This window comes from Anopheles cruzii, chromosome 3 (genome assembly GCF_943734635.1).
Source record: "Anopheles cruzii chromosome 3, idAnoCruzAS_RS32_06, whole genome shotgun sequence".
NCBI lineage: Eukaryota > Metazoa > Arthropoda > Insecta > Diptera > Culicidae > Anopheles > Anopheles cruzii.
The window spans coordinates 71,633,622-71,755,517 of record NC_069145.1 but is presented as its reverse complement, the minus strand read 5'-3'; the positions used below and the strand labels follow the sequence as shown (position 1 = coordinate 71,755,517).

At 51.6% G+C, this 121,896-nt stretch overlaps 12 protein-coding genes across 15 annotated transcripts in view; 7 read left to right on the top strand and 5 right to left on the bottom strand.

Annotated features, from left to right (window-relative positions):
* Positions 1 to 366: 366 nt before the first annotated feature.
* On the top strand, positions 367 to 16,009 carry LOC128272679 (aquaporin AQPAn.G). Of its 2 annotated transcripts, none has more exons than XM_053010543.1 (7): positions 367 to 475; positions 1,071 to 1,264; positions 9,677 to 9,820; positions 14,038 to 14,247; positions 14,323 to 14,403; positions 14,481 to 14,546; positions 15,184 to 16,009. In XM_053010543.1, exons 1-7 carry the CDS (start codon positions 439 to 441, stop codon positions 15,232 to 15,234), a joined length of 783 nt encoding a protein of 260 aa, XP_052866503.1. In that variant the 5' UTR covers positions 367 to 438; the 3' UTR covers positions 15,235 to 16,009. The 2 variants fall into 2 exon arrangements, with proteins under 2 accessions (XP_052866503.1, XP_052866504.1); XM_053010544.1 differs by having other exon boundaries at positions 14,481 to 14,556.
* Positions 16,010 to 18,316: 2,307 nt separating this feature from the next.
* Positions 18,317 to 26,914, bottom strand: LOC128274718 (proteasome subunit beta type-2). 2 transcript variants are annotated; one of them, XM_053013004.1, is made up of 3 exons: positions 26,767 to 26,914; positions 26,148 to 26,655; positions 18,317 to 18,344 (listed from the first exon to the last, which is right to left on the bottom strand). In XM_053013004.1, the coding sequence occupies exons 1-3, from the start codon at positions 26,855 to 26,857 to the stop codon at positions 18,317 to 18,319; spliced, it is 627 nt and encodes a 208-aa protein (XP_052868964.1). In that variant the 5' UTR covers positions 26,858 to 26,914. The 2 variants fall into 2 exon arrangements, with proteins under 2 accessions (XP_052868964.1, XP_052868963.1); XM_053013003.1 differs by lacking the exon at positions 18,317 to 18,344 and having other exon boundaries at positions 26,052 to 26,655.
* LOC128274716 (SET and MYND domain-containing protein 4-like) lies at positions 18,356 to 20,704 on the top strand. Its single transcript, XM_053013001.1, has 6 exons — positions 18,356 to 18,740; positions 18,807 to 19,563; positions 19,628 to 19,780; positions 19,842 to 20,015; positions 20,085 to 20,421; positions 20,489 to 20,704. Exons 1-6 carry the CDS (start codon positions 18,434 to 18,436, stop codon positions 20,702 to 20,704), a joined length of 1,944 nt encoding a protein of 647 aa, XP_052868961.1. The 5' UTR covers positions 18,356 to 18,433.
* Positions 21,181 to 23,501, top strand: LOC128274715 (SET and MYND domain-containing protein 4). The gene is made up of 4 exons (XM_053013000.1): positions 21,181 to 21,512; positions 21,668 to 21,863; positions 21,926 to 22,519; positions 22,591 to 23,501. Exons 1-4 carry the CDS (start codon positions 21,212 to 21,214, stop codon positions 23,462 to 23,464), a joined length of 1,965 nt encoding a protein of 654 aa, XP_052868960.1. The 5' UTR covers positions 21,181 to 21,211; the 3' UTR covers positions 23,465 to 23,501.
* On the top strand, positions 23,775 to 25,989 carry LOC128274717 (minor histocompatibility antigen H13). Its single transcript, XM_053013002.1, has 2 exons — positions 23,775 to 25,030; positions 25,101 to 25,989. The coding sequence occupies exons 1-2, from the start codon at positions 23,940 to 23,942 to the stop codon at positions 25,216 to 25,218; spliced, it is 1,209 nt and encodes a 402-aa protein (XP_052868962.1). The 5' UTR covers positions 23,775 to 23,939; the 3' UTR covers positions 25,219 to 25,989.
* Positions 26,915 to 27,310: 396 nt separating the features above from the next.
* LOC128270912 (crossover junction endonuclease MUS81) lies at positions 27,311 to 28,739 on the top strand. The gene is made up of 2 exons (XM_053008338.1): positions 27,311 to 28,288; positions 28,356 to 28,739. Exons 1-2 carry the CDS (start codon positions 27,311 to 27,313, stop codon positions 28,737 to 28,739), a joined length of 1,362 nt encoding a protein of 453 aa, XP_052864298.1.
* An 18-nt stretch (positions 28,740 to 28,757) lies between these two features.
* LOC128271978 (venom protease-like) lies at positions 28,758 to 30,490 on the bottom strand. The gene is made up of 4 exons (XM_053009679.1): positions 30,404 to 30,490; positions 30,093 to 30,314; positions 29,751 to 30,018; positions 28,758 to 29,348 (listed from the first exon to the last, which is right to left on the bottom strand). The coding sequence occupies exons 1-4, from the start codon at positions 30,477 to 30,479 to the stop codon at positions 28,760 to 28,762; spliced, it is 1,155 nt and encodes a 384-aa protein (XP_052865639.1). The 5' UTR covers positions 30,480 to 30,490; the 3' UTR covers positions 28,758 to 28,759.
* Positions 30,491 to 31,643: 1,153 nt separating this feature from the next.
* On the bottom strand, positions 31,644 to 32,591 carry LOC128271981 (hypertrehalosaemic prohormone). Its single transcript, XM_053009683.1, has 3 exons — positions 32,383 to 32,591; positions 32,135 to 32,269; positions 31,644 to 32,059 (listed from the first exon to the last, which is right to left on the bottom strand). The coding sequence occupies exons 1-3, from the start codon at positions 32,449 to 32,451 to the stop codon at positions 32,021 to 32,023; spliced, it is 243 nt and encodes an 80-aa protein (XP_052865643.1). The 5' UTR covers positions 32,452 to 32,591; the 3' UTR covers positions 31,644 to 32,020.
* Positions 32,592 to 43,848: 11,257 nt separating this feature from the next.
* On the bottom strand, positions 43,849 to 57,888 carry LOC128272253 (rho GTPase-activating protein conundrum). The gene is made up of 9 exons (XM_053010028.1): positions 57,629 to 57,888; positions 47,637 to 47,704; positions 46,128 to 46,593; positions 45,963 to 46,050; positions 45,300 to 45,894; positions 45,066 to 45,243; positions 44,803 to 44,986; positions 44,577 to 44,736; positions 43,849 to 44,509 (listed from the first exon to the last, which is right to left on the bottom strand). Exons 1-9 carry the CDS (start codon positions 57,840 to 57,842, stop codon positions 44,384 to 44,386), a joined length of 2,079 nt encoding a protein of 692 aa, XP_052865988.1. The 5' UTR covers positions 57,843 to 57,888; the 3' UTR covers positions 43,849 to 44,383.
* Positions 57,889 to 104,306: 46,418 nt separating this feature from the next.
* On the bottom strand, positions 104,307 to 107,234 carry LOC128273661 (cyclic AMP-dependent transcription factor ATF-6 alpha). The gene is made up of 4 exons (XM_053011682.1): positions 107,123 to 107,234; positions 106,055 to 107,040; positions 105,824 to 105,990; positions 104,307 to 105,760 (listed from the first exon to the last, which is right to left on the bottom strand). Exons 1-4 carry the CDS (start codon positions 107,139 to 107,141, stop codon positions 104,689 to 104,691), a joined length of 2,244 nt encoding a protein of 747 aa, XP_052867642.1. The 5' UTR covers positions 107,142 to 107,234; the 3' UTR covers positions 104,307 to 104,688.
* A 747-nt stretch (positions 107,235 to 107,981) lies between these two features.
* Positions 107,982 to 109,773, top strand: LOC128269709 (stress-activated map kinase-interacting protein 1). Its single transcript, XM_053007101.1, has 2 exons — positions 107,982 to 108,060; positions 108,135 to 109,773. The coding sequence occupies exon 2, from the start codon at positions 108,136 to 108,138 to the stop codon at positions 109,771 to 109,773; it is 1,638 nt and encodes a 545-aa protein (XP_052863061.1). The 5' UTR covers positions 107,982 to 108,060; position 108,135.
* Positions 109,774 to 112,416: 2,643 nt separating this feature from the next.
* LOC128269708 (non-lysosomal glucosylceramidase) overlaps positions 112,417 to 121,896 on the top strand; it is a 10,411-nt gene continuing 931 nt past the window's right edge. The window contains exons 1-7 of one of the 2 annotated variants that reach the window (XM_053007100.1): positions 112,417 to 112,689; positions 115,914 to 116,183; positions 120,316 to 120,830; positions 120,901 to 121,156; positions 121,221 to 121,449; positions 121,517 to 121,646; positions 121,710 to 121,896. The exon at positions 121,710 to 121,896 is cut by the window's right edge and continues 931 nt beyond it. In XM_053007100.1, coding sequence (XP_052863060.1) covers positions 112,520 to 112,689; positions 115,914 to 116,183; positions 120,316 to 120,830; positions 120,901 to 121,156; positions 121,221 to 121,449; positions 121,517 to 121,646; positions 121,710 to 121,896 — 1,757 coding nt within the window. In that variant the 5' untranslated portion in view covers positions 112,417 to 112,519. Of the gene's footprint in view, positions 112,690 to 115,913; positions 116,184 to 120,258; positions 120,831 to 120,900; positions 121,157 to 121,220; positions 121,450 to 121,516; positions 121,647 to 121,709 lie in introns of both variants that reach the window. The other variant, XM_053007099.1, reaches the window with a different exon arrangement.

The window sequence follows — 121,896 nt, the reverse complement described above, 5'->3', positions numbered from 1 at the left end:
GACCAGATAACGGTTCCGAGGACTATACTATACCGTTCCCTGCGTGATCGCGCCCCGAGTGATTTACTATCAAAAGTCGGACGCCCCAGAACTACTGCTCCGGAGCTACTGTTGGGGAAGTTTGATCGATAACGGACCCGCGGCGCGGTGCTCCGGATGGTACCGTTGTTTTAGAGGACGCGTGAGGTGAAGCGAAGGGTTTGTTTTGTGTTGCTCTAAATTCCGCACCATTTAGCCAGCGGCCACCATTAGTGACGGTCGACGGTTCGTAGGAGGTGATAACACTTCCAGGCGACTGTGTGCTCCCTTCGAGATCTTCGTAGAGTGCGTGCTGTTCCAGATTCAAAGTGTCGTGTGTTCGTCTGTGATCGCTGGACATCTTCCCGACCCCCCACAAAAAGAAGGGTGGATAAGCCAAGTGTATCCCCGGAACGCACGATGATTCCGATTCTGGGCAACTTTGAGCTGAAAGAAGGTAGCGTAACCACCTGGCGTGGGCCGCGGGCCTCCTCGGTACCCTAAATGTTGGCGGTGGGTTTTCATGTGCGTGTTATGCAGGCGGACGAGCAGGAAAAAGGTATTTCACCCGGGGACGCCGGGTGCTTTCGGCCCTCCCCACCCCGTAGTAGCATCCACTTCCAATTTCTCCACCGACCTCGATCGGCCGAGGCTATGTGGCACGGAACGCCCTCTGTGACAGGTTGCGGCCTCCACACCGAGAATGCACCGTTTGGTTTTAGTTTTTTACGATTCAGTTCGCATTCGCTGCCCGTTAAATAAATGCATTAAAAAGACTCGCGGCGGCGGCAGCGTTTGCGTTGGGATCGTTCCAAAAATAGGTCCCGTTTGTTGTAGTCCAATTCTTCGACATCTGTCAACCACAAGTCGACTGAAACCAGGCCTAAAAAAGGGGGGTTCATGAATTAGTGTTGCATGTCCTGATGTAGGTACAGAAACGACTGGGGATTCGTAATGAGTAGAGCCGTTCGTAGATCGTTGTTAGCCTTAATGGACGTGTCACGCAAGCACTAACTCCTATCTCTCTCTCTCTCCTTCCCGCTACCCACCAGGAGTGAAACAGATCGTCGGCGTGTCGGACATCACCGAAAATCGCAACATATGGCGCATGCTGATTGCGGAGTTCCTCGGCACCTTCTTTCTGGTGGCGATCGGCATCGGTAGCACGATGGGCTGGGCCGACTACAGCCCGCCGTTGACGCAGATTGCGTTCACCTTCGGCCTGGTGGTGGCCACCCTGGCCCAGGTAGGTACCAAGCACCGCTCCGTACGCACGAACTCTTTCCCGCGCTCTGTCTGTGTGTGTGTGTGTTGATTGATTTACGGACCAGTTTGTCCAGTTTGTGTCCGTGGACCGGTCCGGTGGCGGCTCACGGCAAAGCTCGCGGACGTGCTCGTGACCTCGACAGCCGGAGATAACGGATAACACCAGACCACCAGGAGCTGATTTGTGAATGAATCCACGGCACGGGGTTCGGGTTCGGAGTTCGGTGTGATTCATCGAAAATTGCTAGATCACCCCGCGGTTCCTTAGGCCTTAAGATAGTCCTCTCCTGATTTCGGTTTCTTTGCTCGGCTCGGCACGGCAGTTGGGCTTGCCAATTGGTGAGAGGTAAAATGGAAGGAAGGACACACCGGGCTAGAGCCCGCCCCGTGTCGACGGAGGTCGACATCTTGCGGTCGGTTCGGTTTGGGTACCGGTCCAGAGACGCCCTAGGGCACGGTCATTACTGATGTCCGTTCTGCCGCGCCGCACTAGAGGCACTTCAATCAAATCGTGCGCGGCCTCATGTCGAATCGCACGCGACTCGATCGCACGGCGTCACCTTTCTCGCCGGAGCCGTCACCGTCACTGGAAACACGCTTTTGGGTGCTGGTGGCTGAATGATCGCCTGTGGGGCTCGTCGACCCGCGGCTCTTCAGCCTTAACACTACTTATGCTTCGATTGAATCCATTGTATTTGCCAGCCAGCAACACGTTGGAGTGGTATCGAGAGCACCCGTTTCCTTTCGGCCCGGTTCTCGGAGAACCCTGGGCCTGCCGAAGGAGCTATCGAGCATACGGCGCCTTGACGCCTCAAATCTCCTTTGAGCGGCACTTTGGACCAATGGTGGTGGTTGTTGGTCCAATTACATTATCCGTATCCGTCCTAACGATGTCGGCTTCCGACGCGACGCGCTCGGCTTGACATTCGCATCAGCGGTTCAGCGGCCCCACGGAACGCACTCGGCTTGTCGTGCGTTCGGCTGCTGCGGGCTTGGCGGAATGCGAATCGGCAGATTGTGGCCCCAACGGAACTCTTGCGCGTTGCAGCAAACTGGAACTGAAAGGCTAGGCCGACGCTCTTCTGGAGGGGGCCTTATGTTTATGCTTCAATCCATGAGCCTGTGTGGCCAACACACGATCATAATCATTACAGAAACAATAACTGGCCATTAAAAACGATTCGATCAGGTTTGGTGCCCTCTGACCGGGGAGGATCATCATTCTGGCGTCATGAGGCCCAGGCCTCACCCTATAGAGAGGCGCAGTCGCCAACACTCAGGATCGCGTGGCGCGCGCGCGTTTAGCTCTATCGCAGCCCCGAAGGTGAAGGTCCTCAGCGAGTGCCGAGCGGCCGCCGAGGAATGCGAAAAGTCAGAGCATTCCCAGCGATAAAGCGTCGTCCGGAGAGCGGAATTTTCGCGCAATGACGTCAAGCAACGCTCAGCGCACTTGAAGGAAGATTTTGATTGCACCATAAAATGTGCCGCCAGACCTCGCCAGAAGTGGCGGGCTTTAGATAACTCGCCGGCGCAGGATCCGACGTCAGCCTGTGGTCTGTGGGTCATCAACGCCAGGGTCTGCCTACGTTCCGTCCGGGGCCGAGTGACAGTGACAATTTAATTAAAATCGTGCTTCGACTAGGCTAAATCGAAGTTCAAGCCCCCGCTCAAATGCCGCGTGATGATCACTGATCACACACGGAGCAATTAGTAGGGTCTCCTCGGGGTGGGGGGCTTCTGGGCACGAGGGCGCGTAAGATCAACACAAAACGCTTCACCCCGGCAGCCCTGGCCCGGGTGCAATTAGATAATGAGCCTCCCATAAAGCCGCGGAACCGTGGTGGAGATAGTGACCGACCCGACCCATTACAAGTGCTCCTGGGACCACACACACAGCAAGCGTCTTCTAATTCGGTGCGTCTCGACATCTGTTTGCCTCTTACCACCGATAGTGTCCACTGGCGACACTGACGACGACAATTTACGATCAAGCACCAACCGCTACTGAACGGACCTGCGGCACAACGCAAGGACGGTACTGTTGACACTGCACACTGACTTTTCGGAGGCTGTGTTTGGGTAGTGCGCTTGCGATAATTACCGAGATAACCACGGGCGGCGGCCGCGTTGGGTCAATATTTAGCCCCGGTGTTGTGCTGGGGCCGCCCGAAGAACAATCGGGCAACAATGTGGACGGCTGACCAACACGGCTGACCTATAGCGCGCTCTCTTCGGAAAGGACGCAACACACACTCTCTGGTGGTCTGGTTGCGTCAATTTCTCCACCAAGTCTCGCCCAGTAAGGCCCTCGGAGTCACGCACCGGATCGGCACAGATCTGTGGGCGATATTAGGTCCGATCATCTGCCCGCCGCTGCTGAGTGAGGTGACTCATCCGGAGAATGTTGCGTGGCGTAGAAAAGTGAATGGACTGTGACTGTGACCCTGAAGAACCCTGTCAAGGACGGGCTCCAGAAGAAAGTGTCTCCAGAAGAAGTGCGCTCTTGGCGATCTAATTCAGCGCCTGGCCACCAGCGTTCCATCAGTATGCTGTCGACTATGTTGCCGACGCTTATCCGCTCCACTGATGACCGTTTCTTTTTTTGGTCTGTCGAAAAAGATTCGTTACATAAAACGTGTGTTGCGCAAAAGCGGACGGGATTCGCGTACGACCCACTCGGGTCGTCGTCGAAAATGATTTAAGCGCAAACCAAGGGCCAGGCCGCCGGAGGCCAATTCTCGTCGGGTCGCTCGTCAGCCTAAAGTTTGCCAAATTATCGACCGATTCCTGCGGCCACCGCGGCGGAATCGACTTAATTGCGCGCGCGCGCGCAGCGGCTCAACTTTAGCGGCACACCGCACGGGGTCGCGTTCGCGCTTCAGGGTCAGCGACTCAGGTGGGTTAAGGCGCGGTGCGCGTGTGTTTCGGAGGGTTCGTTCACTTCGCTGCCGTGCGAAAGTCGAGCAGCGCTTTCGATGGCAATTTAATTCGCGAACCGCGAGAGGCCCCGCCGTTGGCGACATCGTCCATCAAGCACCCGTCCGAGGGTGGCAACTCGCTGGGGCTGACTCACGTACAGACCCCCCCCCCCCCCCCCTTCCCCCGGACGGAGTGCTAAGAAGTGGCGAAGAGCGCGCGTGCAATTGATTCAAACGCGCCGTTAACCTGTCAACGCGTTGGCTTCAGGTGCCATTCAACGCGGGCGTCGCTAGGTTGCGCCGCCGTTGACTTGACTTAGACTCCTTTCGGAGAGCTCCACGGGGTCCAGCCAGAGCGAGGGGTGTTGGCAGGGGGTGGGTCGTGCCCCTGTAGGTTTCTGTACGTTTCTTAGGGCGCTCAGGAGACTTGCGGTTGTTCTGTCACGCAATTGAACAATGCTCAGAAGTAATATCTGAAGTACCCCTATACGAGAACTTGAGCCAAATTCAACTAAAGTCAGAAGATCAGGTCTCTGCTATAAGTCTGGACGCATCCAAGTTCACGTCCAGGACGAATCCGATCGCCAAAGATCGATTCCCTTTTTCGGATGGATTGCGGGTGGCCGTCACAAGAGTACACGCACCCCCCTTTGTGTATGCGGTCCCTGGGTGACGGTTTTATTTATATTGCCCACCACTGCACCTTCGCGGATCGCGGCAGGTTGGTCCGCACGGTGGTCGGATCGTGCGGAGAACCTCCTCACGGGGCGCGCGCTCTCAGTAACTTGTTTGGCGAATATAGCCATTGCATAATACCGTTCAATATAACATTGTGCCCTTGACATCTCGCACTCGCCGAGCCGGGCCCGGTCGGATCGGGTCGGCGTTCTCTTTCGGCCCGAAGAGCTGCCATACACCTCGCCGTACCTCGCCGCCGCAATCGAGAGGAAACGCCGCCAGAAAAACAAACAACCAAACCGTGAACGGCGTGAGCAAAAGTGTTTGCGCTGGTCCACCCGCCTTTGGGCCACCTTATCTGGGAAGGAGTTTGGAAGTCCGGTCCACCGGCCGTCCGTCCGAGATTAAGAGTCGCTGTGAGTCACGTGATCGGGCAGAGATCACCCGACACGGTAGCCCCGACAGCGAGGTACATGACTTCCATCCGCGCTGCTGCTGCCGCGAGATCGGGAGCGAAAGTGAATGGCGGTGGCCGTGCCGTTGAACGATGCCGACGGGACCACCACCCGAGCCGGCGGCGGCTGGGGGCCAGACAAACTGGAACCAGCGGGAGTTTGGGTTTCGGACTTTTGTGTTTTTTCCCAGCCAGGGTTTGGCTGAGTTCAGGAGCGTTTTACTCGATTTTTTGTTTTGTTTGGGACTCGAAAAGAAAATGGAGATGAACCTTTGGAACCTGGCGTCGTGGCGGATCACTCTGTTTTGACTCCCAGTGAAGTCACCGAGCCGCTTCCATTCGCCCGGATCGCCAGTGTTCAAACCGGAACCGGATACCACGTGATCCACGATCGCGCGATGATTGACGTTTGGTGAGCCCGCAAATGTCAACCGCTAAATCGTTGTCTTTTTCAAATAGACCTTCTGATCGACATCCGCGATTTGCGATCGCCGCGATTCTGAAGACGCTATCGGCTCGTTAGCCGGCGCAAAGGTCGGTTGCTCGCGGTCTTCGTGCTCGTCTCATTACTGGCACTCAGTTCCGATCGATTGGCCAAAATTCTGCTTCTGCAAAATCGAGCGCGCGCAACTCACGCCTCCCGAGGTCAGGATGGGACAGTGATCGGTTTACAAAGAGAACAAAAACACATCCCGGCATCGCAAAGTTCGGTTCGCGCCCTTCGCCCAATCAATCAGCTTATTGTCGGGACCGCTGCGTGCGCCTGTCGTGTGACTGCAGCGCGAAGGCAAGCGACGAACCCCGCGATCTACATGTGAACCGAAATACCTCGGACAGGGTCCGAACCGAGGCCATGGGCTCCACTTGATTGCAGATTTTTTTTTGCGCAACAACCTTTCCGGCCGCGGGAAGCTCCGGCCACGGGGTTCGTGATGCCCAAACGGTATCGGCCGGTCGCGCCTGTCACCGGCTGATTGCAAGCCGTCAATAATCCCTTCGGGCTCTGTCTTTCTTTCGGTCGGTGGTGGTGCTGGTGGTGGTACTGTCCGGCGTGGCGTGCGTGACGGAACCGTTTAGGAACCCCATCTAAATTACCCAGTTCGGCGACGGTGACATTGACCTGTCCGACCAGCTCCGGTGCCGTTGGGTGGCCCGAATATAAAGCATCCCGAAACGGATTGCCAAATGAATGCCGAAATGCGCTTTTGGCGAATTTTATGACAAATAATCAATAAAAGCAGACACCAGCTTCCATATGAGTCGGTGTATAATCTAGTAAAAAATGAAAATTATGAACCTTTGCTAGTTGGGTAATCAAAACATTAATTAGAAGCGGAACGTACTGCCTCGGATGATGGAGAAAAACGAGGCATCAAAGATGTTGCCAAAACTGTCAGCCAAAGCTGACAATAAAATATTTCCTGGTGATAAATTTAACACAACATAGTGGCATAATTGGTGAATATTTTAAGACCAAAAAGCTGTCAAAGTTCGTTAAAACTATAAATAATTTGGACGGTAAGCCAAATTAGTTTAACGCCTAACCTAGCCCCTAAAGTAGAGTGAATAAAACAGTAAATAATTCAACATCAGTTCATAACTTCGAACTCGTAGAATCATCATTTCTAGGTTGCAAAGTGTCCATAAAAATCGATTTCTGTATTTTATTTTATTTATTTTAAAGCTAACTCGTTATGTGTTGCCATGGTCTGATTTAGCCATTAGCCATTATTGACTACAAACGACCCCAAAGACTCCAAAGACAGCAGCTCACAGCTTACGTTCAGTTATTGGATCATGTTGAAGCAAATCCTTAGCCAAACGATAGAAAAGACAAGTTATCCGCGTGGATCCAAAGCTTCCACACACGTCAGGCCAAAATGACCCCTTTTATGAATTACTCGTGGGTTGAGCATAATTTGGCTTATCATTTTCTTAAACGAATGTACTTTGCACGCCCCAGCGCAAGGTGGTGGAATGCGTTTTTCTTGCGCTGCTCACCAGCTCGAGCACTAACAGCCCATTTCCTGCCTCGCACATTACGCCATTTGTCTATTTATCAACGAATCAACGACATAATTGTAATGCTCGCACTGCACTGCGAAGGGAGCTAATTACAGGCCACACCATAAAGAGGGGCCAGATGACTAGACGACAGGCCCCGTTCGCAAGAACTTCTCGACTCGATCGATCGACAACCTCCTCGGGCCCGCGCGCTCTCCTTCACGAGGGCTCCGATGCGCGCCTTCACATGTGCGTGGCTAGACAACGACCAGCCGGCTCTGGTCGGGTTATGGCAGGCCCCACAAACCGGTTCACGTCGTCGAGGCTGCTGCCCTGAACCTCGCACCTTCCGATCGATGAATGATCAAACCCGTTCCAGCGAGGCGTCAACTGGGGTTCCTTCGCGCGGATAGAACGACTCAGAATCGATCGGCCGGTCGATTGTTGCACACCACGCTGACCATTTGCAATTCCGATTTGCGCGTGTAAATTATGCGCACACCAGCATCGGTCATCGATCCGCCGTGCGATCAATCACGGGCGGCAAAAATGGAGCAAAATGTTGCAAAATGGCCCCACCGCCGGCGGCGGCCTCAGTGACGCAAGTCCGCGCGACACACGCATGTTTCGCGCCCTCCGACGCCAGGTGCCGTTTTCCGACCTTCTGGTTGCCGAATCTATTGTGCTAAACTTTCTACAATTCGCCTCACGACCCGTTGTACGGTTGTTCCCAATTCTTGGCTGACAATAATGATTCAACAATTTGTTTGCTCACCCCTCGGAGGTTGCCGCGCAAGGCTTCACAAACTACGGCCATTAGTCGCGAGATCTTGTCGATGCTTCTCCCTTGCCGAGTGTTCTTTCGCATGATCGATACCCATCCGCCAACGTAATGCTCCTAATTGACACATAAATTAACCCACTCAGAGTCCCAGTTACCGGTGCGGATACGTCACGACGGCTGGCCGTGTGCTCCTCCTTCTCGATCTCGGTGGCATATCGACTCGACTGGTGCGCTCTTGCCAACGTCTAGCCTCTTGGTTGGTTTATTTACTTTGTGAAGCAGGGCAATTAATTCTCCAGTATCCAATCTGCTGAGAAAATGGCTACGAGCTTCAGCTCGGAGTAGCATATTTAATTACGCCTTATGAGACAGCACGACTTTGTCGTTTGCTTAATGTGTGTGCACTTCAAATTAACCGTTTGGCTGACAAATTAGCTCAGTTCCGAAGGGGCGAGAAGGGATCGCTACTATCAACCATTTGTTTGAGACAACAATCAGATGGCAATAGGCATTTGATTGAACCGATTCATGTTGACCCTTGCTTAACTATAGCCAAGTGTTGGCCCTTTGAGGATGTCTTATTTTTAATTGTTGAACGTATTGAAGTACATTGGGGAGGTTGTTCTGAATGTTCTCTTTACTTTGTTTCGTTTCCATTTCTTTTTACGGTATTTCATGGCACTTTTTGAATGAAAAATAAAAGCTCCTAATTTCGAATTTGGGATTTAAAGGCTGCACATCGTTAAATATGTTGAATTTTGTGGGTTATGGGACCAGTTAGCTTAAAAAAATCCTTCACAAATTAATGTAAAAGCATCCAGGCAATCCAGTGAATCAAATCCCGAACGATCATGCCAAAAGCTGGTGCCCCATAAATTCGCGGCACCAATAATTACCCACGCCACGCTGATCAAAACATTTATTATCATCATCATTTTCACGCCCGGCCGACCGGTGCGCGTCGGGGTGAGCGAGTGAAAAATGACCATCGGCCCGTGAATCGTGCCCAACGTGACGGAACGGGGCGGTGTTGCTGCTGTGGCCTAAAGTTCACACATTTTTCAGATCACCACGCGGCACGCGCACTGCAGGGATCTCTCGGGGAGGGTGGGCTTTCAAACTGCGTGTGCTACGTTTTTATGCCACCGATCGGGTCCGGCTGATGTCCGTGAGAAAATAGGACCGGACCGTTGTGGCACGTGTGATCGCGAATCGCCCGAGACACCTTCGCTAACCAGCGAACGAACAACAATAAATCGAGCCCGTCTTAACGCCCGCCGCGAGATCGCGCGTGCTTCCCCCCCCCCGGTCCTGGCTCGTGTGCGTCGAATTGCGTGGAACGAATTTGTGCATTTTTTGTGGGGTGGCCACTTCGACTGTAGCCAATTTGTGTCGGGAGCACGTGTGCACGCGCGAGAGGATCGCGCGTGCGCCTTGCCAGTCTCCCTCCATTCTTCCCCATTCTTCTCGAGATTGATTTTCTCACCCAATAGTTATTGTGTTCTGGTTTTTTTATTCTTTCCATTTTTTTCGTTTTCTTTTTCCTCCCTCTAGGCGTTCGGGCACGTGAGCGGATGCCACATCAATCCGGCCGTTACGATCGGGCTGATGGTAACGGGCGACGTCAGCATTCTGAAGGCCGCCTTCTACATCGTCTCGCAGTGCATCGGTGCGATCGCAGGAGCGGCCGTCATTAAGGTACCTTGTTCTGGCACAATTGGCAGCACTGGCGACACGGGCCCGTTGGTGTCCTTTCGGTGGCGACGTCACTATCGTTTCATTCTCTTTTTAATTATCATTTTCAAACAGACAAACCATTAAAAATTCTATCGATTTTCCGCTTAATCCCCTTCGTGCTTCCCAAGCAGCAATGATACGATGTACTTGGGACTAGATAAGCAAAATCAGTGTACTTTTGCTTATGAAAAATGCAACCCTGCGAGAGAGCCAGGTCAGCCGATGGTTCACGACCAGTTACGAGGGCGTTCCATTTTTCAAACAATTTTCCCGCAATGCACGCAAACAGAGACCCTCGGCGAGAGCAAGGCCTCCCGGCGGCGCGCACCGGAATGCACTTTCGATGTTTGGCCCCCCATTCACGGGGCCCAACCCACCCCAAAGTTCCCGCCCCGTGAGTGCACCCCATTACGGGGTCTGCATGTTAATCATGGGCTCATGAAAGAGGTGAAAAAAAGAAATATGTCAACAACAACTGGATGTCGTGCACAACTCTGGCACCCCGTTCCCCCCCCGGGGTGCATACGGCACCACCGTGCTTTTGGGTGCGTTTTGAATGCAACCAGCGGAAGCGCAACAGCCCTGTCACCGGTTGGCTCAATAGAACGGATTCAATAAAAGTAACCGGATGGCCCGCTCACCGTCTGGCCGCGATGGAAAGGCTGGCGTTACGGAAAATGTTTAAAATTCACAAAACCGAGTTGCATAAAGCCTACACCACGCTAGGCAGATGTCAAAGATGAGCGCTTCCTTTCTGCCCCGCAGCGTCCCGAATTGCGCCACCCTGCGCATCGCGGCGCAAGCGAAGCGGATAAACAATACGCGCCAAACTGCGCAAATGCATCGCTCTAAGCTCGCTCGGGCTCGGCGGCCTGTCTGTCAGTCTCTGTCAGGCTTGCCATCTGGTTTGGCGAATGTTTCAATCGGTTTTGTTTTGCGCACTGCCCTGCCCGGCAACAATGGAAGCGCACGCGGCACAGGCACCGGGGATTTAGGTTTCGATCATGGGGCGCAACCCGTTGCGCGCGGCGATCTCCTTGTGTCATTTGCATTTTATGATTCTGGCGCACGCGGGTCTCCGTGCGAGCCCCGGAGCCATCGATCTTCGCCAACGGCCAGCGAAATGCCAAGGTACGGCCCTGGCGGGCCGGGCCAACGAAAATGTGGCCCTTTTGTTGCACCCATTTTGCGAAATGGCACAGCCGGTGGCAAGAAAAGTGCAGCCCCAACTGCACCTTGCGCGCAAGGACAGCTCCTGCTGGAGAGGCGTAACCTTTAACGGTCCGCTGTCCGGCTCGCCGGTCCGGTGTCAAAAATGGATCAAATAAACGCACTCTTCGACATGCACCGCATTCCGGTAATTGGCGTGCATTGTGTCCGCCGGATCGGCCATTTTCGGCCACGGTCACGTCGGAAGATTGATCGGCAGACACGGTGACGTGTATAGTAACACTGTCCGTGTGGTGTCATTTTGAAGTGAAGAAATCAATCAAAAAGGAGACCCGCTTATGCTAGAATGGCCCACATTTGATTATTGCTTTCTCAGATCGCCACAATCAAGATTCGGTTTCAGAGCGAAAGAGGATGATTTTCGGAGGGTGTGCGATGTGTCCGAATGATGTTTTCATCAACGATTCGGGTCTTTGGTCGTTCCTGAGGGTCCGCATGAGATGGAAAGTGATTTGTTGAGCTACATTTTAACTACAGGGTGAGCCATATAAGCTCCTTTTTTTTTGGTTATAAAAAAAATCGACTTAATAATTTTCTGCCTTTGGTTCTATCTCGGCAATGGCAATTTGAATTTCGGTCTTGAGGCCGTCAATGGTTGCTGATTTGTTCGCGTAACATTTATGTTTCACCGCAACCCTGTGTCGCAAGATGTCCTGTGGTGTCTAAGCGCCGCTTCTTGGAGATCAAACGTCAAAATTTAATTTTATACAAAAATGAAATGAATGAACCTTTCAAATAAAAGTTCAAGCTTCAAAAAATATAAGGCCGTTTTATTTCAATTACCAAATGGATAAAAGAAACGTTCGTGGCGCACCCTGTAGAAGAGTCGGTTATTATTAGATCGTTTATTAGATCGCTTAGAGTTTCAAATCTTTCTGTGAACTTCTTTTGAGCCTGACTACTTCAAATGAGCTCAAATGAACTCAAGAAACACTGTTATGCCTCGCTTAGGGGTGAAGGTAGCCTTCAGTTTCATTAACTTCCCACCTAAAATGCGTCAGGACCACCCATGCGTCGAACGTCACTCTTTTGAGGCTCTTTAGGAGCTAATTTAAGCCCGATTAGATGGCCGGTTTATAATCAAACACTGTTAAAAGTGTCATCAAAGTCACAGAGCTGGCATCATCTTGATGGGCCCCCGTTTTGCATCGATATCGGAGAAGCGTTGGCGGTTCATTTCAATCGGCCCATAACCTGTCAACCTTCAGTGGCCGTGCTCGTCCAACTCCGGCACGGAATGACAAATTTCCTTGCCGCCATCAATCAGTATGCCGACAGTTCGCTCGTCTGTTACACACGAGACACCCTGTCTGGGTCGGTGGGGCCCGAACCCCGGACACAATTCCAATCGCTCGTGTAGCCTTTAAAGCGGAGGCCCAACGGCCCTTAACGATGGCCTTAGGATCTTGGCACCCTCGTAAGGGTGCCGCGCGCCCAATCTATAATCCAATTTTCGGAAGACGTAATAAGGAACTGGACCCCGGGTACATGTGACTGGCGTTTAATGTTTCTTTTTCACCGGTCCGACCCCGAGCCCGAGCGGACGGGGCTGGACCTATTCATTAGTGATCCCCTTGTCCTAAACCTTGACCGAATCGAACACCGCACCGCAAACCGGTTGCCGACCACGGAGGGCAGATCAATCCAATTTTGATCAGCCGCCGCCACCGAACGCCCGAACCTCAAAAGTGCCAGCGTCCCCTGCGTCCTAGCATTGGCCTATGGCCCATGCCTCACGGACCCGTGCCCGGTGGGCCGGTGTTTTGTGTTGGCGGCTGTTTTGGTCACCTGCCGCGTGTTCTGTTTTTTCGGTGATCACGTGACACCCATCACCCATTGACTTCGCCGAGTGGTGCACCTTCCAGCCGCAAGTCCGTGACACGTGTGACACCTCTTGTGGAGTGTCTTGCGCGTTAACATTCCATCGGGCACCCACCGATCGATCGCCGGTGGCCGATCTAATCTGATTTAATTACGCCAGCCAGCGCTTCCATTTAGCGGTAGCGTCCGAAAGAAGCGCCTAGGCTAGAATGGCCGGTGCGCACGACGTGTCCCTCCGCACGGTTTGACGGCTGACATTCTAAGGACCGGCCGATTCTGGTACAAGCAGCGCCGCAGCAGAAGAACCGCGCACCGCACACGTTAATTGGCCGCGGCCTTCGGGCTGCGCGTAACTCGGGACTAATGGCACGCTCGCCCTAACCGAGCCGCGTTCCGCGTCTGCGTAAATTGCATTACGCAGCGTGAACGTGCTAAATGCGTGCGCGCCTAATGGTGAGTTTCGATTAAAACGTCGCTAGTGGCCAGGTCGGTCGGCCGGTAGCCACCGTCACCACTTAATTTTTGCTCCACTCCTGTCCAGTCCGGACGGCCGCCGTGCGTTCTTGTCGTCTGCCTGACCATTTAAGCGCCCGTAAAGCAAATTGACGTTTATTTTGTTTATTCGATCGAAATTTGCAGACGCGCCAGGCGTTTGGGGTAGACTGTTACGACTACCATCGCGGGTCATCTGTATTGGCCATTGTGTACGGATAAGGTCCTGTGACGCAAATGTTATCGGCAGTCACTGTCACCGGGGTTCAAGGGAATTAAGTCGCTGAATACCCAGTGTTAAGTAAAATACGATATCAAAAGAAAATTCCTGAAATTTCATCCGAATCTCAAGGTGTCCATCACAAGGATCGACGATCAAAGCTCCAGCAAATAAATGAGTTTCGGAACAAGTGAATTAAACAGGAAAACCCCGGCTCAGGTCTCACTCTAAACGAGTTAATGGGATTATGATTCCGGCGCCTAAAACAATCATTACGACTGCATCAATTTTAAACTCAAAAGGACCCCACTTCCCAGCTGAAGCTAATCGACGGGAGCTTGACGTGTCACGAACCTATTACGCCGACCAACGGCCCCGAACAGATTTCACGGTTCTAATTCGCTTCGTTTCGCAGGCCGCAACCCCGTCGGAGGTGGTCGGCCGTCTCGGCGTGACCGGAATCGCCCCGGGACTGTCCACCGGCCAGGGTGTACTCGTCGAAGCGCTCATCACCTTCATCCTGGTGTTCGTGGTCCACGGAGTGTGCGACAATCGCCGCTCCGACATCAAGGGTTCGGCCCCGCTCGCTATCGGACTCTCGATCACTGCCGGCCACCTGGCTGCGGTAAGTACGCGATTCCGACCGCCGATATCGCGCGTTCGACATTGACCGTATTCTGGGTGTGTGTCTCGTTTGCAGATTAAGTACACCGGCGCCAGCATGAACCCGGCCCGCTCGTTCGGACCCGCCGTCGTAATGGGCGACTATATTGATCTTTGGGTAAGTGTCCGTCCGGCCGTCCGTCCATCCTTCGTGAGCGGGTCGTCCTCTAACGCAGGTCTAACCTTACTTCGCAGGTGTACTGGGTTGGGCCGATTGTCGGTGGCATCGTGGCCGGTGCCATCTATCGTCTGTTCTTCAAAGTAAGAAAAGGTGACGAGGAATCAAATTCATACGATTTTTAAGCTTTTCCCTCTTCGCACAACTCCACACCCACCATCCGATTGTAAGAAATTTAGACCATCGATCGTCACCGGTTCGGTGGCCACCGCAAAAACGGCAAATCGCAAGTAACCAATCAGTCCGTGTCTGCGGCCGTCGCCGCAACAAAATTCCGCCTGTAAATTCTTCCCACGTGGTATCAGGTATCGTGTGTGTCCTTTGAGAGAGTGTGTGCGGCCACCAAAACAAAACGCAATCGATCGAAAATCCAACATTGGAAACTCATCCGCCAGTAGCTACTACCATAAGTCGTCCTGGTTGTGAACCTGTGTGCTGCGTCCGGAATAGGAACGGAACGCTTCCTAACAGCCCCCACGCCCCCCATTACTAGCATCCCCTGACTAAACTCCGTTCCTCCTCCCCGGGGATTCGCTGACTTTGTGCTAACATTGGTTTTATTTCTCTTTTCCTCATCTTTTCCAACCACGCACACCGAATGTCTGGGTCGAATGCGTGCGCGATCGCGGCGATGCGTATACGATCGGATCCGTGACCGTGTTCATGCGGCATGCGGTGCGGCTGCGGCGGTTCATTCCGTGGGCCACCACCACCCTCTAGATGAACACTAACAAAGTAGGGCAGGTGACTAACGACGCGCAGTACATTTAGCCCGGAGCGTAATCCGCTAGCCCATCTTCATCCGGGTCTCGACTACTGACGACTAACTTATCAACCTAAAACCCACACAAACATACATACTTTCCGTGCCCGGCGAGGGCGGTTTTGGTTGCGAGATGAATATTTTAACCCAACAACGGCGCGCGCCGGAGCGTGGGCTTTACGACGCGGCCACGTGGCGCGAGAAAGTCACGGCCTCGTCGAGGCGGCGGCGGCAGCAGCAGCACAACGAGGTGCGACCGATTATCGTGGGACTTTACACTACAGAGCGCAGCGCTTCTGAGGGTCATTAGTCACGGATATATTTATTTATTGGATGTTTGAAAAAACACGATCAAGGTATTGGCAGAATAGGGCGCGGATGAGCGGGGACACCCCCGCAGCCACCGTAAGGACACCGTTTGAGAATTACACTGATATTCGACACCATTTTTTTGTTTTGTGGGTGCTAACCAATCTAACACACCAACGGGTGATCACCGCAACGCACACACGCTTCCCGTAAAGTCCCTTGCTCACGTGCAACTACTCGCTAACTTTCACGTGTGTATGTCGCCTGTAATGTCTTTGCGTTAGTAGAAGCGTAGCTCTCGAATCCTGCGGTCTTGGACTTTGGAGCTGAAGCACACCCTGAAGTGCTGTAAATAGTTCTACACTCTTGGGTTCGCGCAAAGAAAAACCCTGACAAAAGCTATCATTTCATGCAATAGGGGTGGTCACTTTTCCCGGTTTTGGTTTTGGCAACATCACAAGTGGCTAGCGTGCCAGGCGCTGTTAGTTTGTATCCTTTTTTCTCTTGGTATTGTTACACACCCTATTGGCGCCCTTGCCACGTTACTCGTGCACGCACGTCCACGTATTTGCGTAAGGTTTTGTTTTGTATTTTATTATCTTATTTAACAAGTGAGTTCTACCACTGCTAGGCGCTTCGGTAGGTGGAAATCGATTAGAAATTAGGATTGGCTAGAAAAGCAGAAACCAGCAGAACAGTTAGAGTACACAAGACGAATCGAACACTACAAACAGAAAGCCCGGCCCAGCAATAGGACGAACGCAACAAAAAATCCAAATCAGTTAGAAGGTACCCTCGTGGGACCCCCAGCTAAAGAGATATAATCCGTAAGTTCTATTTATGTATCATATACATCGGAATTTACCAAAAACAGCAGTGTTGTTGTAGTAAGTGAGAGAAGCTCTTTAAATAAATACCAATAAAAAGTAATGAAAAGCATCAACGTTTCGAGTCGCGTCGAGTATTTTGTGACTTTTGCACCTTCGACTTTTGCACCAGTGTGGCGTAAGTATTTCCTATTGTTCGAGATTTGGGTCGTGGCGGTGGAGTACGAGATTGTGGTTTTAGCCAGCTGCCAACATCAACAATAACCGGGGACAAGTATTAGTATTGTTTCCTTCAAGCACGTCGATCCTTTCGATTTCTCGAACCGATTTCCAGCTGGTGAGACGAAGATGCCGTCCAGTCACCGAGCGGATGGCGTGCAAAATTGTGCGCACAAAATCGACGGCCTCCCTTGAGCTACCTCGGGCCGAATGTCACACGCCGTGGACGCCGAGACCACCTACGCTTGCCGCTGACGGTGGGAACAATAAAACGAAAATCAATAACGATCACTAACGCGCCTGCTCCTCGAGAGGGGCTGCCTTCGGCAATGCCAACCTTTGGCCACCTGCGCGCCAAAACCAATAGCCGGTCGCCGCCGCGAGGAGTGTAATTATCTTCGCGATCCTTCTTGCGCTCGAGGAGCCTCTTGCTCTTGAGCACCTCGCGGCTTGTCGATCGGATCGAGCGGACAGGTTTCGCACAAAAGTCGGCGGTACCTTCGCGCTCGGCGGCCCATGGCCGTCGCCCACGGAAAACGCTGGAGCGTGGAGCATCCTCCATTTAGGCGAATGAGGGTCAAAAGTGGCGGATGCGGCGAGTGCTTTCGCCGCACGCCGTGGAATGTGATTCAATTGTTTCCAGCTTTGCGGCTCCAGTGGCTCCCAGGATCTCGATTTGCAGAAAGCCTTCGGCAGGAACATAATTGATTCATCCATTTTATTGTCAAGAAGCGATTGAGATGCTCACCTATGCATCCGTCGGAAGGTTATAGATACGATATGATGACACACACCTCTTGAGACGGACAATTGGGGTAATGGGAGGCCACAGTGTAATGGGAGGCTTGATGGGATAAAATATTCACTTGAGCAGTCTCGATATTCGGCGTACTGTGAAGAGGAAGCTGTTAACCTACCTATTGTGTTGTGCGACCATCGCAAGACTGCTGAAGTGAAGATCGAGGATGATCATGAACAAGAGCGTTTTTGTTATGTTTGGTGTTATTTGAAACCATCGTCATCTGTGGTGGCACTAGAGAGTGACATCAGGGAAATAAACGAAAATAAACAATAATAAATAAATACGAGCATCGCGAATTGTCCTTGAGTGTGGTTGACTTCAATTCGGTTTTTCCAATCCGAAATATGTGTGCTAAATTATATAAAACGAATCGGGTAAGTTCCACAGACGAACCTAAAGCAGGAATAATCATTTGAAATCCATATGGTTGTCCTGCTCACCTCTTTAATTTTTGCAACATTTAAAAAAACGAGTTTTGTACAGACTTCTCGAAGTGTCTATTTGAACGGCTGACCTCTTTCCGTGAAGCCTGCTGGGATGATTACTAAATCACATCGAGCATCTTTGAAGTCGTGTCTGAGTACAAATGTCCATTTTCTATCACCAAGATTTAGAACATTCCGCTTCTCTCAGACATGGAAAAACATGTTGAACCTTTTGAAAGTTTTTTTTAAAGGGTATTGTGTCAAATAAAAATAATAAAACATTAAATAAATGCCCTTACACAGATGTTTGAAAAAGTGGAATTTGTTTAAGTTGTCTTCTTAATATTATTTTTGTGAAAAGGCTAATAAGGTTCAAAACAAAGCCATGGTTAGTTTCCTGCCTGCGATGAACATCAACAGTCCGTACGGACATGCGCGTGATGATGAGCGCAAATTGCGCAAGTCGTCGCCGAGATGAACGGCGTTACGGGCTGCTTGGGTTGGGCTATTAATATGACAAAGACATTTTCTGTTGGCTCGCGAGCGAGTGTGGATCTATCGTTACTCCATAATCGGTTGCCATTTCGGTTGGTTCAAGTAAACTCCTCTGCTGCTTAAATCCATAATGGAAGTATGCAACGAGACGGGATACTTCCAAAAGTACGCCAAGAAGTTTTACCGAGCGATCGGTGAGAAAGAGTTCGAACGGTTCGCTAATCTGGCCAGCGATCAGGAAAGGTTAACCTTCGTGAACGCACTGAAGGGGCGGGTGGAAAACGATTTGACCCTCGAGCGGACGCTAAACGAGGGAAAAAGTTTGGAAAACGCACTCGCGTGCGAAGTGGAAGGACAGCTGCTTCAGAACGGGGCAGATTGGCCGGGGGCGCTGCGGTGCTTTAATCGGTGCTACCTTCTACTGCCGGAAGAGTGCGGTAAGTGAGGCCGTCAGTGACAGTCGTCCTGTTTGAGCTGATTATGAAATTGATCTCATTTCGAAGGGCACGAAAAGGCGCTCCTGTTGGACAAACGGTCTCAGGTCCTGTTTCAACTAAACAAGTACGACCAATCGCTGGAGGATCTCGACCGTGCAATCGCATACGGCTACCCGCAGGAACTTCTGCACGAGCTGTGGGAACGCAAGGCTCGTCTTTTCCAGCAGAAGCGCGACCACAAGTCAGCGGTAGAGTGTTTCGATCAAACCATCGATTGGTTGTCCCGCTCAAAGTTAACGCCTGAGGAGCGCACCCGGCGCATCGAGGAACTCAAAAAGACCACCGACTTCGTGTACTATCAGTATAAGAGTGTGCAAAAGTACCTGGAACCCCCTCGCGGGACGCGTGCGTTCCGTCCCCATCTGGACGATGGTATCCAGTACACGAGCAACGTAACGGACGGTCGCTTTGCCAGGGCCCAGACTAACCTTAGGCCAAACCAGTTGATCCTGAGGGAAAGACCACACGCCGCCGTGCTGTTGCGTGAGTACAGTGCCACGCACTGTAGCCACTGTTTCGAGCGGATCGAGGTCCTACATCCTTGTCCGAACTGCGTCGATGTGGTGTTTTGCTGTGAGCGCTGCGAGCGGTCAGCCCTCGGGAGCTACCACCGGTACGAGTGTGGCTTCCTGCGATCGCTCTGGCTCTCGGGGGCTACCATCGTTAGTCACTTGGCGTTGCGCATCATTACCCAGAAGCCTTGCAGCTATTTCGAGGCCATTCGTGAGGAGCTGACCAGTCTATCGCCCGCCGTTACCGATAAGTATGTCCTCGAGGTAAAGTAGCATCCATCGTCTCGAGTACGCTTCCCATTTCCTATCCGGTAGATTGCCGAGTGATGATTACCGGACGGTGTACAATCTGGTCACACACTCCGACAAACGCTACCCCGAGGACTACCTGGTGTGGACCCTCATGGCTACGATGCTGAACACTATTCTACGGCTCGGTAACTACAGCACTACCCAGCCAGACGATGGGTAGGTTGCCTTTGTTCGGAAGTAGCGGAGCCCAAGGCGCAATGACAATTCCTTTTCCCAGTTTCATAGGGTTCCTGTTGCTTCACAACTTGCAAATAGTAAACTACAGCTCCCACGACGTGGCGGAGGTACAGCGGAAGCGGCCGAACGAGGCAGGGAAATCGGTCGCCATCGGTGCGGCGCTCTATCCGCTGCTGGCACTCTTCAATCACTCCTGCGATCCCGGGATAGTACGGTAATTTTCCAGTCCAGTATGGTATGGAATGAAAATTAAACAGACTTACTTTCCAACAATGAATGGTAGATACTTCACCGGCACCACGGTACACGTCCGAACGATCAAGAACATTGCCGCCGGCGCGATAATAGCGGAAAACTATGGTCCCCTGTACACGACGATGGCGCGAACCGAACGCCGCCTGTCGCTGGCGAGCAATTACAAGTTCGAGTGCCACTGTGATGCCTGTGAGGCCGGCTGGCCAAAGTATGCGGACATGGACGAGTCGGTGATACGTTTCCGGTGCACCGGTGCCGCCTGCCAGGAGGGGCTGCTGTTCGAGTTGGCCTCCGAATCCTACGTTATCCGGTGCCGGGCATGCGGGCAAATGGTGGACATCCTGGAGCAGATCAAGTTGCTGCAGGTTAGCGAGGGTTTGGGTTGGGATCGAAAGGGTGGCCTTCACTGTTTGTGGGTCCGTTTGGTTGCAGGAAGCAAACATGCTGCGTCGGTTCAAGGAGGCGAGTCACCTGTACCGTGTTGGGATGTGCGAACAGGCGCTCTCGAAGTATGCTGCCATAATGATCATCATGGACAAGGTACTGGTTCCGCCGTATCGCGACTATCACCTGTGCCAGCAAGGGATTCGCCGGTGTTGTCTGGATTTGGGAGCTTGCTACGTGGAGTGGCCAACTGCGGAGAAATAAAAACTTAGTGTGATAGAATGCAGAAAACGTTCGTCTGTTCGTTCCGAATGCCGATAGTTCCGATAGTTCCGAATGCCGATCGATCGGTCAACCGGTCGGTGGTCGATCGATCCGCCGATTCCAGATCTGCGTGGTGCCGATCAAAATAAATATTGTCATGCGTAAACCACGCATATACGAGAACCGAAACTTCCGCCCTAATTTTGGGTAAACAAGCGACAACCGTTAAAATACATGGTAAACCCACGTGGTTTGCGCATGCGCGCGTTACGCGGCCAGTGTCTGTAAACAAAAACAAACCTACGAAAGGCCTCTACCGAGCAACCGGCACCGGCGTTGGCCACGGGGCACGGTGCAACATTCTAAAAATAAGCGGAATATCGAGAAACGGCGGCATGCAACGTGGTTCTGCTGCGTGCCTGCTTCAGTAAAGGTTGGTCGACGATCTCGGCCCCAACTATCGTCCGCGTAGGACCGATTTTTCGCATCCACGATTTTGGACTCAGAATGGAGCTTTACTACAAGGATGGCAGCTTCCAAAAGTACTGCCTCTCGGTGCGGCAATCGATCGGTGAGGACCGCTTTGCCGAGTTTGCCAAGCTTGGCAGCAACGAGGACCGGTTCCGGTTCGTGAGCGGATTGAGTTCGATCATCGACGAACTTCGGCTGAAACGCGAGTACAATGGCAAAAGTATGGACCAAGCGATCGTTTTCAAAACGCTGGGCAACAAGGCGTTCAAGGGAGAAAGCTGGGCCGAGGCTCTGGTGTTCTACAACAAGTGCTATCTGTCCACGCCGCAGCAGAACGGTAAGACATTCGTAGGCGAACATAACCTCGCAGTGCCTCGTTCTCGTACGATACAGCGCTATATTTGGAAGCCGTGCGTCGTCGATTGACCCGGTTCCGCGGTCGGCGAGCGATCAATGACACCTTGTCTAAGCCCGCTTCGCTTCACTTTGCAGTCCAAGAGAAAGCCATCATCCTGGCCAACCGCAGTGCCGCGCTGTACCATCTGGAACGGTACGATCTCGCGCTGAAGGATATCGAGCGTGCCCTTGACCATCGCTATCCGAAGCAGATGCTGTACAAGCTGACCGAACGCAAGGCGCGTTGCTATTTGGCCAAGAAGGATCACGAAGCTGCGCTGGAGTGCTTCAAGTACGACGATAGTTCTCTTACTCTACGCTTCCCGCTCTAACGATCGTTTCGCATCGTTCCAGGGCCACGGTGACGGCACTCGACGAGTCTGATCTTCCGCTCGAGCGGAAGCAGAAGCTCGAACGTGATGCCCAGATCATGATCAACCTTTTGCCGAAAAACATCGAGATGGAGAGGAAGGTAAAGAAAAAGGCCGCCTCGAAGAAGGGCGCAACAGCTACCGGCCGATCCGCACCCTCCGCCCCGGAGCGATTTATCGACAAGTGGCTGTGGTTCGATTACAGCGCGGATGAGGGACGATTCGCTAGAACAATCGCGGACCTGAAACCGAACACCATTCTACTGCTGGAGCGTCCCCACGTGTCCACGCTCCTTGAGGACTACAGTCTGGATCACTGTTCGCACTGCTTCAAGCGCGCTGCGGTTCCGATTGCCTGTGCCCGCTGTTCCGATGTGGTGTTCTGTTCGGACGAATGCGAAGCGAAGGCAAACGGATCGTACCACCGTTACGAGTGTGGTTTTCTGCCGACCCTGTGGGCCTCGGGAGCATCCATCACGTGCCACATGGCGCTACGCATGATCACACAGCAGTCGGCCGAGTACTTCCTCCGCATCAAGCCGGAACTGGCGGGCCTGACGTACGATCAGATCGATGAGTAAGTTGGACCAGCCGCTAACGTTTTGCGTGGTGGAAATTTATGTCCTTTTGGTGCGTTGTCCCCCGCAGGCTACCGGTGGAGGATTACCGTAAGGTGTACAAACTGGTCACCCACGAAGCGACTCGATCGGCCGAGGATTTGTTTCAGCGTACATTGATGGCCACACTGCTGGCGTCGTGCCTTACCCTGAGCAGCTATGCGGCTGAGAGCGGCACGCAGGACTTCATCGGCGGTCTGTTGCTGCACAATCTCCAGCTGCTGCAGTTCAATGCGCACGAAATCTCCGAACTGATCCGCGAGAAGGAGGACGACATCGGTAAGTCGACGTTCATCGGCGGTGGTCTCTATCCGACGCTGGCCCTCTTCAATCACTCGTGCGATCCGGGCGTCACGCGGTACTACCGCGGCAATCAGGTGTGCGTGCGGACGGTGAAAACCATTGCGGCCGGCTCGATGGTGGCCGAAAACTATGGGCCCCTGTTTACGCAGGTCCCACGAGAGGAGCGCCGCGAAACGCTACGCAACCAGTACCGATTCGAGTGCCTTTGTGAGCCGTGCGTTGCCAGCTGGCCGCTGTTTAAGGACATGGACGCTTCGGTCATTCGATTCCGCTGCGAAGGGGGCAAGATTTGCTCGAACGTGCTGCTTATTCCGGGCGAGATCAACGATTTCATGGTCCAGTGCACGGAGTGTGGTGAGCATACGAACATAATGAAGGGACTAAAGTCGCTTCAGGACACGGACAAGCTTTTCCAGACGGCCACGAAGCTGCACACGGCCGGGGAGTACGAGGCAGCGCTGCGGAAATATGTCGAAATGATGGTTTTGATGAGTGAGGTGTTGGTCCCGCCTTACCGTGACTACCATCTGTGCCAGCAAGGGTTACGAGCCTGTATGCTGGAGTTCGGCAACCGGTACACCAAGACGGTGGTGAAGAAGTAGAACCAACGGCAAAAAGACACCCATTGTAACACTTTTCGTGGCGTTTAATTTGTGCTTATGGCATTTCGTTCTTTTAATAAAAATTAAATTCTTTTCGAGCATAGACAATTCTGCAAACGGTCAATTCAAAAGCGCAAGAATGGGTGCGTCAGAGAGTGACGTTTTGAGAGTGACAGAGAGAGTACGGGACGTTTTGACACGAAGTCAGTTTGTGTCAAAAAAAGGGTTGTTGAAAACAATCTCAGTGAGGTGGCTTTTCTTTCACTCCAGCGCGACGGGGCACTTTTGGTGGTTGATGTATCCAGATTGCAATTTCGTTCCGTATCGACTGTGTTGTGAGTACTTCGCCACGTGCCACCTACCTTCCGGCTCTTCCGTGCACCACACTATCGAACCAGAATCGAGCAAAGATAAGTGAGTACGTGTACCTTGGTTCTGCCGAGGGTTGAACGAGCACAAAAACGAATCCGGAACGATGGCTGATGTTGTGGAGGAAGTGATCGCTCAGGTGCAGGAGAATCTGACCCTGGCGGAAACACCGGATGCGGCCACGAATGGGACCGCCAAGGTACCGTCGACACCGGAGGGCATGGCCCTGGCATATGGCACCCTGGTGGTGATGGCCATGCTGCCCATCTTCTTCGGCTCGGTACGGTCGGTCAAGCACCACAAGGAGCAGAAGACCGCCTTCCAGAAGACGGGCGAGAAGCCCGACACGATGTCGTCGCACGACGCAATGATGTTCCCCATTATGGCTTCCTGTGCCCTGTTCGGGCTGTACATGTTCTTCAAGATCTTCTCGAAGGAAAACATCAACTTCCTGCTCACCGGATACTTCTTCTTCCTGGGCGTGATGGCCCTCTCGCACCTGCTCAGTCCCGTCATCAGCTCGCTGATTCCGGCCTCGATACCGAAGATTCCGTACCACCTCTCGTTCGTGCAGGGCCCGGCGGAAGGTGGCGACAACCAGGGCAAAAAGAAGCAGTACCTGATTGACTACCGGTTCACAACGCACGACATCGTGTGCTTCATCGTGGCCCTCATCATTAGCGTGTGGTACCTGCTGCAGAAACATTGGATCGCCAACAATCTGCTCGGCATTGCGTTCGCCGTGAACGGAGTGGAGCTGCTGCACCTGAACAATGTGGCCACCGGGTGCATTCTGCTGTGCGGACTGTTTGTGTACGACATTTTCTGGGTGTTTGGCACGAACGTGATGGTGACGGTAGCAAAATCCTTCGAGGCCCCCATCAAACTGGTCTTTCCCCAGGACCTCATCACGAACGGCCTGTCGGCGTCGAACTTTGCCGTGCTCGGCCTGGGCGATATCGTTATCCCTGGCATCTTCATTGCGCTGCTGCTCCGTTTTGATAACAGCCTGAAGCGCAAGAGCAACACGTACTTCTACGCCACGTACATCGCGTACTTTGTCGGTCTGCTGGCCACAATCTTCGTGATGCACGTGTTTAAACACGCACAACCCGCCCTGCTGTACCTGGTACCGGCCTGTCTCGGTACACCGTTGCTGTTGGCTCTGCTCAAGGGTGACATTAAGAAGCTTTTGGCGTAAGTCATAGATCATTTCGGGATCTCTTGTAAAGTCGTCTAACTTATCACCGTTCCGATTCCATTGCAGATACGAAGATCATCCGGAGGAGAAGACGAAAGAATCGAAAAAGGAGAAGGAAGGAGACAAATCGGCCCCACAGACGAAAAAGGAAACGAAAAAGAAGGATTCGAAAAAGTCAAAATAAATCCGATCTCACGTAGTAGCAGCCATACCTTCGCGGCCACCACGCCAAACTTTTCCTACAGCACAGACATATGGGTTCCGACTCTGTTTCCAACGGAACCCGGAACGGTTTGTCCCGTTCAAGTATACCCGGAAGTGTAAGGTGGGAGAGCTGAGGTGCGTTTTTGCGCATTCATCCGTTAAGGTTGGGTTAAATTGCTTACATTCTGTTCCGCTTGGTTCTGCAACGACGTACTGCCGCTGTGCGATGTAGCTTTTCTATATACACAAAAAATCTTAAATGAAGGAACAAACTTACAAACCACCTGCACAAACATTCAGATTCTTTCCGCCAGTCGGAAGCGGGAGGGCCGAACTCTTTGGATGGCAACATTGTTTGTTTGCGACAAACTTACAATTTTAAGCGACCTTAGGTAGCATAAGCTGTAAGACTCTCGTCGGGACTGATTTGGCTGACTTCATTTACAGAAGGTTTATTTCCTAAGAATTAACGCTGGACGCGAGGCCACATGGGGACGATATGCAACAAAATGGGAAAGAATTTGGGCCAACGCTAGGATGAGCTCATAGGCAATTTTTGATGTAAACGCGGAAAGCTGGAACAAAGGCCCAGCCGGCAGATAGACGACAATTATCGTAGGTGAAACAATCATCTGTCCCCTTCGCAGTGCAACTAGGAGCAAACTGTAAGGTCTAGATGGCCGATTGGCCAGAATTTATGAATGAAAGTCTCTGATGAATGCTTAACAAAATACATGAATGATCGCACGTTGTGAACGAAAAGCGAAAAGCTGTTTCTTTCGTCTGAAGCAAAGATGAACCACCAACGGGGCGTACTGTTTACAAATGAATGATTTTATTCCGAGCCTGGTGCGGCAAAACGAAAAAGAACCTTCCCCACAAACTCTAGCTTAAACGGCAGACGGTTGCTTCAGGGTTTCGGGTGTAATGTCGGCCAGATACTTGATTCCTTCCTTGTCTATTACGGCGACCTTAAAGTTCGGCAGATTCAGTATGAGGCGTCGGTGAATTTCGGCCACTCCCTTGCGGAACACTTCGTACGCCTCCTCCTTGGTGATCCGATCGTGATGGTAGCGATCGAAAATGCTCGCCACGAACATGCCACCGTATCCGTGGGCAGCGTACTTGACCGGCATCGAGTTGGCCAGATAGTCGATGTACTGGAGCTGCGGTCCGTCCACTTCGTCGCAACCGCCGAGCAAGATGTTAACGTGGTACGGCGTACGAGAGCGCAAATAGTCGGCCAGATTGCGGCGCGTGAAGTGGGCCGCCGCTTTCGGCCCCAACTCGTACCCGTTGCGCATTTTGTAGAGCAGAATGTTTTTGCTGATGTACTCGGTGAACTGTACCCGGTCGCCCGGTTCGCCCATCGTGGCCATTAGCACCGTGTCCGAGACTTCGGAGATCTTGTTTTCATCTACAAGAGTCACACAGCGAATTCAGAGCCCGTGTTTCAGGTTAAGAGAGCGAGACGATGACCAGCGCAACACTGGAAGGGTTGTTTGGTGTCGCTGCTCCGAAAACTTACCGTCCTTCAGGACCATGATGGAGTGGGCATGGGTGCAGTCGGCGGCCAGCATCACGAAGTCTGGGCCACGGATTCCTAGCAGTGTTTCCATTTTGGAGTTTCTTCAAATGAGCCTACCAAATCAGAACTATGAAACAATTCACTTCGATCAACTCGAGACCGGAGAATGACAAACAAGAAATACACCGTTCAATTGTTTGACGTTTTGCGGCGCTCCCTTTGGGAACGGACAGTTTAAGACGACGGAACTTTGTGCTTCGAGAAAATATTTATTCCTTGCGCGGTAGATCATTTTAATGATATCAATTACACATTTATGGTTCACACACTTTCGTTGAATTGTATTTGGATTGTTAACAATGCTTTGCCGGATTGCTTTTAATTTTTCTGGAAAGCAACACCTACAATGTCTTGTATTCACCTTGGTCAACACCTTGGTATTCACCAATGTCAACCGGCAAAAGAAGCCGCCAAAAATTGAAAACATTGTTCGAAAGTGCTTAATTTTGTGTTAAAACTGAGTGCATTTTAGGCTTAGAAAGCGATGTTTCCCGTTAAATATGATCTTAGAATAGTAAAGAATTTTGACACCGATCCTTCGACAGAACAATGGCGCAGGATAAGTGCCAGAATCAAACGACCGAATCCACTGTTCGAAGCGTGGCTAGAAGAAATGATTGCCAAGGCGGAACAAAAGAACTCGATGGGAAAGATTGCCCTACAGAAAGCGCTCGTGTCGTTGCGCCGTTACCCGCTACCACTGGCCTCGGGCCGAGACTGCATAGTGTTGGTCGACTTCGGTAAGACGATTTGCGAGAATCTGGATCGCCGTTTGAAAAGCTATCTGGCGTGTGGCGGGCGGCTAGAGACCGATCATCATGCTGCGATCGAGGCAATACTTAACGATGAGAAGGACGGACACTACACGAACCTTACGAGCGGTACCCGTTGCCAGAGCCCGCATGTTACCGAACCCGAGTGCAGCGCAGAAGCGATGCCCAATGATTCCATTTTCGATCATGTGCCAACGATGCTGGACGATGAGTTTGTCTGCGTACCGAACCCAAACGCGATCCTCTTGGTCGATACGTGCGAATCGATCGGAAAATCGAAAAGTGGGCTCGATAAGACACTGCAAGAGCTTAAATTGCAAGCCATCGAGCACGACGTTAGGCGACTCAGTGTGGGAGATTTTGCGTGGATCGTGAGAGACGGCCGTGGTAGAGAGTTTCTGTTGCCGTACGTGATCGAACGGAAACGATTAGATGATCTGGCCAGTAGCATCAAGGATGGGCGGTTCCACGAGCAAAAGTTTCGCCTCAAGCAGTGCGGTCTGCCGAATGTGATATACTTGATAGAGCATCTCGGTAAAAATCGGCAGGTTGGGGTGCCGGAAGGCACACTCTCGCAAGCCGCCCTAAATACGTACGTCCAGAGCTTCACCGTCAAGTACACGGAAAACATTCACCACACCGTGCTGTACCTTTCGGTGATGACCTCCTTTCTTACCAGCTCGTTGAAGGTAACAAACGCAATCGTTGGTTGTAATCATGCTCCGTAAGCTCACGCGTAATTCGTTTTGCTTGCAGAATAAACTGTTCCTTAACATAACGAATCGAATCACCAGTGGATCGAACGGGGACACTTCGTACCCAATTTCCGGCTCAACGGTAGCACTACTTTCTTTCGAGCATTTCTACAAACAATCATCGAAAACGCGTAACTGTACGGTACGGGATGTGTTCATACGGCAATTGCTACAGATCAAGCTACTCACGATCGAGAAAGTGAACGCCATCGTCGAGCGGTATCCTACTCCGCAAAGCTTACGCCGTGCGTACGATTGTTGTCCGAGCGAATCGGAACGGCAACGGATGCTGAACTTACCGTACGGACCCACCAAACGCACCATCGGGGACAAGCTGAGCGCAATCATCTACCACCTGTTTACGAGCGATCGCTACATGGCGTGAGGTAGGTATGGTTTTATTTTCTAGAATATCAAATTTTCCAACCACGAAAGATACGAGAAGACGTTGGTGTACACCGCCGGAACCCCGGCCAGTCCGCAGTTCTGTCCGAACGACGTGACACCGATCACGGTGTAGGTGCAGTACACGCTAGCGTCGTTGTAAACCTGCAACGGGCCACCGGAGTCTCCCTGGCACGTATCCTTCGTTGAGTTATGCGAACCGGCACACAGCTGCGTCGTGGCGTTGATTCCCGCACGCAGCTTGCGGGTCAGCTCGAACTGATCCTTACATTCGTCGTAGGTGAACAGATCGAGTGTCACCTTGAGGAGCGAGCTGCTCTGCCCCAGTCCGAATCCGATCGCTCCCCAGCCCGTGGCGATGGCACGCTTCTGCGGCAGATTGCCCTGCACCGGGAGGCAGATTGGGCGAATGTACGGGGAGAAAATTACCTTGCGGTTAAGCTTTAGCAGCGCGATGTCGTTGTAGTGAGCCGACTGTTTGTATTCTGGGTGGGGAATGCGCTCGATCACGTCGTAGTCTTCCGGGAAGGCTTCGTCCGTTTTCGAGTCCAGCGAGAGCTCGCCCAAGCGTACGGTCAATGCGGGGCCACTAGAAAAGGCAGGAGAAGCAATCATCTAAAATTGTTTGTTTTACGATCAAGTTTGATCAACGTTATTCTTCCTCTCTGTCTATCGCACAACCAAATGATCGTGATTGTGCAACAACGATCGTTGAATATCACTCAGGGTTTAGAAGCGTTGCTCTAACCCAGTCGATCGAAGGAGAAGATCAAGGTCAAAACAATTTTCTTCCAGAACGGAGCTCTAGTCTTTCTGGCGCCTGTGTTCGATTAATTAACGATCGCATTTGGCAAGCCCCGAGTCGGCGGTTTCGCAACGATCGTGTTTTCTTCCTCTTGTGCGAATGGGTATTAGAACTTCTCACGATCTTCGATGCTTCGCAATAAGACAAATGAATTCACTGTGAAAACCCGCTGTCGAAATTACTCACAAGTTTGTGTCCCCCATGCAGTGGCCGGCGGTGAGAACGAATCGTTCCGAGACGAGCGAGCCACCGCAGAGATACCTAATTTCCGGCGCTTCTCCGTACCCAACCAGTGCCATGTGGGGGAACTCGCGGGCTTTGGCGAGCTCGCCGTCGACAACCAGCTCCACCGCCGTGTGGCCGCACTTGTCGATCGTTAGCAGCTTCGGCTCACTGGCGGCTAGGGAAGTTACGTACTCCTTCACGTAGACCGCCTGTCCATATTCGGCACATTCTGTGGGAAGGTGCCAGAAAATACCTATTAATACATGGCTCTCACTTGCAAAAGCGCCCTCAATGGTGGCGTACTTTCCGCGATGCGCCCTTGGGCCAGCGCCGGTGACTGAGTTGAGGATGCGACGGTAGAACCCTTGTCCAGCGGACAGCACACGATCTGCACCCGATCGATAAAGCCACACTTGGTGGGATTTCCCCGCCGATTGCGTATGTCATCGATGACCGATGGGCACTCGGAGACGGTGCGGCAGATACCGGGTCCGTTCGTACGCTGCACCACGCACTGCTCACCAACTGCAACGGGCAAGTGATTAGTCACTAAGCTGGACGCGAATCGATTCGATCGAGATACAACAACACGCAGCTAGCACACGGACGGTTACCTTCCTGGTCGGGGCGCACTACAGCGACCGCTACCAACAGCGTGAGCGTGAGAGCACGCGCCACGAGTCTACGCATCTTCACTGCTCCAGATGCTGGCCGCTAATGTTGTTGAGCGATCAATTTCGCGTCGATTGTGCCGACGGGCGCGACTCGATCGGGAACTGCTCGAAATGGTTGGCGCGAATGTGTGTGCGTTTCACCCGACTGGAATGGCCGGTTGGAGAATCATTGTTTGTTCATCGTGGTGCTTCAAGGGAACCGTTTGAAACTCGTCCAATTGATACATCGGTCGCCTATTGGCCACCGGATTCACGCTCGTCGAGCAGCGCAGCGTTGGGAGATAGTTCAACCCTCAGTGTCGGCCGTCATTTGGCTCGCGAAACAGGTTTGCGAATGCATAAAATCAATGATCCGTCTCGTCTGGCTTGGTTCTTTCCCGTACAGGCGAACTCGCGGCTAAGAACTCGCGAAAGAAGCGTGTCCAAGAAGAAGGTTGTCACCAACTTTCGTTGCTCATTACGTCTGAGGAGTGATGTATTAAAATTAAATAAATTAACGCAGCTCTTTGCGGGCAATTTGGAAGGGCGACGTTTGATTTTTATCCGAAATACGTCTTATTTATATGATCCACGACATGGAGATGCACCAATTATTGACATCGACCTTCCCGGAACACAATTCCGTACTTCCCGTCCTTGAGAAATAACACACATTTTTATTCGACAATCCTTCCCTTTTCAGCGCTCTCCGCTCAGACTACGACTCGGCCGTTGTTGCCAAATCCTCTGCGAAAAAAACTGAGGGTAAGCTACGTCCGTCCCATCAACATTCATTAGCGTGCCTTTTCGTGCCGAATCCTAATCCTTTAGCACTCTGGAATGCAGCGGGGTGGGCCAGTGATGAAAAGGAAAAGCGCTTGATTGAGGGACGCGGCTAAGGCGTTGCCAGGGCTTGCCACGGCACGCCACGGCCGCTAACAACCCAACGGTTGCCTCAGCGTGATGCATTTAGTTTTCAATCTGAGGCCCGCTCGCAGATGGTGGTATGACGATTTTGGGCCGTTCGAGTCAGAAAAGTGTGCCGGCGGAGCGTCGGAAGACGCTTGGTCCGCCCTTCGGGTGTCTAAGCTTGTCTCCGCTCCGGGGTCCGAATGATTCATGGCCCGCTGACCACTTCCAGCGAATCGAAGCTAATTTCGGATTTGAAAGGTCAACCGCAAAGCTCAAATCGCAATTCCACTTATGCCATTTTGTGTATTTTTTGTTGTTTGATGTTTTGGGTGTTTTGCCAATACACTGAATCCGGTGCTGGCCGGACACGGGATGATAGCAGCACGAGTTATTTACAGTTGCAACCGCCAATTGCACGCCAATCCGGGAACCATGAGGAAGTTATGAGTTTACCAAGTGACGGCGCGTGGGTCGAAATCAAAAGCCGCGATCCTGAGCCGAATGTTGTTGCGATGCGAAGCGAAGCCGGGAAACCTGCCGATGGTCGAGAATACTTTGCTGTGGCCGTTGGTGCCGCTGGTGCCGCTGCCATTCTTTTCCGCGAAAAGAACCGCCGCAACTCAACGGCGATGCCCGGTGCTGGCAGATGAAATGAGCTGCGCTCATTTACTTCTGGCTACAGTCGACAATCTTCTGAGCTTCGGCCTGTGGAGCGGGTGGAGCGGGTGGAAAAAGTTAGCCATCATTAGTCGCCCGCGGTAGGGTGTAGCCGTTCCGTACTTGAATCATTCGGTAGATCACGAGCAGCGAGTCGACCGGTGTTTTGCATGCGTCCTGACCGTAAGTGCTGCTCGCGAGAGGATTAATCGTCAGCGACCCAGGAGACCGCTTGCCCCAGGCTGGCGTGAAGGTGAGCTATCGTCCGGTTCCGGTCCGGGCAGCGCACACCAATCGAGGGAATTATTAATTTTACATCCTTCCAGTGCTCCACCAAAGGGAATACAGACGCGGGACACGCGTATCCTTACCTGCGCCTCACAGGCCAACATCAAAGCGGCACAAATCAGCAGCACACTGAACAGTTTCATGTTATCCATGGTGGTGGCGTGGCGTCCGAAAATGGTCGTTTCTGTTGAACGGCGCTAGGATCTCTTCGCAGGACGATGGGACGATGTGAACTTTCTTCTTCGCGGGTTTGGTTCGGGAACCGTTTCGACTGTTGCTGCCGTTATCTGACGCTGGCTGAACTTCTTCTGATTCCATCTGGAGCTGCACGACATTTTTTATAGTTGGCTCGTTGGGTTTGTGAATTTTGTATGGTTTCAAATGCAGCTCGCCCCCAGATGCTTTGGTCTCGGTCGTTCGTTCGAGCTGCAACTCCCGTTCGCCCAAGGCAGTATTTAGAGAGCTTCCGGGTCCTCCGGGTGCTGTGTGCCAGTGGTTACACTGGCTGGACGAAATGTCCTGCAGCCGTGGAACATACAGTGAACAACGCATTCAACTCAACCTAATAAAAGTAACTTTGAAAAGGAAAATCAAAAATGATTCCTTTTAACGCCTGACACCTGATAGTTTTTTTTGTTGAGGTTTTGCAATTATCGGAAAGAAAGATAATTTTTATTTAGATGGCGAAACTGAGAAATGTTTGTCGTTCCGCACTGTATGCGATCGCTGCCAACATTGACAGCGTAAGGACAATAGAAGCCCTCCAATCGCCGAGCTGCTGCAGAGTCGATTAATTAACGAAATGTGGCGCCTGGTCGTACTGTTCCCAGAATTCGTTTCGTTTTTTCGTTTGGCCACTCTATTTCCGGACGGTGTAAACGGTGGCGTTAAAAATAGATAATATGTAGGTTATCATAACGTCATTCGATCGGTGTCCACACTTTAATAGCTTGCTATACGATTTCGTTCATACAATACCACGGCAGAGATTTCCTTTTCCAATTCCTAATTCCGATTTCGTTCCAATTTTATAGGGAAAAATTTCGATTCAAATCCACAATCGTTTCTAGCGCTAAACGGTCAAATTATTTTGGAATGGGCTAATTTTAAAGATATTTTTAAACACTTTGTTCTATAGTAATAGTTCAGTTTCATAGGCGTCAACTAAAATTTAAAAAGCCGCATGCTCACTAGAAAATGGTGGGAAAATTAAGCGTTTCTTCGCAGGCATCTGCGATGTTTTCCCCTTTTCGAAAATTTGCCAAAGCAACAGATTGTTCCGTTCCGCGCCAGCGCCTGCCTATTGGGTGGTTTTCCAGCACCTGCAACTTTTCCGCCAAGCGTTCATTAGGGGAGTGCGATCTCGCACACATTTAAATCGAATCCAACACAACCAAAGCTGGAACCGTTCACCGGACTCGGCTCGGGGCTCGGTTAACTTCGGGTTGTTCACCGCCGCAGTCCGATCCTTTCGTGTGTTCACTCCACCGAAGGACACGCGGTTGGTGGTTCTCTTGGGTTTCAGTCAGCTGATACTAACAACTAATAAGGAAAACACAAAAGTAGCGGCAAACAAACAAAGATATCCATGCGCCTAATCCCTTTCTCGGTTTGGCTTTCAGGTGCGGTCAATTAATCGGCTAACAACGCTCACGACATGCGTTGCCCTTTTGAAGGGATGTTTTGCCTCTCTGCGCAAACACGCGGTAAGTATTTCGTATTTAAATATTCCCTCTTCATAACCGCAGAACACTTGTTTCGTATGCAAATTGGCAACCGGCGATGTTTGAAGGGCAACTCTGAAGAAGCAACCAGTTGTGGACCTCGCCCGGATTCCTAGCTAAGGAAGAGGGCCACCGTTGACGAAATAGTTTTCACGCTGTTGGAGTGTTTTGCGTAAAGTTTTCGCTATCAATTTATCAACAGATTGGTTTCGGCGTATTTCCCTTCAACGCTATTGTTGGCCACTCGGCAAAGGAAAAGCAGCGTCAATTCGAGCAAACTTTGCTTGATGCAAATCGTGGGCTTTAATGTACCTTTTAGCCGACCAATAGGGCCAATTAAAGTGTGCCTAATGAATCGAACGGAAGCAGCCCATTCGGTCGCTGTTCCGGTGTCTGCCCAGACGAGCGCTCCATCCTATCCGTTTTCGGAGACGATTTCGTACCTTCCAGCGGTGGGAAGAAATCGAATCACCGAAAGTGATCCTTTCTCTCAACAGCCCCGCGCATGGCGTAGGTAGCTAGCCATAGCAAAGCGGGCAGCGGAAACGGTCGTAAAATTGATGCTAATGGGATGATGATGTACTTCGAATTGCCTCATAAATATCCTGCCGCTTGCCGCTTGCCGAGTGCACCGACACCGACAGGCTGTCCGGGGACGTTTCGATTTTTAAAACACGATTTACGGTTTATCCCAACTTGATTAGGAGCTCCGGGGATCGGTGTGCCTGGTGAGTGCGGAAGTTATTGCCGAGATTATCCTTCCCACGGCAACCCGGCGGTGCCCCACTGCAAAATCCGTTTAATTAATCCAAACTGCGTCAGCCACCAACAGCTCGTGACGTGTTTATGGAACCCCCGGGGTCTGTTGTTTTCAGTGGCACGAACCCCGGGCGGGCACGAACCGGAAATCGAATCGATGGGCCATCATAGTTCGATTGAATACTTTATGACACTCTCCCGATTATGGGTATAATCAAACTGTGAATGTATTAATTATTACCTTATTAATTGAGGTATCACGATGTACGTTGATAGGTGATGGCTATTTCAAAACAGTAAAATCGGGTTCGGGTCGCTGTTGTCATTGCTGCCGTCATTGTGCTAAAATAGCTCTGCCATAGACATCGTATTTTCCAGCATTTCCCATGGCAGCAGCTCGATGGAGCCGCCTGGTGTTTCGTGGAATTGACCATGTTTTCTTGTTGTCGCACGTAATGGCGCTCTGAGCGGACCATTGTGGGTTTCACTACGTTTATAAATTTTCTGAAAATATTAGCAAATTATTACAGTTCCCGAAGGGCTATATTTGATTTCTTGCCTATGTTTGCCATTTCTTGTTTTGTCGAGGGGATTACTTTAATAATTGGTTTTTGTTGCTTTTGACCCTCAAATCGCGGCGCGGTAGAAACCATAAAACCGTTTTACTAGTCCATTGGGCCCTAAACGAGGGGTCGCAAAAATGTTTCGCTCGCACGCAACCCGATCCGAAGTAAATCGAATCCAAAGTTATTCAACCCGTGAAACCCGACCGGCCGCACCACCAGCCCGTGCTTCCAATCTACGGGCGCGCGGTGGCGCGATCCGGCCGAAGTAAGCCAATAAAACTTCAATTAATAAGACGTTAAGCTGAAAGATTGAAGAGGCAAAGCTGAACCCGAAAGCCGATTGGATGGGCGAAGAAAGGCCGGACGGGGGAAATGGTTGTGTATTGAATATTGTTTTCATTTTACGATAAGCTGAGCGATAAGACAACGGATTTCAAATGCTGCTATCGCAACCGATCGCTCAGTGGGTTCAGTCGTTTAATAAAGCAAGAAAAGAGTAAACACTCGATAGCCTTGCAGCCCCGAAGCCGAAGCACCTTTCCATCCATCCAGGGCGAATGCAACCGATCCGAACCTTTCGAAAGGCGTTGAGTGCAATGATCAAAAATTAATTTCAAGCCTAACTGGCCCTGCCCTTGGAGCCAGATGTAGCCACTTGCCCGGAACCGGTCCGGAAAACGGTGTACCAATCGTGAGTACGGTTCTATCGAAATTCCTCTCGGCACACGGGATTTACCAAATTTTGATTGGCAGCGGGCCGCCTCTAAACTATGGTTTATTGATGTTCTATCCGGGCCACACTGCTGCCGCGGGTCCCACGGAATTACGGTGCTACCCGGTGGCCAGCGGATCCGGCTACTGTGGGAACCACGGTACGTGCTACGTAAAATACTACGGCTCATCGGACCCGGCTTCCCGGGGATCCGGTAGCCGTGATTTGAAGCGAATGGTTTTGATCGAATCGATCAACAACAGTCAACCTAATTTAGCGCCACCATCACCGGCACCGGATGGGTGGCCTTTGATGTTTATCGATGGCGCGATTCGATGATGGATCGCCGTTGTGTTTTCAAATCGTGCGAGCCACGATGCGAAAAATTCAGTAAGGATGAAGCTATGCCCTTTATTGCAACGGACAGAGGCCCATTGGCCGTGATGATTTTCGGCCCAGCATCGTTTTACTGAACGAAAGTTAGTTTTTATAAAATCCAGTTTTTATCAGTTTAAAAATTTATTGTGTTCAAAGTTATCTATTAAAACATTTAAATTGCCGGCAGAATGGATGGTTCAATGCTTATTGCATACTTGCAGGCGAAATTCGAAGCCAAAGTAACAGGATCAGATTATCTTTACTAGAATTTGCCTACATTTAGGCGTATTTTTAGAATCGCGAATAATTTCCTGTTTGATTTTCTTGACAATTTGTGGGTTTTTTACTGTAAAATGTACTCACTTCACCGTTACATTACCATTTCTACTAACTTAACACACTCCTCCTCTAAAATTACCAACAGTGTCTTATAACAATATTTATTTAGAATGGAGCTTCGACGGTTGGTTGTTTTAATTCACTTGTTTCGAAAATGGGTTGGTTTCGTTGTACTTGCTTCACTATTTGCGAACACCATATCACCAATGCCATCTGCGGGTCCATCCATCCGCATTGAACCGCTGTTACAACCAACCATCTAGCGTGTAACAGAGTTAATTGACATCGTGAATTAGATTTTCACGAGTGGCCGGTTCCACCCAGCTGGATGCTGGTCCGTTTTTGATCCAATTACTTTATTTTCGCACTACTGGTACTGGTGGCGCCCGTCAGTGTCACAGGCCGTGTAAGGCCGGGCTCTTGTTTCGAATGCAATTAGAGGTTAATTTTCGACTATTAAGTGCTAATTTGCAAACGATTAGGCACTCATCGGTAGAATGCGGGCGGTAACGTTGTTAGGCCATTAAATGCAACCACTGGAAATGGATAAACCAACCGAGCGGCTCTACGGTGCTCTAGACAGTAGAAATTAAAAATTAATCACCATTGGAGTACCCACGTGTCGGTCGAAATCGGCTGTTGTAGGAATACGTGTGGGTCGTCGTAAAGCATTGTTACGAACTGTTTACCAAATAGTAAACCTTCTCTATCTTGACCTCTGCTTATCGATCTGTACTGTGGGCGAATCCTTGAAGTGGGCGGTGAAATCTCCGCCCTGATGGGCTATCCCAAGAAAACACACACCCCCGGTCGCTCCCATACCGGTCGGTAAAAATAAAGGCAAAGTCTTGTGGCGAATAATTTATTTACCACTTATTCAATTTACTCCACATTCTGTATGGCACGTCCCACCGAGCGCATCCAACGATCGAATATTGTCTGGTGGGTGCCGAAAGTTACCTCTTGCCCGAAAAAGGTCATTCGCAGCCAAAAGGCTAACGATTTCGACGTCAAATTAACGTCAACTGGACTGGACGCATCCATGTCAATGTCTTCGCAGCGAGACTCGCATCTGCTCGGCAAATAGCAAATATTTGTCTTTCATTTCCAATCCCACGGCGGTGTGTTAATGAACCCGAACGGCGATGCAGGATGCCGTCGGACGCACTGTGGATTCAAATCAATACGGACCGGCGATTGTTCGGATTGTTGTTGAATTCAACAACGCTTTGTTGCATGCATCGTTCTCTAAAATAGCTATTTAATTACACACACCACTACCCAGGCATGCGAAAGTTTCACATTCCGCGGACCGCCAAATGAACGCCGGGGGCTTTGAGCTAGACATTTTGATTAAAAAATCCCTAGAACCTCTTTATTGTTGTTTTATAATTATATCGGGTATTCAACAGGTCGACCTTCACCTTCCCAGTACGGGGCTCGCCCAAACCTTTTGGAAATTCTAGCATCACACTGCGGTCGGCCTTGTGCTCCGGTGCCAGACAGCATTGGTCTTTTCCCCGAAGGATTACAGAATCGACACGTGTTGCAGCGGCTGAAGTTGAACATCATGGTGGTCACATGTAATTTAATTCTAGGGCGCTGGTTTTCAATTTACCCCGGTGTTTCGGCTGATCAACGATTGCTTTCAAACACATAATGATCCTTCATGCTCCTTTCAACCTTGACGGCCAATCTTCCAAGAATGCCACCGGTTCATGGACTGTGAATGAAGATGAATCCGTCCAACTGATTTGATGCGTTTTAGCCGCGCTCCACCTGAAACTCATCACATCACACTGCAACAAGTTTCGGCGCGCGCGATCCGCAGTCGAGCAGTTCCATCAGGAGTAAATTAACTTACAGATAAGAACCCGGCTACCGTACCCCGTCACCGATGTGCACTTGTTCGCCGGTTTCGACTCATTTGTTGTCACTGGGTGCAGGGCGCCGTGGGCTAACTTTTCCCAACTAAGTAGCTCCGCCAAGAATGGAAATGAGCTCCCGCTTTCCGGTCCAGCATCCGGACGATCCATCGCAAGGACCTTGTCGTCTCAATTGTTCCGGGCCCGGGTGTTGGGTTGCATGAGTGCTGCTCTTTTTTTTTCTGTCGCCATCGCTCTCTCTTCAGCAACTCTACGCTGGCCCCGGATATGCAAATTGTTTGAACGATTTTTTCCACTCTCCGCTACAAGGGATGGCACTGCCGAGCGATGCGTTCCGGAAACTGCAGGAGCCACCGGCAAAGGCGACTGCATTGCGCTTTCTGCCAAGCCACCCCTTTGCGAGTGCAATGGCGCGGAAATGGAAATCTTTGCCTTCGGGCGCACGAAATATAACGTATTTTCCCGAGTCGCCTCACCATCTTCGGTGGCTGCCGCAGGACTCACCTGTCGCGCGAAACAATAGATAAATTGCGTTCCGGGCTCCCGGAAGGAACTGTGTCGTTCGCACGGGATGCTCCGGTTTAATGGTGCATGGACAGGGCAGTGTTTCGGGACTGTGTCCTTCGTGTTGGTGAAACGAACAATGTCTCGCATTGGTCGCTCGTTTGGTGGGAAATTATGTAGTTGAAAAATCGATCACCAGTCTGCTTCATTGTTTAGTTTTTAAATTCAGCCCTTCTGATTTATTCAATTAATATGCGGCTAATTTTAGTCTCTTCTGGTGGCCTTATCTGACGCAAAAATGGCGCCCCATCACGAACTTATAGGGACGGTAACTGCATTTGCCCTTTGATTGTGTTATTATTAAAGGTATTAAAAATAACCGTTTTGCTGAAGTCGTGAACAATTTCAAAAGCGCTGGGGCATTTACAACCGATGGGGGTTTTGAAGTACTTTTTTCTGTTCGGCTGCAGCGCAATTACGTGGTGGAGCTCCGGTGAATAAATCGAAACTCCTTTAGCCCCACCGCTGGTCTTCTAGTTCAGTTCAGTCGAGCAGCAAATATTTACCCTATTCTCTCTCGGATGTCGAAAGGTTGTGGTGGAACAAAAAAAAACAACAAGCACCGAGAAAGACCTTTACCGGCGTTGAAACCCTTAACCTCACCAAGCAACCTGATCACACGGAACCGGCCCCATTTTCATATTATGAATGTTGAAAGGTGGTAAACACTGAACGATATCGTTAATGGTGTTCGAATCAAGTGGCCCCTCACTCGGGACGCCTCGGGTTCGCCGCTCGTAACGGGCCTTTTCACACCAGCCCCAGACATGCCTCCGGTCGAGTCGAAGTCGAAGTGCGAAAATGTTGCACGCCCAAGCTCCCGATGATCTCGGCATATCCCCGCCGGATTCCGGGACATGATTTGAGTGGTTGCGTTGGTTTGTTTGTTTATTGTATTGTCGATGTTACCCGTCCCCGGGGCGGTGGTCGGTGCAGGTGCAACGGATCGGAACAGCCAGCTAAACATGGTGCACCATCATGCGGCAGCATTGTAAGCCGGCCCAGCCGACCCAGGTCCAGGGGATGTCCGCAGGGTGACTATGGCGTCTGCCGGATGCAGGACAAACGTTTTTCTCTCCTTTTTATTGTCTAGCCCACGGCTCACGCGGACGGGTTTTATTTACTTTGCATATTGAATCGATTGCGATAAGCTGGGCTTACGGGAAAATGCATTCCGTTTTTCTGAGCAGCTGCGAGTCAGCTTGTTTTATGAACAATTCTTGTGTCGATGGCGTTGGCAATAATTATTTATTGGCCTAGTAAACGTTTTGAATATAATGGCAGATGCCCAAATTTATCAAAACAATTGCTAGTTTATTGTCAACTACGCATATAAATAAGCGTTGGTAGCGCGTCCAAAAAATAATGGAGTTCATGAAACATTTTTTTTCATCAGTTACGATGCTTTATTAAAATACAACACCAACTCTCCCACGGTGCCATTTATCTTCCAGCCGAAAGCGACGAATCAAACCGTTTCCATTTCGCCGCACGTGTCTGTCGCCTTCCCATGGCGCGGGCGCCATTTTCTAACAATAACAAACACGAGCACATCCTGCGGGTCCCTGCTGGGGACTTGCGCCAGGGAATGCAAATCGGCACGCGGTCAGCTGAAATGGAGAGCGAGCGAAATACATTATTAATACGCTTTCGTATGAATTTAATTGAACAACGTTCAGCAATTCCCACCAAGCGTCTGGTGTCGACGATTATTATGGCTGGCCGTTTGTTGGTTGGGGGTCCGTGGTGTTGATTTACGGCGCTTGCAGCAACAACGCCTCAAACCTCATAAGTTAGGCTTTTCAACCAGCTGCGTAATTGGAAAACCACGCAATTTAAAGTCCTTTCGTTCATACTTTTGTTTTGCCTTTCACCTGCGGAATATACGTCTGAAAGTATGCAAACATAGTTACACGATGCCAAACCGCATATCGTGACCATTTCTTTAGTCAATAATCGCTTTCGGGTCTATTTGTAAATTATTATCTCGCGCATGTCATCATCAATTTCCAATTCAATTTGAGAATAAATAAAATTATTTTCGTCAATAGTTTAAAGTTGCGGTCGTTTCGACCGGCGGTCGGGTGCAACCACAACCGCTAACCGCAAATCGTTACCAATTCTCCGAACGTCCTGTGTCTGACGCTCTGCAATTCGTTGCATATCTGGTCCCCCCGGGGGAATGACTTTATGATTATCTCCTTCAAATGTGTGTGTGTGTGTGTGTTACATTTGCAACCGGAACTAGGCTCTTGAACTTGCGTAGCTTGGAGTTCTCAGCTCATCGTAATTGGACCTCGGGACGGAACACCTCCGGAAGCAACAGCCCTTCACACGCGCCATTGCATATGCATGTGACCCGCATGATCGCAAGGCTTTGCACATTGTGTAACTTTCGCCAAAACCAGTGTCCCGGCAACGGCGAACGGGGAAAACTTTTATTGTACCCCGAGCGAGCGGAAGCAAACGGAAGTCTACGGGAAGTCCGTTTGCTCCGTCGTCGCAAGAAGTTGTTATTTGTGCACGGAACATTCCCTTCCGTTCACTAAACGGTTGCCTTGACGACGCGGGCTGGTATTCCCTGGCGGGCGGAACCTCCACGATGTTTACTCGAAATCGGAGCTTAGATGAGCTCGGTAACATTTGCCTATATCTCAAACTTGAAATCTCCGGCCTCCTCCTTGGCGGTCGGCGAGTTGCCTAGCCACCGAAACCGGCACCGGGTGTCCGGAGTCCAGCAATCACTGCCGAGCCGTCATCCGACCAACAAATCCCTTTATTATCTTTTAATCATTCGAGTCAGCTCTTTGGTGGGTTGTTAAAATCGTCTTCCAAGCCGTCCGAAGGCCGCTGAAAGTCCTTGCGCTCGGTTCGGAAACTGTTTCCCAAAAGAAGCCGGCCCTCTGGGCGTCGTCCTTCAGGAGGGAATGACGGATGTTTAATGCAATCCTGCACCCAGCGTTTCGGATCCTGTTGCACTGACAATAGAGCTCCGTACGGAACGGCGCTGTGATCACGTCACGTTTACGGTACGAAATAAATTTAATTGTTTTGTAGCACGACCGACTCAGCCTGCAGACGGGGTCCAATCACAACGGGTACGTCAACGGACTGGGCGCCTTAATAAAATTGAGGCCATTGTTTCCAGGTGCTACCGGTTTCCGGTAGTGGCCGAGTTGCAATGTAATTGTAAATGGCACTCCATTTTTACCCGCCCAATTTCGATTTGGGTTGGGTGCGTTGCGATAAAGTTTCAATCCGCCCAGCCGTGGCCCGAGCCCCGTGAGTGGCCGTCAAGACTGTCAAGACTTCAGCCATCCGGACCCGTTCGTTCCAGGAGACGTTCCAATTAATGATAATTAATTTTGTGCATGCAACTGTGTTTCCATCCGGCTACCGTGCGGTCGTCGTCCTTTGCGATATTTTTTGATCTTCCAGCAGTTTTCGTTCGTTTGACAGCCAAATAAATTTGGCTCCATTATTTGTCACGTTCCATAATTCGTTCATCCCGTCCCCGTTGGGGTTGGATCGCACCGAAACCGCACCAATCGAAAGCTGACACGGTCGAGGAGTGGAAGTTTCACACCGAAAATATCGCTCTCTGGTTGCGGTGCGTCGCTTACATCCTGCTGCTGCTCCGGAAGGATGCAAAATTTATGAATTAAAATTCGGGATTGAAATGGATTCTGTGATGCGGTTGCCATCGGATTTCTTTGAACTTGAGCGAACGAATTCAATGAACTACTATTTGGGGCGTGGACGAAAGTAGGCTGGTGCTTAGGAATGTAATTCAACATTCGGAGTACACACACTCGGTATTCGGTCAGACCTCGGACGTGAATGAGAGGGTTTGGAATGCTCACCACGAGGTACCAGGACTAATAATTTGGTGGTTTGCATTTCAAATTTACTTTCATGTCTCTAGTGGACCAGCACAACTTCTTCGGCAACAAAACGCTTCAAGCGAGAGAAAACGCTTGAACCTCGGCGTTACTTCAATACTGATGAAAGCTTCAGTTGGAGCTTCAGATAGAAAGCTTTTCCGTTTATAATGTAACTCCTCGCCCAACGCAAAACGTTTTAAAATAACGCAAACGAACCGAGGCAGTTGTAGCAAAAAACCAGATTTTATTGCAGAAAACTCTATCATCACTCATATCATTATTGCTTACGCTTATTGCTGTCTATGATACATTAGGCACACACAAGGACACGCTTACACGCACACACACACACACACGATCTCTTAACCAATAGATTACCTGTTTTCCGTAACACAATCGTCGCTCAACTCAACGCGTTTCTGTTTTGCACATGGAAGAATAAATATTTCTATTGACTATCATCAGCATTGAGTACGCGGTGGTCTCTAACTTTACGCGTTCTGCTTCTCCTTCAGATTCCAACCCAGACTGCCTGGTGCTCCTCCGATCGGACCCGGATCTATTTTGGTACTAGGCTCCTCGCTCGCGCGGACCCATGGTCCACGGTTTAACTGCCGGCCGGCCGGTTTATGACTTTGTGAAGTGATCTCTCGGATAGCGCGGCACCGAAAAAAGCCGCAAGCCGCAAAAGACCGGAACACTGACGCTGGACTGCATTTGGTGCTCACTCACATCAGTGATCGTCGTCGTGAGTGTTCTATTTTGGAGTCCGCGGAGCAGAAATCGGAAGCAAAACAAGAAGTAACGCTTTTCGCTGTTCTAATAATAACTTCTCCAGCCGGTTTAATGCGCACGCACACGCAAAGGAGCAGCACCACGAAGAACGTGACGCCGAGCGTCACCCGTCATGTTTCCGCCACGCAAAACATTCTCTAAGACTGGGGATCCTCCCTTCAACGTGTTCGTTCGTTCGTCTATCGCCTAATGAGGTATGGTTAGAGGCGAATGTACTTAAAATCTAAAGTACTACTAGAGGACAGAGCTAACCGGCAGCGGCCCGTGTCCTCCGGACTGCAATATCCGTACACTACACACTAGTAAGTAAGGGGTACACACACACTTAGCGTACGCTAGTTTCTTGGTTTGACAATGGTGATAAAGCTCATTGGTGGTGGTAAAACCTGTTCACGGGACATTCCGCTCGCGTCCCGCACAGGACACTATCCGGACAATCGTTCGATCGTTTCGTCGGTTCGTTCAGGCCGTCGGCAATCAGATCACTAGCCGATGGATGTGGTTGGTGTCGAACACGAAGTCGCCCCCGCTGGTGGCGCTTCGGTTGATCGAAATGATGCTGCCACTTCCGTTTTTGGCTTTGCGAGTAAGCTGACGTTTTGGCTGAGAGAGAGAAAGAGGAACGTTAGCTGACGATCTTAGAGGGAGGATCCAGATCGCAACACCGTACCTGGCCGTTCTTGTTGGTCATCTTGCCCTGCTCGATGAGACGCTGCGGCACCAGCCAAAGGCTGTCCGCCATGCTGATCAGGACGTTCGTAAGGTGGCAGCACTGGGCGGCCATCCGCACCTGCGCCCCGATATCGTTCTTGTCCGGTGGATGGACGAAGCTAAGGGAGATCCGGAGACGGGCGTTAGAGAAAGATGTGTGTGAGACTTTTGGCTGCCCGCCTTACCGTGGTGGAAAGAAGGACGGTGCGATGATGGTGGCCACGTTCTGCTGCGACATCTTGTTCTGGTCCTGCAGCTCGACGACCCGGCGGAAGAACTTCAGCAGCTCGCGGAGCGTGTTGCGGTTCTCGTGCGGCAACAGCTGACAGAGCACCGCCAGCGCTTTGTACTGGTCGTGCGGAGGTAGTACTGCGGGGATCAGGGGAAATGCGATTATTAAGACACTGTTATGCACTCAAAGGACCAGAAGGGTCATCCGCGTTGTTACCGTTCGTCTGGTAGAAAAGGTGCACCAAATCATTGGCCAGCAGTGGTTGTGGGAGCTCGCGTAGCCAACGTTTCAACAGTGCGCTGAGATCGTGTACACCGGCCTTTCTGATCAGTGGTTGAATCTTCTCCGGTTTCGCGTAGAAACTGTGCTCGATCTCGTGGTAGAGAGTTTCGGTCTGAAACGAGAATCGTATCAGCATCGGCCGGAGCAACGGACGCAATTTCTGCCTACCTTCTGCTTGTGGCCCGGAACGCGCAGTATGCCTTCCTCCTGCACGCCGCGGCCACCCAGCTCGGCCAGGATGGCCTGCAGGAGCAGCGGCACCAGCGTTGTGTCCTCGCCCGTCACCTGCTGATCGCGGCGGACGAGTGCATTCAGCGACACCCCGAACACGTGGCCTTCCTCTTTGCGCTTCCGCTTGAACGGTTTCCGCTTGTCCAGCGACACGTGGTTCTTGTCGAACAGGGACGCCAGCTCGAGCCAGAGCAGCGGCTGCAGGCGCTTCTGTTCACCTTCGGTGATCAGCTCGATGTCGCAGCTCGGCTCCCGGTTCCCGGCCGATTGGCGATGCCACTGGTCGGCCGCGCACGGGGCCGTCGCCTTGACCATACTCTCGAAGCTGACTGGCTCGTAGGACGACGAGCGGAGCGGTGTGTTTTCGACCGAGCTGAGCAGACTGGTGCGTGGCGGTGAACTCGGGGGGCTCTGCTCCGAGGACGAGTTGCCCGAGTCGTCGTTATCGCGCCGCCCGGCACCGGCTGGCCCACCGTCGTCGTACAGGTTCGTGTGGCTTCGTGTGCCCGAGATGTGCTGGCCGGCGTGGGGTCTACGGAATGGAGCGTTAGTTACTTACTGGTCCGGAGAGGCCGATGGAAAGGTGCGGTCACCACTTACCCGATCGTGCAGGACGGATCCGATCCGGACCGGATCCGCGGGATGTGGATCGTACCTAGTCTTTGGAAGTTCAGCAGCTCGATACCCTCTGGAAGTGGACAACACACGGGGGGTTAACTATCAGGCCTCCACACTGGCCTCTGTTCCCCCTTTACGGTAGCTTACCATTGTGGAATGGGATATCGCACCGGATGTGTGACCCGCGGAACAGTTCCGCCGAGCCACGGAGCGGTGCGCTCGGTGTGCGACGCAGATTTTGCTTGCCCCGGACGGGCGTTGGCCGCACGACGACGCCGTTGCCATCGAACACCGACACGAAGCTCGGTATGTGGTGGTGATGACCGTGATGACCGTGATGATGGTTGGCGCCCGTCGATGGGCCGTTCCACGCATCGTCGCCCGGAAGCGAGTCGAGTGAGTCCGGCGTCGCACTGCGCGACCGGGTACCGGTGCTCGATGAGTCCAGATCCCGGAACACGTCCCGTATGTCCGGCTTCTTCGCACCCCGGTTGCGCGTCCGGCCCCGCACGGTACGGTTGAGGGCCTTCACCCGCTGCTTGACGGCTTCCGCGTGAACGCTGGACAGTCCCGCGATGACCGGGCTCAGTTCCGTGGTCGACAGTTCGCGACCCTGTAGAGATGGGGCCAATCATTAATGCACAGTTCTAAACGTCCCGCCTAACGAGCGATCCCGCCGGTCCCGACGCCTGACGGATGGCGGTGATTATCGAGAACACATAACCTAAAAAGCGGCTTAACGCGAGGAGCGTGGCTGCAAATTAGCATTCGCCGGTCACCGGCAATGTCAGCTCGCAAAATTCGGCTTCGGCGGTGGCCATCGATAAATTGCTTCGCGTGCTGGACAATTAATTATCTAAACATTCGATCTCTCCTTCTTTGCCGCGGGCGCCTTTGCGTCACAGGCTTCAAGGGCACACGTAGGCCACACGCTAATCCTCTTGCGAATGGAGGATTCGCGAAGAGCGATCCCGAAGCATCCGATACTCGGTTGGCGGAGGTTCCAAGCGCCCGACTGAGGGAACATCAATAATTTGCCGGGTGTTTGCTTTGCTGCCCGCGCAGCCTGCAGAGGCACCTGAGCAAACGTCTCGGAACCGCGGCCACCAGCCTAACTGCTGCGGCATTTAATAAGAGTCTGTCAAAAACGGCAAACAAATCACAGGAGGGGTCTAATGTTTTTCGTGGGTCCGGCGAACAGCAGGAAATTAAACAGTTCCTTCACCACCATCACCTCCACCAGCAGACCGATTTATTGGCCCTCGAAGCAAGGTGGACGCCCAGAATCGCGATGCCGACGTCTTCGGCCAATATAATCAATCAATTTTGGACACTTGTTTGCCGCCATGCATCGTGGTTCGCATCTCCTTGGTGGGGATGATTGAGCCGGAAGATGATTCAATAATCTGCGATCGTGGAGGCCCCTGTCGTTAGCTTCTAAACTGTGTTTCGATCACTTTTTTGTGTAGCTCTGTGTTGGGAATTTGAATTTGATGGAAGTTCTTGCACTCAAAATTCTGCATCCTCGATTACGTTTTGACTTTCAAACATGCCCCTTCTTACTATCGTCCCTATCGATGGTCGGTCAGAGACCTAGCATTCATCCGCCTAACCCGGAGGGGGACAGTTTCAACTCGAGGATCATCGATGGCTTACCTCCTCGAACGCTTTGGTGAGCTGCGGGAAGCCGGCCGAGCTGAGCCATTCCGCCTCCAGCTCTCCGTCTGTGGAAGGAAGAAAGAAGAAAAACGAGAGTTATTGCAACAGCGGATCTCCAGTACGATCGGGCGGAATCGAGCGAAACACTTTATGAAAACGGCCGCAAACGCAATCACAGCAATTATGCTGCGCCGCTGACCTTGCGTGTGGTTTGGTGTGGAGGTTAATGATTGGAAACGAACATTTTTCATTTTGCCGCGCGCCAGATCGGATCCTTTTACGCACGCCACTTCCGTGTGCCACTTTTACCGGCCGGACGGCCGCATCGGATCGCCACTCGGAGTAACGGATGGGTGTTAATTTTCGTACCTTTGTGTCCGCGGACAGACCGAAGGGTCTTGTGGGCCTGACTCAACTTTGATCCCTCCGCGGACTCTGTTCCGCTTTGTTCACCGGTTCGCTCTGGCCACGGGGCAAATGAAGTGCAAACACCACCCGCCCGCCATCCACCCAACTGCAATTAACTGCAGTCCGCGCGCGCGCACGGAACACGGAAGTCAGCCATTAGTCAACGGAGCGCGGCAGATCCGCGAGAGAGACCGCCGATCCGGGACTGATGGATGTGCCTCAGAGGCAGGTTTATAAGCTTCCTGTTTACACTTCTCGCGCTCGGGGACATGCTCTGGGCAGCGAAAAAGTAATGTACCACGCACCAACGCGCCTCTCCGTTCGGACTCAAGGGTCTCGGTCCAAAAATGTCACCAGTCCTCGAGACACCCACTCCGACACGCCGGCCCCGGTCCGTAACCTTAGGTCGGCCTGTAGGTTGCGGCGCAATGAAAGTAGCCTGTTTTTTCGCAAACACCAGCACCCGCGGCCCGGCGGCCACAAACCCGGTTGAAGGTCCGCCCGGTGTTCAAGATGTTCCTCTATCAACCCACGACTCGGCACTCGGTAAAACTCGGACAAAAAGTGCAACCAAACACATGGACACATGATGTAAGAAAAAGGTGTTGACGGCAAGGTTTGTTTACCCAAAAGACAAGCGTTGGTTGGTCGGGTTGGCGCTCCGAGGGCGCCGCAACGGTGCGGTCGGTATCGGGTTCGCTGTCTCGCTTTATGCTCGCCTTTATTATGCCACACGGGCCGGGTGGGGGCTGCGATAGGGCTTAACAGTTTGGTAAACAAACTGGAGTACTACAAATTGAGGGCCCCTTCGTGCGGTGTTGCATCGGATGTATGTGGGGCGTAGTCGGGTGTTGGACGGTGGCGATGACCGCACAGAGTCACTACACGCTATCGAGCTTTCTACACATTAGATTATTGATCGTATTGTGATCTTAGCGACCCATTAAAATGTTTAACTCCTGTGAACTAGACAGTTAGAGGCGAATGTGCGTCAGAAAGACATAAAACCGTGACGTGACACGATTCACATATCTCAAGGGTAGCTGGCGCCGACCGGGCCAGTAACCCACAAACACACACGGAAAGGAATCGCAAAGCGGTGCAACTCATTAGCGGTGTCCCTTTTGCTTCGTGGAATTGGAATTTCTCGTCTCACAAAACGCGGCGGCGTCGGCGGAATGAATGATGATCTATGCTTGCGAACGAACGAATTTTGTTTCCGCTTATCCAACCCTGCGCGGGCACACGCAACCGGTGGGCCCTTTCTTCGGCATTTTCCCGGCATACTCGCGTACTCATAAACAAGCCACCCGCCATTTACCCGACCCCCGCGGGGGGGTTTACGGTTGGTTTAATGCGCTGCGCGATTCAATTTCATTGCTAATTAATAGCGCAACCGAGATGGGCGCGTACCACCACGTGTGTCGCACAGCATGGGAAAGGGGCGTCCGGGACTCTTTTGACTGATGATTTTTCCGACCGCTCGGGTGCCTGGGAAAACACCCTTTGCGGGATTAGTGGCACTTTGGACCCAAAACCCGCTCCCGGTTGATGGGTTTAAAGACCCGAACGCGAATGTGGCCGTTTTGGGAGAAAATAATTATGCTTTCAAACGGTTTATCGTGGCCAAATATTTGCTCTGTGCGTGGTGTGCTTTCACCTTCAACGTTCGCGTCACTCGCCATCCGGGATCCCGATCGAATTCGGGATGGGAACGTAGTAATGGGCTAATGCCGAATGGTGTGCTCCAAAAAGTGTAAATAATCCCCAAATATTGCCATATTGCCGAGTAACGGGGCAGTCGGCCACGGGGAACCGAGCCGAGTGTAGCACGCTTTTTGCACAATTCCACTTTCCATACCGGCCACGGGGGAAACTCGTGGGAGCCACCCGAAAACCCTTGCGAGAGGAGAGAGCACCTGCCTCGTGCGTTCGCCGCGGTCGTTACTGTTATGTGACCCAAGCGCTGGTCCACTTCCGAATATGCGGCCTCCGGATCATCTTTTCACGGTTTCACGATGCCCAGGAGCATGAGGAGGGTACGAGGGTGAGGAGTGTTTAATGTTCAATTCGACTAATCAAACCGCGGACGGCCGATGGGTGTCCATTTTCGGGGCCCGAGCACCCAAAGCGGAGCGAATAACAGCAACACGCGGCTCACGAAAGGTGGCCACGGGGTGGGTGTGCGGAGTCGAAGTCGATTTGCATGCGTCGAAATGCGTAGCCCGGAACGCGCTGCCATCGCGATCGCATCAGGGCCGCCGATACTTTCCACCGATGCCGTCGTCGTCTTGCCCCGTACGTGGCCAGCAACGGCAATTGCATCTTGATCTTGATTTGAAATCGATCGCCCCCAAACACGCCTCCATAGGAAGGAGCCCAACACCCGCGAGCATTGGCTTCAGTTTTCACGGCGGCTCGAATTCGGTGGTGGGCCTTTTTTACTCACCCTGAGCGCCCGCGTACGGAATCAAGAAGTGTGTCTGCAATTTGGTATAATTAGATGTGGGTCTGGGGCTGTGGGGATCGGGCCGTCGACGGTGTGCCGATTCTGGAGTGTAGCTGTTGCCGATCGGTGGGCGATCGCTCAGTCGATCTTTTTTTATCCTTTCAATGCACAATCGTTTGCACAATAATAATGGCAATGTTAATAATGCTGATGTTGGGTCGCCCTATTGAAAGGATTTTTGATTTTCAAGATTTTCCAGTGGGACACATGGCCAAAGACACTAGTGACCCAATTTTAGTGAATATTGGAATTATTTTTCGTGTTTTTTTCAATATAACGTTCTGCGTCTCAAAAAATGGCTCTAATAAATCTGAATAAAACCATACAATTACACTAAATTGTTGAATTATTTTTTAGGAAGGTAGAGTGAGTTTATTATAAGGTGTGGCATCTAGTTCTTGGATTTTAAACTTCCGTTTACATTACTTTTAAAACGTCAAACGTCGTTCGGGAAATAGTAAATATTTAGTAAAAACTTTACAATTAAGAGACGAGACGCTACACGCTTGCAGAAAATTTGGAAATATTAAAACCTTATTTCAAAAGTGGTGAGTATATAACTCAAAATGTACCAAATTCGAAAAGCTCATTTTATTTAAGCTTATTTCCATCTCGGTGGTCGTATTTGGGGCTCGGAAACCCCATACATCGTGCAAGTGCATCGAGCGATCTTAGCAAGAAGGCCAAAAGTCCTTAAAAATTAACGACACTTGGCATGTCCACCAGTATGACCAGCATGACTGCTCCGTCAAGGGTTAACGCGAAGCCGAAGAAAGACAGAACCCACTTACGGACAAGAATTATAACATAGTAGGCGGTAGACGGCCGTAGCCAAATGAGCCGCGCCAAAGAGCGAGCTTTGGGCGAGAGCTTCGTGTACCCCGGCGGCCGCCTTAGCCACGCCGTTCACCTCGACCTTAATCAGAGACGTGGTGGCGGCGTGGACGCAATTGGCGGACACCAAAATAATAAAGGAAAACCTTGACAAGGTCATCCGTTCCTTGGCCTCGAAGGCGCAAAAAAAAATAACCGGGAGCCTCAAAATTCTTGGCGCGAGCGTGGTGGTCTCGAAGATCATCACACGTCGATTGCATCGATCGATTGCTAGCTCCGTCATCTCGACGGTTGTCTGGACGGCGCTGGTTGGTGCAATGGATTCCGAGTACCCAGCTCATCAGTAAGTCAACAATCCGAGCCGACAAATAAATAATTACACCACAGACACACGATCGTTGAATCTGTGTCAACCGTTCGCCGCCACACACAACGCCACCGCGACCTTCTGCTGTGGATTGCTCCTCCTTCGGATGTGGCCATTTTTTGTGTTCCGAAGCAGATAGCGGCGGAGGAGCAGTTCACCTCGAACCGAGGAGCGATCGTGAGGATCACGTAAGCCGCGATTCCGCGATGCCGCTGCCATCCGCGTTGCTGCTAATGATATGGGTCATTTGGAAGCGGCACATCAGGACGACGCCTGGTCGCCTGGCGCAAATCTGATAATGGTACTGAGCCAAGACCCTTAAGCGGGTTCCCCACGGGTCGCATTCGGACAATTCGATCCGAATGCTAATTATTGCCCCGTTGGTCACAAAAATTATGACAACTGCTTCATTACGAGAGCGGCAGGTCAGCAGCGGACCACAGGACACCGGGACGTAATGTGTTTGTGTCCCCCATGGCCGCGATACCTCTGAGTTCCGTGAGCCTGTACGTGGCGATGGCATTTGCAAACTAACGAAGTGTCCAATTAAACGAAACAAATTAACGTAAAGGCAGGCACCGGCTCGGCTTGTAATGGGTTTTCCAATAATGGCAATTTGGGACCCGCGCGAGCCCGGATCGCAAATGGGCCATCGTCTGTGAATAAAACACACCGACCGCAAAGTTATCGGCCATTGATTGTTGGGCAAATTTCGGGTACAAGGGTTGGCCTCGGTCGGTCGGTACCATAAATCGATCGCCATACGCAAAGTATTACAAAGTGTTGCCCGCGGTCCCGCTGTTGGGCGGTGGACATTCCGGAGGGGGCCACTCTGTGGACTGTGACTTTCGCTTTTCCGTTTTGGACCGAGCCAACGATGCTACTCGGGCGCAACGAAACAAAACGCCGCTGCGACGGTACCCGGGCTCTCCTCGGTCCCCGCTCCTCGTTCGATCGCTTATTGAACCGCTGGCGACTGTGGCATGTTTATGGTTCGGGCCACGTACCGAGCAGATACGGAGAGTACCGAGAGAGCAGGGTTCGGGGAAAATATATCTTATTGTCCGTGCGAAGCCTAAGCTGCCTAAGCGTTCTGGTCGTTGGACTTGGCGTTGGCCGGCGATGTTACAATGTAACCCGAACGGACGCGCACTGCATTCGGGCTGCAGCACAACCGATGGCGGCGGCGGCAGTTCGGTGACGTGTCCCATTAGCCCAGGATGGTCTGGGTAATCACGCGGCGTGTAGCATAAAATTCGAACCTCGGCCGCGCCATGCGTGCCCATTTTGTGCAAACGGCGACAGAAATGTGCCGCTTTATCGTTTTGTGCTGGGCCATTGGCGAACCCCGATGGCGCGCGGTTTATGGTAGGCTGGATTGGTTGGCCGAAGTGACAATGATGAAGTGAAGCGCTCGCCCGAAGCGGTTCCTTCAGGTCACGGACGAGATACACTTTCCTTTTGCCGGTCACTTTTCACCCCGAATCGCAGGAAAATGTCCGCGGCTTCCCTAATCAATTGCCAGATGTCTGTTATCCGGTCGCCTGGACAGCCGACAGGCAACATTATCTTATGTTAATGGAGCAATTTGCTTCCGCGGCTAATTTTAATGGACCGGTGCGCAATTATTCTGGGACATCGGGAGCACTGTTCCCAGTAAACCGATGGTGGCCATTAATATTCTTGAGCCGCGCTCAGAGCTCAGAACGAACGCTTCGGCCTTAAAACGGTGTCTTCTACGAATGATCGAACTTTCAGAGATTGCTGGTGTTAGATTTGCGAATCCGCCGAGACGTCCCGATTACGCACGTACAACGCGGTGTTATGTCGTCTACTGTTACGTGAAGCATGACCCGCCAGTGCCAGTTATGCAACACGGTCACGTCCCTATGGCCGCGGCCCGGCGCGAAAGCATAAGAATTAGAATTTATTAAAAACCAACCACATAAACCTTCCCGGGCTGGGTCATAAACCGGGCCGTATGCCGGCCCATACCAAGCCGGGGCCGGGGCACGTAGGATGCGACGCCAAATAAGGGAGCGAGCGCTTGTTAAGTGCTCAAGTTGCGTCTCACCGTAGTGATGGCTTGTGGCCTCACTAAAAACGGCGCTCAATTCGTCAAGAACTCATATTACACTGCGCCTTCGACGTCGTCGGCGGTGATTGTACACGCCGTCACCCCGCGTCACCTTTTGGTTCACTTTTTTCGGTGCGCTGAAAAGCAATCATCAACCTTCGCCGGCGGGACCCGGACTGTAATCGATTGAATTTCTGCCAGAAAAAAAGCACAAGCCGCCACGTCGGTGGGATTGGCCGTTTTCGGCATCGTGCGCGAAACTATCTCTTACGCAATCCATAATTCACGAACAGTCTCGCGGACCGCTGCTGGCCCGTCCCGTAATAACATCCGCCGCCGGCCGCCATCGCTTTTCGGGGCCCTTCGTGTCTCGTGGCGTGTCAATCAAGCATCCCGCGAAAATTCGCGCGGAACAGACCCACCAATTGCTGGTGGCCGTTTTATTCCTTCCTTCGCACAGCGGAATCAACGGCAACTCAACGGCGGACTGTGATCAACGAAAAACTCATCTACAAACGGTCCGAGGATCGATTGTGCGGTGGACGCACCCACGGCACACGTGTGTGTGTGTGCGTGGCCACCACGGACGCCAATTGCTTGCGTAACAATTAATAAGCACCGAACGGCGAACTGAAGAATACTTCTCGCTGAAGACGAAACGAAAGACTGCAACGATGGGCGAAGCGACGAACCTCGATCCCCGATAAAAACAATGCAACACACACCAAATTGCAGACCGATCACCCCCGATCGATGGAAGGGTTGCTTCACTTTTGCGCTCCGTCCGTTTGTCGAAAGATTCTCCGTCACCGTCCGCTGCACACCGCCGCCGCCGACGCCGATGCTAATGAACAAACACATGTACTTGCGTTTAATTATCGAACCCCCCGTGGTGTGTTCCTGTGTCGGGCCACCTTTTTTGCACATCTTCTCGGTTGAGCCCCCCGAGGGGGACACGAGAACAATCGATCGGATGTAGGCACGGACGGTTAGAGCGTATTTTGTAAGCGTCTCGCTGCATTCGCGCGGGGCGCGATCGCAGCCAAGCAGAACACCCAGCAATCGGTCCTTTTCTTGTCGGTCTTGCGCCGGCCGGCCCCGATCGATGTTTGACGACGCGCGATCACTTTCGCGTCAGGTCGGAATCGGAAACCGTCGAAGGCCTTCGAAGGTGGCGACTAGCGGGGGGAGGCAGGAAGGCTCCGTCTGGCACATTGTTCCACCAGAAAACGTCGCCGCCGGTCAACGAAGCGTGTCATTACGGGTGAACGGGGCCGACCGTGGGGTTTGGGCGGTTCGTTCGTTCAAATTAGCAAGCGATTAGTAGTAACCGATACTTTGGCTCGTGGCTCGTGAGCAGAGCACACGGGCCCACGGATCGTATTCGTAAGATGAGCCTCCCAACAAATGTGTGCGATAATTGTGTCGACGACGCGCACAGCATCCGATCGAAGGGTTTCTTTCTTCCGACGCCAACGGACCCCCGATTCGTGGATACCGGTCACCTCCTACCAGAAGCAGCTCGATCGAGCTCGAGTCAGTGGCCAGCGAGTGTTGCATCACACACCACCGCCCGGCGAGGCCGCCTAGACTTAATATTTGCCCGTGTCTCGCGTCGACTTACCAGTGCCGATGCCTCAAAGGACAACGATGGGGTGACGATGGTGACGATGGCTGGCCACCCAGCGGGTAGGCGATGGCGGCGATGATGTAATCACGAAGATGAATACAAATTTAACCTCAAAAGGCTCACAGGCCCGTCGGACGGTTCGATCGGACGGAGGGCGATGCCACCGGCATCGATCGAGCAGCAACAGGTACGCCCGGCTACTGCCCGGTGGCTATGACCTCGTTCAATCACCATCATCGAGAAGAGGATCCTCAGCGACGGTGTGAAGCTGTGTGAAGGCTCTCGAACGTGCGATCAAGCGTTCACACGCTCATCATAATATTCCGGGCTCTATGGTCTGGGTGGTAGGTGGCCAAATGGCGCGCGCCACTTACGTGAGCCTGATCTTGAGCCGTTGAAGGCCGGAGAGCCGAAGCTACTATAGAACCTGCTGCCCGAGGCACCGACCATATTTTATCCTTTTCGGTCTCCCGCAGTGGTAATGTCATTCAACTTTCGGATTCGGAATCAGTAATCGTGGCTACGCGGTAGAGGTACACTTTTATTCGCGGTCCCCCGTTTGTTCTCGGGGGCTGGAAGTCCCTTCTAAAGCACTCGGTTTGTAAATGGTCAATCGCGCCGCCACTTGTCTACGAAAATGTGGCGCTCATAAAAGTGAAAATAGCTCGGGCCAGCCGGTCGTCGATCGTGGTGTGCAATCACACGGAATTGGAAAACCATTTGCGGTTGCGGCCCGGTGGCCACTAAGACGCCGCATTTCATCATACGCCGGTAATCACGTAGGTACTTCAATATTTTATTAGCTTCCTTCAGCGCAGCGGTGCAGCGGGGCCCCTTGAAATTGGTCCTCGCGATGGCCATTGCTGCCGCGACGGGTAATTGTCTCCGCGCGCGCGTATCAATTTCAACTCGCAAGTGAAATTGATTCGTTCATTAAGAAATGGATTGCGGCATCCACCGGCCGGTCGGTCGGTAAATCATAGAGCCGACCCTTCACGGTAATGACAATCTCATTGCCAAGTGGCCAGCCCGGGTGGTCATTTGCCGATCTCGCCCCATCGCCCGGCCGATTCGAAAATGGCTGCGCGTTACCATAAATTGTTTGTTTATTCTATTTTCACAAAATGCAAGAACCGCGGGGAAAAAGCCGCTCATAAGTGCGTCACTTTCACGAGACGGACCGTGAAATTGGTACCCCGGTACCCTTTCGCGCTCGTTTGCGACTAATGGCAGTTTAGCTGGGTTCGTGGCCACCGCCGGCAACCAACTCTCTTTCACGGGAGCAAAATGGGTCGCTTATTAGGGAAGCGGAACCCGGGGCCAGCCGGTCGACCGGAACGCGGATGGTTGACGGGGTCTCGAGCATGCGCTGCAGTTACATCCGCATATACGGCGAGTAGCACGTGTGCCGATCGGCCCGATTGCAGTGTGATTTATATAAATCCCGGTTCCGCTACTGGCCCGTGACTGACCAATCCGAACGGAATGCAGCGTGCGGCCCCATTATGCAATTGCGCCTTTCGCAGTGCCAATATTGCAGCTCTCATTGCGGGCCTTGAAATGAGATGCTTTCCTAACAATGAGCCGCGGTTACAACAGCTCCCCCCGGGGGGACGATTCGCACATAAATCCGCCGAAGGCCAACGATGAGCGCAGGCCTCTTTGATTGACATATTTTTAGGCTTCGGAATGAAATTGCCGGTTCGTAATCGATAGCGCGTTTAAAGTGGAACCGCTTTAAAGTTCGCCAGCTAATTACGGGTTTTTCAAGGTCCTCACACGCACCGGAAATGGGAAGGAAAAAAACCCTACCCTCAATTATGGAGTGCTTATCTGCCAAGGGGGTGCCACTTTTCACACCAACAATCGTATTTGCGCGAAACCAATCCGCAAGCTGCTGTCCCCCGATAAGGGTTATCGGAACCTGGTTAACAATCCTGGCTAACCTTCGCTAAGTTGTCATTTACAAAGGCCCAACGACTGCTAGTTCCGATTCAGATTAATCAACCAAACCGATGCACGGGCAACCAGATTGGCCACCGTTTATTACTATTTCCTGAAGTGCGGAAATGCACACACACCGAGTTCGTTGCGATAATGGGTCGAGTGGACGGACTTTGGTGCATCGAACGATAGAGGAACTAGCACTCGACACTCTACTTACCGGCATAGTGGGCGATGGGTTCGATCGGAGACTGCAACTTGTACTCCGACAGATACTCGTCCAGATCGTCAACCAGTGGCTCTTTCTGGCCACTGCTGCTGCTGCTACTGCTGCTGCTGCTACTGCTGCTGCTACTACTGCTACTGATGTTGTTGCTGATTGTGGCCGTTACCGTCGCCGATGGCGTCGGCAATCCACCACCTCGGGACAGCATTCTGGTGCGCGGTCGAACTCTTTCGGCTTCGTAACTCGGCACGGAACTTAACACTCCGGCAACACGTCCTACGGGCTATCGCTCGCTAGCACTGGCTGGCGCATTCTGTGAGACGCGCGTCGGGTCGCGAGAAGCCGTTGAGGGTCGACCGATATTTCGTAATACCTGGCGCACCGGGCACCCGCTGTTTCCACTCACTTCCGGTTCCGGTCAAACTGTCGTACCGCGGAGCCGATGGAAAATGATTTGCTACCGTTCACCGGCGGCCTGCCGGGCTTTCTCGGGGGGCTCGGGTGATTTGTCGGAAATGGTTGTATCGCGCGCGCGCTCGGCCTAATTGCTACTGCCGCTGACGGCACCCGGAAGGGAATCGGTTCGGCCTGGGGGTGCCCCGCGAGAGGGAAATGTTTTTAATCTGTGAACGAGAAGAGAAGATTGATAAGTTGAGTTAGAGAAAGACACGCGGCGCCGCTTAAGACTTATTTTCCAACGAGCCACAAACAACAACAAAAAAAGGTTATTTGTGCGATCTTCTATTGCGTAATGGGTGCGCGCGCGCTTTTCGGGTGTTTTATTGTTCGGGGAAATGGAGAGGAATTACGTCGGACCACCGCCGACAGGAAATGGCCCCAGCATAATTAATGCTCGGCCGTATTGCGTCACTATTTTTGAAGGGCTGAGCCGCGAAAAAATGTAAGATTCTGTTTAATGGTTTTTCACATCTCCATCGGTTCGGTTCCACGACGTTTAATTACTCACACCGAGCGGCAGAACTCGGAGGCCCTGTGTGGGCCCCATTTTTCGGCCGGAGGCTAATAACTCTTTGCTCTCCCCTCTCGGCTTCCTAGCGAAATGACAATTGTAAATTTAATGGCAACCGGGAGCGAACGGGAATAGAACAACGTGTGGCACGTTAGCGCTCCGGTCCACCCCGGCGGCCGGATCATTAATCATTGCGCTTTGCCAGACGGTCGCCCGGGACTTTTAGGGATGTGCCGGCATTCTAGACACGAGCCCACCAAACTTCGCACCACCCTTAAGGCGCGGCAGCGATAATTATCTACGGGACTGAATCTGCTTTTCGTCGTCGTCGTCGTCGCTTCTGTCGTGACCATGTGATTAAACTTCATGCGAACATCACCGCAAAGGCACTCGGCTTGCGGTGATTCCCCAAAACTGCCCCGGGAGTGGTCAAAGTCAGTCGGAGCCCACACATCCTTTCGCTTCGCTTCGGCCGTCAGGCCCGAGAGCTGGAGAAGCTACGGGTTGTAATTACATAATTTACTCGTTCCAAAACCATCAGCATTAGTCCGCGGGCGGGCGGGCGGTCCCGAGCCCGACGGCAAGGTGTCCTCTCAAGAGCACGCTGGACGTCACGCTGGTGTCAGTCGGTTCTTCTTTACGACGCGCCCCGGTTCGGTCGCCGGTCGGGAATTCTGTTAATCTCAACTTTAGCAAAAATAAACCGCAATCGTGTAAAATTGTTAAAAAAAAACTCTCGTAAGAGGAAATGGAAGTAAATTGTAATCGACTTTGATAACAACACACTCCAACTTCTTGAGAGTTTCTTGAGCAGCAAAGCACTGGAGATCACACGAAAGGGATCGTTTTGAGTCGATCGAGTAGAACAAAAATACCACTTCAGTCGTGGCTTCAACAACGTGCGCCTCTCGATGTCCGATTACCGCTGACAGACGGCATCTCGGGCGGGCCTCGTCGTAGCGAGGCAAGCATTTGCGCTGATGGCGTTGGTCGATGAAAAATAAAACACTTCGCAATCGCTTCGCCCCAACAATGGCCGCGCATACATTGCGCCCGCGGGATCAGGATCGGGCTCTCAGTGCGCTCGGTGCCGATCACCACAAGACGGCGGTGTCTTCCTTTATGTCCCGCAGTCGCCGCAACCCGGAACGGGACCCGGTTTGACGGAGGAAAATTTCAATTAATCACCCTCCCTCAGGTCAGGTTAAGGTCGGCCAACAATGGCCACCAGGCGCGCACTTTAATTCCCATGTCGCATGCGTCTTACATACGCTTATCCTTTACACTTATCGATCGGTCGATCGCGTGCACTTGGGGTTTCAGTCACCTGCAAACGGAACTTTGCTGGATCTGACGGTTTTTTTCATTAAATCCTCGCTGTGTATCAATCAAACCCATTCGGACCCCGTTCGCAGAACAACAACAACACACTCCAAGGCAAGTGCCATTCTCACGATGACAATCACGGTTCGACGATAAATAACGCATTAACCCGCATTTCGGTGGTGCACCGGAGTGTGTTGCCGATCATTGCGTTTGATTGAACGGCGGCATAATTGAGTGCGCCGAGAAGCAGACGAAGCAGCGGCTCCGTTCGATCCGTGTATCATTAAATACCGCTACGACGAGGGACGAGCCACTAATGGGGTGCCAAGGTACCGCCGCCGGGCTCATTAAGGTCCGGGTGTGGCGCGTTAAGTGCGATAAAGTCTCCACAATGTAACGGATATCCGTCAAAGGTGTTGCTGAGAGGGGCACACGAAGGATGCTGCTGCACTTTGCGACCTTTTTCGATAGAAACAATAGACCTTTATTAGCTAAGGCTAAGGGTGGTGGAAGCTCCTCATTGCTTGGTGTTTATGCGTTACTGTCAGAGTTACGACTGTCAAACTTTGTCCAAAGAGTTCCAAGTGATCCTCTATTTAGAGAGTGCTTAATCATGACAAGACCTATTGAAATATTAATTAACTCCGCTATTTTTCAGTCGATGTTGGAAAATCAGCCAGATTCTGAATCGTTCGTCTATGCCGTTTTATTCATAGATCGATTTACGTCGAAACAGAGGGCTGAATTTGTGGCGCTTATTGTTGCCGAATTTCTTCTGACTTCTATACGAAAAGTACGTTGTATGCCAGCCAACCGAAGACCATTGCAGAACTGAAAGCTAAAATCACACCGGAAATTGCTGTTATTAAGCTCGAAATGTTGTCAAATACGATGAAAAATGCCCAAAAAAGGGCCGCTTTTGTGTGTCTAATGAAGCCCGTCATTTGATCGATTTTGTATTTTGAGTAAATTGTCAAATAATGGCATTCTATACTCTAAATAAATCTTGTTCATTTGTCAAAATTGACTGAAAAAGTTGTGGAGTTATTTTACATTTCAATAGGTCCTGTCATGATTACGCACCCTGTAGTTCGGAATTCGCTGCAGTTTCCTTTGGCATATTACTAAAATCAAACATCGAAACGGTTCTTTCGATGAGTAAATACGAACTCTGTCCGGCTCCTTCACAGAGACATCGGTAGCAAAAGATGCCATTAACCTAACTTGCCCCGCGGCGAGGACACTCCACCACCATCACAACTCGGCTATTGGCTACCGTTGGACGCTGGGGTTACATTCGGCCTCTGGCTTCATATGGGTTCCTTTCGAAACCACAACGGGGTAAACACCAGCTGGAGGTACTGGCTGGTGGCTGGATGGAGAGATTATGCATTTTCTAAACCACCGCCGAGTGGTCAGCGCTCAGGAAGGAGTGATATGGAAGGCCCGACCCGACCCGTGTCGAGGTGCAACTTTAACGGTGCACCCGATGGCGCAGTTGGTCACCACGCCGTCACCGCCTAATGGTGCAGTTCGGATTCCGGTTTCCAATAGGCCCGACACGCCAGTCAATCTGCGGGTGCCCGGGACGCTGACTGCGGACCGGAAACCGCGGCCAACCATCATGCGGGACACCGCTTTCCGGCGACGCAGTTGTGGTTAGCGCGCGCGCGCTTGGTGATGATGATGGGCCTCAGCCGGCGCGGCCGCAGGGGTCCTAGAGAGCCGGGTAGATTTATTGTAATATTCTCAGGCACACAAACCCGGACTCCCGGAATGGGGTGAAACTTGTTGGCGGTGAGTGAAAGTGATTGCGCCGCGCAAACCGCACCGGGACGACCGGTCCGCGGGACTTCGCGTATGTGCCCGGATCGGTAAGTGACGGAAAGCAAAAGTGAATCTTCCACACCGGTGGACATCTTCCGGACAGGGAAGCCGAATCCCAAACTGAGCAGGTGAGCCTCAACCGTTTCACCGTTCGGTTCGATCACTGATTAAATTCTCGTTTCGAATCATGCTGAACTTGCTGACCCTCGGTCGAGCGTCCCAGGGCGAGAGAGAGAGAGAGGAGGCAGGGTGGAAGATAGCAAGAGTCCGCACAGGAACCTGCTCCGAGGCTCCGAGAGAAGACAGGTCCGTAAGCCTTTCGGTTAAGATATCTCCAAGTCCCGCCGGCGGCGGCGGCGTAAAAGGTGAACCCTGCATTACTCTCCGACTCGCCACTACTGCGAGAGTGGAACTGATCCGCAGGAACTGGTTTCGCGGTGCTGTAGCAGAATACACTACACCACCCGTGGCCAGCAGAAAGAACGAGACGAGATCACACGGGAGACCTTGCCGGGCTCGGACCGAAACCAGAAGTGTGGTAACATGTTGAGCCGCCGAACAGTGCGCCCCGGGCAGGCAACTTTGGGCGCCAGGTTTGAGGAGGGCGAGTGCGTCGTGATGGGCACACACAGCACAGCCAGGAATGCCGGGTCGTGGCCGGTTGCCGATTTGTCGCCGGTCGCTTCGGTGGAAAATTTCGCACGAGAAAGAAAGTGAAACCAGCTGACGTCAGCGTGTGTGTGCCAGGTGCCCTTTGCTCCCTGCACAGGGGCGTGCCGGGCACAACTTTCGCTGGAATGTCACTAGCAATAGGTCGGCCCTGGGCAGAGGCCGACCCTTTCCGCTGCACCTAAAAGGGGAGAAGGCCACAAGGAATCTCTTCCTCTGTCCCGTTCGCAAGAGCCGTTCGAAGCTTCGGTATGCTTTTTTGGGACACTTCAAACCCGTCGGTAGAAAGTTTATCGAACGGGGCGGCCAAATATTCCTTTGAACCTGTTTTGTGATGTGGCCCCCTCAATGGGGAGCAATAATAAAGTAAGATATACGATGCTGCTGCTGCTGGCTGGCCGGCCGTCTTGATGGCCACCGGACAAAAACACATATGTCTTCGGGCCGCACGGCAAGGAACTTCTTGGCGCGAACCACACTAGATTACCGGCCAAATGCTGCTTTGACAGGCCACAAAAAGCCGATGAATATTCATCAGCCCGCCAGAAGTCCCCAAGACCTGTCCGAAAAGCCGGCTCTCGACGACACGGACCCGGCAGTCGGCCTCGGCCACGGCTGCTAAAGTGTTCTTTTTTCCGCGTTAAACTATGCGACATCAATAAAAAACCCGAAAAAACGAAGAATCAATCCGTGTCCGTCCGTCCGTCCGTGCTGCGAGAGGACAGGTTCGACAAGGGATTTCGGTCGCCGAGCGAAGATTAACAGTTATACTAAATTAAGACCTAATTTTGTGCCACTTTGTCCCCGGATCTCGCGCGTGAGAACAATCGAGCAGCAGCAGCATCATCGGCAAGCATCGAACGATCATCAGAGTCTCCGGCAGAAGCGCTACAAGCGGATCGTTAGCCCAGCCCGGCGAATAACAGGACGACGCGACAACAATGATCGCACTGATTTGATCGCCAGAGCAACAATCATTTGATGGACGACGTGGCCGATGATTGGGTGGACTAGTTTCAGACACTAGTCTCTTGGTAAGGTACTCGCGCCTTGCCATGCTTCGGAATAAATCAGACACTGGCGCTGACCATGGAACCCCTTATTGCTGAACCCATAAATTTTCCGTTCCACAGGACACAGCGAGGCATTGATAAACCGATAAAAGTGTTTTGAGACCAGCAGCACTCGGCAGCACACTGAACAAACTCGAACTCCTCAAACATCGGTTCGCTTCGACGCGTCATTAAGTGCGTCCTTGAGTTCGCGGCGCATGTGTCTTTTTGAAGTGGCTTAAAATTAAAATTGATTACGATCCATAGAGCCCTCCTTCTAGACGAGAACTCTTCTAGAAGAGTTCGGAAATGGCGGAAATGATGCAAATCCACATCCATTTCTTCACCGCTTGGTTCTTAGCGCGTGTGGTTGGACGACCCAGTCAAGGCCAGTCTGATCGCTACCGGAGCGACACTCGAGACGCTATGTTCTCTATGTTATTGTCACTTTAACAATCACCTTGCGTGTGTTGTGTGCGACGATCCGCCTTGCTCCTGCGATCGTTCCGTGGGGGGTGTTAGAACCGGCGTAGCGTGAACCACGTGACGAACTTGTTTTTTTACCGTCCGTTCAGTCCACCGTAACAACTGCCCGCCAAGAGACTTCAAAAACAGCGACCGGCGGCCGGAGGGTTCTATTTACCTGGCAGAGGATTGTTTTTTTTCTTCTGCTCCACAGAATTGGCGGGCGGTGAAAAAAAGCCGGGCCTTACCTTAATTGCGCCATCGAAACGACATTGGTCACTCCATTTGCGTATCATTATATCGTTGCTCGACTGGTTTCGATTGGCCGGTCTAGAACGAACGCGCACGATCTCGGTACCGGAGTCACTTAGGAGGCAACATCGTAAAGCTGCGCCATTTACCACCAGTATCGCCGGTTCGCGGTTATCGCACGGTTCGAGATATTATTGAGCCGGTGCGGTGGGTGGAAACCGAAATCATTAGACCGCCGGCCACGGCCATATCTCAACCTTCTTTATGGGTAAAGGGAGATGCGTAGACCAGCAAACGCGCAAAAAGTTGCGCTGTAAAAACGTGAACCAGTTATCGTGGCCAACATCGAGAACCGATTAGTAAAGCTAATTGAAGAAGCATTATCGCTGCACAATGTATCGCACAACTCCAAGAGCGGCCACTTTAGCGGCCACCATCGCGTAAACGCATTTTAATCCTGGTTTATGGTAGAGCACGTGCCGCGTGGGACAAGCGAGACCTTAAATCGATCTCATCAACGCGACGCGGATTATGGTGCTTTTTCGCACGTTGCCAAGTCGTGCGCTCCTTGGATGAATCGGATCGATCGTGCGGGTTTTTTTCTCTCTCCAACTCCGTTCGGCGGCCCAAAGGCAGCGTTTTGAATCAACCTTGAAAACCTGGTTCGGTCATCTGGAACGCCACGCGTGCAAGAGGCGTGCTGACCTTGCGCTGCCCGCGCCGAAGAAGATGACCGCAACGGGCGACTTTCATTTTTTCTCCCCCAAAATAAAACGGATTCACCTCACAAGGTAGCATTCGAGCAGCCCGCGTGATGGACATAGAGAGCGAGCGAGTGATGGAAAATGATGGACTAGCTGTCGCCGCGAAGGTCACCGCGGATGTTTGGTGCATCGACTTCACGGCATGGCACGATTTCCGACACGGCCTAGCCAACATAAAAGCCGACATAAACGATCGGACACTCGATCAAGTGATGATGCTGGGCTGCTAGAATGCTTCACGACCACCGGGGGTTTCCCATGTTCCGATCGACACCTTGAGGCGTTTCAGTCCGAAATAAAAACGTTAATCACCCCGTCATCAGTTGACTGTTTGTTGAGCCAACCTTGGCCAAGAGGTAAGGCAGCCGGCGCAGCCGATCAATCAATCGCTACCGTTGGCCGAACGGTGGCTTCACTTTCCTCGCATAATTTTCTAAAACGATCCGTTTTTCTAGGTCACCACTTCGAGGAGGATCACAAAAAGCGCCACCATCGCCGGTGCGAAAGGGTTTGGCTGAGGCAAAAACTTTCATTGAACGGAAAACATGCATTTCCTCTAACCCTGACGCCCCGTGCGTGCGTGCGTGTGTGCGGTGGGAAGCGTGTGATTAGCTGTGATTGAGGCAAATCGATGCCGCGTTAGGACCCCCGCGCACGGTGTGACCAGTAATCGGCCGGCGGCCGTTTCAAAAGCGGTGCGCACAGATTAACTTCCTTTCGAAACACCGAACAGCCGGACGGAAGAAATCGAAACCGGCAGCGGCGAGGCCTGGCGTTCCAGATCGTCAGTGTCCCTGAGCCGCTCTGTGCGGAGTTCCGCCTGCGAGATCCGGCTGTGTGGCGTGGCCAAAGGGCAGGCACTTGACCACGTCCGACCGACCGACACGCTGGTGCGTTGCAAAACGGTCTAACGCTCGACGAGATGCACGGAGAACCATCCAAGGAACCGGTCCAAGATCGAGCTCCAGCGACCTCCACCAGCGAGGCGTAGCCATTTTCCGCCACACGTTCCGCCAGGAAAATCGTTTCGAGAATGGTTAGGGGCCCAATTTCGCGCCCGCAAAATCAACGTGAAGGTTACGTCGTGATGGTTTTTGTGTCGCAAGAACCCTTTCTTGAGCGTGGCGATTAAATGGTCAAACAGTCGGCGGTGGTCAAGTTCGTAGCCCGATCGATCCGCGACGCAATTAGTTAGTGGCTCGCGCTTAGTGCAATCATCCGGCGATCCGACCAAATCAGAAGAAAAAACGCGGCACGAGCTTAAGCATGAAATATGTGCCAGACATTTAGTGGCAGTGCAGATGCTGGCTCTCTGGCTAAAATCAGAGGCTGTCCACCTGCCTCGGGGGCGCGCACCGAAACACATGCAACCGCAAACCTGAAAGCCTCCACCGATCGCTGGAACGAGATACGAGAGTCGGACAAGCTTGTAGCTGCGGGGCTTTGGCCCCATCAACCCCATCCCGTATCCCGTCGAGCTGCTGCGCCACGAATGACTGATGATGGTGTGTGGCTTGGATTTTTGACGTTTCTCTCCTTTTTTTTGGGGGTTTGGTAACTGTATTTTCTAGGTCTCCGGCCACAGAGCCAGTGAATGTTGCGAAAAGGCCGAAACCATTCAATCCGGCCGACCGGCCACTGGCTCAACCGGATTCGTTTGATAATTTCGCGCCAATTTACGAGCTAAATGTCCATGAAGCGACATTTGATCTGTGTTCCAAAATCAAGCCCGTGCCGCGAGAATATCAGAGCGCACGACTGCTACTGAGCGGTGAGCAACAACCACCCATGCGCTACTAATGCGCTGTTTTACAAGATCTTCCTCAAGGTGACGTGACGTGGTGATCCTCGGCCGCCAAAAAAACGAGGGCCCCAAACATCAACCTGAGGCAGGAAATCATTATTGGAAATCATTGCGGCATAAAAAATCAAGCCTTCTCAAAATAATCAGAAAGAAAAACAAAACAACAGAACCATCCAAACAAATTGGAACGAATGGCGCGCGCGGCGATCGATCGATAGAGTGTGATCGATCTCTCGTCAAGATCGCCGTCGGTGCCGGATTATGTGGCGAGATCGGTCGATCCGATCGATCGATCGATTCGGTTTCCAAACATTGGTTGCGGTTCGCCACTAGAAACGGAAACCGGGCCTTGAATCTCGGGTTCGCTTCCTTCTTGACTTGCGCACGGCGGTGCGGGGCACCACTTTTCCAACATCGATTTTCACTCCATCGGCCGATTTCACTCACCCGGGCCGGGTGCGTGCCACTCCGGAATCGCTTTATTTACCGATCACTTACCTTGGGTCGGCCACCGGTCCGTGATTTTGGGCGATGGGCGACGTCCAAAAACAAGGTCTGCATTTATGAAACGCCAACCGTTTCACCTGAGAGTGTTTGATTTATGAATCGAACCGAAGCGCGAAGAAAGTGCAGCACCCCAAAAACGGTTCGATGCAGCCGACGAACGGATGAGATCGAAAGTGTTGGCAACTCTCGGAAGATACGCTTCGGGCACACCGAGCGATCGGAAGCGTGATCGGTTCCATGCACCGAAGGCCGGAGATAGATCTTCGCCTGAGGTTCGTCGACTAATTTGAAGCCGTTAACTAAAATTACGTAAAATAGGAACGCTCAGTTGGAACCAATAGTTCCCCAACATTGCAAACAATGTGACCGCCAAACGCTGCTTTCCCACGCTACAAATAGCAAATCTAATTAAGCGCCGGTGATCCGATTGGTTACAATTTCACTCGCCAACAGCCAATACCGGACGGGCGCTAGAGAGCGGGACTTGGTTTTTGCGACCTTCCCAAACCGAAATTACCATTCCAAGTACTTCCTTCTTCCCAAGACGAAGCGATCGCGCACGATTCAAAATAAACGCTACGGAACAGTGACAGCAACGGCCTCAATTGCAGGCGCGATGGCACCCTCGAGCAGTGTACAATTAATATCGCGGGGAAAAAAGTGTCTCTCGCTTCCGACAAACTTCCGGGGACCGTGCCGGAGATCGCTATGGAAAAGCGCACCGTGGGACACCGCGGGCTCCGTTGGTTATGCTGTGTGGGCGCTCGTGGCGACATCCTTCACTCGAGGCTCTGGTGCCCGCTAGGTGGGTTCACTTGACCCGCGGTGTCCAGCTTAAGCATTGGCCAATTTAGTGGTTTTTGCATACACCCCATTTTTTCCCCAGCCCATTTGTGTGTCAATGGGTTATGTGCGGTACTTTTTGGCCGCGGCTTGTAAGTGGCGAAGGCGACGAACTGCCAACAAGCCAACACCGGCGTGACAAGCCACCGGCTTTTTGGGCCGGACAATCGAAGCCCGTTATGGTGAAGGGTGGTGGACCCGAGCAATCGCCAAGTGCTTTGGGTGGCAATAAATTATGCATCGCGTCGGCCGGTGTAACGGATGTTGTCGTCGTTGAGTTCTGTGTGTTTTTTGCCCTCCCCCCTCAAGTGCTTATGCTCACTCAACATTTTCGAGCGTTTACCGTTAAGCCTGCCCGCCGCAGGGGTTTTGTCTTTAAAATTGAAACCTCAATTATTGGCCAAGAAATACAAGTAGGATTTTTTTTAACAAACCCACGTTTGGTTTATTAATCGATCGAGCAACGCCGAGATCCCGGCGCGTAAACTAGCACACACACGCGCGTCATCTCCACGCACGGCATAAAAGGAACACAAAGAAGAAATTAACTCTAAAGTCGTTTAGATTTCGCTTTCTCGCCCCGCGAAGGAGACTCGCCATTAGTGGCGACGGCAGTGGCGGTGGCCACCAACTCCTGCCGCACGTGTATTCCCGCTAACCCCGAAATTACTGTTTGGCCGCGCGGCACGGCACGGCACGCCACGCGAAGACAACGGGCTAATTGACGCTAGAAAGTTGCTGCTACGAATTTGGCCAACAAGACGTGGGCCAGCGCCAGTCGCGCCGAGCGCACCGAAAGTGTACCAGCAAATTGAGAACTGACACTAATGCGCCGATGTTGGAGGTGATTTATGTGATTAAAATCGTGACACCGCCCCGCCGCCGGCCTGACTTTCACGTGTGCGAAATGTTCAACAACCCACGCAAGGGGCCATAATTAAAACAGGTGCCACACAATACCTGCGGTAACCTAGCACACATCGGGGGCCACGGATCGGTGTCAGTGGGTTTTAAATCAAATATAGCCTCTTCGGAAGCGCAAGCATCAGCCGCACACCGCACCGCGAGCAATGTCCGGGTATCCGCTACGACTACGACGCGTCATCGACCCGCGGCGCAATCCGACTCTCTCTCCTGCGTACTCTCGGCGGGAATCAATTAGCTGTTCGATGGCGTGCTTCGGCTAGGCTAGGAATGAATGAAAGTAGCGCTCGGAAGTCTATTGGCCGCGGCCTTCGGTGGCAGAAGTCTGAGTCCGACGCGCTGGCAACTTGATCGATCGATTTCTAAGCAGGCAACGAACCCCGCCAGGCGGCCGTGACCGAAAACGGGCCGATACGTACCGAGTATGATCGATGTCATTTCACGTCCCGGACGCCACACCGGATTGGGACACCGGCGAAAGTGTGCTCGCAACCGATCGGGGAGCGCAGGGACCTCTTCGCAGCGTGGCCGAATAAGGGCCAAAAGTTTAAAGAGTCCCCTCTTGCATTGGGGTGCATCGTCCAAGGGGGGCGACATTGATTCATAGGAAACGCCATCGCCGTCGTCGTCTCTGGAAGGCCACCGGTGGCCCATAAATGGCCCCCTCCGCCCGTTTTGTGGCTTTCTTTCCCGGCCGGAGGCCTGAAAACTGGATCCTCCGGCTGGCTTGGCGTAGAGTTTTCCATTTACGCGAGGTTGGCCGCTAGCGCCTTACACGGCCACCAGGGAACCGTACGCGGTTTCCAAGAAAAATGTTCCCGCACTCCTTGCGTGCGTGCGGGTGACGTGTCACAAGACGGGCGTTCGTTCACTTCACGTTCATTCATAAACGAGCGCTCCGGGCGCTGCAGGAGAAACTGCGGCGGCCACACAACCCCTTCTTCCGACGAGTACCGGTTTTCCGTGCCCGCTTCCGCGAGTTGCGCTCTTGCGTTCATGAATGGCATCGCGGGAGCCTACCGTCGTCGAGCCGTTGACTCATCCCGAGGGGAGACCGGAGACGTCTAGCTGGCGCCTTCGGCACCGGTGTGTCATCGTGGTGATTCGAGCGGGCGATCTCCGGCCACAGCGAGTCACCGTGCTCGGAAGCGTGCCAAATATCTTTGGCTCAACGACTAGCTGTCCCCCCAAAAAGAATTACTTAGGGTGCACCTCAAAATGCGGCACAGGATGCTCTTCAGCTCATTGAAGACATTCGAATATTCGAAGCTATTCGAATTTTAGTGTGACTTCTCTGTTGCAATCTTGTCGAAAACTCTCCGCAGTATCGATCGCAAGTGATGTAACCGAAATGTTGGACACAATTCGGCGCGTTGTCCAAACAGAAAAACAAAGCCGATTGGGTTCGCCGATTCCGGTGCGAAACTCAGGCCTCGATTGGAGACCTTGATTTTATACGCTTTCCTTTCGAGGGCCAGCGAGGATGTAAGCGCGAGCGAGCATAAAGACCGTAGCATCTCCCGTGGCGGATTCCCGGTCCAAAGTTCACCGCAGCACGGCAGTAAGCACGGCGGGCGACAGGAAGCGCCCGATTAGCATTAATCAATTTGGGCTTGAAAAGGGGTTGCTGTTTGTGAAATCTTCAGCAAAAACAACCCCAAAGTTCATCGCCATCTTCGGGGGCCGCGGGGCCGGGAACATGTATGCGCCCGCCGATCATTGTACTTGCAAATGAGCCCAGCAGCATAAATAATCACCGGCAAACGCCGGGCGAAATCGAACCACCGAAAGGCTCGAATAGTCCCGCACCTTGAGCGCTGTCTTTGGCCAAGGTTGGGCGCTTTCTTCCAGCCTAGGCACTAAACAAACGATCGAGTATTTGCATCACTCGGAACCTGGAGAGGCCGGGATTTTGCCGAGAGGAAACGTCGATTACATCGAAAGCCACGCGCGCATAGCGGCGAAAGTTGGTGGCGTCTCCTCGGCGTTCGACAGATCTGTGCTGTGTCTGGTGCTGGCGCCCACTCAAAACTCAAACCAAATGAAGGAAGCCCCGGGGGTTCTTTGCTCCATTAGCGCCCACCGCTCATAGGTGGCCCCAGCCATCGATCGGATCGAATGGCGCTAGAAGTTGGCACCTCGCAAAAATCGCCACGCCGCGATGAGCACCCATTGATAGAGGCCTCGAGGTACGGGAAGGCGCTAATGGTTTTCACGAGCCACCCGTCGGCCGGCGGGTGGCCTTTGAAACTGGTCCGGACTGCGGACCTAATGCGCCGGATGGGCGCACGATAAAACCGGTCCCGGGACAGATTGTACCGGTGGCGGAAGTGTATTACCGCCGGCGGGGTCGGTCGGTTCTGCCAGCGCCATGTGGGATGATGTGCTACGCTAGACTTAACGGTGTCCGGTCCAGCATCTGGCCCGACTCGATTGCAGAACTGCACGAGACGTGGGATAGACTTCTGCGGACAAGGCCGATCCCAAGAACTACGCAATGCCGTCCCTCTCAGCTACAGAATCTAATCAGCATTTCTAATGTCGGAGGAGTTCGATTGGTCCTCGATGGGTCGTCCGTGAGTGCTGACGGAAGATCACCTGTAAAATTCGAGGTCACGCGCTCGGAATCGATGGAAAATTTTGGGTCCCGCCGTCCGCGTGCGAAGATTTGAACCTTTGAACTTTTCCGGATTTTGCCGTCGGAAGTCGCCGGCTCGGGTGGCGGCGCCTGCAGAACAACCGGAATCCGGCCGCCCGGGGATCTGTTTCTTCGCCGTTCACCGGTTCGAGAGGCCCGGTTTCGGTACGACCACTTACGGCTTTGGCGATCGGACGGACAAACAAGTTTAACCAGTTGCGGGTCGGATCGGGCGGTGTTGACGACGCTGACGCGGTTCTGGTTGTGGAGTGGTCGCCTTAGGAGGCAAACGGTGGTGGGACGTTGATTAAAATACGCTTGCACTTGTGCCAGTGGCCTGGCCGTATAATGGCCGCACCGCAGCCTGCACGCACGCATAAGCAACACCTGCACACGTGCCTCTCCGTGGGTCAGATAAACCCGCGCGCCTCACGACTTGATCGTCTTGGAGACCGGACATCAGACCTGCATTTATCCGCAACCTGGCGGCCAACCAGAGGATGGGATGTAATTATCTCGGTTCTCCTTTATGCTCACGAGAATTAAAGACTCACTTGAGATAGGCCGCCGGCCGCCCGGATGTGGCAGATGAGGACGTTCTCGGTGACTTTGTTGATGAACCTCCGTGCGCGGAGTTGAAGTACCCGGGGAAGGTCCCTCCGGGGTAGACCATGGAACCACAGACCAAAGTACGCCGTTGATTGAGTGCTGAGAACTTGAAGCGCAACCGCACGCAACAAGACAAACAAATTCTACTCATTTGCCAGCGAGATTATCATTTGACGATGACGTATCCGACTGTGGTAATCAAGGGACCTCGCGGTTGGTCGGACAACCTGCGTGCACCGGTGATTCATCGTTTATCGCGCGTCAATCAGTCAGCTGCGATTTGTCATTTGCTTATCGATGGACTAGCTAGTATCAGCATTTGACTCTCCGCTGCGCTATTCCGCATCTGCCAAGACTCGCACCCTCGGTGACTCGTAAAGAGTCGGAACTGGTGAGGACACCCGCATCGCACCGTGCGTCACGTGGCAGATCACGTCGACCAAGATTCGGCCTCCCAAAAGCATTGGTCGGTCGTAAACATGTTTGAGCCCATTGACAGATCCGCGTTCGGGGTGGATCCCAACCGTTTGCCAATCCCTGTCGGTGTGCCGACCGCGGCGATGATCATATCTCGACGCGGCGGCACCAGCGTGACGCGAGAAGAGGCGCTATTTGCCTACGTTGTTCTGCGAATTGCCCTCCGGCCGGCGGGCAGGGTGTTTACTCTTCCCCGGCAAGGTGACAGGGAGCAATAAAGCGAATATAAATGAGTGCCGAGGCCGCCGTGCCGTGCATAAAACGTGATTGAGGGGGACTCGGAGGTCTCGGAGAAGGTGGCAACAAACAGCAGGAAAAAAACAAAACCCAGCGACCGAACGTCGGCAATGTCGCCGCACGGCGCGTTGTCGTCTTCTGATTGGAATGTGTCACATTTGCATACCGGTTTGCTGCGGATGGCACCGCACGTCCACCTCCGGCGTAAGAAGAAGTATCGACGCCAATCGACGGCCGATTCGGTCTCGAAACAGATCACGATCGTCCCAAAGCCGGCCCGGCCCGACCCGGACTTTGGTGGGCCACTCTCTCGCGGGCGGCGCGTGAGGTGAATCTCATTAATTTCAACCGAACCCCCGGAGGAAGGTCAGCCGGTTCGTAAAGTGGCCCGGTGAAACAAATAAGTGGCCACCGAGACGATCAGCGTGACGGACAGCTCGAACCATCGGGACCTCTTATCGCTCTTATCAGTTACGATCCCGAACGCCGAACCCGAAACTCTTCGAAGGCGCCCTTGAAACCGGAACCAACCGGGGAAGGTGTTACTCTCGGTGCCTCTCTCGCTAAGGATCGTGTGGCGGCTGACGCGCCTTAGATGCGGCCAGAGTTGATGAATATTCATAGGCCGGAGACACATGCCGGCGAAGTTCTGCGCAGTACACACCTTTCCAGATCTGTTGGTCCATCTTATCGACAGCAGGATTAGCTAAACGAAACACGTCCGAAGCGGTGGCCGTAGGAGTCTGCAATAGGAACCCACAAAAGGCGTACACGCGCGGAGTGCGTCACGCCAAATCCCGGCCACTATTGTCGGGCTGTCTTAATCAATCTTTCCGCCATCGATAGTGGCCGTGAAGTGACTCGTACGCGAAGAATGCTCCTCCGAGATGCTGAGAGGAGCCATCGGTCATTATGCAAAACGCGCCGGGACCGCACCATCCGCGTGTGTCAGAGATTTTACGCGCCCGGTTAGGTTGAAAAATGATAAATCGCAATAATTTAGCTCATGAATGAATGTGTGCGCGGTCCTAAATGACTCGACAGAACCCCGAACCTGAACCGAAAAAAGATGTAGATTTTTTTACGCACGCAAACGGGGATCTTCTTGAGGTTTTTTGGTTTGATAAATCGCACCCCATTAGAGGTCCGAAAGACGGCGGAACACGACGACGAGGATGCGAGAATAATTATGATTGTTTGGGCCACAAATGATGAGCGCCGCGGCACGTCCTTGTCAGACAGGTGCCACGGCGAGGACGGTGCACGGAAGACACGATCGATCGAATCGATAGATCGATCATCGGATCGTTACGCCGCAGCATACCGGTCGGGCCCATAAATAATCCGCAAACACGACGCACAACTTCCTGCTACGCCGCGGTCCACTGCGAAGTGCCACGGTTCGTGTGTCCTTCGCGCTATTAACGATCTAAACGACCCACTACTGGGTTGTGTGCGGAACGTGTTCATGATTTGGTTGAGGAGCTCTAACGTCGGGGCCCGCGGTCGAGCCGATACGTTTATGGATGTTCGAAGCCAAGGACCGGCGAGTACCACTCCTCGCGAGAAGCAAAACAATTCGATAAAGAAAGGGTATATGTAACCAACCCGCCCGATAGTGTTCGCGTTCGGTGTCCTTGTGGCGTGGCCAGCACGATAAACGATAACCTAGATTCGAGTGGAACGGTAATTTATGTCGCCGGGTTTCAAAATCGGCATTTATAGAGCTCGGCAAGTGACCACCGGGTACGTGAGAATATGCGATTCGAGGCGTTTGCATGTTTATTAAATCGCATATGCGCCCGGACTCGTTGGCCGATCGGTTTGGGGCCACAAAACAGGCCACATTGGTCAACGCACAGCTCAACAAAATATGCGCCAAAAACAAGGGCGCCTTCGGACAGTTCGGCTTAGTCGCGGGTCAGATTTAGGAAATAAAGCAGGGCTCCAGGGTTGGTTTCACTTTCTCCGTCCACTTTCCAGGCCCACGCCGGACTCCCGGACGAAGCAAGCGGGCGTTCGCATTAAAGCCACTAATTGCCAACGCCCGGGCGTAGCCGCAAAACAAAACTGAACATGATAAATCAGTGAAAATCGGTGAAAATCAAGGCCACGGAAGGCGTCAGCCAACCGCGCAACCGGCTTTCGGAAGTCGACCCTCGGCCCGGCAAGATGAGCGCCACCCGATAGCCGCGGGACCTGCGGGGCGTGCGATGAAAATTCGGTGGTCACGCCCGAACCGAGCACGGATCGCTCGTGAAACTCGGATCACTGCGTTGGGCAGATGAAATCTTGGCGCAAGGATCGCCCGGCTTCCGCACGACGGAAAAGAGAAAACCGCGGAGAAAAGGTCAGGCGCGACCGCTGACGGCCGATAGGGGCAGTGTGAAGATCAGAGCAAGCCCCGGCCAGGTGATGTTTGTTCCGGCTGCTTGCTCTTCTCCATTATCATAAAGTTGAATAATTCATCTTCGAAGACGCCGACTGCCAGCAGCGGGTTACCGCACGCCGAGGTGCTTGAGATTCAATTTCGCTTTTTTTCTTTTCCTATTTTCTTGTTTTTGGGAAAACGCCTCACGGGCAGCGACCAAATTCGTGTACAAATTTTTCCAACAAAATAAACGCCGACGTCCGTCTTTTTCGAAGGTGATTCGCGGGGCGCGAGAAAAGTCTCCCCGGTCGATGAACGGAAAAGTGGTTTTCGGGCGCGCCGGCGCTTTTCCGTCTCACTTTCCACGTCCGCCTAAAGCCGGCCGACGGAATCTGATGAATTGAAAATACGTATTTGCACCTTGGGGCCTTCGGGAAAGATGCGCGCTTCGCATTTTTAAGTGACTGATTGTTGTAACAATTGAATTTTTAAACAAACATTGGCCACCTCAAACATGGTGGAGATGAATAAATTGTTGGAAATACTAAAGTCGGCAGAAAATAACAGAAATTCGCTTGTAACTTGAAAAATCTTCGTTTATTTTTCTTAATCTATATTATTACCATCAAAATAATCCCTATTATATGCGGTCCATCTATGTCCACATTTGTACCTATTTTCGAAACGAACAACGTTCAAAAAATTCTTCGTTTCGGCTCCTATCTCAACTATTGACTTTAAGAGGTGTCCTCGAATTGGTCTCTTGAGTTTTAGAGACTTGCCAGAAGTCAGTCAGAGCTTGAAGGTTTGGCCGATTGAAAAAAATTCATGATGCACCGCACCTCTCTAATCGGATTGACCTCTGGTTCCCGTTTCTATTTTGGCCACCGTTGGACATATTATTAAACTGGCCGTACTGGACGGCATCGACGGCACTCTGATCCGTTAATGGCGCTGGCGCGAAAATTTGGCGCAAACAATGGCGCAAAGCACACACCGAACGCACATGCGCGCGATGTACACACGTGACTTTTAAATCGCTCTCGTTCCGGCGCCGGGTTCGGTGGCTTTCCAAACTTTCTCGCGGTGCAAAATGCAAACACACCACAACAAACCACGGAATAAAGAGTCCACTCCACTTTCTCCACGTGCGGGCGGACGACCAGGATCACACTTCCGCTGTGGGACAGGCGGGCATTCGGAAAACGGATCGATTCGCAAACGCGTCCTCCCGGGCAGCGGTGGCCGTGCATTAAAATGAAGCCTACGATTCCATCGTTGGTGCCCAATATCGGAAATCACAATCATGTGTAGCGTCCCAAATCGAGTCACGTGCGCTGAATTAATGTGTGTCTTCGGAGTGGCACTCGGGTGAGTCCGCCACCTTTGGTGGGGTGAAGCGAAGCGAAGACACATTTTCAAATGAGACACATTTCGCGCCCGCATCCGATTGCGGGGGCCGATAGCGAAGCGCGCTCGGTCAACGTCGGCTTAATGTGGCATACGAGAAGCATAAATCATCGGAAACGCCAAGCGCCGACTACATCAGGGCCAGCCTCTCTTTCTCCGGCGATCCCGCGGTGTGTACTCTTTCCGGCTCCGTGATCCACGCTCGCGCACACGCCCACTGACCGGAACGGATTATGAGCCACCTCACACGCGCGCGCATCAATCCGGAAACCGGCGCGCGGAAGAAAGAAAATTGCGCGTGTGAAATCGGAGCCCGCGACTCGGACACGTGAACCAGCATTTATCCGTTAATCCGGGGCCCCCATTTCTCTTATCGCTTCGCATTCATCGTCCGCCAAAAAATTATGCTGCGATCGTACTAATAAATAAAGCATACACAACAAGGCCCCAAAAAGGTCCCGCGGTGCGGCGTGGTAAAAAATGTGCACAAAATTAGTTCCGCTCGCGGCGAGCGAAAGCGCAGCGTAGAAAGGCGCATCGGGGGGGTGCGTGTTTCTGTGGCCGTCATGTTCCGTTCCGTTTTCTGCGGACACTTATTGCACACTAATTATTGGGTTTGCCCGAGGAACGATGCCGAACGATTGGCGACATTAAAGAGGCCATAAATCAATCGTCTCAGCATACGATACGTCTGTGTGCCAGCCACAATCCCATCCCGCGCGCCGTAATTTATGGGCACTACCCCGTTATCGTCGCGGGGCCATAAGTCTTCACCGCTGCGCGTGATAATCGCACGCTGGTCTGGCCTCTCAATTATGCGCAAAATGGTTGAGTGAATCTTTAAGTTTGACAGCAACTTTAGGGGTTTCTTTTTGCTTTGCAAATTACCATGCTCAATAATGGACACGATCGGACGGACCATCAATGCATGCGACACACCCAACGCCGCTTGGTGGCTTAGTATAGAATCGGTTACGAGGCCCAGGGGTGGCGAGTGTTTGGGGCGAGTCCATTTCATCCATCAAACCCCGTCCTGGGGTGGGTTTAAAAATAGCGTCGCGCACACGGCTGGACCTCCGGCTGGCAAGGTTGTCGCCAATGTCGCTGTTGCTGTTATCTTGAACGCGCTCAAAGATAGTCAATCACAAGGGATCACGATAATCACACAAACAAATATTTATCGCCACGACCGGCCACACCACCGGACCGGGTGGACGTAAACACGCCGTCACACAGGTCGAGATTACAAGTGCGCGAAGTGAGCAAAACACCGTCACAAGGCGAAGCAAATCAATCAGCACGTGGAGGCGAATCGATTCTACAGCGCTTCTTGCGTCCAGATTTTCGTAGCCCAGTGATCCGAAAGCTTCTTTTGATTTTCATCTAAACGGCCCAACTCACCAAAAAAGGGGACCCGAAAAAGTGGAATCCCTGAAGCCGATCTCCGAGCCGAAACAGGTTGACGGTGCTAAGCGCTTGTTAAGGATACGCGCGCGCTCTTTATGTTTTGCTTCTCCCGAGCCCGATTTCTCGGGCTCGCATTAAATAATCCCTGAAGTCCCCCCGAGGGGAGGCTTTCGAGTCGACCGGCTCGCTCGCTCGGTGTGTCTGTGTGAAAGGTTCTACGAAAATGTCGCCCGGCGCAAAACATCACGCACCGCTCGGAAGGAAGGTGTCGTGTATGCATATCTTTTTGCCACGCTCGCCGGTTTTGTTTTTGGTGGGCTGGCTTAAAGCAAAAGAACCCGTTTTTACGTGAGAAGGCGAACGGTGGGGCCCCGGCGCGAAAGGACTGTCCGTAAACAGGTGGTACGGATTTTGAACGGAACGGATTTAGACTCGAGGGTTGCTGTTCGTCCATTTCCATTCCCGTGTACACTTTTGAATCATTTTAATTTCAACTACCGGAGAATACGAATTTTGTTCACACAAAACTCCACAATTTGCCATAGCACAAATAACGTACTGATGCTGATGATCCTCAACAATCGGGAACACACGGGGATGGAAGTCGGCGCATGGAATTGAAGACGTTAAGATTCCATATATGGGAGAGTGAAACGTTCGCTCACTCCCGCCGATTAACGGTACGGGACCATTCCGAGGGGACATGCAAACAATCAGACCCCCTCCAAAGAAGGAGTATTGATTATGACGCCCGAAACGCCCGGGCGTGTGTCGGGCACACATACATTCCGTACATTATGTTTCTGCGCGGCTGTCTGACCCCAAAATGGTAAGGGTGAATATTTTGGGTTCCTTTCCTGGGTCCCGGTCGCTTCACGGTTGCGCCGTGTCCGGGGAGGGCAATGGGCTGAAAATGGGACATTCATGGGCCGAAAATGAAGAATCGCACCCGACGAGAAGAGTCGTTAATTATGAACGCCAGGGCCGCGAAACTTAATCACCTGCGCAAATGCGCGAACGACCGAACCAAAGTAATTGGGCGCTAAGATTGGCCAATGTCCCATCGAGTGAAGCTGTGTCTTTGCATAAATATGCAAAGCAACGTGCATCCCCGTCGAGGGAAGTTCTCACATTTATTATCCTGGACCGCAGTTATCGGAGTGTCACGAAAAATTCCACATCGATGATAGTGATTCTTCGTGGAACGCGAGCAATGGAGTGTTAATTATCACAAAAGTAGTAGCTATCGCTCCTCGGAAGATCCAGATGACGTCAGAAGCAGATAACGCGATAAGGGTCGATTAGCCGTGGACCCTGGGCCGGGAAGCCGCGCTTGAAACAATCGCCCACCAACCGACCCCGAGGTTTCAGTTTAATGATAAGGACCGCAAAGAATGTGGCAAATATACACTCAACACTTACCAGTTTGACTGTGAAGTGCAGCGTTTTACTCGACAGCTCGGCAAAACTCGGAACGGTGGCCGTAGAACAAATATGTCGGCGTGACGTGACACTCGCCGTGAACGTTCAGCCGAACCGGAGTGGCTTGGAACCTGTTTCGAAAGTGAGACCGCCGCTGCCTGCTGGCGCCCTGTGGCCGCGCAACGAGGACCTTCAAAATCGTGATCGTCAGCCGCACACCACTTGCATGTGTGTGTGTGTGCTAGTGTGCCCACGGATTGCCCACGACGGAAGTGCACAGCTCGCCACACCGTGAAGGATGGAAAACACCTTTTGGGACCGTTTCTTTCCTCTCGCTCTCTAGGGACCCACCGCAACCACACACCACAAACGCACACTAGAGCACGGGTCACAACAATTCACTGCAATAGCCACACCCTGCTACACCACAACACTCCTTCGGTAAGCCGCACGCGCGCGCGCATCAACAATGGCAATCGCGGAACGCGCGAAATCCACCGCGGAACACGTTCTGAACGGGGCAAGCAATCGGGGGGCAATGACAACCACACTATTTTGGGACTACGGAGACAAAAGAAACAAACAAAAAAGTTAAAACAATGAATGGGGTGTTACATTGGCGGTGGCGACTGCGATGCTCTTTGGGATCTTCTGCCCCGGGCGCCCCGAGATATGTCCGTTGGCCCTACTAATGGGTTAGCTCCACTATCAACCCTATCGGGCGCCGGAACCGGAAGTACCCCACAGTTGTCGTGCCTTGTGCGAAGTAGGCTCACTACCAGGGGAACCGGGAAGTCAACGGTGAAGGTTGCGATGCGAAGGGTTCGTTGTTCCGTAATTCTAGCACCGCGCGGCGACGACGACTATGTTTACGACGACGTTTATGTTTGATGAGAGTGTTCGCTCGAGTGTTGCTGTGCATTACTATTGCTACTGCCCGGCACAAGTCACGACACTACCAGTCGATATACCCACTCGAGCATCGAGTTCCTTCAATGTTCCTTTAGTGGTTTGTTTTTCGAAGCCGAACGACACGTCGATCGTCGAGCAAAACAGCAGCCAACGGCACATACACAAACGTGCGCCGGATCGAACCAGCGAATGTCAGCAGCGATCGGGGCGGGTATCGATTCCGAGGGTGCGCCGTTCACACACTACCCTCCTCGGCGTCGATTGTCACTGGCCGCGCGCGCCTCCCAAACACACGCGGGGTGGTGGTGAAATTTACGGTCGCCTTTTCACTTTCACGATGTTGCCGCCCGGACAGGCACAGCTCGATCTCAGGCGCCTACCGTTCTGGGATCCGATAAAATCCCGGAGCCGCCGAAAACGCTGTGCACTTTCGCGATCGACCATCACCACGTGAAGGGTTACACAAGTTGTTGGGCGCGCGTGTGTATGTGTGTAAAACGCCTGTCCTGGCTGACAAAAAAACCACGGGGGTACCGTGCACGCTAAAAAGCTAAACAAACATCCCGAAAGACCCCAAAAGACCCACCACACAGCTCCTCGGAGTATGACGATGTTGTACGTGAGCAGATAGCGCGATAAACAAACAGCGGAAAAACAAATGCGCCTACTGTGGGCGCCCTCGTCGAAGTCGTATGGAAAACTCGAAGTGCAGCGATCGCACGTCAGACCTGATCAACTGTTTTAACTCCACTGCCGCAGCGCGGTTTGCGCCACACGCACTTGACTCGCGTAGACAGAGAGAGAGCGACTCGGGCCGGATGTGTGAGTGCACTATGGGGAAAAGGCGGTCATAAGTCAACTTAAATACTGAGGGTTTTAGTTATATTAGCCTAAAATAGGCAAGTTATCTATGACAAATCCGAATTTTTAGCCTTCCATGTTGCGCAGATTCCGAGATATCATCTGTCCAAGTCAAAAGAATGTATTATACATCATTCGAAAGGTAATGAATCCTTCTTTCGTATGAAATAATCTGATGTTTACGTTTGATATTGCTAGTATATTTTTATCGGAAATTAGTATAGAAAATACAGTTTTTCAACTTTGGTAATGCAGCAAAAAAAATGTACAGCGTTGTACATCCTAAACGAAACATTACAATTAAAGTTTAGACCATTTTAAACATTTCCTGTAAGTTTTATTTGCAGATTCCTATTGAAAGTTTTGCAAATTCCTAATTAAAGAAAAAAAATGATGATACAAACTTGGTATGGTGTCTGGTTGCAGAAAATGATGCATTGAAACATTTTGATGCAATACAGATTGCATAACCCAGGCGTTTAAAAACGAAGACGCCGAAAAACGTCCATAGATTCCTCCTAAAAACATTTATGTCCGCCTTTGTCATGTAAGTTCCCTACTGTGCGTTGTGTGCAGCATAAACTGAAACCAACACCAGGCAGTGGACGAGAGAGAGAGAGTCTCTTGCGTGTGCGCAGCTGGAATGGTTGTGGCGCACACTAGCGCAAGGTTTATGCTCTCGCCTCCGTTGAGTCACGTTGCGCAGCATAACAGAGAACCGCGGCCGTGCACCTGTGTGTGCGGCATGCTTTGATTATCAAATAGTTCCTCGCCAGAGCAAGACAGGGTTATTCAATAAGTGTTGCGGTTCGATAAGCAAAAGGCAATTTTATGCTTTGAAATGCACTTTATTATTCAGTATGGTCTCCCTTCCATGACCTCATCATTTGATGGAAAGCGCTCTCTCCGCATGAATTTTTTTAGGTCTGAAAACAGGTGGAAGTCGCTAGGAGCCAAACTGGTGAATAAGGTCAAACAATTCGAACTTTAATTCATGGATTTTTGCCATTGGCAAAACGCTCTCGTGACACGGTGTATTGTCCTGATGGAAAAGGATGTTTTTCTTCTGCAAACCGGGTCTTTTTTCATAATTTTTTCCCTTCAGCTGGTCTGAAAAGTTACAACAATAACAATAATTGAAATTTATTGTTTAACTAGTTTGCAAGTAATCCGCTAACAAAATTCATTTTTCCAATACGATATCCTGTATTTTTCTTACGATTTCAGGTTTTGCTTCTGATTTTGGATGTCCTTGACGTGGATCGTCTTCAAGGCTTGTACGATCACGACCACGACCACGACAGATTGAAATGAAACTTCACTCAAAACATATGGAATAGCCTGGTACAGAGCAATCGGCAGGCCAGCAACCGTAGCAGTAGCATAGGGTCGCCTCTTATGCTGCCGTGTGCCTTCTTCGCTTCGTTTTTGTCGTTTCAGTTCTCGAACCCCGGGTCCGGGTTCTTCATTCATCTGCCGGGTTCTCCGTGTTATTCCCGCGGGGCTCGAAGAAAAATGAATCTTAAGTGTATCGCGGGGGCCCGAAAAGTGATATGGGGGGAGAGCGATAGAAGCGCTAGAAGGGACGCTCCGGTTTTCCTCGCACGAGACGAAGAGATTCATAGAGCCGGGCCCGCGCTGTCTCGCTAATAGTTTGCGCCCGCATATAAATTGTTCCTACGTTTATTGCTGCACCATAATTTACGATATCGTATTAACAGTCGGCCGGCAATGAGACGAAACTACAGTTATGCTGCAGCATAACGATGCTGCATTTGGCCTCTGCACAGCGAAGGGCTGATTGCCGGCTGGTTAGGTGATGGGGTGCTTCGAGGCGTGTTTAGCCGAGCAAGTAGCATGATTATCTTATTTGGTTTAACAAATCTGATTACAGAACGGAGCCTCAGAACGTTAGTCAATACGTTAGTACTAGGAAAGGAAAACTACGATTCCTTCTCATGGAGAAACAGTAATTTTGTCGGCGATATTTAGACACTGCGACCGAATTGTTCAGCTCCATATCTTCCACTCCATGTTCCGGTGCACTTATCAAACTATGTCAGTGGAGCATACGATAAATTCGGTTCGATGCCTAAGTGCTGTAATTTCTTGCGGAACAAAGATAGTGCATTTCGTAACACTAAAGCAAACTACATTGCACTTATCGATCCTCGTGAGTCCCAACAACAAAAGCACCAAATAGAATGGTGCGTTGCGAGTGCGTCGGAACTATGAAGATCAGCATACACCCCGACATTCCATTCCCGACAATAAAAACTGCGATATGTGAAACCTGTCGCAACGTCCGCCGTGGGTCGTTAAATTATTGCTCCCAAGCTCCAAGCAGGAATCTTATCAAAAAGCAAATGCTCGCAGCGTGCGTAAAAAGCTAATCACGCAGCGGCAAGTTCCATCAGCGCGGAATGTCTGTTTGGTGAGCTATTTAAAACCTGTTTGACGTTCAAAGCAAATAACAGCCCAAAACAGCCCGAAAACAGCGCGATCATCATCGATCGTCGCGCATCGCTCAGGTTGCTCCTAGCAAAAGTATACAATCCGCCTGTCCGTCGGGATTGTTGTGAATGAGAGTCGTAAAAACGCTTGACCAACAATCAGGGAAAGTCCTACCCCGGGAAATCATAATACATTCCACATCGATCGGCCATTTCGGTCTGTCTAATCACTTTCGCAAAGCCGGTCGATTAATGTTGCGCCGGGCCGCAGTGGGACGGCCGTGTGGCCGTCCCGGGAGCGGGATTGTGCCAAAAATGGAGCCCAGCCAACCAGTGGCTGAGTTTTTTCTACGCTCCTTGGCCTCTGGAGGAGTAGCTTCTCAGAGCGTTCGAATGAAACAAAAAAGGGGAACGAAAAGTGACCCACTAGTGCCTGTGGTCGAGTCGAGTGGTTCCGTAAGAGCTACAACCGTCGGTGGGACGGCTCGTCTCAAACTCTGTCGATTGGATTTCCATTCGCGCAATGCTACAGCAACAAAGCAACAAACATCGGGCGGGACATACGGCAACGTCATATGGTATAATCACCTCCGCACGCATCGGAGAGTTCAAAAATATGAGACCACACGGTCGGGTTACCGGAGTGACCTGTTCCACCGGACCGGGCGACCGAACCGACCCACTGCTGGCTACAGTGGTTGCGATTACATTAGTCGCCTGACAGAAAAAAAATAATAATGTGGTAACTTCATGTCGAATTTATGGTTGCAAAATCGTGGTTGGTTTTTAAAATAAACATTAAAACTTTTCTAAACGTTGGATCCGCTCAGTTTAGACGCTTAATACGTTAATTTATTCCACTGATCATACATTTGTTGCCTTCCCTGTCCATTCAAGGAGCCACTTGCTGTGCCTACGCCTTGCCCGCAGCTGGTTGCCGGCAGCGCCAGGGAGAGCAGCAGAAAGGCCACACCGAGGGACCGGTTAATTATAAGCGCATTAGGCGCGTTTTCGTTTTCGACACGCTCGTCCCGGGCCGGGCTTTCGACGAGAGGCCCGGCTTATGCTGTGGGCCGATGTCCTAAAACATAATCAACAAGCACGAAATTTAAAGAAATGTGCCCGGGTGTTTCGGTTGGCGGGTTGGCTTTCTGTGGGTTGAAGCATCGGCATCATGTTTGGAAGCCGGCGGGTAAAAACGCGATGATCTGTCTCGGGCATCGAGGATCGCTAATGAAGCTCGCTGATGATATCATACAATCTACGGAATCTTTTTACGTTGATAGAGGGGGGGTTGGGCAAGTGCGCGCGCCCGTCGGGGCCATGCTGCTCCGGGGCCGTCAGGGGAGGGTTCAATCAATGTCAACCAGATAAGCCTTGCCGTACGATCCCGCGGGGGAACAATTAAATTTTCAAACACACACACCCTGCTGGTCCTCTGGCGGGAGGGTGTTGATTGTTGTGCACTGTTCAGGCTATCGCCGTTGTTAAACTGAGTAATCAACAGCTGTCGCTGCTTGTCGCGACAACCGTATATCGGAGGCGCAGTTTGTTTCAACTCCAAATCACGCGTCGGCGTACGGCGGAAGTACTTCGGTCGCTCGGTTCAAACCAGCTCCGCCGTGCTTGACGTACATTTTATGGAACTGGTTTGCCCGAGAAAGAGGAATTTTTATGGCGTGAAACCAGACACCCTCCCACGGGGTGTCGGGACAAAGAATGGCATCGAGAACATCAATGAAATTCTTTGATTTTTGTCCCCCAACGTATTTATTGTGTCACCGTCGGGCAGGAAATCGATCCGGTTTTATCGATCAAACATAAAGACATCATTAAGATTATCGGTCTAAAAAGGAGCGAGGCTTACCCTTTTTGTTTTTCTATCTCTTTTGTGTGAAACAATTCATGATAGAGTGGCGTTTTTAAGGCATTTTTGAAGGAGTTAGATATTTAGATATTCGAATGATCGGAAGGATCTGTTTTGAAATATTTAAATCTAGTGAAGAATGTTCCTTCACCATAGTTTCACTCGTTGAACTAGGTTAGTCTTTGAGGCTAATTTAAGATTTTAGATTTAGATTTTAGCTCCGACCACTTTACCAGCTCCAGAACCTAAAGCGCAACGCCAAAAACTAATCGGCTTCGCCTGAGTACAAGCAAAGTAGAGCATCTATCAAACGAAATTAAACAAAGTTCCGGAAGAACCGAAAATGACTTGCCAGTTCACCGACAACGGTCGAGGAAATCGATTCCGCAGCCTGCGCGCAGGCTGCGTTCCGAGACCTGCAATCCGCTAGATCAAATTTCAGTCCAACCCACCAACGGTTTATCGATCCACCATTAGGGTGGCCGGTGGCCCCCGGAAAAGCAATCCCCGAGAAAAGCTCCCCAGCTGGCTCAGTTCTATTGCTTCCGCTGGCCGCGAGCAACTCGATTAGGGTAGCCAGGCGTGAGGTCCGACCCGGTTCGCCCATGTTACAGTTTGGACGAGACCATACGCAACCTCACCGGCCGAGTGCATCGGCCACCTGAGACCTCAGCTGGCGGCAGGCTTCCGGGTTTTCGCGACCCGTGCTTACATCGCCCCGCCGAGTGTCGCCGATGGTCGTCACGAATTTCTTCACCCCGTGCGACGTGCGACATTAATTGTGTCGACGACGAGTGTGGCTGTTAATTGCCGCCATTTGCGGCGTGACAAATCGGTGGACGCGGTGGTCGGTGGTGGAGTGCGGGGACACCCCCCATGACCTCACAGATAAAACCGTTGCCAGTGCCGCGTAGCGTAGTTTGCTTTGATTTTACGACTACTAAGTATGTTCGGGGCGAGTATCCTCGGTGCTGCGGTTGTAAACTCATTTCGAGCAACTCCACCAGTTCTCCACTTTATTTACATCGAAGCGTGTCCCTCACCAATTGTGCGACACTTACCTTGGGTGGATGGGCGCTCGGGAAGACTGAGGGGGACCGATGACTTCCCACCACCGGCTGGGGAAGCCATCGGCCGATAAGGAGAGCTCGGGCAAGGAGAGCAACCTTACGTAAACGGCGAACACCACCGGGGCGGGGAGGCACGTACGAAAAGCCGCGGTGCCGCGACCCTTCCGCGGTGTGGCTTCGCAATCGTAACGGATTCGCAACACGACCACCCGGTGTCACCCGGTGACCACGGGGCGACGGGTTGACGGGCTCGTTTTGCCATTTTTTTAATTCGTTTTATTATGTGTCCTTCGCGTTTGGGCGATGTTTTATGTTTTTGTTTAGAAAATTGAACGATCGGTGTGTTACGGTTGAGGTTAGCTGGCGACGGGCGTTCAACTTTGCGGGTCTGGGTGACGTGATGGCATCACTGCGGTTGACGAATGGGGAGTTTGATGGCGACACCAAATAAGGTCACTTATATCACACAAACACAAACCGATGCACCGAGCCTGGCGCTCGCCTTCCTAATATGGTGATCCCGTAAGCAAATGGCCGCGGTCTAGATGGTGCTGTGGTGGCCTTTTTTCCTCTGTCCCCGTCACTATCAATTGACTCATCAACCTGCGGCAAAAAACATCCGGTCGCTCATACGGATTGAGCCGGAAACCGTCTGCGCGAAGCTAATTCAATGAACATTCTTTCGATCGCATTTGGATGTGGTCACAGCAGTTAGCTTCCTGATTAGAAGATCCAGATGCTGGCGATTTACGTAAGCGGAACGGTGGTTTGCTGCCCTACGTAATGTGACGACGAATAAGGATTCGAAGTAATAAGATTTAATTCGTCTCTTAGAAGTTTTTATTGGTTAGTTCTATAAGGTATTCCCATTGGAGTGGAAGGCACCCTAAATAGTCTTATTTTGCGAACGCTGTTCCCGATTCACCTCAGCAAGACTTCCTTTATGGCCACTCCGAGGGATTTATTCTCCTTATCTTGGAAGGCACCATTTTTTTAGAATGTCCCGGCAGTTGGAAAATGCGCTCGGAATGTAAAGCGTCGGGCACACGTCAGATCCGCGTCCAGCGGGCGAAACATCACCGTGATCGTATATATTAAATTCATATGCATCCTGCGTGGTGCGTGGCGTCTGTGAGATGCAGCATAGAAAACTAAAGTGCATCCCCCCAAACACCCATCCCTAGAACGATGTCGAGTGTGTCCATAAATTCGAAACAGTTATTATTATTCCACACCACGGCCGATTGCCGATACCGAAGGGCCCACACGATGGGATTGATCGTCACCGGGCGGGTTGACAAACACCCGCGGTCCGTCTTTCGGGCCGATGTCGCGCGAGCGCATAATCGTAATTTTATGTAAAGCAACGCATAGCTGCACACAATGGGCCGACTCCGGCTCCGGAGAGCAGCATAAAAGTTGGCGAAGGACCACAGCGCCACCACGCCCAATGTAGGCCATGTCCCGGTGCGTGTGTGCCACGAGCATCTTCACTCCCACACTCGCGACTCGCGCCCCGGGGTGATTCCCGGTACCGTTATGGCAATTGTGTCCCGAAGATAACGTCTCCGCGAAGGCCCGTGAAAACCAAATACTCGAGCCGAAACCGGTGAAAAAGCTCCACCTCTACAGCTGCTCGCACCGGTCACGGTCCGGCGCGACGTTTTGTGCGTGGTTTTTGATTATTTTCATTCTCCGGCGTTGAATAGCCGCGATGCCTAGGCAATAAATTTGATTTACACATCTGACAGCCCGGGAACGGGCGGACAGCGTGGACAGCGTGGCCGATTGGGCATCGCTCTTTCGATTCATTGACAAAAATTGGAGTCGACGGCCGCCCAGAACGCGGAACGAACCGCGCCGGAGCGAACCGAACGGGACCTTCATTGACGATCGTCCCGATCCCGGCGCGGCCCGGAAGCATCGCGCCCGGGGACCGTTTTACTGGAATTCCACATGCCGTGGAGCTTCTTTGACGGAACGCAAATAAGGCGTCATCTATTATGATTATCACCGCCACCGCGGCTTCCGCAAAGCCGCGGCCAGACGCAAACGCCAGATAGGCGGCCGTTTTATGATGTAGGTTTGCCGAACGCGAGAGGTTTTCGGAGTTTTTATTTTTCCGCCGTGATTCGACGGGCGGGTCAGCGGTTTGTGACCGGAATTCGCTTCCCGACCGGCCGGCCATGGAACCTGTTCCTTTCTTAATGGCACCCCGCGCACACAGCCCTTTGGCCGGCTGCTCTGTGTCCGATAAAGCTTCATCTTTTAGGAGGTGTTCCTGCCACAGCACCCATTCAGCTTCACGGTCCGGGGAGTCTTTTGAAGCCACCCCCTCCGAAAAGGGAGGGATCAATCTTCTTGCCCGCGATACGATCTTCATCTCTCGCTCTCTCCGTGTTTGTGTGCTGTGCGATGCCAGCACATCCTTCACCGTGCCCATTCTGGGGCAGCGATAAATTTAATTAATTTCTCTTGTCCGCGCACCGCGATCCGATAATCGCCACGGCGTCCGGAAAGTAAGGGTTGATCAAGATGCACACCGGCGCGGTTCATCATTAATGTCCGGCAACAAAGGCTCTCCGGTGGTTGTCGGCCCGCGGTGAAGCAGTAGGAAGACCTCGTCCCCGGGCTGGGTTGGAGTGAAAAATGAGCATAAGTAGCATGCTTTTTGGGTAGGTCTGTTTCGGGAGATCTTTCTCTCTCTCTTCGTTCGGTTTACCCAATTGCCTGTATGTAGAATACTTTTTTGTTGGCCTGACCCCAAAACGTCACGTTACGGTTGGAGGCCCATTTATTGTGACTGCCTTATCACAATGCTCTCTCTCTCTCTCTCTATCTCTTTTAATCGCTTGCATAATCAATTTTTTTGTGTATCTATTTTCATGCAAATCCATATTTATCTCATAGCTTACCTTAGCGATCCGTATTTATTGATATTGTTGTCACTTTAAGCATGTCAGAAATCTTCGCTTGTCGTTAAAATTATATAATGGGTCCTAAAATATTGGGTCTAGAACCGGGACACATCTTCTGGCAAGCGAGATTGCAGTAATTAACATAGAAATAAAAAAGCAGTCAGATTCTTCCCTGACCGTTTTGATCCCTGAGGTTTTTGATCGAATCAGATTACCGTAATTTGGGTTCAATGTAATTTTATTGCCGCCAACAGAATAAAAACGAAAAACGAGTTCTGACTGACGGCGGACAACTTAATTTGTCCACGCTCCGGCTCCACCGGCCCAATCACTAAGCTGGACGTAAGGAAGGAACAGTAATGGGCTCCGTGGATTCTAGAGAGTTAGATACCAAGAACGACCCCAATAAAACTACGCCCGCGGGATCGCCACCGAGGACGAGCAGCCCCCAGCAGGTCCCGCAGATCGAATCGGAGATTTTAGAAAGCTGACCATCCACCATCGCCCCTAATGCGATTTGAATGACAATCAAAATCAGGGAAGCGCTAACCATAACCTAACTCACGCCGACCTTGGGCCGGGCGTAGCGAAGAAGCCTGCGGTCGAGGCGGGCCACACCGCCCTAAGCTGGGCCGTATAATTGAGACTTTTGGAGATCCAATCACTTTCACTTCCAGAACTGCCGGCCAACTGGTAGCCCATTTCGTTGGATGGCGTCAATCAAGATTTGAATAGAATTTAGGTAATCGCATTGGCCCGATGGGTCTAATTGGACCGCTGCCACCGCCACAAGAACCCAGTCGCGGAACGAGAACCCCGATGGGCCGATGCCTCAGCATCTTTTGGAGAACTAATACTTGGCTTTCCAACATTATGAACACAAAGAGGATTAAGTGACGATTCGCCGACGACTTGGAAACCACAAAAGTAAAACACGTCCTCACGCAATCGATGTGACACAACCGACGATGGACGGGCGCGTCCCCTCTGATGAGCGTAATGATGATGATTAAAGAATTCTTTCACCGGAGCCGCCGGGGTAAAAATAAACACATAAACACCCGTCACATAATCTGCACTCCGGCAGGCAATAAATTGGCCAAACAGTCTGAGCGAGTGTAATTATGGCGGGCGTAGAGCACCAGCTGACGAGAGATCATAAAACAAAATAAAGATATGCCAACAATTCAGCAGACTCGCTGATCGCAGCTTTCCCACAGCCAGACCAGGCCAGGTCGGTGCGATGTGCGATATTATTACGCAGCGCCATTCCACCATTTCCTTCCAGCGTAGCAGGTTTTTTAGGCGGAATCCCGCTGCCTTGCCCACGCCCCATGTCTGGCCCGGGAATCCCACGTTGGCCCAGTGACTGACTTAGGCCAGTGCGGCTGAGAAGAGAAATTGATGCGACCTGCCAGCCAGCGGTTTGGCACGGTTCAACTTCACCGACTGACACATCCATTGGGAAGCGTTGTAAAGTATGTTCGCATCCCGTCCCATCCATTCACCGATCGGCGCGAATGCATCATCATCGGGTGGCGCTCGGCCAACGGATAAGTTCCGAGTACGGCGTCGATTCGTATTCGATGTTGTTTCTTCACCATGGGCTTGTACTTTCAACGGTAGTACCAAGAGCATTTCACCCCGGGTGGGAACTTATCAACCCGTGCCGTATCACGAGGACGCTCCGACTATCATTACAGCAGCAGCAGCAGCAGAAGCATTCATGCGAGCGAGTGAGAAAAATATCAACCAATTCGACAACAAAAAAATCCTCCGCATTTATGTAGCTATGCAAATGACGACGCCATCGTCGGCATCTCCGCTGCCTTCCGCATCGGGCCGTACTCCGGGCGTCGAACGTAACGCTGCACGCCGTGGGCAAGAGAAATGCTATTTAAAGGGATTATTTTTCCCCCCTGTCGTAACGATGCCTGGCATCTTCGTTGAGCGGCCACACCTACAGCCCGCGCCGTCCAACCTTCGGTCCGGAGACCAAATTTTGTGCATTTTATTTCTCTTCGGTGTAACACATTCGTCGATCGTTTTGTGATACTATTTTGGTGTTTTTTTTTTGTTTTGGTATTCATCCCCGTCCTCCATTGGCCTTGCTTTGGCATTGGTGACCCGCCGATGTGTGTTAACGATCGGCGGGACGATCGGAATGTTGACCGGGTGCACCTCGCCCTGGCCCAGGACCTGTGCGAAAGTGCAGCGACCAAGAAGATGCATCGAAAGTGGAACAGCCAGCGGAACAACAGAAAGTGGCTAGAAAAATGCTAATGTGTCTCGTTCGATTTGCGTCACGGAAACTAATGTCTCGCGTTGCGACCGTGCAAAAGCCTGGTCAACGAATGGCCCCGATCACGGTTTACAACCACTGCATCTGCTGTCGTCAACCCGATGATCGGAGAAAGATTCAGAAAGATACCACCAACCGAGCGGTTTGTGACATTTTTCTCGATATCGTCTATTTTCGGGGTGAACGCAACATACGCTCGAGGCGTTTCAAATTCTCTTCCCTTTTCGCCTTCGCGTTCACATTTATTGATCGCGTCTCGAGGCGACGATATCGTGTCTTGATCGGTTGAGAATATCATTTTTGGTCGTTGTGTTTCTTTTTTCTTCACCCATCGGGCGAAGTCTCTCGAAAGCTCCAAACTGGTTCCACAGTGGTAACACTTTTGGTGGTTTTGTTTGTTTAGCCACCGCGGGCGCGGGCTTAAGTATGCTTCGCAACATCACCTCTCTCAGCACGCAGCACTAAGCGATCGAGGACACTTTCGGCATAACACCTCGATCCGATCCGAGCCGAGTTACGTCAGCGCGCGCCCGGTGAAAGATGGCTGCCCTGCGAGATAGGATGGCCGATGCCGTGGGATGTAACCCGAAAGAAACCTCCAGCCTCGATCGATCACGGCGGGTTAAAGTTAGGGCGGCGGGCCCCAAACTTCATGCCCGGAGGCCGGAGGCCATCTAGCGAGATTTATGGATTATGCGCTTGTTTATTAGCCCATCGGTTGGCGATTATGTGTGACCCACTAATGACCGCGGCCCGTTTCGGCCGCCGGCTTACGAGGACAATGGTCACGCGATAGCTCACACGACAACAGGTGTAAACTGACCCGAAAGCGGCACACGGGCGTATGCCGCTTTTTGGCGTGTTTTCGTAAAACGAAAGACTGCACCGGCCAAACAAGACACGAACCCCGCTTGACACGACTTCGGTCGGCTTGATCGGTTACAGTGACAATCTGGACCGACGCATTTCACAAACGCCCAAACGATGGTGCATCGTTTATGGCTCGCCCGCCCGAGTAAGCCGAGGGAGGGACATTTGGATCTGACCTCCCCGGGGCCGAAGCAATCGCTAAAGGGGCCGTGAAAGAGAAGAGATGAATTCCAGCAAACGATGCAGTTTCGAGTGTGGTGGCTTGACCCACCCGAGAGCCGCCGGCCGACGCCTACGATCGCGGTGAAAAGTGCACTGTCATTTCTGATTGATTAGCAAAGGTGAGACGGTGGAATGTCAGAAAATTAACCTGCTTTCCAAGAACCTGCGAGCGGATGGGAAGGAAAAAGGCGGTCGGACGGCCGGTGAAGAGCCCGGGCCAGGGCAGTGCAATGTTCGGTCACCGGCCAAGACCCTCTGGGGTAGAAAGAAAACAAAAACGAACATGGCGTTAGCCAATGAAAAGGAACGAGCCTCAGGACCCGACAGCCACCGACCTACAACGAACCGAAGCAAATGCATAATCGACGCTGATCTGGTCACGTTGGCCCCCGGTGGCCCTCTGCGTGTGTTCAGCCCATTTTCTCGACCCGGCACGGTGAAATGGTCGTCGTCGACAACGCATCCAAACGCAGCAGCAGAAAGCAGTGTAGTTGCAGTGCAAACAGTGCACTTAACTGGAGCGAAACGGCAATGACAATTTGCTTTACAAAGCGAGCGACATCATTTGTCGCGCACGGAGCACATTTGGCGCTACCCGGGTTGAGGCGAGGCGAGGCCGCCGAACGCGAAAGCTTATTGGAGGTGGAAAATTAATTTTCATGCCACACAATCACGGTAAATATGTCGTCGTCGGCCAACTAACGAGCACAATTGGCGTATTAAGAAAAACGTTGGACAAATTGGATCACTGCTGAAGGAGAGAGTTTAAGGCGATACTACATCAACCATAGCTCTGAATCGAAAGGTTATTTTTGGTAGTGCCAGGAATCCAATGCTCCCTTCGGGTGGGGCCAATGCTCGCCAAGAACAAAGACTATCAATCAACGGCCGAGGTTCAGGGGCCGGAATTCCGTTCCGCGGGCCCCGGGACGTCGGAACGAAAGCGAAACGCGTAGGAAAAGTGAAATGACCTGCCGACGGGACGGGAAGTCAAGCAGTTGAAGTCGGGCCAAGAACCCAGTCCGCAATCGGACGATGACGGTGGCAAGATACGGCGGCCGAAGAAAGAAATCTTGGCGATGGAGATGGTCGCAGGACGTCATAGAACCACCGAGCAGATTGATCGAAAACAAGTGCTGCTCGAAGACGACCGAAGTGAAACGAAGTGTTCCGAAAATGGGGCAGATAATTAAGGGCCCCCCTAACGATGGGCGCTTCCGGCCTCCGGCGATGAATTGTTCAAATTCAAACCCAGCGCAAAGGCTGCTGTATCGAGGTTTGGCGGCTACATTATAAGAGCTTTGTTTTGGTAGGGCGAACAAAAATCTTGTTGACTCCACACGTCACGGGTTGGTTTGGATTGCCGCGCAAAAACGCGCAACATTAACGTTGCGCAAGCGCGCGTTCTGTTTGTTTGTTTGAATTTAAAAACTGTCACATTGTTGACGAATGAAAACTCAAAATAATAATTATTAAAACCGACAGCCAAACAGCCAACCTTAGCGCGGTGCTCTCGGCGCGATTGTCTCCCCCCCCTAAAACGGTCTGTTAATCTTTGGCCTGACGTGCCCTCTCCCAAGACATTTGAGGCATTGTGCTAATCAATGGAAGCGTAACAGATTTCCTATCGCTCACTCGTTCCTGCGCGAGCGCTGCCGTTGCACAAACCGACACCAAATGCACCGGGCACCGGTTCACTGTTGTTGTTGGCTCACAATAAGACAACGTGCCCAATGGGAATCTTGATTGTTTTTTGTTTCGTTCGTCTGACGAAGAAAATAGAAAATTACCTTCGCCGCCTGCTCCGTCATCTTCATTATCAGCGTTTGTTATCGCGCAAACCGGTTGATAGCCGCCGCATCGATGCTCACGCTCGTGAGACACGCCACGCACGCACGCCCCTGTTGCAGCATATTGCACCACGGAACGCGGTGGCCAAGTCGGAACAAGTTTCACAAAAGGTTCACAAACGAAAGTGAACCCCGTTTTCGGGCCGATGCACTCCGATGGCTGTTGCAGGCCCAGTGCCGACTTTGCCGATCGATCGTGATGATGAGCGCCCCGGGGCCGCCGCCGGAGCGAGCTGAGCTGAGCTGAGCGGAGATGCCTTCTCGCTGTCGTAACCATCGGCGGCGGCGGCGGCGTAATGTGGGAAACAAACGGCAACGGCAACGGTACGAAGATGGTACACTTCCGAGTGCATTATGTGTGTTTTATTTTTTTGTGTATGTTTGGGGCCTGCAGCTTGGATAATACACTCACTGAGGCTGAAATTGTGCAACTACGGCACGGAATTTACATATGAGTTTCGTTATTTAACCGGGGTGGCGTGTTTCGAAGAAGCGACAAATTTCTGTCTATTTTGAAACGTAAAATTCAACGAAAAACACGAAACCTGGTGGAAGCAATGGAAGCTCGGTTGAAACCGTTCGGAGTTTTTTAAGGGATCTTCGGAGGAGGAAAACAAAACTAGGATTTAAAATATAAACACTTCAATTATCGTACAGATAATGCTTAGAACCCAATTTCGGAGTTCGTTGTTTGTCGGCCTTCCGCTTGCCGCCTTCGGAATCTGACCGCCGCCCGTTTGGAGTTCATCTCTGGAATGATGCATCACACCCAATGAAAAAGGTTCTTATCCAATTATGCTTTTTTATTCTTCTACACAAACGCCCACGTTCATCCCAGCGACCATCAGAGGCCTGAAGAGGAACCCATTCATTTTCTCCGGAAACTAGGTTTCGTTCCGATCGAGTAAAGTCAAGCATCGGTCGTAGGCTTATGCTCGTCGTTTCATCTTCGGTGCTGTTCGGTGCATTTGTAGTCGTTTTGTTATTTTACCAGTTAGTTTATTTCTGACACGCTCAACAATAAAACCGAACAAGAATGTAAATAATAAAATTAAAATTTTGTTCGGCAAAGACGCACAATCGAAGCTTATGTTTGCTAACGATTCGGAACGTGCCGTTTCTGTTTTTCCTTGTGAGGCAAGGTAATAAAAAAAAACACAGATGCTTTTCGTAATTCTGAGGCATAAATGCCATTTTTAGTTTGCTTTTTACGAAAGAAATAGTTATTGAATAATTCGAAAAAAAAATCATTGAATTATCTGGTCTTTCAATACTTTTGTCTGCGCTTGCAGAGAATTGCTTCGTAATTTATGATGGCCCCCGAAGCTTGGGACCAATTAAGATCTCCGTTTCAATGTTCCCATCCTGGCGATCGCGTAACGACGCCAGCTCTCGGGCATTCTTTCACCGAACGCAGCAATGCACGATGAATTTCAATTATCATTCCGTACAACAATGTATGATAAAACCACCAGCATCCTACCACACATATAAAAGAGCTATTCAACATCGGAACGGATCAGGATCAAACCTGTTTTCTTGGCTTCCTTTCTTCTCCAATCTTCCCTTCTCATTCTCCCAGAGGCTCCTTTGTTCCGCGCCACATCCTTTGCGGCCCGTTACGTAACGCTCGGGTTTTCTGTGAAGGATCCTTAATCACCTGACATATCCTGGTGGCCCATAGCCCGGCTAATAAGGGCCCGCCCTGGGACTGGAAAAGGGAAAGGAATAAATCGATCAAGCAAAACGATCGTACGGTTGGAAACGAGAGCCCGAAAGCCGAAGGGAACCAGAAAAAAGCCAGGGTTAATAATTCCCATGAAATTCCTCAAGGTGTTAGAGAGTCCGTCGAACGGAGGACCTTGGGCCGAACCGGCCCAAAATGCACCCTCGCACGCTGTGAAGTGCATCTTTTTCTCACTTGTCTCAGACCCAAACAAACGTAGCAAGGGTAGATGTGCGCACCCCACACGAGAACCAAAAACCCCAAAATGTGAACCGCTCCGTTGACCTCAAGAAGCGACCGGAAACGCGAATCAAGAGTGGCACGGCAAAAGAGACGTGAATGGAGAAGAAATTAAAATAAAACGCCTCGCTACCTTTCAGGGCTTTTTGGGTTGGGCGTTTGTTTTATTGGTTTTTACTATCACACGCTGTGTTCCGCGTGGAACTGAAGTGCCATCACAGTTCTCCGAACTCCGCACGGCATCGAGAATAGGGTCCAACGGCGTCCAAGGTAACCCCAAACCCTACTACGGAGGAAACGATAAAAACGACACACCTTATTATGTTGTCGGGACGTCTCGTATCGCTCCCCGCCAAGGGTCACGCGGTAGAACTTTTTGCGACAGCTCAGTTTCCCCTCAGTTGGTTTTTGGCAGCCTTCACGGACCACAGACAACGGCGTTTATCGGGCCCACGAAATCTTGAGCCACTTGAGCGAAGGCCACCGCAACCCGCCAGCGAAATAAATGGATCCATATCATTGTCATTAAAATAATTTGTGACAATCTCGACCCATCTCGGATTCTCCCGGTTTTATGGTGCTGCTAGCAGCCCACCCTCGGGTGCAGAAGAATTTAAATTGGGCTTTCGCTTATGTTTCACCCAAATATGCACGGCCGATTGGCGCACGGGACCAATAAAGTTCGCCAAATGGGTGAGACAACGTATTGATCAACGTCCCCAGATCGAGCGCCATCAAATGCGCCATTAGGTGGCCACAGCTTTGGGACAGATTTATTCTATTGTGATAAAACAACCATTAATTTTCTTTCGTTATCCATTCCCCTATCGTAGGCCCCTCGCTAAGCTCAGGACCCCCTACACGTGTCTATTTGGGGGGTGCTAAAGTTAATCCGCTTTGCCTTGTTTAAAGCTATAATCAAATTTGGAGCTAGAATGCCACAGAGGACGTTCCTATTTTTTCGACTCTACTCCCAAACGGTCGTAAAATTAATACCAATATGACACTTGCCTCCGGTCGTGCTGCTTTCGGGAATATGCGATTCCGAGAGGAAAAAATGGTCCCACATCGCACCGCGAGCCATAAATAAGCCACACTATTTTAAACCGAAACCCTTACCGATGGCGACTTTCGAAATGGTGGCTCCTTTCTTCGGCCCGTCCTTGAGGTGGCCAAATTTTTTTTCAGTAAGCGAACAACCACGCCGCCGGTCTCCACGTTGGACATTCGCGCCGCCCAACTGTTGCCCGGCCCTCCGAGGCCCGGTTCGAACAACTTTCGAAAACAGACAAATAAATTCGTCCCATTTCTTAGTAGCCACACACACACGGGCGGGCGAGGGGGGGCTGTGAGACTTTCGCATGTCCTTCCGCGGTGAAAAGTACGTCCGCGGATTGTTACCGGCACCTCGTAGATAGCAACTGCAGTTGCAGCAGTGCACCGTGCGTGCTGCGCGTGCGTGCCTGTCCGTGAGGGCCCCACTTGTTCGTTTGACTAATGCGTTTTGACGCACACTAAATGGTCGAGGAAAGTGCAGAGAAGAAAAGCAATAAAATAAAAGCCATGAAAATGACAGCAACACACACACACACGCAGTTAATAACGGGCACGGTGTGATTGAGGCACTGATTGAGGTCTCGCAGGTTTGAGCCGTGCCGTTAATGGGCTAGACGCACGAAATGCGCTTGCCATTCACGTGCAAACCCTTGCTTAGGCGTGCAGCCAACGTTTCGTGTCGTACGATCGCGTTCGAATGCCAGGAAGGGTGAGAGCGTACAAATTAGTTTAGCGCCAGGACTCAGGAGTAACATGGTGGTTCGGTTCGGTTGTTGGATTAGGACCCATTATGGGGTGATAAAAATAAATTCAGATGTTTGAAAGATGTTTTGCGAAAAATTGATAAATAGGAGATGTTATTTGTACCTAAAAACTACTTTCCTTTAACTTTGCCAAAGCCTTGCTATTATACTCTCAATCGAACCGTAGCCACATAAATAGCCACAGACGATACAACTTTCAAACCGCGATCTCCGCTCGCTAGCGGATGAAGCACCGGAGAGTGGATCGGCCATAATGATGACCCCTAGGCTGTAAAATGCGAAAAACACCCTAAATTAATGCCCCATCCCCACGGCTCATCAAGGATCATCCATTGATCGAAGCGGATCATAAAAAATCAATTCCACAAGTCGGCCAACAACGATCGGGGGTCGGGTCGGCGTAGGGGCTGTAAATGTTCGAACAGCAAGCGGCCCGCAAACGATTCGCTTCCGGTTCGTGTTGATGGAATTTGTGCGCGGGAACGGCGAGAGCAGTGGCACCGGACCGCGCAACATTATGCTGCTCGAGTCCGGGTGGACCGGAAAATTGGTGGCGGGAGCCGCGATGGATCTGGCCTGAATTTTACGCCGCGCTTGAAGGCACCCTGGTAAACGATACCCACCACCGTCCGTGAGACTCGATGGCGGCCGGCGATTAATATTGATTTTTGACCCGAAAACAAAACACCATCCGCGGGTGCGTGTGCGTGGTCAGGTGTGGTCGGTTCTCCCTAGAGGCGTTGTGCAGGAGAACGCGAAGCTTTCTGTTACTGAAATTATTATACTATTTTAGGCTAACATCAACTACTCGATTGGCCTCTTTTCGTTTTATTTTAGGTTCAAGAACTTCTCCAAAATGAACTTCTCTCCGAAATATTTACCTAAAGATGCGAGTGCCTTTCTTTAAAAATAGTAAATATTTTTGGAACATTTTCATATTAACTAAATTCGTTAAAAATTATATACAGATTGAAACCATCTCACATCTCGTAACGCCCGATCGTATCACCGAGCACGATGCTACTGTGGGCAATGTGACGTCAAATTGGTAAGACAAAACAGCCTCAAGCTAAGCCGTCCACACCCAAGCCTAATCAAGGCGAAGCCTCACAAATTTCACTGTGACCCATATCGAAATACAATACATTCCCCCCGTTCGGCGAGTATCCACTTAGCGGCGTTCAAACCCCTGGCCACAACATCGCCAACAACGACAACCAGCAAAAAACGGCCCATCGGCTGAGGCTGATCAATTTCATTGCCCCATTCACCCAATAAACGAACCGCCCCAGAATTATTACCACCAGACGTGTTGAGCCTTGCGATGATACGCATCGGATACGGAAAGGTGGATCGCTCCCAAACTAATTGATATATGATGTTAGCAAACGATCGAGCTGCGATCGATAGCCTTGTTGAAAGGGGAACCTAGTTTTGTGTTGTTTTTTTCGTTTTTGACCAGAGGTGGGTTCGGTGGGTTATGAAATGTGAACCTTCTTTTCCAGAGCACCACACCAACACACCTGGTCGGCGCTGGTAGTTAATAATGTTTCAAATAAAATTTTTTATTTCCCTTACGCAATACGGCAAAAGCTCAGCGGATCGCGATGCATCAGATGAGCAGCCGAGCGCGCCAAAAAGAATAACGCAACACTCGGCCAACGCCAAGATCCACCATTGACATTCATCGGAGGGCTTTCAACACTTTCTTCAAACTGTTGGACGCACCCATCGGTCGCACACTGCCGGCATCAGGTGGTGTGTGCTGTGTGTGTGTAGTCACGGAAGATCTCTTCACTTTCCAACTGCCATCCGCCACCCGGTGGAGTGCTGCTCCACTTTATGGGTGCAGCAACAAAACATAAAAAAGCGATCGTGTTAATTTTCGCTCCACCAACATGCGGTAGCGGTGCTCCTAATTGAACGTAATTATGGTTGCGAAAACGCGATCCGATCCGCGTAAGTACCGGAGGCAGATTCACTAATTGATCGATAAAAACGTTCAAGCGATCGTATTTCGAGATGGCCACGTGGCGTTGTGTGCTGTAAGGACCCCGAAGAAGCGATAGTGTCCGTTTGCTCTCGGGAACAACACCGTATCGGTCAGCTTCCTTTAAGGTGCGTCGCAAAAACATTAGACCAAACTTCTTACAGGAAAAAAGAAGAAAAAATGTGAAATTATTGCAAAATTGTTTCCATTTCGATTTGCGCCGGCATTGATAAATTCGTAGAGCTCCAATGTGGCACGCAAAGCGATCAGTTGGTGGGCAATAAAATGGAAACAGCCGACAGGTTGACTGCTCTTCTAATCTTCTCTAATCGAGGCAATCTTGCTCCGGGGAAGCGGAGGTCCTAATACTTCACCCACCGAAACGCGCCGGCCGGTCTTAACATTCCACACCAACCACCGCCACGGGCCCGGTGCCTGATTGGTGCCACCGGCGGGGCCATTCGATCGTAATTGATTATCCGACGCACGCCACGCCATGCAATCCTCTGAAAGCCGTTGCAACGAATGGGCAAGTCGCCGCGAACTTGGCAATACCGCGCGGCCATTCCCTGGCACACTGGCTTGCCCGTAAACTAGCCGTTCCCTTGCGCGGCACACGCCAAACGGTCTTTGACACTGCTGTGCGTGGCCAAATGAAGAAAGCATACGCGCGCGCAAGAGAGAGAAAGAGAGAGAGAAAGCGAATAACGCGATCTCCTTGCCCTCCGGCTTCGATGGAGCAGCGAAATTAGCATAATTTTTCCATAAAAAAATTCTTTCACCCGTTGCGCGCCACACAAGTGCGCCACCGGGCCGCCGACCGGGCACCGGGCCATCAAATGGAGTGCCATTTTACTATGCTTGCACCATCCCCGCGGGCCCTGCGGACCCGGGCGGGCCTTCGGGCGGGCGTTGAATGGAATATTAATCCGCACGCCCCGAGGGACCAATCTTAATCCTACGATCTAGCGGACTGCCTCCGAGAGTTCTAGCTGGTGGGCCCGGCTGGCCGCTGCCGGCAGGCTTCAGGCGATCACGCGAGATTCTGGGACGGGTCTGTCCGCGGGTCGCTGCATTCCAAGAACGAACGGGATCGCTTCACGGGATGTGACAAGCCGCGGCTTTGAGGGCTACTCTCCCGGATCCGCGAAGCGACAATCGATAAAAGATTACGATCGGGCCGCACGATGTCTGGTTCGATACGAAGGCAATAAATTTCCAAAATTTACGAGAGCTCCTAGTGCGCCAAATTGGAGAATTGGGCATTTTTCGCTACAACGGCGGCCAAAGACCAAGGCAATTCAGCAATTCTTCCATTTTTCGCATTTCAATTTATGTCTTGGTTTTTAGCGGAAAGTTTATCGGTTTCATTGGCCGTTTAGTCGGCCAGAAAGCCGCGCTGACGAGTCGGGAAGAACGATCCCGGTCTTTTAAATCTCTGCATGATTTCCTGTGTGTTCCGTGTTTTAATGTGCCTTAGTTATGTTGCTCAATAAAATTTCGTTTTGCATAATCTATGGGACAAGCGCCAGGGCAGAACATTGTACTCCGATCCTAGATCGAAAACAGTTTTGTGTTGCTGATCACAGATCTGCTCTGTTCAAACATTCAGCAGATAGATGGGGAATTTCTTAATAATTTTATTGCTCACAGAGTCGAACTGGAACTAAAAACCCTGCTGAGTTGAGTTTTGTGCACATTGTTTTTAGTTTCATTCCACTTTGAGCCCGACCCATTACTCATTCATAAAAAGTAGTTTTCTTTGTGTAACATTGTCCCCAAAGAGGCCACGGAGCAGCACAGCGTAAAGTCTTCGGTTGGTTGGCTTTTCCGAGTCTCTTGAGGATCCACAACGACACCGCGCCCTGGAGGTGCACCGGCGCAACCTACATTCATCGGCTTAGAAGAGCGCAAAACCCGAAAGACCCACCGCCGGTGGCGCATAGAACAAGTAGAGCATAATGTGCTATTATATTGCTCGACACAAAAACTTGCCGCCCTTCCGAGGCATGCTCGGTGAGTAATGAAACAGATTAAGCGAACCAGCCCACCCCGGCACGACGACGGAGCCCCGGATGGACCACAAAGAAAGATCTTCTTTGGCATCTCGTTATGATGGATCCTCTTCCCTTGTCGCCCGGTGGCGCGGGCCCCACTATTCCCGTTTCCCGTTGTTTAATTACTCGTTTCCTTTCTGCATCCCGAAGCCCTCGCGAACCGAGCGAAAGATGAGAAAGGATTGTGGCAAACACACACACATGACGCGAAGCACTTTCTTCGCGGCAACCGCATGACAGATGGCCACACCGTAGAACAGATGCCTTGCGTTGCCGACACTCTGCCATTATGCAACGGCCTGCACCGTGGCCGTGGTTTGTGGAACAGGTCACAGTTGGTCGTTGTTGCAGATCCCTTTTGTTGGTTAATTTTGTTTAGCCCTGTCCTTCGAAAGGACCTTCAAACCGATGATGACACAAAGGTATTTTATCGCTGAAGCCACTGATAAAATGCGAGTCATTATTGTAAAAATGTGGTTCCTCGACTGGAACCAACGGTCAGTGGCCCATAGTGCAGTCGTTTGGGCCACACCTCTTGCGCGCATCTTTTGTCCGCTGGACAGTGTTCTAAATTGTGGAATGGAAGAATGCATGTTATCAGCGGCGTTGATGTAATTACTACAGACACGCCGCCCTGCCGCGGTACACCTGACCCGAGCCGCTCAGTCCCCGGTGGACTTCCGAGGTGATGCGAGTCTCAAAGTGGGTCACATTCCAACGGGATTCTACGGTTCGCGATGTGTGCGATCGATAGCGTGTCCATTAGAAGTGAAGACCCCACAGCGGGAGCCCTTCTGTAGAATGACGCACCTGGACGCAGCATGGCCCCTTGGCCGGCTCTACTGCAGCAACAGCAGGCAGTAACGGTGCACGGGCGAACAAAGTCTGTCGATCATAAATTTATCATAACACTCCTGGTTTCCCGAAACAGCGGAGCTGAGCCTCGACAGCAGCCGCATCCAGCTACTTCGTACCGCACCCCGGGGCCATTCTTCTTGGGTGGCCTTGAGGATCGCTATCGATGGCGCCCATCGAAATTAATTAAACATCAGATTAAGGTTCGAACACCCGCCACCCAACCATATGGGCACTAGTGGCCGAGTTTCCGACCGGATTCCGGCGTGGATTATGCTGGTGGTCCACACCCAGGGAAAGCGAAGGTCGGCTTGGGGCCATTTCCCAACCTGCGGCTAAACGACCAAGCAACTAATTACAATCCCATCGGGTGGCATTTAATTCGATCACTTGGTCCACCCGAGGAGGCGCTTTCTTATCACCATAATGGCCCAAAATTATACAAATGTTAATTGAATAGATGTTTGAATGGTGGAAAGTGGCCAACAGGTAGAACCAAAACTGTACGACCTGATTCCAATCAACGATGCTCATTATCCAATATCGTTAATGCAAACGAAAACGTTTTATTTTCCATTTCTACTTTATGTTATTTTAATGCACAAGACTGTAGCTGATAAGTAGCGGAACCAGACATACAACTTTACTATTCAGTCGCGCCACACCGGCATCCTTAGCTGCGTATTGTTCTATAGCCCGTTCGATCGACCCGTTCTCTTACTTTAAACGTTGAAACTCCTTTATCTTCGCGATATTGTGAGGCGAACGAATCGCATTGCACTTTGTACACTTTCTGTTATTACACGCGGCACGCACCAAAGTCTAAAAGTTCTAGTTTATGAAAAAGTCCAAAAAACCTAAACATACTTCCTGAAATTTACATTTGGAATGCATAAATAAATGAGCTAACCTTATTCAAAAAGAAAATAAACCGAAACTCGATTAAAACCCTTCTTCGTCTCGTTGGCTCATAATGCTGCATTGTCGTGGCCTTCAACGGTTCATTCCAGTTTGCTCCACTAACTGAGATCATCGGAGCGCCATTCTCACTTTGAACAGACCCCCGGTTAGTTTACATGATGCTCACTTTTCAGATGTTCGTTCATGCGTTCCACAAAGAACGGTCGCGTCGGACCGTGCTGGTGCTGTCCGTTCGGCTTCCGATTGGTCCCACCGTGCGCTGAAGTAGAGTTGCTCCGGAGATCTCGCACCAGTCTGCTCCTGTCGGCCGTGTTTCGGTTCGATCGTCCCGCTGACTCGCTCGTTGCATTCCGTCCCTTCGCCGCAGTGCCTGCCTGCGGTCGTAGGTCACCCGGAATCACCTTCTCGCGAATCTGTATCACGGAAGTGTTCATCACTTCGCAATCGATTTGCATTAACGTTATCTTGTCCGAACGCCGCGAACCGTTCGCCATCGACTCGCCCCCGGCAACGGTCGGCAACATGAGGGACATGCGTGGCCGGCTAGTCTTGTTGTACGCCAGTGCCGGTAGCAACAGATGCTCTTCGCTGAACGACACCAGATAGAAGGTGTCATCCCGGCGACCGATTTCTTCGAAAAACTCCGCATACTTTCTGCTCGCGGACGGATAGTACAGATCAAGATCGTGCGCCTTGTGAACATTGCCACGGTATGGGGTCACTTCACGGTCTGCACCGTCAGCCTCGTCGCTTCGGTGAAGTTTCAGTTGCCTTTTCTTACCGGCCAGTGCCAGTTTGTGGCGTTTTTCGTACGATTTCATCTGGACACTTATGTCCTTCATCTGGCGGTACATGGAATCGATCGTATCCTTCAGGTGGAACATGTTTGCAAACGTATCGATGCTCATGTCGCCCGTGGTGCCCTTATTGTCGGTCAAGTTTTTGTAGCCATTTACCCCGATCCAACGCCGCAGTTCGCTCGCGAGCCGTACGTTTTCGGTCTGATTCACGTAAAATGGACACTCAACCGGTAGCGTTTCAACAGTGGCCAGATCGTCGAGAGCCGTCAGATTTAGGTTAAATGCTGGTACGTGTGTCCGGTTGGTCAGGGAGTCAATGGAATCGTTCGTCCAAAGCAACCCACGGGAGTGATGGTGCGAGGGAGCATACGGTTCCGCTGGCTCAAAGTCTCCACCGTTCGAATTGGTTAGCAGGTTTCTGTGGGAAACAGAACGAAATGACATTTTGCTATTTTGGCCTGGAGCTAACGAGATGACCTACCCGATGGGACAGAAGTTTATCGAGACTATGACCAGCATCGCCAGCATGAAGGCAGCATTTTTGCGAACCGTTGGCGACACTTGCTTGGCCGATGACTGTACAATGAGCAGACTGCTCGCTGCACACGCGCACCTTACTGTTAACCGTTGCAGCAAACTCGCGTTTTCCTGCAACAAAACGGTCACAATGAACAACGTGTCCGCAACCGCAGTGAAACGATGCCAGACTTACCAGCCGTAGCTGCGCGTTTTCATTCGTAAGTTCCTGGATGCGATCTTCCAGCGAGGTGACGTACTCCTTCTTTTTAACTCTCGATTGATACGCCGCCTGACGGTTTTTGATCATTCGCTGGTGCCTTTTGAGCGTCTTCTCGTTAATGGTCTGCTCGGAAATGCTCGTTCCGGACGCCAATATCGAGGGGATCGTACGCGAACCACTATCGGAGGGATCCTGTGCGATTCGGTTCGAATTGATTTTATCCCCTGAGCCAATAGGAACGGTTGGTGATTGTTTCGGTGGCACCGGCGTCGCTGTGGAAGTTTTCCACGCACCCTGCGGTAGCACACTCTGAAGATTCTTGATGGGCTTTGCCTTCAGCAAGATCGTATTGTTCGACGGTTGCCGCTCCATGTTAGCCATAAGCGCTTTGTAATCCTTTGCCGAGAGTACGATCGTTTTCTTGGTGATCGTTTTCGTGGCACTCGAACTGGTGTTCTTGGGGAGAACTTTAATGCGACGTCCTGTGGGCGGTGGTTTAGCCTCAACGACATTGTTAACCTGCCCAAACGGCTCTTGCGGTCCCAGGAGGGTTGCTTGCGTGGGACTAATGGGTCCTTGCGGTGAAATTGGTGGACTCTCCAAGTGCATCGGTACCACGGGGTCAAACCCACCGGAAGAGGCTCCCGACTCAATGCTTTGCTGACTTCCGGACGGGGACGGTGTGTAGCGGTTTGACGGTGACGACCCCTCGCACGAGTCGGGTTCCGATTTAAGGATGTCGTTTAAAAAGTCATCCGGATTGATAAACTCGCCGTACTGCGCGGAATCGAAGGATTGCAGCAGGAGTTCATTTAGCATCTCGCAGGATGTTGGTTCCGGAGGTTGGAGCAAAAGATTGCCCGCACCATACTCGTCGAAGCGTGCCACAAAGCGATCGGGGTCGTACATCTCCGGTCCCAAGTACTCATTCTCGAGTGAAAGGTCAAATACTTTCATTTCTATTTTGTGGAGATAAGAACGCATTAGAACCGGATAAGAGCCTTGCGATACGGCCCGAAGAACAACGTTCCGCAAACCTACCGTCGAAAGATGACTCCATGGTGCGTAAGCTACACCATCGAACTTTGATTTGGCGAAAAAATGACGATAATGTAGCAAAATTATACTTTTCTTTTTCGGTAGACCCGCTACCGATTTGTGTTTGTTTTGGTGGACTATTTTGCAATTGAAGTCGGCATATGACGAACTAAAATTGCTGCGCCCTTACTTTTGACATTCTGCTGCACACGTTTCGTAGCAAATGCGACTGTTGTAGGGTTCTGCCAAGTTGAGCCGCGAAACCGGTTTTTTTCTGTTGATGAGCTTTTCAATTATGAAATCAGTAAAATTTTCCATTAATTACATTACACTTTAAACGCATGAATTATGTTTCGTTTCCCGTGTGCTTGGAGTAAGAAGTTATGTTTCTTTTGCACGACCCTCGGTTACTCTACGCCACTGACCGTTCCAGTCCAGCGAGATGACAACTTTCCCAGAAAAAACGTCGAAAGCGAGAAACGTCAAAATAAACCGAATCGGGTGTAAGCAAAATCGCGTAAAAATCCACTATTTTTCAACTATTTTCGGGTTACCCGGTTCCACTATTCTGCACGTTTTCAAGCTACTCCTGATCGTGCTATTAATCCGTAAACGGGGTGCGTTATTTTGGCCTGCAAACCGTGCCAGCGGCCGTCGGCAACGTCCGGATAGGGTTGTGTGTTTACGAATCGCTCTAAAGCTTACGGCGGGTTTCCCGGGCGGTATCGGCGTAATGCGGCCTCAGAGCAACGACCGAAAGCAAACGCCGGCAACAACAGTGCCCGAAAAGGCGACACGCTCACCATGAAGGTGAAACTTAGATAATCTCGAACGGCAGACGGTGTCCCGGTGTGAACGCATGCCGCAAGCGCGTTTCGATTTCATTTGTCTTCCAACGACGGTTTGGCGCTCGCCCAAGTGGCACCCAAAACAACAGCAAGGTACGGTGATTGGCCTCGTTGCTCATCCGGAAGTGCAGCTCACTTTGCTCATTCTTGCCAAATTAACTTTGCAGAATGGCCACATACAACAATGCCCACTGGTTGCTGTCGCACATAAGAAATTCGTTCATCTCCACCGACGACACCGGCGTGAGCGAGACGGTCATGGCGACGGAGGACATTCCGCAGCAGTACGCGGCTCTGCAGCGCCAAACGGCGCAGCAAATGGCAGCGGAAGGCAATGCCTACGAGCCCCGGATGACTGGTCTCGCGAGCGACGATGACGATCGTGAACCGGACGCACGGTTCGGGGTCGATTACCAGTACTTTTACTGCTACCCTGGGCTGGACGACATGGACGAGGAGGACGCGGACGGGCTGTCGCAGTCGTACGAAATTCAGATGGACCAAGAGAGTGGCTTTCACCGGGCACGCTCCAACACGGCGCAGAAGCTGGAGAGAATGGAAATCGCGCGCCGTAAAGCGGCCCTCGTCAAGACCGTGAAGCAGGTCGATAGTTTACCCCGGCCCACGGACGATAAGGAACAGGCCGCAGAGGACGATCGATTGTTTCGTCGCCGTTCGGTGTCGTCGGTGCCGACTGCAGCCATGGGGTCGATGCTCAGCGAGCAGATCCGAAAGTGCCCGACGTTACCGCAGAGCAAATTTCTAGAGTACGCCAAGTTCGACGGCACCGGGCACACGGAGGTGCCGACGCGTACGTTTAAGATATTTCTCACCATCCTCCCGGAGGAGCTGCGTGCCTTTCCGTTGCAAATTTGCGTACAAGCCACGGCCAAGATACAGGAGTTTATTGGGCTGATCTGCTACAAGTGTACGGTCGCGCATCCGGAGATCCCGCTGCGCTCGGGCCGCCACTACGGTCTGTTCATGACGGAGGAGGATGGCGAGGTCGATATGGACTTTCCGCCGCTCGATGCGAACGAACCGTGTGCCAAGTTTCGGTTCACGCACCTCGCCCTGGCCGAGCGACGGCTCTCCACCACCCATCAGGCGATCCCGTTGGTGTCCGCTCTGCAACCGTTACGCTTTGAACCGTCCACCATCGATGGGCGCCGCTCTAGTCTCACGGCGAAAGGGACGTCAGGCTCGGCATCGACATCGACATCAAAACCGGAAACTTCCAGCCTCTCGGCACCGCTGCGATCACTAACTGGTGCCACCCGCAAACTGTCACTAACCGCCACGAGCGCCCAGCGGGTTAGCATGCAGCAGCAGGAGGATCTCGAGCGCATCAAGGGCCACACGTCGAAGATCGAAGCCCCACTGTACCGGTGTTTTCAGGTGTACGTGTTGCAGAAATCGCGCCTCAAAACGGAAGTGCAGCTCGGCATATCGGGCGATCGGTTCGAGATCGATCCCGTACCGCAGCGGGCGAGTAAATTCTGGAGCCGCCAAAAGTCGACCAACCATCCGATGGATGCGGTGGCGGCGTGCACGATCATCGATCGGCGCGCCACCAAAGCGATCGTACGGCTCGTGTACAGTGCGTCGAACGTGGCGGTGCTGTCGAGCAGCGAGGGTAGAGTTGAGGCACCGGTTAGCTTCAAGCACTACGACATCGAAACGGACCACAACACGGCGGACGAGATCGTCGAGAAGGTGAACAACATCCTGGAGGTGCGCCTCAGCCCGATACGGCGCGAGTACATGCGAAGGCGCGGCACACTCAAGACCCAAAGCAGCACGTAGTAGCGGCGGGACGTAGAAGTAACGACGAAGCTAGGAAGCTAAGGAAGCGGGAAGTCATGCTCCACAACTGCCATTTCACGCCCATTACACACTCAATCATTCACAACATTACAATAGGTAAAACGGAAAGCAGCTATTTATTTTATTGTCCATTCCCCCATCAGAACGGCTCGGTCCGGTGGGCGGATGGCACGCGTCGGAACGGTTCGATTGGCTTGCAAAAGGAGGGGGCCACCTAAGCTTTAATATTTATTTACACACACTATCGTACTGCAACGTACTGGACGTTTGCCACGCTGGAAGACAACGGCATCCTAACCGTGTCACCGTGTTTTTGTGCTACGATCAGTTCGGATTGCGATGTAATGTTTTTAAATCCATTTTTTGTTTCTGATTGTATAAATCGTTAACGAGTGCAGCGTGCGCGGACAGACTGCCTTAAGCCAGACCACACCACAAGACAAGACTCGATGTAACTTATGATACGCAGCCAACCACAGCCACAGCCAACATTCATACAAAACAATAGCATAAGCCATAGCATTAGGCAGCGGACCCCTTCGCGGAGCTGTTCGCCGATAGATAGTGCAATTAAGATTATTTTCTCTCTTCCGAACGTTGATCCTGGATCCGTCGTTCAAAGATTTACACACGCAGCTACATTAGAAGGAGGCAAGCAGTGCAAGTTTCCTATTGCAACCATTGTGTTCGGTGCGGAGGAACGCCGCCAATCATAAACCGTAAACCACGTGTTCAACCGATGGAGAGCCACCAAAACGGAACGGAAGAGGCACTAGGGCTGCTAAGTAACTTCTCCTAGGTTTAGTAGTTTTTGACCGTTTTTTCTGTTCGTTTCGTGCCGCGTCAAGCAGGGCCGTAGGTTATGTGAAACAATGTGTTCCTTTAGTGACTAGCGAAAACCAGAAGAGGGAGAGTAGGGCTCGATTTCGACGTTACTGTCCTCTGCAGCTTTTATTTATCCTTCCGATTGCAGCCGCGTGTAACGTCGTGGCGTCGTCGATAGTTCCTCATCGCGCGACAATGTACGGGGACGCATGTTGTACGCTTTTCAAGTTAACGTTTTTACTCTGCCCGAATTGTTTATTCCAGGGCACCTCGTTAGGGTAAGTGCAGCGGCCGGTATTTTAGTGGCGTTTATTTATGTACACTGGCCGAGGGAACATATCAAGGTCCACGTGCGAAATACCACGCGGACGTCGGTGTCCCTCTGTGTGTTTAATTTCGAACGAGGCAAAAGAAGGTGCTGAAAGGCTCGCTGGGCACACCGTGCGCCAAACTAACACTTTCCTATTGTTTACCAGTAAAATGCAATAACACTAGTGCACACGGGACGTGGCACGCCGGGCAGTAGAACGCTGCAACGCTGTTAGAAGGGGGGAAGGGACGTTCAAGTGTAAATATTACCGTTGTAAGTAAACGCGGGCGGGAGTTAAACTAAATAAAATTACCTTTTTCCCTATACAACGTTGTGTTTGTGCATCTACTGCTCTGGTTTCAGCATACAAAGCAAGAAGAAAAACTCACAGTATTTGTAGCAGACAATTGGACAAACTTAATGTTTAAAACAATTGGCCAAATTCTACTAGAAAATTCAAAATTTAAACATATTCGAAGCACATTCGCGGGCACCATTTGTTCGGGATTTGTTCGGGATTTTCAAATTCATTCTTACCCAGTGAACATAATTGAGTGCCCGAGGTACTCGTGAGTGACGGATGAATTCGTGAGTTACTTTGCCCGCTACGATTAAAAAAAGCGACAAAGGAACAAACACCACACGGATTCTGCGGAAGCGCGAGCTTGTTGGCTCGAGGGGGTAGGAACGAGGAAGAAATTGAGTGCCGGATGAATTCGTGAGTTACCTTCGGGATTTTCGCAACTTGACTCGGGTGTCAGGTTCAGGTTCCCAGTGCCAAAGTTAGTTTCCAAAATCGGTTAAATTAATAAAACCAACATTCATAAAATTTTGACGTTTAAAAAATTTTGACAAATAAACAAAAGGAGAGAAAATATACTTTTTTTAGAGATAAAGTACTAAGTATTTAAAAGAGACAAATGTTAAGCTATTACTCAAAGTCTCTATAATTGAATAGACCCCCTCAAAATCAACGGACGTGTGCGTGCGGTGTGATAACGTCGAAGTTTACATGTTTTCGGACTTAAACATTTACGTTTTCCGGACTTGTTAATAAGTTTACATGTTTTCGGACTTGTTAAAGTGTAAACGTGAGCGGTTGTGTCGTGTGTTGTGTCCGCGTTGCTGTAAAATTGGTACCGACCCGCGAACGCCGTGATAAAAGTGTTCCGCCACGCTCTCTCCGGGGCGAGCTGATTTTATTTTATCGGTTTGTGGAGCTAAATTGTTGCATTTCTCTCGCTCTCTCGCACTAGCTCTCTGTTGGGGAACATTGCACCGCCGTCGAAGCTCCCCATCGCGTGTCACCTTGTCCTTGAATCCGGTAGATTAGAAAACACAGCAAAGGTGTCGCCAGATTACACCAGAATCCAGGTGGCCCCAAGACCTTCCTGTGCGTTGACAAGGATTCGCGCTTCCGCTCGAGTGTGTGCTCCAATCTCGGTCGTGTGTTTTTTCAAGAAGATTATTACCCCGTTGAACGACCTGAAATTGTCCAGCCTCGGCCGTGCAATCGCGTGAGGGGGTTTTGTGTACAATCATCGCGTGACACAAACAACAACAACCACCGCAACCAACAGGCCCTCTGTGATGATGGATGGCGATAGTGTGCAATCGATGGGAGACTTTAAACAACAAGTGGCCGCCGTTCCGCCGTACGGATTAAAGCTCAGGTTTGACCATGTCTTCACCGACACCCGCAACCAGAACCTGCGCCCATCGATCCGCCAGCTGCTGCCCATTGTCCCGATGGCGCTCCGGTGAGTTTCAACCGTGGTGTCTACTAATGGTCATTTCCCACCCATTTTAGTCACGGCTAGGCCCGGCGGGGATCGCTGCGAGGCACTCTCGGTGATGAAATCATCATCGCCGAGGGCCACATTGGGCTCCACAAAGCGGGTGGTGGAGAGGGCATAAAAAATTTGAAAAGGAACCTGTCTCGCTGACCGATGCTCTGCTATCTATGGCCTGCAACTTTCGGATGATGGCCGCCCGCCTTTTTTTGTTACTCGGCGCTAACAAATCTATGCTAAGGCCATCGGAGAGAAGAATGCTTTTAACGAGCCTCGCGGATGGTGATAAATGTGAAACATTTGGCTAAACAGAAAGCGTTGCCTTGGGTCGTCGGAACATTGCGTAAATAATATCGCCGAAACTTTTGGTCTCGTGGTGTGGTTTGGGCTTCGTTTCTGTACATTCCACCGTGCAGAAGATTGCCCTCACGTTGTAGTCAGACCGTCTGGCGGCCGGACTTGGAAAAGCGGATGACGACAGTGTGTGGCTGATGTCTGGTTTGTTTGTTTCCATCCTTGGTGCGCACCGGAAGGTCTTGCCACCCGATGGCTGCTGACGGTCAGGATTATCGATTTTCTCTCTCCTCGACAGGCTCAAGAAATCATGTGAATGCGAAACCCAAAATTGTGCAATATCTCGCTGGTGCTTTTGTGCAGATCAGACCCCAGCATCGAGCAAAATCCGGTGGTCCCGTGGCCGTCGGCGGTTGTGTCAAACGGTATAAAACAGATTTTACATTGCGTTACACAAGTCATCGCCCACTTCAAAGCTCCTTTCACCATGACGACGACGACGAGACACGCTCAGGAAATGGCACGCACATCGTCAAATCGCGAAAAAAGGCACACGGCGAAAGGTCCGTGTTTGGTGTTAATAATTTTGTCGATTACGTCCGACAAAGGCTAACCCAATTTCGGTGTTATCTGTTTCGGGGATTGGGCCTAAAGCTTCGGGATGTAATACGGTTCATTAGATAATGTTTGCTGTTTGATTCAATCTCTGCCTAATGGAGAAACATCAATAAATCAGCCTTCAACGCATTCTTCCGCTTTGGTTTTGTTTGTTTATTTATCATTTTTATGGATCGTCTTTTATGCCACACGGGGTGTGTACGACGCATGATGAAGTCGTGGATGTGCGTGGTCCATGTCCGTCCGGTCGGTCCCGGCATCTGAGATATGAAACATGAGCCCCGAGCACCGTGGTTAACGCACTTTCTTTCGCTGGGCAATTATGTGGACCCCAGCTCTTCGAGTCGATCCTTCAAACGGTTCTATCTAAATTGCCGGCGTGGGTTTTCTTTGTTCGGTGGAGGATACATTTACTGATACTATCGTTATGGATCGGCCACTTTGCGTGTGATGTTGAAACGGGCCGGGAAAGGAGAACCCATCAAACGTTTTTATCAACTACGCGACTACCGAGGCGATAACGAGCAAAGTTACGTACTCTTATGTTCCGGGGGTCAACAACAGCGCCTTCACTTATGGTTAATTAACGCCACGAGCGCCGGGAAAGTAGATGCAGGTCAAAGTTGTGCTTCGTTTATGGGTTTTCTCAATTGAGATTCAATTGTTAGGATAGCGGGAACGACTTTCATTGACATTCTGATAGAGCAGTGCCCGGAATATCACATTTCTTGGCCATAGTTTCTAACGGTGGCGAGATCGAAAACAACTTTTCCTGCTCGGCGATGCATTGTTTCAAAACATTTCACTCTCCTTATGGCCGCCCAACTGCACCATGCCCAGTGGGAGGTCCTGTCGAAAGAGTTTGTTTTTTGGTTACAAAATACATCGGATCGGGCAGTTCCTACCGATCGGAGATGACCTTCTCCAGGGGACGCTACTCCAGCCGGGGCCATCTGGCCCCGCTGTGGTGCTTATGATGCCAATGCTCTAAAATATCTTGCCTGCCCCATCATAAGCCGCTGTCGTCGTCGTCGTCGTACTAAATGTAGGGTGTGGCACCCCGGACACGGAAACAAAACACTTCTCAAGTGGTGCTCCCGTCCAACGCGCGCGCGACCGTGGTACGGGCCTCCTGCCACGAGAGCATGGGGCTAAATTTAGGTTTCCGATGCTTCTGTGACTCTCGAGCTCGAGCTTCACCGTCGGTTGGAATCGATTACGCTCGTTGGAGGTCTCGGGAGCGCTTTGGCTTTTGACGATGATGCCATATCGCTACCGTATGCAGACAAGTTGCACCGCACCGACTGAGTGGACCACCACCAAACGCCACAGCATCCGGCCAGAAATTGAGCAGTAAACATACCGCCCCGCCCCATCCGGGCTGGGCGGATCAAATATTGATCATTGCGGCGATCGTACCGCAAGGCCGACAGTAGCCGGAAACGCGGCGGCGTGTCCACCGAGTCCAATCGGAGGTTGAAACCTGCCAATCAAAAACCCGGCCCGGCCACGAATTGTTTACTTTCAAAACGGACCGCCAGATCGGCCCCAGGGGGTCCGCTGTTCCATAAATCAGAGAAAGATACCATAAATAACAATCGCCCGAAGTGGGTCTAAATGGCGAAATAGTATCACTTCCAATCAAATATGAATGCGGCCAGCGTGGCATGGTGTATCCAGGGGTGGGAACGAGAGCAAGAAAGAAATGGAAACTCGAGAAACTCTGGCCGGTGTCGGGTTTCACGGGCCGGCGGTTCTCGGCAGATGGAGACTGATTGGATGTGACTCGCGGCACAGTCACTCTCCAACAATCCATTGACCCGTGCCCGTTTTGGGGCACACGGTTTGACATCGGATACATCAGCTTAATTGAATATTTTACGCCACCAACAATCGGCAACTTTCTTACAACCTTTCGTGGGTTCTTAAAATAATCCCGAGCCCGATCGTAGCTGTGCCGCGCGAACTGTGCTTTGGTGGCTTAAATTAAATTCACAGTTAATTGAAAATTGCTTGAGTCAACAACATGGCTGTCACGAAATGAGTCCCGCCAGATGGGAAACGCGTTCCCAATTTAATGCTCCACCGAATGCTCATTCGGTTTGGGCCGTTTAATTGACACCCGAGTGTTTCTGGGGCGTTTTTTTCTCTTGGCTCTTTCCCCCGTAAGGCGCTACGCAAATCAGAACTCCGTCACCTGTTAATAATTGGTGGACATCGAAAAAGGAACTAACCCGTCTAATTCTCTCTCTCGGTCTGTCTGTCTGTCTGTCTTGTAGGTATATTCCGTACTACTGGAAGGTATCGCGAGAAGGGCGCCAGGTGCTGATGGACTACCTGTACACGGAGAACGCGAAGCAGATCTACGGAGCCCCGCTCGGTGGCATCGGGGCCGGCACCATCGGCCGTGGGTTCGCCGGCGAGTTCTGCCGCTATCAGCTCCGGCCCGGACTGTACGAGTACAACACCGTGCACGCCAACCAGTTCATCGTGACCATTAAGGACGAAGCTGGCGCCACCATATTCCAGAGTCTGCTGTCGACCTACAGGTGAGAGTGCAGGGCTACGGGGTCGCCGGGCCGCGTTACACCGCCGCCCATCATCATCATCATCATCATCACCGTCGCCGTTTAGCTATTTTGGTTTGGTTTGGCGCTGACCCGCTGGGGCCTGGCGCGCCGTAAATGTGTGTTGATTGCATGCTACCGCCCGGTTCCAGTCCGTCCAGTCGTGCATGTTTGATAAGTGTGTCCAATGGAGCCCGATTTTTCCGATTCCTTAATCGGAAAATATAATTTTTAAACATACTAACGGAACCGAGCTATCGAATTGGTCAAACTTGGTGTGCGCTTTAGAAAATTGACTTTTCCAAGTAACATTTAACGAAAACACACCCCACCGATGGATTAGATTCATGGATCCCATCGAATGTCATTAGTTTTACGAAACATTCTCACTTCTAACTTCCGGCCATTCTACACACTTTTCTACGCGAACACTTTTCGTTTCGGAAAATTTACGGCATTTTGAATGTAATTTCATTCCGTGACCAGACCAATCGTACGCCGTCGGGGATGGATCCGGTCGGGTTGGGCACAGGTGGCCCCGTTGCCACAAAACCATCGTCGCCTGCCAAAGCCAAAGGCGTACCCGTTAGTGTGTGTTTTCGCCGCCCTGTAGACCCCACTCGGCGGCGGCGGCTAATTGAATATCCTTTTGCTTCGGCTGCTACGAGTAGTAGGCTGGTGTTGCGGGTCTGCGGCTGCCAAAGGTTGGCAAGTGGCCATCCAGCCGGGGGGATTTTCGTTTTTTTTCTACTCCTTCGCCCAGCCGAACCGAGCCAGGATGCAAAAATACACCGAACGGGTGGTTCTACGTGGCCCGTTCAACTTTTTGCGTCGGCATCGGGATCTTTGATGTGTGTGTGTTGGTGGTGACGTAAGGCTCGGTGTGCCGTCTGCGAATCGTGTCGTCGTGGATGTCGTTTTGTGTCTGGCAGCATGGTTGACTGAGATTTGTCGAAAACACCGCCACCGTTGGCGGCAGACATTGGTGCTGAAGACAAATACATTGCTCGAGCTTGCCAGGATCCTGGGGTGGCCGAATATGTTTTGACTGTCGAATTGGTGACCTTTGCGGAAAACAATGTTACAAACATATGAATGGATCGCCAATTTCCGTAGCATCCTGCCAGGCATGGCATGCTTTTCCGTTCCGTACGATTTCCGATGCTTTTGCGCTGATGTGTGGGGTTCTGTTTTATAACCGTCATCAATCTGTTTACGACGGCCATCTTTTTATTGGTTTGGCCATCATCCTTTTGCTGTTGTAACAGTGATAAGTAAACATTATCGGCGCGGACTGATTTATTTTTCTGTCCTCTGCAGGAAGCAGCGGAGTGTTTCCGTTGCCTCCGAAGTTCCGAACGTACATTTGCTGATGACGCTGTAAGCCGATTTTCCGCATTCAGCGTGATTTCTCATCCCTCTATGGGCTTGGTCCTTTTTTGTGGGAATTTAAACGCGGACTCCCCTCAACCGAACAAATCATACAAATCCCGCTCTGCAGGGCAGTTTAAATGTATTTCAATGGTTCGCAACGCCCAAAGTGGGCCGAAGTAGTACCTCTTAATGTACTTTAACGGTGCCGCTCTTTAAAGGGTTGGTGGCCCTCACCGTCGGTTGCATTCGGGAGCACTGCATTCATTTAATTCGCCTTTGTTTCACGGGTTTCCCGCCTTCCGTTTTCCACTCCGATTAATTTTTCCGAACAATCGTCCTTTCGCTTTCTGCACTGTGCAGATTACCCCGACGGACGTGCAACCCCCGGGACAATGCAACGCGCTTAGCTGGAAGCCGGCCTCTCTCTCTCTCTCTGGGATGGTGAATTGGATTGCGATTGCGTTACTGGCTGGCGGCGATTCCGTACTCGCTCTCCACTGTTGCCAGCCAGTCTGGCCGATTCCTCGCCTCCCCCGAACCCCGGACGCCCCTCAGGAGGGAGCCCCATTAACGGTGCACCATCGATTGCGTGCGGCCGGAGGCGGGTGGCAATGGCGGTCGCTTTTTCTTTTGTTTCCTTCTCTACTTTGCGCGGTGCTCTCTTTCTACTTCCATTGCCTGCCGGCGAATGCATTGTGCCGCGCACCGTTCCGACCTCGGCACGATTGTGTCACGGGAGTGTGTGGTCTGGAGCGAAAAACACGGCACTTGAAGACATTTTGGAACTTGGAACTAACCTCATTCACTGGACTGGAGTGGTGGGGCCCGATCGCGAAGGAGAGAGCCCTGTCGTCGTCCTCGATGTGTGTCCTCGTTGGTGAAAGGAGAAAATCGATCGATCGTTTGGCGAACGGTTTGTCTCCCAATCTACCGCGCACCGCTAAAATACTTCGGCGTACCGGTGTCATCGATATTGGGATCGTTTTTTTTAACCCGTCGGTGTGTCGTTCCATAAATAACCTAACAACTCATCTTTCGTGGAACCCACACGCCCCTAAGGTGGCCATTCGGAAGTCGTGCCTTGAGGTGATGGCGCGTGCTCAAAACCAACGGAAGGTTGCGTTTCATGCCGGTGGCCCATTTGTTGAGGCCGGGGCGGCCCCCAGGCTGGGAAAGGGGTTCGGGATATAAGGTTTCAGTTTTATGTGTTGCGGCCAACGCGCCAACATGAAGTTTTGCGGTTCGAAAGGGTCTAATTGTTTTTACCCCAGCCTTTTTGTGGTTTTACCGCTCGATTTAAGACGGTTGATTTATGTTACTTTAATGGTGTATCTGTTCCCTGACGGTTAATGCATGTCAATCTGTTGTCCAGTTGATGTCGAAAGAAAATTAATGGAGACCGTGAAAATTTCAAATTCCGAATCAGAGACACCTCGCTGGGCACCAGCTACGCCGCGCTAATGAGCATCGATTAACCCATTAGCCGGCATGTTGCACACACACCTTCCTCGCGTCATTATCGCCATCGGATTGCTTCGCTTGTCGAGGTTGGCCGGGGGCCAGCGGCTGGAAGATGGAGTCCAAACAAACATGGCACCGATGCCAAACCCTTCTCGGTCCGAACGGTGTTGAAACCCTCTTAATCACGCCGCTCGCCGCCCGTTATTTGCCGGAGGGGTTATGAGTGCGTGCCAAGTTACGTGAATCGTGCTCTCAAACCCAACGACCCCCACGGTGCCCAGTGACGATCCTCGGTTGGCCACGGATGGTAGAAAACCCAGCAAGATGCGACCCATATCGGTGCAACGAATGCACTTGAGACCGCGAATGGCGTGGCGTAATTTCTAGGGGTGCGCCCTGTTTGCTCTCTGTGTGAGCCTTCGGAAGGATGTTGGGATGTTTGATGCCAATATTTGAAAACCATTTGCTGTGCTCAAGCCCCAGCGGGCCACGGGTCCGATGGCACTCCAGGAGAAATAATTGGAAGCGGAGAACAATTATATTTTTTAAGACAACGGACCTACGGGAAGCGTTGGAACGACCAGAAATGCCGCAAATCCTAATACATAACGGCGTGTGACATTTTTACGGACGAAATAAACCATTTTCGCGTACTGCACGGCGCTACGCTACGAATTTTGCACGCTTCGGTAAGAAAGAGTTATTACCACCCGTCCCGTAACTGTGTTGGCCGTTTTATGGAACCTCCTCGAATGAACGGTGACGGCGCGGTAATGAGCAGAAAAATGCTCCATTTATTGGCCACTCCGTCCTGCCCACCACGAATCTGATGCCGCTTTTGGTATTAGTGGGCAGAATATTACACTGATTTATGCGCTTCTTGCTTTTATGGTGCTTGCTGTGGTTTTTAGTTGCACTCCCTAATTTTGCCGCTTACAGTATAACTCGTTTCATTACATTAACCCACTTATCGTTCGCTTGCGCAAGTGTGACTAACGCTTCTCCGTCTTTACGCTAACCACGCTTTCCAATTTTCCATTCACGATGGCCCTGGCTGCTCTACTAACAAACTTGCTTGACCCTCCACGGAATGTCGATCGCGTCGATCGATCGCGATCTTCGCACATCGCTTTTGCTTACTCGTCACACGCTTAATCCCACGCTTAATCATCACCATCATCATCACCTAACCCTTCGCCGAGCCTCGATCGACCTCGGTCAGCCAGCGGACTAACGAACATTCTTCGACCCGTTCTGGCGCCAAACCGCGTCGTTCCAGTCGCCCGAAGACACCGCTCGGTAGCTGGGAGAGCGGCCTGGACCCGTCACGCTGCTCCTACACGGCACTGTATCCGCGGGCCTGGTCCGAGTACGACCTCAGCGAGTACGGGGTGCGGCTGGTGCAGCGCCAGGTGTCCCCGATCATTCCGCACGACTACAAGGAGAGCTCACTGCCGTGCGGGGTGTTCGTGTGGACGGTCGAGAATGTGTGCGATCGCGATCGGCAGGTAACGATCACGTTCACGTTCCGCAACGGAACCGGCACGAAGAAGCAGGACGCGGAGGGAGCCGCCGAGACGAGTGCGTTCTCGCAGGGATTGGCACGCGGCGTCAGCATCCGGCAGACGATCGCCGATATGCAGTGCACGTACTGCGTGAGCTGCCGCAGCTCGTCGGAGATCAATCTGACGCGCTGCGAGCGGTTCGACCCGAGCGGCAACGGTGAACGCCTGTGGAACGACTTGAAGGAACGTGGCCACCTGTCGGAGCAGTCGGTGGACGAAACCGTGAAAAGTACGAGACGGTCGACGATCGGGAGTCGGCGGTGACAACACACTACTACATCTTTGCTTTACTTTTCCAGCGAAAGATGTGGCCGCCGCGGTCAGTGGACAGATTCTGGTGCAACCGGGCACCACGTCCGAGCTACAGTTTGCCCTCGTCTGGGACATGCCGAAGGTGCACTTTCAGAAGCGCGGCAAAGAGTACTACCGCTACTACACGAAGTACTTCGGCAAGACGGGCGACGCCGGGCCGATGCTGTCGGACTATGCGCTCAGTAACTACGGCAAGTGGGAGCGACTGATCGACGAGTGGCAGCGGCCAATCTTGGAAGATGCGTAAGTGTGTCGCGAGGTTGGCTTCTGGAGCGGCTCCACAGGTGCTACGTTTGTGCCATTTCAGAGATCTGCCCGATTGGTACAAGAGTGCCATCTTCAACGAGCTGTACTTCATAGCGGACGGTGGCAGCGTTTGGTTCACGGCGGACGACTCGGACCTCCCGTACGATGACCCGCGCCTGGCGTACGGCCGTTATTCGTACCTCGAGGGGCATGAGTACCGAATGTATACCACTTACGATGTACATTTTTATGCGTCGCATGCCCTAGCCAGCTTGTGGCCTAATCTGCAGGTGCGTGTGTAACGGGGGTTGCCCTTCCCAGGATGTGTTGTTCATTGCGTTGTGTTTCCGTGGACAGGTGAGCATCCAGTACGACTACAAGGATAGTATAGAGCGCGAAATCAGCGAAGGACGCAAACACCTGTACGATGGGAAAGTCATTCCGAGGAAGATCAAAAATTCCGTTCCGCACGATCTCGGTGATCCGGGTAGGAGCTAACGTGTGGTCAATATGGCGTCATGCGCTCATCAACGCTCATCTCGTTTTTCAGCTGAGGAACCATTCGATCTGATTAACGCCTATCCGATCCACGACGTGTCGGAGTGGCGCGATCTGAACATCAAGTTCATCTTGCAGGTGTACCGTGACTACTACACGCTCAATCACTACGCCCAGCTGAACGCGGAGAACGCCAGCAAGTTCAGCTCGATCGAGTTCATCGACAAGGAAAGCATGTA

Excerpts from the sequence above, each read along its gene's own strand:
- LOC128272679 (XM_053010543.1), top strand. The coding sequence starts at position 439 with ATGATTCCGATTCTGGGCAACTTTGAGCTGAAAGAAG. Across the intron at positions 476-1,070 it reads CAACTTTGAGCTGAAAGAAG|GAGTGAAACAGATCGTCGGC; the intron begins GTAGCGTAACCA and ends GCTACCCACCAG. Across the intron at positions 14,547-15,183 it reads TCTATCGTCTGTTCTTCAAA|ATGAACACTAACAAAGTAGG; the intron begins GTAAGAAAAGGT and ends ACCACCCTCTAG.
- LOC128274716 (XM_053013001.1), top strand. The coding sequence starts at position 18,434 with ATGGAAGTATGCAACGAGACGGGATACTTCCAAAAGTACGCCAAGAAG. Across the intron at positions 18,741-18,806 it reads TCTACTGCCGGAAGAGTGCG|GGCACGAAAAGGCGCTCCTG; the intron begins GTAAGTGAGGCC and ends CTCATTTCGAAG. Across the intron at positions 20,422-20,488 it reads AGCAGATCAAGTTGCTGCAG|GAAGCAAACATGCTGCGTCG; the intron begins GTTAGCGAGGGT and ends GTTTGGTTGCAG.
- LOC128274715 (XM_053013000.1), top strand. The coding sequence starts at position 21,212 with ATGGAGCTTTACTACAAGGATGGCAGCTTCCAAAAGTACTGCCTCTCG. Across the intron at positions 21,864-21,925 it reads GCTGCGCTGGAGTGCTTCAA|GGCCACGGTGACGGCACTCG; the intron begins GTACGACGATAG and ends GCATCGTTCCAG. Across the intron at positions 22,520-22,590 it reads ACGTACGATCAGATCGATGA|GCTACCGGTGGAGGATTACC; the intron begins GTAAGTTGGACC and ends TGTCCCCCGCAG.
- LOC128274717 (XM_053013002.1), top strand. The coding sequence starts at position 23,940 with ATGGCTGATGTTGTGGAGGAAGTGATCGCTCAGGTGCAGGAGAATCTG. Across the intron at positions 25,031-25,100 it reads GACATTAAGAAGCTTTTGGC|ATACGAAGATCATCCGGAGG; the intron begins GTAAGTCATAGA and ends ATTCCATTGCAG.
- LOC128274718 (XM_053013004.1), bottom strand. The coding sequence starts at position 26,857 with ATGGAAACACTGCTAGGAATCCGTGGCCCAGACTTCGTGATGCTGGCC. Across the intron at positions 26,656-26,766 it reads CATCATGGTCCTGAAGGACG|ATGAAAACAAGATCTCCGAA; the intron begins GTAAGTTTTCGG and ends TGACTCTTGTAG. Across the intron at positions 18,345-26,147 it reads ATTACACCCGAAACCCTGAA|CCAACAGAAAATGTCTTTGT; the intron begins GCAACCGTCTGC and ends CTCGCTCGCGAG.
- LOC128270912 (XM_053008338.1), top strand. The coding sequence starts at position 27,311 with ATGTTTCCCGTTAAATATGATCTTAGAATAGTAAAGAATTTTGACACC. Across the intron at positions 28,289-28,355 it reads TTCTTACCAGCTCGTTGAAG|AATAAACTGTTCCTTAACAT; the intron begins GTAACAAACGCA and ends TTTTGCTTGCAG.
- LOC128271978 (XM_053009679.1), bottom strand. The coding sequence starts at position 30,479 with ATGCGTAGACTCGTGGCGCGTGCTCTCACGCTCACGCTGTTGGTAGCG. Across the intron at positions 30,315-30,403 it reads AGTGCGCCCCGACCAGGAAG|TTGGTGAGCAGTGCGTGGTG; the intron begins GTAACCGTCCGT and ends TGCCCGTTGCAG. Across the intron at positions 30,019-30,092 it reads CCAAGGGCGCATCGCGGAAA|AATGTGCCGAATATGGACAG; the intron begins GTACGCCACCAT and ends ACCTTCCCACAG.
- LOC128271981 (XM_053009683.1), bottom strand. The coding sequence starts at position 32,451 with ATGGATAACATGAAACTGTTCAGTGTGCTGCTGATTTGTGCCGCTTTG. Across the intron at positions 32,270-32,382 it reads TGTTGGCCTGTGAGGCGCAG|CTCACCTTCACGCCAGCCTG; the intron begins GTAAGGATACGC and ends ACCGGACGATAG. Across the intron at positions 32,060-32,134 it reads TGATCTACCGAATGATTCAA|GCCGAAGCTCAGAAGATTGT; the intron begins GTACGGAACGGC and ends CCCGCTCCACAG.
- LOC128272253 (XM_053010028.1), bottom strand. The coding sequence starts at position 57,842 with ATGCTGTCCCGAGGTGGTGGATTGCCGACGCCATCGGCGACGGTAACG. Across the intron at positions 45,244-45,299 it reads TTCCGGGCCACAAGCAGAAG|ACCGAAACTCTCTACCACGA; the intron begins GTAGGCAGAAAT and ends TTCTCGTTTCAG. Across the intron at positions 44,987-45,065 it reads CCTTTTCTACCAGACGAACG|TACTACCTCCGCACGACCAG; the intron begins GTAACAACGCGG and ends TGATCCCCGCAG.
- LOC128273661 (XM_053011682.1), bottom strand. Across the intron at positions 105,991-106,054 it reads AAAACGCGCAGCTACGGCTG|GAAAACGCGAGTTTGCTGCA; the intron begins GTAAGTCTGGCA and ends GTTTTGTTGCAG. Across the intron at positions 105,761-105,823 it reads ATAAACTTCTGTCCCATCGG|AAACCTGCTAACCAATTCGA; the intron begins GTAGGTCATCTC and ends TGTTTCCCACAG.
- LOC128269709 (XM_053007101.1), top strand. The coding sequence starts at position 108,136 with ATGGCCACATACAACAATGCCCACTGGTTGCTGTCGCACATAAGAAAT.